This window comes from Oncorhynchus mykiss, chromosome 6 (assembly GCF_057628025.1).
Source record: "Oncorhynchus mykiss isolate SJ-2025 chromosome 6, ASM5762802v1, whole genome shotgun sequence".
Classification (NCBI taxonomy): Eukaryota; Metazoa; Chordata; class Actinopteri; order Salmoniformes; family Salmonidae; genus Oncorhynchus; species Oncorhynchus mykiss.
This window is the reverse complement of record NC_143027.1, coordinates 21,063,441-21,207,619: the sequence shown is the minus strand read 5'-3', so window position 1 is coordinate 21,207,619 and position 144,179 is coordinate 21,063,441. Positions and strand designations below refer to the sequence as shown.

General features: G+C 42.3%; 6 protein-coding genes across 11 annotated transcripts in view; 5 read left to right on the top strand and 1 right to left on the bottom strand.

The window, feature by feature from the left end:
- The window catches only part of ptgs1 (prostaglandin-endoperoxide synthase 1), a 58,606-nt gene extending 4,485 nt beyond the window's left edge, over positions 1–54,121 (bottom strand). Inside the window, exons 1-10 of one of the 2 annotated variants that reach the window (XM_021605593.3) lie at positions 53,788–54,121; positions 53,584–53,673; positions 38,451–38,567; positions 34,978–35,118; positions 32,209–32,352; positions 31,925–32,106; positions 28,350–28,433; positions 22,402–22,648; positions 21,934–22,220; positions 8,580–8,727 (exon numbers count right to left, since the gene is read on the bottom strand). In XM_021605593.3, the coding sequence (XP_021461268.1) occupies positions 8,580–8,727; positions 21,934–22,220; positions 22,402–22,648; positions 28,350–28,433; positions 31,925–32,106; positions 32,209–32,352; positions 34,978–35,118; positions 38,451–38,567; positions 53,584–53,673; positions 53,788–53,794 (1,447 nt within the window). In that variant the 5' untranslated portion in view covers positions 53,795–54,121. Of the gene's footprint in view, positions 1–8,579; positions 8,728–21,933; positions 22,221–22,401; positions 22,649–28,349; positions 28,434–31,924; positions 32,107–32,208; positions 34,093–34,977; positions 35,119–38,450; positions 38,568–53,583; positions 53,674–53,787 lie in introns of both variants that reach the window. The other variant, XM_090237208.1, reaches the window with a different exon arrangement.
- A 30,229-nt stretch (positions 54,122–84,350) lies between these two features.
- On the top strand, positions 84,351–89,935 carry LOC110525464 (LIM/homeobox protein Lhx6). Of its 2 annotated transcripts, none has more exons than XM_021605590.3 (8): positions 84,351–84,905; positions 86,154–86,336; positions 86,574–86,695; positions 87,566–87,786; positions 88,148–88,248; positions 88,472–88,567; positions 88,738–88,918; positions 89,144–89,935. In XM_021605590.3, the coding sequence occupies exons 1-8, from the start codon at positions 84,828–84,830 to the stop codon at positions 89,224–89,226; spliced, it is 1,065 nt and encodes a 354-aa protein (XP_021461265.3). In that variant the 5' UTR covers positions 84,351–84,827; the 3' UTR covers positions 89,227–89,935. The 2 variants fall into 2 exon arrangements, with proteins under 2 accessions (XP_021461265.3, XP_036835492.2); XM_036979597.2 differs by lacking the exon at positions 84,351–84,905 and adding an exon at positions 85,173–85,772.
- A 7,590-nt stretch (positions 89,936–97,525) lies between these two features.
- krt1-c5 (keratin, type 1, gene c5) lies at positions 97,526–108,177 on the top strand. 3 transcript variants are annotated; one of them, XM_036979596.2, is made up of 10 exons: positions 97,680–97,750; positions 97,908–97,945; positions 98,438–98,862; positions 99,144–99,226; positions 99,887–100,043; positions 101,026–101,190; positions 101,434–101,559; positions 102,562–102,779; positions 106,964–106,989; positions 107,136–108,177. In XM_036979596.2, exons 2-10 carry the CDS (start codon positions 97,939–97,941, stop codon positions 107,249–107,251), a joined length of 1,323 nt encoding a protein of 440 aa, XP_036835491.1. In that variant the 5' UTR covers positions 97,680–97,750; positions 97,908–97,938; the 3' UTR covers positions 107,252–108,177. The 3 variants fall into 3 exon arrangements, with proteins under 3 accessions (XP_021461263.1, XP_021461264.1, XP_036835491.1); XM_021605588.3 differs by lacking the exon at positions 97,908–97,945 and having other exon boundaries at positions 97,526–97,750; XM_021605589.3 differs by lacking the exon at positions 97,908–97,945 and having other exon boundaries at positions 97,600–97,750; positions 98,443–98,862.
- A 4,300-nt stretch (positions 108,178–112,477) lies between these two features.
- Positions 112,478–123,058, top strand: LOC110525461 (UDP-glucuronosyltransferase 2C1). The gene is made up of 2 exons (XM_090237204.1): positions 112,478–112,654; positions 121,397–123,058. The coding sequence occupies exon 2, from the start codon at positions 121,411–121,413 to the stop codon at positions 122,980–122,982; it is 1,572 nt and encodes a 523-aa protein (XP_090093330.1). The 5' UTR covers positions 112,478–112,654; positions 121,397–121,410; the 3' UTR covers positions 122,983–123,058.
- Positions 123,059–124,267: 1,209 nt separating this feature from the next.
- LOC110525460 (UDP-glucuronosyltransferase 2A2) lies at positions 124,268–128,439 on the top strand. The gene is made up of 2 exons (XM_090237203.1): positions 124,268–124,459; positions 126,778–128,439. Exon 2 carries the CDS (start codon positions 126,792–126,794, stop codon positions 128,373–128,375), a length of 1,584 nt encoding a protein of 527 aa, XP_090093329.1. The 5' UTR covers positions 124,268–124,459; positions 126,778–126,791; the 3' UTR covers positions 128,376–128,439.
- A 7,751-nt stretch (positions 128,440–136,190) lies between these two features.
- On the top strand, positions 136,191–140,763 carry zbtb26 (zinc finger and BTB domain containing 26). 2 transcript variants are annotated; one of them, XM_021605587.3, is made up of 3 exons: positions 136,191–136,348; positions 137,153–137,320; positions 137,525–140,763. In XM_021605587.3, the coding sequence occupies exons 2-3, from the start codon at positions 137,180–137,182 to the stop codon at positions 138,719–138,721; spliced, it is 1,338 nt and encodes a 445-aa protein (XP_021461262.2). In that variant the 5' UTR covers positions 136,191–136,348; positions 137,153–137,179; the 3' UTR covers positions 138,722–140,763. The 2 variants fall into 2 exon arrangements, with proteins under 2 accessions (XP_021461262.2, XP_021461261.2); XM_021605586.3 differs by having other exon boundaries at positions 136,191–137,320.
- The last annotated feature ends 3,416 nt before the right edge of the window (positions 140,764–144,179 follow it).

Sequence of the window (144,179 nt, the reverse complement as noted above, 5' to 3'; positions counted from 1 at the left end):
CCAGTTCAGACAATATATGGGTGTGATGGCACTCCTCATAGGTGCAAATCATTTAAAAACAAGACAATGATTATCTAGTCTCTCAGTCAAGGTTTAGTTACAGCTCTGGACTAATGCAAGCTGGAAAGCAATGGATTGACATTGACTATTGATTTATATATTGAATTTAAAATGTTGATTAGCTGGGCATACTGGGAAATATGGATGCACATCTCTCAGTAAATAATAACCATCAAGTATTCAGCCAAGTCAGAGTATAAATAGTATTTTATATTTGAAAATGTATAAAAGGAAATCTGGGGGAGCCAGTTTGAATGGGCCCGATGCAGCTGATAAAATTAATAATAGTATTGTTATCTATAATTTACAGGTACTATGCTTAAGTTTGTCAGTAGAGGATATGCTGGATCATCAGCCAGTACAATCACAGACTCAGTTGATCCACATCCAGCCTCAGCCAGTACTAACGCAGACCCAGTACAGCCGGTTTCAGCAAATACTAACACAGACCCAGTACTGGCAGCTTCAGCAAGTACTAATACAGACCCAGTACAGCTGGCTTCAGCAAGTACTAACACAGACCCAGTACAGCAGTCTTCAGCAAGTACTAACACAGACCCAGTACAGCCGTCTTCAGCAAGTACTAACACAAACCCAGTACAGCCGTCTTCAGCAAGTACTAACACAGACCCAATACAGCCGTCTTCAGCAAGTACTAACACAGACCCAATACAGCCGTCTTCAGCAAGTACTAACACAGACCCAATAAAGCAGTCTTCAGCAAGTACTAACACAGACCCAGGTGAAATACAGGCAGCCTCAGCAAGTACTAACACAGACCCAGGTGAAATACAGGCAGCCTCAGCCAGTACTAACACAGACCCAGGTGAAATACAGGCAGCCTCAGCCAGTACTAGCACAATCAGAGGTGTACAGCCAGCATCAGATACAAGCAGCTCAGACCCTAATAGAACAGTTGCTGCTCCACTAAATGACCCAGCAGATTGGCCCCCAGTCTTAACAGACTTTATGAGGACTGAGTTGGTGCACGGAGGTCCATTCAAACCAGGAATGGATTGTTATGACCCTAAAGACAAGTCGAGAAGAGGTTTCCATTCAGGCATATTACAGATACAGCTGTCAAATGGGGGAAAGATTACCAGGAGCTGGCTTTCACAACCAAAAACAACACTATTGTTTTTGCTGTAAGCTCTTTTCTACAAAAGACTACAAAATAATAAAGGAAGGTGTGAATGACTGGTCAAATATCAACGCCATTCTGAAACACCATGAGGGTAGTCCTGAACACACAGATAATATGAATAAGTGGAGAGAACTTGATCTGCGCCTAAGTTGGGGACAGACTCTTGACCAAATTCAAATTACAATTTGAGGCTGAAAGAGATGGCAGGATCTCCTTACACATTTAATAAGTATCACCCAGTCTCTGGCTGAAAGAAACATTCAGGGGTCCATCAGACAAGCTCTTCCAACCAGATAATGGAAACTTCCTAAAAAGAGGTTGAATTACTTGCAAAATTTGACCCCGTTATGGAAAATCATCTCAGCAAAATTAAATATGGAGGGACACATACTCATTACCTCGGGAAGCGCACACAGAATGAGCTGATACAGATGAGTGACAAGTTTCTGGAAGAAATAGTAACTCAAGTAAGACTCAAAGTACTTCTCCATTATCTTGGACTGTACACGTGACAGTCACCAGGAGCAAATGTCCATTATTCTGAGAAGTGTGGCTTTAAAGGGAAAGCCAGAGAACAAGGAGCACTTCCTCGGCTTTGTTAATGTTTCAACAGGCTTGAATCTGTCCACTGTCATCTCAGATAAGCTGAACGAGCTTAAGATTCCATTTGAAGATTGCAGAGGACAAGCTTATGATAATGGAACCAACATGAAGGTCAAGCACCAAGGAGTACAAGCCAGACTGCTCAAAAAATATCCCCAGAGCCACGTTCGTCCCATGTGGAGCACATACTCTAAACCTTGTCATTGCAGATGCTGCCAAATCTTCAAAAGATCCAGTTGGGTTTTTGTGCAAAAGCTCTTCACCTTTTCAGCTGGCACATAAAGATGGAGTGTTTTGAAGAAACACGTGAACATAACCGTGAAGTCATGGAGTGACAAGATGGGAAAGTAGGCTCCAAAGTGTTCTGCAATCAGGTATCAGGCTTCTGAGGTTCGGGAGGCATTACTGGAAGCCAGACAGACGATCAACAATCCTGTGTCCAAAGTGGAGGCACAAGCACTTGCAGAGGAAGTTGGGTCCTACCGCTTCTTGATTTGCTGTGTTGTATGGTGTGAGATACTGACAATGACAAACAAGGTGAACAAGCACCTCCAATCCGCCTCAATGTAGTTGGATATCACAGTGAATTTAGTCTCAAATGCAAAAGGCCTCGCTCACTACTTACAGGTTAACTGGATTCCCTGAGGCCCAGACAACAGCCAAAAGCATTTGTGAAGAAGTGAGTGCTGCATCAGATGACCTGGCCTCCACAATCCCCCAACCAAATTGAGATGGTTTGGGAGTCGTGCCGCAGAGTGAAGGAAAAGCAGCAAACAAGTGCTCAGCATGTGGGAACTCCTTTAAGATTGTTGGAAAAACATTCCAGGTGAAGCTGGTTGAGAGAATGCCAAGAGTGTGCAAAGCTGTCATCAAGGCAAAGAGTAGCTATTTGAAGAATCAAATATATTTTGATTTGTTGAACACTTTTTTGGTTACTACATAATTCCATATGTGTTATTTCATAGTTTTGATGTCACTATGTAGAAAATAGTAAAAATAAAGAAAAAACCCTGAATGAGTAGGTGTTCTAAAACCTTTGACGGATAGTGTATGTAAATTTATTTCATTTTCTGTTGTTGTTGGTTTTATAAATTTGCAAACATTACTAAAAACCCATGTTTGATTTGTCATTATGTGGTAGTGTGTAGATTGATGAAGGAAAAAAATAACAATTTAATATATTTTAGAATAAGGCTGTAACTTAACACAATGTGGAAAAAGTCAATGGGTAGGTCAGAGTACTTTCCGAATATACAAAAGTATGTGGACACCCCTTCAAATAAGTGGATTCGGCCATTTCAGACATACCCCATTGCTGACAGGTGTATAAAATTGAGCACACAGCCAAGCAATCTCCATAGACAAGCATTGGCAGTTGAATGGCCTTACTGAAAAGCTCAGAGACGTTCAACGTGGCACTGTCATAGGATGCCACCTTTCAGTTCATAAAATGTTTGCCCTGCTAGAGCTGCCCGGCCAACTATAAGTGCTGTTATTGTGAAGTGGAAACATTAGGAACAACAATGGCTCAGCCACCAAGAGGTAGGCCACACAAGCTCACAGAGCGGGACCGCAGAGTGCTGAAGCGTGTAGCACGCAAAAATAGTCTCATCAGTTGCAAAACTTACTACCGAGTTCCAAACTGCCTCTGGAAGTAACGTCAGCACAAGAACTGTTCGTTGTGAGCTTCATGAAATGTGTTTACATGGCCGAGTAGTCGCACACAAGCATAAGATCACCATGCGCAATGCCAAGCGTCATCAGGAGTGGTAGTTTGCCACCATTGGACTCTGGAGCAGTGGAAATGCATTCTCTGGAGTGATGAATCACACGTCACTATCTGGCAGTCCAACGGACAAATCTGGATGTGGAGGATGCCAGGACATAGATGATTCTGTGCTTCCAACTTTGTGGCAACAGTTTGGGGAAGGACCTTTCCTGTTTCAGTATGACAATGCCCCCTTGCACAAAGCGAGGTCCATACAGAAATGGTTTGTTGAGATCGGTGTGGAAGAACTTGACTAGCCTGCACAGAGCCCTGACCTCAACCCCATCGAACACCTTTGGGATGAATAGGAGCGCTTTTGGTCATGTAGTGTATTATTGCTCATTGTTTACAGACAGATTATTTCACTTAATTCACTGTATCACAATTCCAGTGGGTCAGAAGTTTACATACACTAATTTGACTGTGCCTTTAAACAGCTTGAAAAAATCCAGAAAATGATGTAAATTAGCCTATCAGAAGTTTCTAAAGCCAAGACATAATTTGAGTCAATTGGAGGTGTACCTGTGGATGTATTTCAAGGCCTACCTTCAAACTCAGTGCCTCTTTGCTCGACATGGGAAAATCAAAATAAATCATTTTTTGTAGACCTCTACAAGTCTGGTTTGTCCTTGGGAGCAATTTCCAAACACATGAAGGTACCACGTTCATCTGTACAAACAATAGTACGCAAGTATAAAACACCATGGGACCGCACAGCCGTCATTCTGCTCAGGAAGGAGATGCGTTCTGTCTCCTAGAGATTAACGTACTTTGGTGTGAAAAGTACAAGTCAATCCAAGAACAGCAAAAAAAGGACCCTGTGAAGATGCTGGAGGAAACAATTACAAAAGTATCTATATCTACAGAAAAAACGCTCAGCAAGGAAGAAGCCACTGCTCCAAAACCGCCATAAAAAAAGCCAGACTACGGTTTACAACTGCACATGGGGACAAAGATCATACTTTTTGGAAAAATGTCCTCTGGTCTGAAGAAACAAAAATAGAACTGTTTGGCCATAATGACCATCGTTACATTTGGAGGAAAAAGGGGGATGCTTGCAAGCCGAAGAACACCATCCCAACCGTGACGCACGGGGGTGGCAGCATCATGTTGTGGGGGTGCTTTGCTGCAGGAGGGAGGAGTGCACTTCACAAAATGGATGGCATCTTGAGGAGGAAAATTATGTGGATATATTGAAGCAACATCTCAAGACATCAGTCAGGAAGTTAAAGTTTGGTCGCAAATGTGTCTTCCAAATGGACAATGGCCCCAAGCATATTGCCAAAGTTGTGGCAAAATGGCTTAAGAACAACAAAGTCAAGGTATTGGAGTGGCCATCACAAAGCCCTGACCTCAATCCCATAGAACATTTGTGGGCTGAAAAAGCATGTGCGAGTAAGGAGGCCTACAAACCTGACTCAGTTACACCAGCTCTGTCAGAAGGAATGGGCCAAAATTCACCCAAATTATTGTGGGAAGCTTGTGGAAGGCTACCAGAAACGTTTGACCCAAGTTAAACCAGTTAAAGGCAATGCTACCAAATACTAATTGAGTGTATGTAAACTTCTGACACACTGGGAATGTGATGAAAGAAATAAAAGATGAAATGGGTCCTGGACTTCCTGACGGGCAGCCCCCAGGTGGCGAGGGTTGGTAACAACATCTTCACCCCGCTGATCCTCAACACTGGGGCCCCACAAGGGTGTGTTCTCAGCCCTCTCCTGTACTCCCTGTTCATCCATAACTGTAGTGGACGACACTACAGTGGTAGGCTTGAATACCAACAACGATGAGACGGCCTACAGGGAGAATGTGAGGGCCAACTGCTCTGCCCACAACTGTAAGGCTCTCCAGAGGGTAGTGAGGTCTGCACAACGCATCACCGGGGGCAAACCAGCTGCCCTCCAGGACACCTACACCATCCGATGTCACAGGAAGGCCAAAAAGATAATCTAGGACAACAACCACCTGAGCCACTGCCTATTCACACCGTTATCATCCAGAAAGCGAGATCCGTATGTTGGAGACAGCTTCTATCTCAAGGCCATCAGACTGTTAAACAGCCATCACGAACATTGAGGGGCTGTCGCCAACATACTGACTCAACTCTAGCCACTTTAATAATGGAAAAATGTATGTAATAAACATATCACTAGCCACTTTAAACAATGCCACTATATATAATGTTTACACACCCTACATTACTCATCTCATATGTATATACTGTACTCTATACCATCTACTGCATCTTGCCTATGCCATTTGGCCATCACTCATTCATATATTTTTATGTACATATTCTTATTCATTCCTTTACACTTGTGTGTATAAGGTCGTTGTTGTGAAACTGTTTGGTTAGATTACTTGTTAGATATTACTGCATGGTCGGAACTAGAAGCACAAGCATTTCGCTACACTCACATTAACATCTGCTAACCATGTGTATGTGACAAATTAAATTTGATTTGATTATTCTGACATTTCACACTCTTAAAAGTGGTGTTCCTAACTGACCTAAGACAGGGATTTTTTTACTGGGATTTTAAATGTATTTGGTTAAGGTGTATGTAAACTTCCAACTTCAACTGTAAGTCAAGACATTTCAGCCTTTCCTTTTTTATTAATTTATAAAAAAATTGTAAGCCAGTGACACAAAATTTCAATTTAATACATTTTAAATTCAGGCTGTAACACAATAACATGTGGCACTGTAGGTGCTCTTTCGACCGCAAATCAGTCTGTCGAAGCTTCATCAATTGAGGTCGAAACGAGTCAGCTTTTTCATTAGTAAAAGAGCAACTATGCATTAGAAAATACATATGGTTGTTGCCGTCTTTTTGGATTCATGACTTTACCCAGATGAGCACCCGATTCCATGGAGCCATTTCCTGATTATCATCAAATGTCACGTTTGATTGATGCGCACGCATCCCGACATCAAAAAGCTCTGTCACAGGATAGCTAATTCTGATGTCGAGACTAGAGGTCGACCGATTAATTAGGGCCGATATTAAGTTTTCATAACAATCTGGAAATCGGTATTTTTGGGTGCCGATTTTTATTTTATTTTTTAGACCTTTATTTAACTAGGCAAGTCAGTTAAGAACACATTCTTATTTTCAATGACGGCCTAGGAACGGTGGGTTAACTGCCTCTTTCAGGGGCAGAACGACAGATTTTCCCCTTGTCAGCTCGGGGAATGCAATCTTGCAACCTTACAGTTAACTAGTCCAACGCAATAACGACCTGCCTCTCTCGTTGCACTCCACAAGGAGACTGCCTGTTACGCGAATGCAGTAAGCCAAGGTAAGTTGCTAGGTAGCATTAAACTTATCTTATAAAAAAAACAATCAATCATAATCACTAGTTAACTACACATGGTTGATGATATATGCATATAATCTGACTGAGCATACAAGCATCGAAGTATCTGACTGAGCGGTGGTAGGCAGAAGCAGGCGCATAAACATTCATTCAAACAGCACTTTAGTGTGTTTTGCCAGCAGCTCTTCATTGTGCGTCAAGCATTGTGCTGTTTATGACTTCAAGCCTATCAACTCCCGAGATGAAGCTGGTGTAACCGAAGTGAAATGGCTAGCTAGTTAGCGCGCGCTAATAGCGTTTTAAACATCACTCGCTCTGAGCCTTCTAGTAGTTGTTCCCCTTGCTCTGCATGGGTAACGCGCTGCTTCGATGGTGGCTGTTGTCGTTGTGTTGCTGGTTCGAGCCCAGGGAGGAGCGAGGAGAGGGACGGAAGCTATACTGTTACACTGGCAATACTATGGTGCCTATAAGAACATCAATAGTCAAAGGTTAATGAAATACAAATGGTATAGAGGGAAATAGTCCTATAATTCCTGTAATAACTACAACCTAAAACTTCTTACCTGGGAATATTGAAGACTCATGTTAAAAGGAACCACCAGCTTTCATATGTTCTCATGTTCTGAGCAAGGAACTGAAACGTTTACTTTCTTCTCCAACACATTGTTTTTGCATTATTTAAACCAAATTGAATATGTTTCATTATTTACTTTAGGCTAAATTGATTTTATTTATGTATTATATTAAGTTAAAGTAAGTGTTAATTCAGTATTGTTGTAATTGTCATTATTACACATTTTTTAAAAGTTGTTATATATATATATATATATATATATATATATATATATATATACTTTTTAAAAATGTGTAATAATGACAATTACAACAATACTGAATGAACACTTATTTTAACTTATTATAATACATAAATAAAATCAATTTAGCCTAAAGTAAATAATGAAACATATTCAATATACAATATAATATATTTTTAAAGAATCGGCCAATATCGGCTTTTTTGGTCCTCTAATAATCGGTATCGGTGTTGAAAAATCATAATCGGTCGACCTCTAGTCGAGACCTTGATAAAATTAACAATGAGTGAGTGATGACCATGAAAACAAGCAAGGCTAATGGCTATAGCTATGATCAACAAGTATATTATATTTCTGGATTTATCTAGCTCTATTTGGGATATTTTACCTCCCCTCCCTGGCTTGCTAGGTAATCAATCCTCTCATGACATTTGCAATGTTTTAGACGATAACCATCTGATTAAGTGTTAGTTTACTTACACGATCTGCATTTGAAGTTGCATGTGATTGTATCCACTGCTTCGTAAACAAAGAGGTTTCTGATTATGAACGGTTTGTGTGTATGTATTGATATGTAGGCTACATGTGCCTTTTGTAAAAAATAAAATAAAAAGTAAAATACTGATGCAGTTCTGTCCTTGAGCTATTGTCATCTATTAATGTTCTGTACTATGTCATGTGTCATGTTTTGTGTAGACCCCAGGAAGAGGAGCTGCTGCTTTTGCAACAGCTAATGGGGATCCTAATAAAAGACTAATACCAATACCAACTGCGCATGCAACCTTTTATGATGCAGCCGGTAAATGGTTCTATAGAAGCTTTTAGTATCATCGTAATTTCCAAAACTCTAAATATGTAGTCTTACCAGTGAAGTCAGAGAAAGATGTGTAGGGCCTCAGGTTGAACCTCTTCCTGTACTCGTTGAAGGGTTGGAGACGCAGAGCCCTGGACTCTTCAATAACACCCTCGGCCACCTTGGTCACCACTGGGTGGATGTTCTTCCCACCTCCTATCTGAGAAACAGAGAAAGGATTAAAACCAACTTAACCTCTGACCCCATACCCATAGGTACTGGTGTAGACTACATCGAAAAGGATCAGACGGGCATCACCTGTATAAATATAGGATGCATGAATGACTACATGAAAAAAAGTATTCAAAAGAAACAGGTAGCAGAATAGCTCTCGGATGGATAGTTGATAGGGATCGATTTGGAAATGGGGAAGAGAATGATCTAGGAAAGATAAACATGTTCAGACAAATAAGAAAGCGACAGAGCTTAAAACTGCACTATTCAAGGCAAGCATAGTGTGATGGAAAATGTTATGTTTGTGCTTTTCTAATAACCAATTTCTGTGTTCATGCAAGTAACTGATTGAACGAATCCTCACTATCAGTATCTGCAATTCGGCAGTACACCCAGAACCTTGTTTTGAGAACGAAAGGATATCTCAGTTTCAAGGTCTCAGCTTGGAGACAAGAAGCCTTGTGAGGTATTGGTCTGTCACATGCATGAACCAAATGTTAATGATGAATTATGAATAAGTTAAATCATGCCTATGTAACATGTATATAAGCAGGATATAAGAGATCTAAATGGGACTGCCCCGATAGTACACATCTGTCAGGAGCTCTATGGTGCATCAAGTTTATTGGAACATCTCCAGTTAACTGTAAATAAACAATGATTAATTTAAGATTGACTTTGAGTGTCCTGTGTAGAATTTCCACAACAATAGAAATCTAAAAACAGGTAGCTACGTCTGTTCTTTCACTTAACTCTTCCTGAGTAACCAATGACTATAACAAGCAGAGGATTGCTTCTCAGGCTACATGAGAGAAGGTGAGAAAGGTGCCATCCCAGCAATTGTATATTTTGTATACAGTGGGGAAAAAAAACCTTCAGACATGGTAGTGACTGCATACGAAGAGGAAGTTATAAAAACTGCAGTTGAGGGTCAGCTACTCTAATGTGGTCTGGGTGAGAATGGCCCTCCCGAGAAGGGCCCTAAATGTGTTACTTCATATACAGTATACACCCACAGGTGTCACTGACCTACACACAACACCCCATGTCAAAGTGGAATTACGTATATATTTTTTTATAAAAACAATTTGAAAAGCTAAAATGTCTGGAGTCAATAAGTATTCAACCCTTAGTTAATTGTATTTATTATGAATCCCCATTAGCTGCTGCTGGATCCTGCTAAATTAAGGCATTTGTAACCTCAACTTGCTTAAAAAACATTACAATACATTCACAACACATTAAGTGTGTGCCCTCAGGCCACTAGTCTACTACCACATATCTACAACACAAAATCCATGTGTGTGTGTGTGTGTGTGTGTGTGTGTGTGTATGCATGTGTCTGTTTGTCTCTCTTCACAGTCCCCGCTGTTCCATAAGGTTTATTTTTGTTTTTTAAAATCTAATTTTACTGCTTGCATGAGTTACTTGATGCGGAATAGAGCTCCATGCAGTCACGGCTCTATGTAGTACTATGCGCCTCCCATAGTCTGTTCTGGATTTGAAGACTGAAGAGACCTCTGTTGGCATGTCTTCTGGGGTATGCATGGGTGTCTGAGCTGTGTGCCAGTAGTTCAAACAGACAGCTGGGTGCATTCAACATGTCAATACCTTTCACAAATACAAGTAGTGATGAGGTCAATCTCTCCTCCATTTTGAGCCAGGAGAAATTGACATGCATATTATTAATCTTAGCTATCGGTGTACATCCGAGGGCCAGCCGTGCTGCCCTGTTCTAAGCCAATTGTCATTTTCCTAAGTCCCTATTTGTGGCACCTGACCACACAACTGAATAGTAGTTGAGGTGTGACAAAACAAGGGCTTGTAGGACCTGCCTTGTCGATAGTGCTGTTAAGGCAGACCAGTCTGAGAAGTCTGTATTATGGACAGACAATTTCATAAATGTGTCAAGTGCAGCATCTGGTTGCTCCTCATTACACACCATAGACCAGCAAATATTACTTACATCATCAACATAGGAATCATTACAAAACTTGTTGTATGACCTCACACTATATTAGGCCCAGCCTTCAGCAATGTGCTTGAAAATATGTGGCAAGACTTGAATATGGCTGTCTAGCAATGATCAACATCCAACTTGGCAGAGCTTGAAGAATTGTAAAAATAATAATGTACAAATATTGGACAACCCAGGTGTACAAAGCTCTTCAGCCTTTTTCACACCGCAGGGCTTAATGCTCAAATGAGTTTGTTTTTCAAATCCGTGTCGGACTACTGACTGTCCAAACAGTTACAAGTGACCAAATTGGATGTGTGTGTTCTGACAGCAGTCATTTGCTGAAAAGGCTATGCTAGTTGTCACAGTAATAATGGGTGTGCGCAATTGTGTAGGCTGTTTTGTTGTGGTTGTGCTTCCCATCACTCAGAAGTTACGTAGCAATTTGAATGTTCCAAATCATAGAGTAAGAACACTTTTAAACCTTGATAGGATAAGACGATCCAACTTGCTAGGTAGCTGTTTAGTTTTCTAGCACATTCCCACATTTGTTTGTGAACAATTAACAAGCTAGTTAGCTACCACATGGACCTAGCAAGCAACAAGATATGTCGAAAAACAGTCGAAAAACCAACTTGAAGTCAGATTTGACCGTTCAAACAAGTCACATGGCCAGGAATCAGATTTGTAGTTGACTTCAAACCACCTACAAAGCTGGTTTTAAATGTGGCTTGAAATATCAGATTCCATGTGCTTTTTGGCTGTTCAGACTGCAGGAAAAAATAAGATTCAAATCAGATATGCAAATAAATAGGATTTGAGTCACTTTAAACTGCCATCTGCCAATTTAGAGACTTACTCAGAAAGACCCATAGCTGTTAATCACTGCCAAAGGTGATTTTAACATGTATTTACTCAGGGGTGTGAATACTTATATAAATGAGATATTTCTGTATTTCATTTCCAATAAATTAATAAAACTCTCCATCTCTCGTACATAGAATTTGCTTGGCTCAAAAGAACTACAACAACACACACATCAATTCAGTTGAAGTCACTTCAAATAAATAGCTTCTGCTTTTTGGTAGAAATAGAAAATAGATGAAATTTTTCAGAATTTTTGTTTACTCCCTGAATAGACTCCCTGACTTCAATTCGAATTGACCCTAACCTTGACACACAATCCTATCAGACAGATCATTATAGCCCAGATCTGTATGCACTTTAGACAACTTTCTATGTAGGGGAGAGTGCCAGGTAAGTTGCTCCAAAGAGTTAGTTGAGCAACCCTTTGTTTCTAGGAAACAAAATTAATAAATGTGACCAAATATTTAGGAAGAGGTCATCATTTCATGGATTATGTAAAGGAAAATCCCACATGGTACATGTGGTTAGCAAATTAGGTAAAATAAAAAAGATTTTCAAAGTCAAATTAATTTATTGTGTTAAGAGATTTCATGATGCTTGTGTCTAAACTGAATTAGATTGATTTATAAATCAGTTGGGGTCTCTATAAGCTACAAGATGAGGTCCTAAACATAGCATGAAAGTGCATCCTTGTAGCTGTATTGGGCTAATATAGTAAAAATGTTTGCCTAGGGGTAAGTTGAGCCAATGGCCACCATACAAATTATGATGACATTTTTGTCAGGTTGATGCATAATACGAATAGTATTTTTGCATTGTGTCATGCATATGAACGCATTTTTGTTACAGAGCAGATATCATGCAACAAGCCCCCCTTAAGGTTATTGAAAGAGCAGCCAAGGAAGTGACAGAAGGGAAGAAGTACAAGCAGCAGCAATGGATGATAAAAATAACTGAATGACACTGAAGTAGATTGACAAAAAGGAAAACAAAACATGTACCTGTGCGTAAGAGAAGCTATGATAGAGCAGTAGAGGCACAAAAGGTCTTATCTGATGACATGGAGTCTGAACTTACTAAACATATCAAGAATCTTGCAGACCAGTTTCATGAGCTTAGTAGCCTCAATTGCAGTGAACTTGCCTAGAAATTGGCACATAGAAACGACATCCCTATCCCAGAAAACCGGTCAGGAAATGGAAGGCTAAGTGATATTGAACAGAGAGATCTATATCTGAATGTAGGTATGCATAAAAAAAAATGTAAATAGTTTTGTCACACACACCGGTTAGGTGTAGTGAAAATGTGTTGTTTGTAGGGCTGTCCCCGACAAAAAATATTGGTTGACCGAAAGTCATCTGTTCTTTCCACCAATTGATTGGTAGACATTTTAAAATGCATTTTTCCAAATAGGGTGTGTCTATGTGATTTCAGAAAATTAACTACTGTTTGGCTACATTTGGGCGCAGGCCAGGTAGCCTAAAGGCCTACTCCTATACATAATAAGGTGAATGTCCTAACTCAACATTGACAGGAGCACTCCACACAAAAGCTGGAATGAATGGAATTAACCAAAACTTGTTTCTCACAAGTGTAAACAGGTTGTGTGGTCTGCAAACAACGTGTCCCCTCTGACAATGAGAACAGTAAATGAATGATTTAACAGAAATTACTGTAACCAAACAAACATTTTAGAATAGAAATGATAGGAATTAACAGTAAATGTACAATTGGTGATATACTGTATGTAATGGGTAATTGATACACACTAACAATCAAACACAGACAACTCACACAATGGAGTTATGAAACAATGAATGTGCACAAATTGGAGGGAGAGAGCTCATTCTGGAGAGAGACATGCATTGTGCATCTTAGCCACAGTCTTGGCGTCCGCAATGGATTAGTTCACCGAGATGGGCGCGAATCAGACAGGTGTCTCGTGTGCCATAAAAAAATATGTTTATTTGCTACTTCTCTACAAAAACGACTAATTGGGGTCAACCCTAATTGTTTTACAGTCAGCCCTAGTAGTACAGTGCCCCTGGAGCAAATTAAGGTTACGTGCCTTGCTCAAGGGCATACAGATTTTTCACTTTCTCGGCTGGGGCATTTGGACCAACAACCTTTCGGTTACTGGCCCAACGCTCTAACCGCTAGGCTACCTGCCGCCTTACTGATTGTAATGTTTTGTACAAACACCTTAATATTAAGGTGCACTCTCTTTGGCACTCAAAACCGCCTCAATTTGTCAGGTTATGGACTATACAAAGTGTCAAAAACGTTCCACGGGGATGCTGGCCCATGTTAGCGCCAATGCTTCCCACTGTTGTAACTTTAATGTGTTACAGAGTTAATGTTTAAGTTTATTCTTTGAGCTGTATCTAAAGATATTTCTTTAGATTTATTTGCATATGTAATTGTATTGGGTTGTGTTGAATTACGCTTTTTGACTGCAAGTCCCAGAATGCCTTGCGAGAGGAATGAGTGATAACGCGCCAATTATGTGCAGGTGCGGGTGATTGTGGCTGATTTTCCAACAGCATCTTACCAGCATTGCTCTGTACCAAAACAATTGTTGTTAAATGTAACGTAAACAAGTATTCTTACTAAAATAAGCTTTCGTATCAAACCCGATGTCCCGAGTCATTACTAAGAAGTTAGTTAATCTGAAAGTTGGTGCCGAAACCCGGGACATGAGCTGCGACGAAGAAGTGGCTGAAATGGCTGAGGAGGAACGTCGGCATGAAGCAGAAAGAATGAGACGAAAGCGGGGTACCATTCGAGGCGCAACAACGCGGATTTTGAATCAGATTGACGTGAAAATATCCCAGTCAAATCCGGATACCGATCACTTGAGTACATTGTTGGAATTGCTATCCGCTAAGGAGGACAGTTTGTTTGAGCTCGATCGTGAAATTGAACAGTTAACGCCATTGGACGGATTGGAGGCAGAGATTGCATGCACGGAGGATTACAAAGAACGCATTATCATGCTGAAGAGCCGTGCACAAAGAGTGATAACGAAGAAACAGGACGTCAATCCACTACCAGCCCGGGTGAGTGACGCTAACTCAAACATATCACAGAGACAATCAGTAAGGCTACCGAAGTTGATTATTGAGAAATTCTATGGAGATGTCAGTATGTGGCAGGAGTTTTGGAGCCAATATGAGACTGCTATTCACAACAATGATTCACTGTGTAAAAAAGAGAAGTTGACCTATCTGAAAACATATCTCACTGGACCAGCTGCAAAGGCAGTAGCAGGACTGATGTTAACAGACAGTAACTATGATAATGCAATCGCTCTACTCAAGAGCAGATTTGGAAGGAAAGATCTTGTGATTAGTGCTCATATGTCAAGGCTGCTGAATCTCACACCTGTGAAGAAATCCTCTGATCTAAATGCATTGAGGCAGCTATATGATGAATGTGAAATTCAGATTAGGAGCCTGGAATCACTGGGTGTAATGTCAGAAACCTATGGAAGCCTACTATTCCCAATATTACTGCAGATGATTCCAGAGGACATAGCTCTTGACTATAGTCGTCAGAGGGGAGTAGATGATGAATGGAAAGTGTCTGAGATTATCAGTTTCCTACAGAAAGAGGTTCAGAGCAGGGAGAGAGCGCTACAAATGACAAGATCATACAACCAACAGAAAGAGAGCAAACCATGGAACAAGTCATGCTTCTCCAATGAAATGAAACCAAAAAGACCCAACATGCCCTCTGCTGCAGCACTGCATACAACCAGCCAGAAGGAACAACAAACGTGTCTATTTTGTGACAGTGCAGACCACAAATCAGAAAACTGCACTGACTACAATATTGCTACACGCAAAGAGAAACTAAAGAACATGGGAAGATGCTTTGTATGTTTAGGACAGAGACACATAGCAAAATTCTGTAAAGTCAAAGATGTGTCATGTGCAACATGTGGAAGCAGACATCACATTGCGGTTTGTACCAGTAAGAGGAGGGAGGTGCAACCCCCTACTGTTTCTGTAGATGCTGTTGTTTCCTCAGTTATTCCCCATTCAGTGAAGATGAAACCAGATGGACAGAACACTGTGTTGCTACAAACGGCAAAGGCATGGGTAGAAGGCCCATCGGGCAGGAAGATAGCTCGTTGCTTACTAGATGGAGGCAGTCAGAGAAGCTTCATACATGAAAACTTTGTGAAGGGCTTGAAGCTACCAGTAATCAGACAAGAGGCACTCACTCTTCACACGTTTGGCTCCTCTGCCCCAGCAACATCCCAACGCAACACAGTGAAAGTCATCTTGGAGAATGTCTGGGACAAACAGCAGAGAATAGAGATAGAGGCAATTGAAACCCCACAAGTGTGCACAGCTGTGATGAAGGTTCCGGGTGAACGGATTCAGCATGAGCTCAGTAAAAGGGGACTGCAGCTCGCAGACTTTGCAGGAGATGACAATGATCCTGAACTCTCTGTCCTGATAGGAGCAGACTACTACTGGCAGATAGTATCAGGCAGAGTGGAGCGACTGACGGAGACGCTAGTTGCTTTAGAGAGCACCTTTGGATGGTCGGTGCAGGGACCCGTGTCCATGTCAAGTGTCGCCGAGGCAACTTGCATGTTCATCCCACTTGATGAAGACACACTAGTCTCCAAGCAATTGCATGCATTCTGGGAGCTTGAGTCTCTGGGTATTCTAAGCGAGAAAACACAGAACTCAGAGGAAAACGAGGCTCTACAAAGGTTTGAGGAAACAACCACCTTCAAAGTTGGGCGATACCATGTGGAGTTGCCATGGAAACGAGAAATGCCAGAACTCCAAGACAACTATAGAATCGCCAAGAAACGGTTTGAAGGTCTGAAGAAAAGACTGAAGAAGGATGTGACGTTGTACAGCAGATACAATGAAGTAGTAGAAGACTACTTACAACAAGATATGGCAGAGGACGTGCCCAAGGACAACGCATCAAGTGCAGACAACGTAAAATACTACTTACCTCACCATGCAGTACTACGAGAAGATAAGGTGACAACAAAACTGAGAGTGGTGTTTGATGCCTCGTCCCATGAAGATGGCTGTCCATCTCTCAATGACTGTCTACTCACAGGACCGAACCTGAATCCGGATCTGCTCAGCGTTCTGATAAAGTTCAGACTACATGAGATCGCATTCATGGCAGACATCAAGAAAGCTTTCCTGCAGATATCCCTAGCAGAGAGAGACAGAGACGCCGTGAGATTTCTATGGCTCACTGGCCCACCAAGGGGAGAAAATGAAGAGGAGCTGCGTGTGCTGAGGATGAAAAGAGTGGTATTTGGAGCTTCCCCAAGTCCATTTTTGCTGGCAGCTACAATCAGGAAGCACCTGAAACAATATGAAACAGAACAACCAGAAGTTGTAGAGATACTGAGAGAGTCACTCTACGTAGATGACTTCATTGCAAGTTCACGCAATGTTGAAGAGGCTTACCTTGTGACAACAACTGCAAAGCGAATGCTGTCGAATGCAGGCATGGACCTCTGCAAGTGGATGACCAATTCTCCTGAATTGAAAACAAAATGGGAGGAGAGTACGACAACTGATCACCCATTGACGCTAGAAACACAAGGATTAGCGCTGAAGGTTTTAGGTTTAGTATGGAGGCCGGAAACGGATGACTTTGTGTTTGACCTCAGGCCACTACTGAGCATTCTAAGGCAAAAGGAAAACACAAAGAGAAGTGTTCTGCAGTCGTCTGCACGTATCTTCTCTTGGTTTCTTAACTCCCTTCACCATCAGGATCAAGTGCATGTTCCAGGAAATGTGGGAGAGGGGACTCAGCTGGGACGAAGAATTACCACCTGATCTGACACGAGAATGGCAACAGTGGTGTTCAGAACTACACCAGTTACACCAGCTCACCATACCAAGGTGGTACCGAACAGACATGTGGCCACAGAATAACCACACCCTGAAACTACACGTGTTCTGTGATGCAAGTGAAAGGGCTTACAGTGCAGTAGCTTACTTGCAAGGTGAGTCACAAGACAGGGAAACAACAAGTCTAGTCGCATCCAAGTCCAGGGTAGCCCCACTTAAGAAAATGACGCTGCCACGCCTGGAGCTCATGGGAGCTGTGATTGGAGCGAGACTAGCAAACAACTTGATGACCACACTGAAAATGGAAGAAAAACAGATTAACATGTGGACAGACTCGATGATCGTGCTGCATTGGATTTGCAGCTCAGCTCAGAAATGGAAACAGTTTGTTGCGAACAGAGTGACGGAGATCCAGTCCTTGACCAATCCAGAGTCATGGTCACATATTGAAGGGACAACTAATCCAGCTGACCTCCCTACAAGAGGACAAACTGTTAGAAACTTGACACAGAGCGAGCTATGGTGGAATGGACCCAGAATTCTGACATCACCCAATCAGTCCGAAGAGACTGATGATAACAAGGTTCCGGATGAGGTGAATATAGAACTCAAGTCCAGTTGCCAGGCTACTGTACAACTCGCAGCAAACAGCACAGACAGCACTGAACCTGTGTTGGAGCTTGAAAGGTACAGCAAACTGAAAAGAGTGTTCAGAGTCACCGCCTGGATAAAGAGATTCATAGCCAATGCTCGTACAACCATAAAGATGCAAGGTGAACTGACTGCTGACGAACTGTTCGATGCAGAAAAGTACTGGATTAAGGTAACACAACAACAGAGTTTCGGACAGGAGATCAAACTACTGAAGGCAGGAAAAAGCCTAAACAATGACTGTAAAATCAGAGAACTGAAACCTTTCCTGGACGAACACGAACTACTCAGTGTAGGAGGAAGACTGCAACAGTCCAACTTCACATTCAGAGAGCAGCACCCATGGGTTCTGCCCAATAAGTCCAGATACTCAGAAATGCTGATACAGTACCAACATGAGAAGGTGATGCATTCTGGAGCAAGAGACACTCGTACAAATCAGAGAGCGATACTGGATCTTGAGTGCTAGGCAGCTAGTCAAGAGCACAGTGGCAAGATGTATAGTGTGCAAGAGATTCAAGGCAAGGGCCGGACAGCAGGTCACTGCGCCTTTACCAAAAGACAGAATAACTGAATCCCCACCATTCGAAGTCACAGGTGTGGATTTTGCAGGACCGCTCTATGTGAAAGAAAATGGTTCTGTGAAGAAGTCATACATTGCACTGTTCACTTGTGCTGTAACCAGAGCAGTGCATTTGGAACTGGTCTCAGAGCAGTCAACAGAGACATTCTTGTTAGCTCTAAAAAGATTCATCTCAAGGAGAGGATTATGCAAGGTAATCTACTCAGACAATGCAAAAACGTTCAAGAGAGCTGATCAGGACTTGAAAGAGCTGTGGAAGGCAATCGAAGAGCCCAACTCTTGGCGTTCTTCTCAGAAAGGGGCATCACCTGGAGGTTCATCGCAGAGCGAGCAGCCTGGTGGGGCGGATTCTGGGAAAGACTCGTCAGGTCAGTAAAAACATGCCTGCGAAAGGTTCTTGGGAGAGCTTCACTTAATTTTGAAGAGATATGCACAGTCCTGACAGAGGTTGAAGCTATCCTAAATTCTAGGCCTCTGACCTTCGTGCACAATGGGGTGGATGAACCACAACCCCTGACCCCAGCACACTTCCTGGTGGGTAAAAGACTAACCTCTTTGCCTCCAAAGCCATTTCCAGCTGACACTCAGCACCCAACGTTAAACAAGGGGGAAATTACATGGATGGAAGTACAGGCAGAGACTTGTGACCAGTTTCTGGAACAGTTGGCGAAGGGACTACTTGCTGGATCTAAAGTCAGCACACCGCTGTGACACACCACAGCCCACCCCACTGAAAGCGGGTGACGTTGTACTCATTGGAGAAGATAACCTACCCAGACAAACCTGGAAACTAGGAAAGATTGAGGAACTGTTTCCAGGCCGAGATGGCTTAGTTAGATCATGTTCAGTTCGTACTGCTTCAGGGACTTTGTTGAGGAGACCTATTCAGTTGATATACTGCCTAGAGATCTAGATGAACACAATTGTTCATCGGGGGGAGGATGTTGTAACTTTAATGTGTTAGAGTTAATGTTTAAGTTTATTCTTTGAGCTGTATCTAAAGATATTTCTTTAGATTTATTTGCATATGTAATTGTATTGGGTTGTGTTGAATTACGCTTTTTGACTGCAAGTCCCAGAATGCCTTGCGAGAGGAATGAGTGATAACGCACCAATTATGTGCAGGTGCGGGTGATTGTGGCTGATTCTCCAACAGCATCTTACCTGCATTGCTCTGTACCAAAACAATTGTTGTTAAATGTAACGTAAACAAGTATTCTTACTAAAATAAGCTTTCGTATCAAACCCGACGTCCCGAGTCATTACTAAGAAGTTAGTTAATCTAAAACCCACTGTTGTGTGAAGTTGGCTGGATGTCCTTTGGGTGGTATACCATTCTTGATACACACAGGAAACTGAGTGTGAAAAACCCAGCAGCGTTGCAGACGTTGACACACTCAAACCGGTGTGCCTGGCACCTATTAATGAATAGCATTCTCACAATTTGTGAATGCTATTCATTGACTACAGCTCAGCGTTCAACACCATAGTGCGCTCAAAGCTCATCAATAAGCTAAGGACCCTCGGACTACACACCTCCCTCTGCAACTGGATCATGGACTTCCTGACGGGCCACCCACAGGTGGTAAGGGTAGGTAACAACATATCCACCATTCTGATCCTCAACACAGGGGCCCCTCAGAGGTGCGTGCTCAGTCTCCCCTGTACTTCCTGTTCACTCATGACTGCATGGCCAGGCACAACTCCAACACCATAATTTTAGTTTGCCAATGACACAACAGTGCTAGGCCTGATCACCGACAACAAAAAGGCAGCCTATAGGGAGGTCAGAGACCTGACTGTGTGGTGCCAGGACAACCTTTCCCTCAACATGATTAAGACAAAGGAGATGATTGTGGACTACAGGAAAAGGAGGACTGAGCACACCCCCATTCTCATTGATGGGGCTGCAGATGAGCAGGTTGAGAGCTTCAAGTTCCTTGGTGTCCACATCACCAACAAACTATCATGGTCCAAGCACACCAAGACAGTCATGAAGAGGGCACAACAATACCTATTCCCCCTCATGAGACTGAAAAGATTTGACATGGATCCTCAGATTCTCAAAAGGTTCTACAGCTGCACCATTGAGAGCATCCTCACTGGTTGCATCACTGCATGGTATGGCAACTGCTCAGCCTCAGAATGCAAGGCACTACAGACGGTAGTGCGTAGTGCCCAGTACATCACTGGGGCAAGCTTCCTGCCATCCAGGACCTCTATACCAGGCGGTGTCAGAGGAAGGCCCTAAAAATTGTCAGACTCCAGCCACCCTAGTCATAGACTGCTCTCTCTGCTGCCGCACGGCAAGCGGTACCGGAATGCCAAGTCTAGGTCCAAGAGGCTTCTAAACAGCTTTTATCCCCAAGCCATAAGATTCCTGAACACCTAATCAAATGATTACCCAGACTATTTGCATTGCCCCCCCCCCCCCCCTTTTACACAGCTGCTACTCTCTTATTATCTATGCATAGTCACTTTAATAACTATCTACATATTACCTCAACTAACCAGTGCCCCGAACATTGACTCTACCGGTAGCCCCCTGTATATAGTCTAGCTGTTGTTATTTTACTGCTGCGCTTTAATTACTTGTTACTTTGATTTCTTATTCTTATCCGTATATTTTAAAACTGCATTGTTGGTTAAGGGCTTGTAAGTAAGCATTTCACTGTAAGGTGAACCTGTTGTATTTGGCGCATGTGACTAATAAAATTTGATATGATTTACCATACTCTGTTCAAAGACATGTAGGTGTGCCTATTCACCCTCAATGGCCCACATACACAATCCATGTCTCAAGGCTTATTAAATTGTTCTTTAACCTGTTTCCTCCCCTTCACTGATTGAAGTTGATTTAACAAGTGACATCAATAAGGGATTGCAGCTTTCACCTGGTCAGTCTGTCATGGAAAGAGTTACTAATGTTTTGTACACTCAATGTACAATATACCACACCCCCATTCCATTAATTAAACTTTGACCTATCAGCACCGCACCCACTTACCCCAAGGCGGTTCAACTTACCCGTCTCTATGCTCAATGTAATCCATACCCTGGGTAAGTTCTTTTGGACATGCTATTTTCTCAAACTGTTATGTTTACATGAATTCTAGCATCCTGAAATATATGTAGATATCTCTGTTAGAAATGCTATATTTCCCTTGATTTAGTGATGCTGAATAACATATACCCCACTCTCCCCTATGGCATGACAATGATATTGAGACTAGGGTTCATCAATATAACACTGCATATGACATCCCATGGTCACCACACAGCCCATACCTGTCCAGCACACTGGCGTGAGAAAGCGTCCACCAGTTTCTCCACCCCGTAGTGTGTGACGATGGAGGTGTTGAAGATGAACTGGGAGTAGGGCACCACGTCTCCGTCTATGTGGAAGCTGTCTGGCATCAGGGGGTGCCAGTGGTACAGTTGGTTGAACTCCACAGCGATGCGGTTCCTGTACTGAAACGTGGACTTGAAGAGCAGGACCGGATCAAACTTCAGATCCAACAGGTAGCCGCTCAGGTGCTGCACGTAGTCCTCGATCACTATCCGGATAGTCTCACCTGGAATATGAACCAAAAAAAATGTATCTACTATAGCAGTGTGTGGATTATTTTCCCCGTAACTATTCACTCAACCCAGAACATGGAAAGGTTTCCTTAATATTAATATTCCTGCCTAAAGCACAGTGTCTGGCAACATGAAAGACAAGAGAGATCTCTGTTTAGTCCAGTGTGTCCTTACCTATGACGATGAGCCTGGTGGTCTGGAAGAGCTGCTCATCCCCCCAGGTGGGGTGCTCGGCCTTCAGGATGTCACAGACGCGGTTGTGTTCTCTCAGCCAAAGGGTGGCGTACATGGTGAGGCCTGGCAGCAGCCCAAACACCTCCTGCCCAATGGCCATGCGCTGCCCCTCGGGAACCCCTCGAGGGTAGCTCATATTCACTGCCGCCTCGGCTATCGTTGGAGGGTACACCTCACCTTTAATTACCTGGAAGAGAAGATAGTGAAAAAGGGAAAGTAATACTATGGACCCCTTAAGAGTTTTACTGACTCAATAGCACAATACTGAGCTTTAGTGAGTCAATGAGCATGCTTTACTCATTTCTTTGGATGATAAAAAACTTGATCATTAGTGTTCCCTTTGGGGTTTTGTGGAAAAGACATTTGAAATATGTCACTGACAGGAATGGACCTCTGCGATTGTAAACTTTATTAATGTATCCTTCCTTTATACATACTGTAACTTAAAAGATGTTGGTGAACAGAATGTTCACCAGCAACCTGCCAAACTAATCAATGAATATGTCTTGCCAATGCCCAATCATTACCAGTGGAGGAATGGGCCGTGCCCATGACCACAACATTTTGAAACACTACTGTTAGTTACAGTAAATACTGTTTACCTCAACAACCCCCCTAAATAACCAACAGTTGTACAGCCATCTCATCCTGAGTCCTATGCATAGTGTGAAGTACATTTAAGTATCCCTATACTTCTGTTATTACGGTGCTATCACTCTTATTAGTGCGCCTGCGCAGAAGTCTCTTGCAGTTAGACCTGGCCTGAGTGTGATGACAACTATGTACTGTGGAAATAGAGCAGGGCTTCCCCAAAGTCAGTCTTTGGGCCCCCCATGAGTCCCCCCCCCCCCATTTTTTTTGCCCTAGCACTACACAGCTGATTCCAATAACCAACTCTGGGAAATCCTGATTTAGAGTCAACATTGGTAGCAGAGGATGGCTAATAACTACAATGGGCCACCTCGCTTCGAAGAGAAGAGGTTTTATGTAAGTTTGAAAAATTAACTCGGAATCTGGACACGGGTTAATAATCTGGACGAGAAAAAGCAAGCATTTGCGGTGGTATTATCACTCGAGGAGAGAGATACAACACAGGAAAAATCTGCAAAGGATTTGAACAAGGACGACGGTATTCTAACTTTGATCAGAGAACTGGATTCTGTTACTTAAAGAAGAGAAAGACTGCCTACGAGGCATATTCAAACTTTGAGTGTTAGACATATTTTGGGTTGCAATGACTGACTACATCATTTATTTTGAACAGACAGGATGTGCAAGTAACAGGATGTAACAGGATTTAGAACAGGATGTGCAAGTACAACATGGTTCTCCTGGATGCGGTGTTCACTTTCAAGTTGCTAGATACTGCCCGCCCGGATAGTAGATACTGCCCGCCCGGATAGGCCCACCCGGATAGTAGATACTGCCCGCCCGGATAGTAGATACTGCCCGCCCGGATAGTAGATACTGCCCGCCCGGATAGTAGATACTGCCCGCCCGGATAGTAGATACTGCCCGCCCGGATAGTAGATACTGCCCGCCCGGATAGTAGATACTGCCCGCCCGGATAGTAGATACTGCCCGCCCGGATAGTAGATACTGCCCGCCCGGATAGTAGATACTGCCCGCCCGGATAGTAGATACTGCCCGCCCGGATAGTAGATACTGCCCGCCCGGATAGTAGAGAGAAACAGTTGGCTTTGACTGCTTGTACGGTGCTGACTTTTGCGTCTATAAAGTTGGCACTAAAAATGATTTTGGGTGAAAAGACGGCTGTCACGCCAATAATAGATGGAATGCAAGTGAGTGACCTAGCATATTACACTGAACAGCAGAGAAAAAGCGCCAATAAGTCATGTTATCAAGACAACTAGACGAGGGCGCCATTGCCTCGCACAAATCCACTGAGCAGGTATGGAAGGAGATCCAAATGTGTTATTTGTCAACGCACTTAACATTGGGTTAAAGACTGTCCTCATAAAAACTAACAAGTTAAAATAAGAGGAAAATGTATACAGAGAGATAGAGCAGTGATTACAGTCACGTTCTGACCTTAGTTCTTTGGTTACGTCTTTGTTTTAGTATGGTCAGGGCGTGAGTTGGGTGGGTTGTCTATGTTCTTTTTTCTATGATTTGGGATTTCTGTGTTTGGCCTGGTATGGTTCTCAATTAGAGGCAGCTGTCAATCGTTGTCCCTGATTGAGAACCATACTTAGGTAGCCTGGTTTCACTTGAGTAGTGGGGGGTATATTTCCTGTTTAATGTTTGTCTTTCACCTTACGGGACTGTTTGTTTGTTATTTATTGTTTTGTTCAGTACGTCATTAAAAGCTATGAACACTTACCACGCTGCACATTGGTCCTCCTCTCTTTCTCCCAACGACGAACGTTACAGAACACTTACCACGCTGCACATTGGTCCTCCTCTCTTTCTCCCAACGACCAACGTTACAATTACACTGTTTTCAAACAAATCTGCTTCTAATACTGAGATCTTTATAGTTGAATCCTTAGTATCAATCCCTGCAGATCCTATGTGTACATGCAGTGTGTGGTACAAAATGGCTTGATAGCCATGTCAGTGAACTAAATATGAAAGAAGTACAACATATGATTGACACACCAAACAGAGCTTTCAAATTTGGAGAAGGGAGAATCGTCCACTCTACCAAAAGAGTCAAGCTACCAGCAAAAATTGTCACATTAAAACAGGTGGTCCCTGCAGATATCCCTTTATTATTAAGCAAAGCATCCCTCAAGAAGACAGGGGCTGTACTAGACATTACAAATGACAAGTCTGTGACGTTTAAACAACCAGTGCCCCTTGCACTTACTACCTCAGGCCACTATTGTGCTCAAATTCTAGACAAAGACATCACACAAAGTCCATGTGAAAACGAGATTCTGACGGACACAGAGCACATGGAGATTCTGACAGTCACAGAAAACATGACCACAGAGAAAAAACTAAGTATTATTAAAACTTCAAACAGTTTGGACCAATGGAGGCTCATAATGACTGGAACGGAGAAAATGGAATGGCATCAAACACATGGAAACCATGTGTTTGATGCATTTGATACCATTCCAATAATTCCGTTCCAGCCATTACTACGAGCACTTTCTCCCCAATTAACATGCTACAGTTGACAGACATCAGAAATTACTCAGCAGTTCTGGGAATAATGATGATGAGTGCATTTCCATTCTACGGCAGATAGTGAGCAGTTGTGAGACATTTACATTTAAAAAAAGATGGAACCTTTAACTAGACAAGTCAGTTAAGAACAAATTCTTACTTACAATGACAGCCTATACATGCCAGACAAAGCAAACCCAGACCAACTGTTGGTTTGCCACTGGCTTCCAAGTAAAATTAAACACTGGCTGTAGATCTACACGAGCTAGGACCAAGTCTGTGGTGCCTTCACATAAATGGACCACTTCACACGCTTCAGTGCTGGAAGCATTGTGATTACATAGAAACCCAGTGAAATCGTCAAGCACTTCATTAATTCCTGGGTAAGTATGCATGGCCCGCCCCAGAAATTGTACAATGACACTGGAGAATTCAATAATAATGAAACGAGAAATGGCTGAGAAATACAACATGGAAGTAAAGACTGCTGCATACAGTCCATAAAGCAACGGACTTCTGGAGAGACAATCAAACTTGCATTTCTACAGGGAACAGAGCTGTCAAGGGACATTCACGTCTGACCTGAAGCTAAGGGCCACTGTGGTATCTTAAAAAGTGTATGTATGGCCTGGCAAATGCCTCGCTCTACTGGTACAACAAAGTCAAGGCAACAGGCCTCCCGAGTGGCGCAGCGGTCTAAGGCATTGCAGTGCTAGCTGTGCCACTAGAGAGTCACAGCCGGCCGCGACCGGGAGACCCATGGGGTGGTGCACAATTGGTCCAGTGTCGTCCGGGTCAGGGGAGGTTTTGGCCGGCAGGGATGTCCTTGTCCCATCATGCACCAGCGACTCCAGTGGTGGACCGGGCGCAGTACACGCTGACACAGTCGCCAGGTGTATGGTGTTTCCTCCAACACATTGATGCGGCTGGCTTCCGGGTAAAATGGGCATTGTATCAAGAAGCAGTGCGGCTTGGTTGAGTTTCGGGGGAACGCACGGCTCTCGACCATCGCCTCTCCCGAGTCTGTACGGGAGTTGCAGCGATGAGACAAGAGTGTAACTACCAATTGGAAACCAATTGGGGTAAAAACATTTTTTTTTTGTCAAGGCAATGCTGAGTACAGTTTGCAAAATGTCACAAGTGGGTCCTGCAGTCTTCTATTGGCTTGATCAAGACTGCAATGTGATTGGAGTACCTGCCTGTCATGCTGATGAATTCATCAAGTGTGGCTCACAGACCTTTGCTACAACTGATTCCACACCTCAAAGCCGTTTTCCATGTCGGCCGTGTGGAGCATGATAGTTTTAGTTATGTTGGCATGAAATTTATTACAGTTGACGCAACAATACTGATGCAACAAGAAAGCTATATCAATCTTCAACCCATCCAAATGAATTTTAAAAAAGAGCTTCAATTCCCTCTGTGGAATTGAAGCTGATTGAGGTCAAAGATAGGTCAAATGCTATATGGGTTACTAGATAGTAGACCTGATGTAATGTTTGATGGCTGCAACTTGGCATCCAACACAAAACATGCCACTGTACAAACCATTCATGAGGCAAACAAAGTCGTTTGTAAACTGAAATCAGAACAAGTGACTAAAGTTTCAGCATGTGGGAAAAGATGACTCACAGAAACCAGTTGTTGTCAGTGATGCTTCCCTAGGAAACCTTACAGACAGAGGCACACAATGTGGACATATAATCGTGTTAATGGGTGAGGAAGAAAGATTCTCATCTATCTGTTGGCAGTCAAAAAGGACAAGGAGGGTTGTACGGAGAACACTTGCTGGAGAAACCCTTGCTCTTTCTGGCAAGTCTGTTCTCAGAGCTCACCACTGGTGAGTCAAAACAACCCATTGTACCTGTAGTTTGTGTCACTGACAACTACTTCCTAGTTGATGCTGTCAAATAAACCAAGTCTGTCACGGAGAAAATATTTCATCTTGAGATTAGCAGCATCAAGGAATTTATTCAAGCACAGAGAATCCAGAGGAGGAACAGCTGTCTAACTAAAAAGGGAGCATCATGTCGTGTTCCTAAAGGCACTCAGTAATGGAAAGTAGCAGCTTGATTCATAAAAAAACACATTGTCAGACAACCCATTTGTAATGGGGGACTTGAATAATACTAGGACATTTAATTATTTTGTTGATGTTCTCTATTTATCTTTAAAGAAAAGTGGGAAATTGTTTGTCATGTTATAAGTATCCCTATACTTCTGTTATTACAGTGCTATCACTCTGTTATTAATGCGCCTGCGCAGAAATCTCTCTTGCAGTTGGACCTGGCCTGAGTGTGATCACAACTAAGTACTGTGGAAATAAGGTAAACATTGTTAAACTGGAACCTTGTCGTGGTGTCATTTATAGTTAACACAAGCCACTGCTGAAAGAGACATTGATCAATGGGGTTGTTACAACATCAGCTCTCCCTGACTCTGAACCAACACCCAGTTCCCAAAAACAGATACCAATCCCAAAACTCCTTTCTGTAGAAGTTCATTTCAACAGATAAAGCCCATGGGTGAACTTCTTTATCCCGACATGAGTCAAGATGTGTTCCCTCTTAGAAGATGTGTATTCTTTCATGCTAGTGATGCGATAAGATAATTTATGGTGCTCGGAACGAATAGTATTTACTTTAGTCACAAGTACCTCAGAGTTACCACAGAGTGGTACCATGTTTACAGTAACATTCCAGTGGAGACTTGTCCACAGCTGGAGTGGAGTTATGCAATATTCTACATACCTGGTATTTCATCTTTCCGTCTTTAAGAAGCCGGAGGTTCAGCTGACGCACCAGATTATCGCCGTAGACATGGCCGGCATCCACCTGTTTAGAGATTATAAAATATGAGATTAAAAAGAGATTGTGAGACATGACGCATGGCAAGAGATAGAGATGAATATGGTTCTCATGTCTCTCGTAGAGTGTGCAGGGTTTGTTTGTTGATGGTGATGACATTGTGATGAGGCAGATGATGGTTTAGCTTATTTGAACTTGACCTGGTGCTGTGCAGTAAAAGTCTCACAGCGCACAAGTGACATTGAGTAACATGCCTATTCCTATAGCCTATTTCAATCAATACAGTGAGCTCCAAAAGTATTGGGAAAGTGACATCTTGTGTTGTTTTGGCTCCGTTTAGTATTTGGTCCCAAAATCCTGGCACGCAATGATTACATCAAGCTTGTCACTACAAACTTTTTGGTTGCATTTCAGATTATTTTGTGCCCAATATAAATTCATTGTAAATTACGTAGAGTCCTTTTGGAGTCACTTATTGTAAATGAGAATCAAATAAATTTGTTATACATCCTTATTTTCTTTTTTTATTAATTAATTTCGTAATATCCAAATTAGTAGTTACAGTCTTGTCCGTACGGGAGTTGCAGCAATGGGACTCGGGAGAGGCAAGTTCGAGAGTCGTGCGTCCTCCAAAACGCGACCCCGCCAAGCCGCACTGCTTCTTGACGCAATGCTCGCTTAACCCAGAAGCACCAATGTGTCAGAGGAAACACTGTACACATGGCGAGCATGTCAGCGTGCATTGCGCCCGCGACAAGGACAACTCGGCCGACCAAGCCCTTAGAGGCAAAAATATCATAACCCCAAGACATGCAAACCTCTCACCATTACAGTAACAGGGAAGGTTAGCATTTTTGGGGGGGAGGGGTAAAATATTTGTGTGACTAACCTTCTCACTCTTCATTATTGATGATTTTTTCAGGATTATCCGTAATCATGGTAGCATCCACATTAATGTAGAAGTGTTTAGAAACGTATTATATTCTTATTTACAATAAAAGCTGCTGTTTGACTTTAAGACTGGGCTCTGTCCATTTTTATAGTAATAAGGGTCATACATCTCCTTATGAATTGACAGAGTGTTTAATTTTAATTGGGTGTTAAAACAGAGGAATTTAATTCCTACAACAACTATGTACATAAAGTGCTGTAATTTCAAAACAGTTCATCCATTATGGATGGAAATACCCTCAAATTAAAGCTGACAGTCTGCAATTTAACCCCATAGTCATTGCATCATTTCAAATCCAAAGTGCTGGAGTACAGAGCCAAAACAAAACAAATGTGTCACCATCCCAACACTTTAGGGCGCTCACTGTCTTATGTAGCTTACAGAAGGCAAGACAGGAATTCAGGCCAGACAGAGAGGAGAATTCCACCAAAGCAGTGCAAAATGTTCTGTCAGGAAATATTGTTTCTCTCCCTCCCTAGCCTAAACCTATAATCTTTTGGTAACACTTTACTTGACACCCAGTGTCATAACCATGTCATAACAGCTGACATGTCATGAACTGTTATATGGTCATAACACTGTCATGACATATATGTAGACATTTTATGGTTATTTATTTTCAGACATGCACCTACCGCAATGCTCTGTTGCTGATGACTGAAATGAATGCAGAAACAGATTTCAGGAGCAGGACAAGACACCCTCTTTTCAACTGATGACTGATATTAAAAGGGCATGTAAGTGATAGGACTATCTGAATTATGGGGGTCATATTGCTTGACAGTGTATATTTTGTGTCCATGTAAAAGGGAGTCGTGTTTGGGCCACGCAGTCGTGGGTGAACAGGGAGTACGGGAAGGGACTAAGTACACAACCCTGAGAGGCCCCAGTGTTGTGGATCAGCGTGGCAGACATTTTGTTGCTTACCCTTACCACCTGGGGGCGGCCTGTCAGAAAGTCCAGGATCCAGTTGCAGAGGGAGGTGTTTAGTCCCAGGGTCCTTAGCTTAGTGATGAGGTTCGTGGGAACTATGGTGTTGAACACGGAGCTGTAGTCAATGAACAGCATTCTCACATAGTTGTTCCTTTTGTCCAGGTGGGAAAGGGCATTGTGGAGTGCGATTGAGATTGCATTATCTGTGGATTTGTTGGGGTAGTAATCGAATTGGTGTGGGTCTAGGGTATCCGGGAGGATGCTGTTGATGTGAGCCATGACCAGCCTTTCAAAGCACTTCATGGCTACTTCCTTGGGCACAGGGACTATGGTGGTCTGCTCAAAACATGTACGTATTACAGACTCGGTCAGGGAGAGGTTGAAAATGTCAGTGAAGACACTTGCCAGTTGGTACACCTATGCTTTGAATACACATCCTGGTAATCCCCATTCAACATGACAGAGCTTGAGTGGAACTGCTGAAAAGAACGGGAGAAACTCCCCAAATACATTTATGCCAAGCTTGTAGCGTCATACGCAAGACGACGAGGCTGAATCGCTTCCAAAGGTGCTTCAACAAAGTACTAAGTAATGGGTCTGAATACTTATGTAAATGTAATATTTTCAGGTTTTATTGCAATATAAATTTGCAAAATTTTCTAAAAACTTATTGCTTCGTCATTATCAGGTATTGTGTATAGTGATATATATATAAAAAGCATTTTTAGAATAAGGCTGTAACGTAACAAAATGTGGCAAAAGTCAAAGGGTCTAAATACTTTCCAAATGCAGTGTATGTCACAGGTGTAAATATGGGTCATAACAGTGTCATAATGTGTTAGGACACTGGGTGTCAAGTGTTAGTTTCTGTTATAAAAATAAAGCTACCTAACTATCTTGTGTCTAGCAGTTTTTAAACGTTTCATTGTTTTATGCATGGCTTTTTCCTAATCAAACAATCCATCTCAAAAAGTACGTTAGCCAGAGGACTAATAATGAGAACAATCAATAGAAACATGGAATGATAAGCTTAAACTGTATTAAACTTAAGAAAGAAATGAACCATAAAGGCAGAGAAAAGCCTTGCATGCGAGGTTGAAAACCAAACTGCTTCTATCCAGCCCGTGGTGTACTGTAGGTTTATAACCCAGCTCATTATGGTAAGATGGCCCGTTCCTCAGACAGTCACTGCTCCATCATGTGCTCGCAACAGACAGACAAACCTGTTTTGCTTCTCCATCAGAAAGGAATAAAAGATGTGCCATTGCGTGCACATGCCAGGCTTTCAACAACATTATCTTTTGCCATGATTCATTCAGTTGCATTTGATTTTGCGCTTTAGCCCAACTGTCGTTTTAGCTGATATTTTTGTCATTTTTGGGGATATTTTTTATATACTGTATCACAATGTTTTATGGGTACTTATAATCAAGATGGGACAAAAAGTTTAATGTCGCTAAACACTAGTTGGAATAGATTTGTTTTGCGCCAAGGATTTGAGTTGTCTGGCCCCGCTAACACCTAAATACATTACCCTCTCTAAATATAGAATATAATGCAATAATGATATAATAGAATAATATACTGTACAGTACAGGGAGTACATATAGAGTAGCGGTAGTAACATTCTCACCCCATGCCCCAACGCCCTGGTGAAGCCCAGGCCCATGCTGTTTTGAGTCTTGAAGAACTGATGGGTGAAGTGCTGAGCGAAGAAAGCAAACATCAGGTTGGTTCCCTGTGGATCCGGCCTGAACTTCCTCCTCAGCAGAAACTTCTCCACCACCAGCTTTGGGTCTGGGAGGACAGATTTTCCTGGAGAAAAGTATGTATGTTAGCTATGCATGTTGCCGTTGGGAAGATTTATTTTCGTAAGTAGTCATTATTTTCTGATAGGAACTTTGGATGCCCTCTCACCTTTGGCACCCATAGGGGTGGGGCAGCCTTCAGGCACAGGGGGTAGGATACGGGTGTAATAGGAGACATTGGAGTAGGATTCCCAGCTGAGGTATCCATACTTTGAGTTGAAGGTAGGAGGACTGGGAATAAGGTTTGCTCTGACTTTGGCAGAGAGAACACAGAATAGTTTGACACATTGATCATTAAAGGCCTGAAGTTTCACTGAAAAAGCAATAATGGTTGGAGGAAATGCAACCCACAGGATGGAAATGCATGCGTACGTACGTGCGTGCATCACACATTTCAGATGAAGAGATGTCACTTCTCTCATACGTTACAGGAAACATTCTGTAATGTCAGAAAATACCTGACTTCCAAACAACCCTGATGATAATCATCTTTAAAACTGCAACTTTCAACTCAGTCAAGACATTCTCAACATTGAAGAAACTTCCAATTGATGTTGAGAAACATTCAACTTTTATAGTTTAAAACCGGAATCTAATCCAAGGCTGTTGGCAGAGATTCTACTCATGGTAAACGGTGAGGAGGTCGGCTCAAGCGTTAAACACCTTTAAAAAGGGGCATTGTTAGCAGTGTAGTGCCCTGCACTATAACATGTCTTGGATCTCATCCCTCTCTCATCTTTTTAAGTGGGAGAACTTGCACAATTGGTGGCAGACTAAATAATTTTTTGCCCCACTGTATATTAGTTACATCAGACGTGTTGCTTGACTTTGCAAAGCCACAAGCAAACATTTGAGGGAAGAAAGTATCAATATGATGCAACTGAAAACAATTAACATTATAGTACATAATATCAAGAAACAAACCGTGTTGTTCATCTGCAAAGCAAAATAAACCAATATTTCTTAGACACACAAGTCAGTCAGGTTCTGCGTGTGTTTATAGCACATGACAATCAGCTATACATCTTGAAACAACTATGGCTGTGGAAAAATACACGGACCAGATCCTGTAATAAAACTGAAAAACCGTGAGGAAATCCAGCTACCAGCCAGAGGGGGAATAGAATCCTGTGAGGAATGCAGCTGCCAGACAGAGAGAGGGGCTGAAGGGAAGCCAGGGCGTCCAGTAAACAAGCTCACGTCGACAAACACACTTAGCTCAGACGCCGTGCCATGAAAGATTAGACCTTAGCAATTCTTATGACACATGGGGCTTGCTATAGCAGAAGAACATGACATGGTTGTTAACAGGGTTGACACAGATGTGTTGGGGTTTAGTGGAGGCACAAGGTTAATACAGTACATACTGATGAGATGAACACCATGGGTTTTATTGTTAAGGCTTACCACAGTAGCCTTTTAGTATAATGGAAGTACAGAAGTGACCCATGCGCCGTCCCGCCATTCCCTTCCATTTCAGTCATTTAGCAAACGCTCTTATGCAGAGAGAATTACAAGCAATCAGTGCTTTAAAATAAAGTAGGTAAAACAACCACATCAAACCTAGACAATACCAGTATTGCAATACTCATTAGTGTGGCAGAAAGGAAACAAAACACAAAGCAGATTTAACTTTAGGAAAACAGCCCTAATGTTGGAAACAAACATGTTGTCATCCAGAGTCACATTTATTTCCCAAGCTAAAGAACACAATATTTTACATATAGACCAAAAACTTTGGTCTGCTTTAGGCTTTCATGTTTGCCATGGAAAATATATTGCGAAACTGGTATCGTCCCGGACCTAATCACTACCCTCTCTCACCGTACCACCTTAACACACCAGAGATTGGTGGCACACTAGTGTCTCTTCCCAGTCATGGGGTTAGAAAGAGGGGAGACAGAGGTGAGGAAGTCTCCATTCCAATCTCCATGGAAGGAAGTGATGTGTAGAGTGAGGTGGTAAATCAGCTGGAGGACCATGGAGCACAGGCCTGGGAGAGAGACTGAATAAATAAGGTCAGGATGTCAGGCCAGGGTACGCTGCTCCACCCAACTACCAGTTAGCACGCACACAAACACAGACAGGAGGAAATTGGTGGAGAGAGTGTGGGCCAGCATAAAAACACTGGACCATGCCAGCTTAAAAACAACCTAGCTGTACAAATGAATGATAGTATGGTTAGTAGAAAGCGTTGAAGGATGCAAATATACATAAAAATATATATATTGGACAACTCAAATAAAAAAGTCCATAACGATCACAGCTGCTGCTGCTATTTCGACTTTAAAGCAGTGTTAATCTGCAGATGAGTACTGAACTCAGTGACCCCCTTCTTCCTCTTTTCTTAAGGCAACAGCCCGGGCTTCTGAGATGACTTACAATACCTCACCATGCCCCTCTCTTAGATGTTAAACCTTGTAAATACACCTAAAACTGTATGCAGCTGTAGCGAGTTAGAGGGGAGAGCTCAGAGTGTGGTGATGAAACCATGGGCCAATATGTGTTATGCAAATATTTACATGCTGGGAACATAACAAAAGGAACCAAGAGGCAAATGAACACAAGTTGTAAGCAAACTGTCCAATTAATCTGCCGTAGTCAGTGTACATTGGTAGGGAAGAGAAACTCCTCTTAGTGCAGTAACATAAGAGTAGATATATGAATATATGGCTCTGGAGAGCGTTAAAGCATTTTCAACAACATAATTGATCCATGCATCCATTTCCATCATCATAACTTGTTCCCCCTGGTTACAAAGCACTGTACATTGTACGGCATTAAGTTAGCCATTCCACCCCTTCCTTATACATAGCACCCACATGGCAACCATTTTGTGCCAGAATGCTCACCACGGCTGCATTGAATGGCGACTCACCTGTGAGGACCACCCTCATGAGCCAGTCCCGTAGGAAGGTCCTGTTGATGAGACTCCACAGCCAGTGGAAGTGTGTAAGGATGTAGTGGACCACATCAGGGCTCGGCTTCAGCTTCAGGTAGACCCTTGTCCAGAACTCAGCTACACACAGAGATAAGACACAGCAGGGATAAAAAAAGATAAGGCACAAAGCTTTGATAAAGCAGGTGTTGCATACAGTACAGCAGAGTTCCCAAACTGGTGGCTCACAGATTTCATTCCCCCCCTAAGTTTTCAGTAAAATAAATGAGGGGACATAAAAGACTAAAAACAACAGGAAATCAACTCCAAGTGATTTCAATTTTGGAAATATGTTCCCAAGTGTTCCCACACTTGAGAGACACATGATTGTAAACAAATAAAAGCAAGATTTGAAATAATTATGTTTAGTCAAATGTCTACAAATTATTTGTAATTATGTTGTTTCGGCCCCCCGACCATTTACTTAAAAATAAATAGTTGATGATCCCTGCAGTCCAGTGTCACTCTGGGGCCCACCTAGACTGCCAGTCAATGTTTCCCTCGGATTACTTCACAGGCAGGGTGATGAGGGTCCCTAAATAATCATCCAGGGCTTCCAAAGCCAACATTTTCAATTGAGACTAAATCAGGTCAAGCTAAAGGGGAAACCGAGCAAGGCAGATGGCCCACCCTGCCTGAATAATAGTAAGGGAAACACTGCTGCTGCCAACTATAATAGCCAGGATTGAGGCGATAAACCATGGTAGCATTCTAGACTACTGATGAGCACTCCACATAAGGAGACATTTAGCAGAGACAGAATGACGACAAGGAAGAGGATATACAGACCGTTGATGGGATAGAAGAGACTCACTACTGAGTTGATCCAATTTAAAGTCCACTATTTGACATTGAAAAGCTATATTATCAGAAAACCCCTGAGCAGGACAACACTGGAAATGGCTTAGTTTCCTTTAAATCTAATTTCTATTGGTGTTCAACTCAAACCTGGCCAGTTTATTTTGACTTTGAGCTGTGATAAGGGGATGTTGGTTCATTTCACCTCATTTTGAAAGTCCCCTCTCCACAGACATGCAGTTGACATGTTACTGAAAGTCTGTCCTTTATTGAGTATCTATAGATGGACTATGAAAAAACTTCCACAGCTTAAATTTCCTGAAAGTAGAGTTGTATAGTGCCCAGAACAAACATGCCTGTTAGATATGCTGGGCCAGCCCAGGACAGTGTGTCCTAGTAGGAGGTTAGAGAGGAGGTGAGAAATACAACCATGTAGTGCCATCTGCATCAATCACTACTGACCCATGGCTCCTCCGGTATGAAAATATTTACATATGTCTGGATTTTTAATGCCTTCAGAAAGTATTCACACCTCTTGACTTTTTCCACATTTTGTTGCGTTACAGCCTGAATTTATAATAGATTACATTGAGATGTGTCACTAACCTACACACAAGTACCCATAATGTCAAAGTGGAATTATGTTTTGTTTTTTAAAATATATATTTACAAATGAAAAGCTGAAATGCCGTCTCGAGTCAATAATATTCAACCCCCTTATTATGACAAGCCTAAGTAAGTTCAGGAGTAAAACATGTTCTTAACAAGTCACATAATACATTGCATGGACTCACTCTGTGCAATAATAGTGTTAAACATGATTTTTGATTGACTGCCTCATCTTTCTACCCCACACATTCAATTATCTGTAAGGTCCATCACTCGAGCAGTGAATTTCAAACACATATTCAACCTCAAATAGACCAGAGAGATTTTTCAACGCCTCGCAAAGAAGGACACCTATTGGTAGATGGGTAAAAAAAAAAAACTCTGACATTGAATATCCCTTTGAGCATGGTGAAGTTATGAATTACACTTTGGATGGTGTATCAATACACCCAGTCATTATAAAGATACAGGCATCCTTCCTAACTCAGTTGCTGGAGAGGAAGGAACACACTCAGGGATTTCACTATGAAGCCAAATGGTGACTTTAAAACAGTTCGAGTTTAATGGCAGTGATAGGAGAAAACTGAGGATGGATCAACAACATTGTAGTTACTCCACAATACTAACCTAATTGAGTGAAAAGGAAGCCTGTAGAGAATACAAATATTCAAAAACATGCATCTTGTTTGCAACAAGGCACTACAGTAATACGACAAATATGTGACAAAATGAACTGTATGTCCTGAATATTAAGTGTTATATTGGATTTGCCCAAAACATATTAGAGTACCACTCTCCATATTTTCAAGCAGAGTGGTGGCTGCATCATGTTATTGGTATGCATGTAAGTGTGGGGATAAAATACAATTATGGAATGGAGCTAAGCACAGGCAAAATCCTAGACACTGGGAGAGGAATTCACCTTTCAGCAGGACAACAACCGGAAAAGAATTTGCCTGTCAAGAAGACAGTGAATGTTTCTGGGTGGCCGAGTTAGTTTTGACTTAAATCTGCTTGAAAATCTATGGCAAGACATGAAAATGTTTGTCTAGCAATGATCAACAACCAATTTGACAGAGCTTGAAGAATTTTGAAAAGAATCATGGGTAAATATTGTACAATCCAGGTGTGCAAAGCCCTTAGTGACTTACCCAGAGAGTCTTACAGATGTAATCTCTGCCAAAGATGTCTAACATGTATTGACTCGGGTGTGAATACTTATGTGAATTAGATGTCTAAAAACATGTTTTCTGGAGAAGAAAAAAATATTTTATCAATTTTAAATTGAGGCTGTAAAAACAAAATGTGGTCAAGGGGTATGAATACTTTCCGAAGGCACTGTAAATGTTACATTTTTTTGATACGCAAGGTTTTATACTGGTATGCCAGTTTGAACATGGCATTCCTTTTTAACCCTAGACCGTATATCTGTTACCTTATTTCACAACTGGCAGTATTAAGAGACAACATTGAAAGTAATTTCATTTTGTTTTGGTATTATTCATTATTAAATCATGCACTATGATTCCCAGAAACCTTTCCTACAAGTGTGAATGGTACGCCACAAAACAACTGAATTCAAAAGACTCAACTATTACTCATCGTGAGGATCATGTCAGTTCCCGTTAGGATGGAAGACGGGGGAATGAAACAAATGAAGTGTTTACAAGCTACTAGATGGATGAGGGACCAGTGGAACTTTAAAACGCGTAGACATTTCTCAAGTAAACTATCAGTGTTAGACTGGACACAAAAACGCCTCCCTGGCTTTGCAAAGCCATACCCCAGCTGTGCAGAACCCCACCACCAAAATCATTCACTTTAAGGCCTAGAAATGTTATTTCCTGGTTATGTAATGCGCTCATCTTTTCTTTTCATTTTACAAGTCCTTCTGCACATCAGGAAAGGATAGCAATATTTTGATAAGCCAGGGAGGAAAATGGAAAATGTAACTTAATCAAAAGAATAATAATCAAAAGAATGTATAAGCAAAACATTTCACTTACGGGTAGTGCAATTCTGTCCATAGAAGCCGGTGCGAGTGCAGTCACATTCATAGCGGTCAGTGCCAAACCTTAAACACACACCCCAGTTTTGACAGGGGTAATAGCAACAGGGATTCACTGCAAATGAGAAAACACACACTTCGATTAAAGTATAGTTTGGGCACTGAGCTTTTCCTGACCATTTGAAATGACCAAGAAGGCCAAAGTTTTTCCTAGTAGAGCACATACTTTTTCCTGATCACCATCATAACGACGCACATCTGTGTTGTCAGCCAGGACAATATTCAGATGGTGTCCAGCTTGGATGCCACACTGAAAAATGTGCTTAAAGCATGAGCAGAAGACTGATCTCAGGCTGGAATTTGATGTGTTGTCCTCCTCCCTGGCGAGGTAGGGAACATCTATTTAATAATACAGTTATGTGCACATAACTGCAGTAAAAGTCAAGTAGAAGGGAGGAGGGCAAAATCAAGTTCCAGCCTGACTTCATTGTTTTGCTCATGCTATAAGCACATTTTTTATGATTGTCATCTGGTGAGGACACTCACCAAAACGACAGCTAAATGAGCATGTCATCTTAGTCAGGGCCAAATCCTAACTCGAGGTGTGAACAACCTAACCTACTATTTTCACACAAATCTTCCATTAGTGCATTAACAGTAAGTTGAATGATTTCCAGTTGAGATTCAGCCTATAATTAATTTACAAGCCAGGAAAGAAGAGTGTTTGGACTACTTAAGAGTCAGACTGAGGTTGGAGAGCTGTGCTAACAGAAATGTCTGCTGCCATGAGGCAAGCACGATGCCAACTCTCACATCCTTGGCCATGCAGTCACTATCATGTTATGGCTTCCTGTCCTTCCCTGCAAGACATACATCCATTGAGATGATCATAAATATAATTTTCACAATGAAGAGTATGTATGAGTGGCAGTAGTTCAGCAGATCCTTCCTCATTAAGCAGTGTTCTTCAGTCATTTAGATAACTGGAGTCTTCTGCTAGGAAATGATGGCTTCTTGATAGGCGACAGTCCTATACTGTACTAGTAGTCAACTCATTCAACCAACAGGACAGATATTTGGTTGAATATTTATAGTATGAAATATGTATTAAACACCATAGTGTTCCTAACCCTTTCAAATGTACAATGGAAGTTAAGATTTGTACCGTTAACTGGAAAAAGAATGTATGATACAGCAGAATTTGTTCCCGGCAGATCATCTTATAGCACATAATTGAAAACAGTCTTCCTCCACCTGCAAATATGCTTTGTGCCATCTGTGTTAACACAAACAAGTAAGTGTGCCAGTCGGTATAAGGCCATTATTACTATAAGTTTAGATTGCTAAGTTAGTCAGCTATCTAAAAATTGTTAGATTACATTCTAATTGAGTGACTTTCAGTGACAAATAAGAGAAAATAAAATTCTAAATTGTGTATTTTACTATTCTAACTCTGAACAGTAAGTTGAGACCGACAGTTTATTATAAAATATTGAACTGGGGTGTATTCATTAAGTCCTGCACCAGAATGCAGGACCAAATGGAATAAAATGGGTAGGGACCTACCTGGGGTATATTCATTACGGAAATCGTTTACCATTTATGAACCAAACGGAAGCAAAACGAGAGCTTCTATTGGGCAATATTAGTTAGGTCCCTCCCTATTTAGTTCCATTTGCTTCAGTTTAAGATACTATTTTTTTTCCCATTGCTAAATGTTTTACGTTTGGAATAAACAGTTTGTTGCAAAACATTTTGCAACAGACTATTGTCTTTCAAATTAACTCATGGGTAGACGGCTTGCCTAGGGCACATAGCAGTCCTATGAGTGGGGGATATCAGTCAGGGAGGTAAATCACGTCTTGAATGGCAAACTACACTTGCCTGCTGGCGGTAGGAATTTATGGTCTAAATAGTAAGCGGAAAATAGCAAGCGAGAGGAATTCTTTTGCCACCTGGGCCCCTGTTCATTAGCTTCATATTCATGCTTTATACTTTGGAAAATGTACATAAAACTGTGCTCTTTATACATTTTGGACATTATTTTTGCTGTTTTCCACACCAGCAGAAATCCACTTTTTCGAGCTGAAAGACAAGAGCTTACCCATGATGTTGCACATCGATGCAAGTCAATAAGTCATGGTTTTAGTCAAAGTATGATACACACAGAACAGAAATATAAAAACGCAACATGCAACAATTTCAAAGATTTTACTGAGTTACAGTAGATAAGGAAATCAGTCAATTGAAAGAAATTCATTAGTCCCTAATCTATGGATTTCACATAACTGGGAAAACAGATATGCATCTGTTGATCACAGATTACTTTTTTTTTTTAAACTTTTTTTTTTAAGTAGGGGTGTGGATCAGAAAACCAGTCAGTATCTGGTGTGACCACCATTTGCCTCATGCAGCACGACATCTAAAGTTGATCAGGCTGTTGATTGTGGCCTGTGGAATGTTGTCCCACTTTTCTTTAATGACTGTGCAAAGTTGCTGGATATTGGCGGGAACTGGAGCACACTGTCGTACATGTCGATCCAGAGCATCCCAAACAGTGGGTGACATGTCTGGTGAGTATGCAAGCCATGGAAGAACTGGGACATTTTTCAGCTTCCAGGAGGTGTACAGATCCTTGCGACATGGGGCTGTGCATTATGCTGAAACATGAGGGAATGGCAGCAGATGAATGGCACGACAATGGGCCTCAGGATCTCGTCACGGTATCTGTGCATTCAAATTGCAACTGTGTTCGTTGTCCGTAGCTTATGCCTGTCCATCATGGGGAACTCTGTTTCCGCACGCCCACAAGACGTCATACACACCTGCTTGCCATCTGCCTGGCACAGTTGAAAACGGGATTCATCCATGAAGAGCACACTTCTCCAGTGTCCATCAACGGTGAGTATTTCCCCACTGAAGTCGGTTACAGTGCCGAATTGCAGAAGGCACTGATGAGGAGGACGAGCATGCAGAAGAACTTCCCAGAGACGGTCTCAGACAATTTGTGCAGAAATTCTTTGGTTGTGCTGTGGAGGTCGAGAAATTGTCAGCCGGTAATTGTCAAGCAAATAACTGCTAGTCTCACGGTAATTAACAAACACTTTTAGCATCTCCTGGCTTCCACGCATAACCTACAAGCCACTGATGTGGACCTTTGGAACATCTAAATTTTAAAAAGTCTAGCCTACCCATCACAATAAATGTATTATTTATAGCATATTCTGAGTTTTCCTTATTTTAAGTCGTCATCTGGCTTTGGGCTACACTAGTTCATTTAGAAGGCAAGATTTGCTTTGAATTCTATGGTGTTATTTTATATTATTTTACAGTATGAAGAAAACAGGGAGTGGCTGGCACGTGGCTATTCTGTGTCGAGCGGTTAACAAAGAAACAGGTCCACCTACAGCGCATTCGGAAAGTATTAGGACCCCTTGACTTCTTCCCCAAAATGTTAGGTTACAGCCTTATTCTAAAACGGATTTTAAAACATCCTAATCTCAGCAATATTAACACAATACCCTATAATGACAAAGCAAACAGGTTTTTAGAAATGTTTGCAAATGTATAAAAAAAATGAAAGAGAAATATCACATTTACATAAGTATTCAGACCCTTTACTCAGTACAGTGAATTATAAGTGAAATAATCTGTCTAAACAATTGTTGGAAAAATTACTTGTGTCATGCACAAAGTAGATGTCCTAACCGACTTTCCACAAATGTCTTGTTAATTAACAAACGATAGTTTTGGCATGGTTGAAAAATGAGTTTTAATGACTCCAACTTAAGTGCATGTAAACTTCTGACTTCAACTGTATAGAACCTTTACTTTACTAGGCAAGTCACTTAAGAACAAATTCTTATTTACAATGATGGCCTACCAGGGAACTGCCATGTTCAGAGGCAGAACGACAGATTTTTTACCTGTCAGCTCAGGGATTTGATCCAGCAACCTTTCGGTTACTGGCCCAATGCTCTAACCACCTGCCACCTTCTTGGATACAAGCTTGGAACACCTATATTTGGGAAGTTTCTCACCTTCTCTGCAGATCCTCTCTAGCTCTGTCAGGTTGGATAGGAAGCAAAGCTGCACAGCTATTTTCAGGTCTCTCCAGAGATGTTCGATCAGGTTCAAGTCCGGGCTATGGCTGGGCCACTCAAGGACATTCAGAGGTTTGTCCCGAAGCCACTCCTGCGTTGTCTTAGCTTTGTGCTTAGGGTCGTTGTTCTGTTGGAAGGTGAACATTCAGCCCAGTCTGAGGTCTTGGGTGCTCTGGAGCAGGTTTTCATCAAGGATCTCTCTGTATTTTGCTCTGTTGATCTTTCCATCAATCCTGACTAGTCTACCAGTTCCTGCCGCTGAAAAACATCCCCACAGCATGATGCTGCCATCACGATGCTTCACCGTAGGGATGGTACCAGGTTTCCTCCAGATGCGACGCTTGGCATTCAGGCCAAAGTGCTCAATATTGGTTTCACCAGATCAGAGAATCTTGTTTTTCATGGTCAGTCATTTAGGTGCCTTTTGGCAAACTCCAAGCCGGCTGCCATGTGCCTTTTACTGAGAAGTGGCTTCCATCTGGCCACTCTACCATAAAGGCCTGATTTGTGGAGTGCTGAAGAGATGTTTGTTCTTCTGGAAGGTTCTCCCATCTCCACCTAGGAACTCTTACAGAGTGACCATCAGGTCACCTCCCTGATCAAGGTCCTTCTCCCCTGACTGCTCAGTTTGGCCAGGTGGCCAGCTCTAGGAAGAGTCTTGGTGTTTCCAAACATCTTCCATTTAAGAATGATGGAGGCCACTGTGTTCTTGGCGACCTTCAATGCTGCAGACATTTTTTGGTACCCTTCCCCAGATCTGAGCTTCGACACAATCCTGTCTCAAAGCTCTACGGACAAGTCCTTCAACCTCATGGCTTCGTTTTTGCTCTGACATGCACTGTCAACTGTGGGACCTTATATAGACATGTGTGTGCCTTTCCAAATCATGTCCAATCAATTTAATTTACCACAGGTGGACTCCAATCAAGTTGTAGAAACATCAAGGATGATCAATTGAAGAAGCAGGATGCACCTGAGCTAAATTTAGAGTGTCATAGCAAAGGGTCTGAATACTTATCTGAAATATATATTATTTTACATTTTTATTTTTAATAAATGTGAAATTCTGAAACCTCTTTTCACTTTGTCATTATGGGGTATTATGTGTAGATTGATGAGGGAATTTAAAAATATATATATTTTAGAATAAGTCTAACGTAGCATGTGGAAAAAAGGGAAGGGGTCTGAAAACTTTCCGAATGCATGTTATATGCTTAATTTAGAGTTATTTATGCTACTTCAGTTGTGAAAAACGTTAGAATGTATAAAAGAAATCCAAACATTTAGCCTAAGGCTGCATGATGCCACTAATGATGATTTCAAAAAGTTGCATGGAAAGGCATGAGCTCTGCTCTGGGTTTTTTTGTGCAGGCTGCTCACACTTCAGTCTCTCATGCACAATTTGACAAGCACTTGATAATATTCTCACCCATCAGACATTTCTTAATTTAATCTAGTCTTTACATATAGCCTACTAATATATGTGTGGAATTATTTTTGATTTAGAATGCCCTACAAAAAAAACAAACATGTAATCCATACTGTCTATACAGAAATCATTCAAAAATAGGCTACTATAAGATAAAATTTGTCCATAAAGGATCAAAAATACGTTGTAGAGTGTTCTAAAAATCGCATTGCCTACAGTTGGAAGGAAAGGCAGCGCGGGCAATTTGGGCACATTATTGTTGAGTTACGACTGTCTGTGAAAAGTAGGAGGCAAAGCAAGGGATATAGCATTATTTCAAAATATAATTGCGGGAAAACAGTTTGGAAAGCAAATGGTTTTGCTTTAAAAGAGAATACATAAAACTGTTTTTTAGTTATCAAAATTCTCAAATCAATTGAGTGAACAACCGTATAGCCTATTTTACTAGCACCAGCGGAGAGCATATTCACTATTTATCAATGTAGGTTCAGTGCTACTGAAGTTTGTTTTGGACAACAATTTCCTCCTCCAGTTTAGATGGACGTCATATTATGTGTGTGCCTCACCTTCTCTTAGGCTTGTTATATGGACGTCATATTATGTGTGTGCCTCACCTTCTCTTAGGCTTGTTATATGGACGTCATATTATGTGTGTGCCTCACCTTCTCTTAGGCTTGTTATATGGACGTCATATTATGTGTGTGCCTCACCTTCTCTTAGGCTTGTTATATGGACGTCATATTATGTGTGTGCCTCACCTTCTCTTAGGCTTGTTATATGGACGTCATATTATGTGTGTGCCTCACCTTCTCTTAGGCTTGTTATATGGACGTCATATTATGTGTGTGCCTCACCTTCTCTTAGGCTTGTTATATGGACGTCATATTATGTGTGTGCCTCACCTTCTCTTAGGCTTGTTATATGGACGTCATATTATGTGTGTGCCTCACCTTCTCTTAGGCTTGTTATATGGACGTCATATTATGTGTGTGCCTCACCTTCTCTTAGGCTTGTTATATGGACGTCATATTATGTGTGTGCCTCACCTTCTCTTAGGCTTGTTATATGGACGTCGTCATTTGTATTAATCTTTGTCAGTGTCAGCAGTGTAGGCTACTCTGAAATTTGTCTTATTAGAAAAGATTATTCTGTCTCCAGTCATATAAAGTGTGGTAGAATTGCATGAAAATATGTTTATAAAAAGGCCACATTTTTCCCAGTCGAAGAAAGTAGAAACACAAGTCAGCTGAAATAGCTTATAGCCTACTCCATATGCGCTCAGCCATGCATTGAACTGTCTTTTTTTGCGAACAGTGATCGAGTTAAATTAGCCTACATTATGACTATCCAATCTACTCATCACATTACGAATAGTAGGCTAGTCTGCAAATGTGAAAACTAATGTAATGTTTTATTATAGAGGTTCATTTTTATGGTGAAAATGTGCTTCCCCAAACTTGAAAACACACACACCACATACTGTATGTTGTAAAGCAGATTAAATGTGCTTAATTTCGCAATAAATATATAAGCATGAGAAAGCTTCTTCTTTTAAAATAGTGGCTAGTCAAAACTCTTTTCACACCCAATTGCGCAATGACTAGGCTTATAAGAATAGAGGTTTCACTAGGCTCTGTAGGCTATGTCCACTCCAACCGTGTTGCATGGGTCCTTGGCCTATAGGCGACGTTTGGAGTCATTTGGCCATTTTAGTTGTAATACAAACCTTATCAAAACATATAGGCCTATGGACTAGGCTACATGTGTGCAACTATGATTTGAAAAAGTCAAAAAAAAATCCTGCCGTTTCTCACCTTAGACTGCACATGCTGGGCATAATTCACAAGTGATAATATTGTCACCCATCAGACTATTTTCAATTGAATCTTTTCTTTACATATACTAAATAATATATGCGTATGAAATTAGTTTTGATTTAGAATGTAACATTATCATGCACCTGTCAGAACAGGGTCATGGGGGAAAAAAAATTGTCATATGCACCTAAATAGCTAATGGAGGAAGCTTTTCCCCACAGTACATTTTTATGCCAGCCTGGTAAGCTATACTCCTGATGTAAAGCAAAGCAATGTGTTTAATATTAGGAACGTTGAGAAATAAACTAAATAAATATAGTAGGTCTAGCCTATAGAAAGCTGATGGGATCCTCTTTTTAAGAGGCCATCAAAACAGTTGTCATAGTCTATAGAAATGTTTTGCAACATGAGCTCATGGCCTCTAATGCAATAGCATTTGCATTGACGTCAGAGTGATAGAGAGACAATAGAGCGCTGAGTACCAGGCCATTAGCAACTGGCCGTTAGCAAGTTTGGTAGGCTCCTAATGACCATCAGCGGCATCAGAGCTCAGTTTTGGAGAATCCGAGTTACCTTGACTAAACGGTCAGGTGGAATTTGACTGCGGCCATGACTTGTGGCGGTAATATGCTCACCGTAACAACCCTAGCTGTCCAAACCCAGTTTTATCAACCGTCTGGGAGGCTTGTCTCAGATTATCCTGCAGGTGAAGAAGCAGGATGTGGAGGTCCTGGGCTAGCATAGTTACACGTGGTCTGTAGTTGTGAGGCCGGTTGGACGTATTGCCAAATTCTCTAAAATGACTTATGACCATTTAATGCTCTGGCGGACATTCTTGCAGTCAGCATGCCAATTGCATGCTTCCTCAAAACTTGAGACATCTGTGGCATTGTGGTGTGTGACAAAATTGCATATTTTAGAGTGGACTTCTATTTACATTCGAGTCATTTAGCAGACACTATAAGTCGCTCTGGATAAGAGCAAGTGCATTCATCTTAAGATAGCTACACATATCACAGGCATAGAAAGTACATTTTACCTCAATGTAGCTGTCAGTAGTGTCAGAGCTAGAAGGTGGGGTGGGAGGAGGATTATTTAAAGATACTGTTTGAAGAGGTATTGTTTCAGATGTTTTCAGAAGATGGGCAGAGACTGTTGTCCGAGCGTCAAGGGGAAGCTGGTTCCACCATAGGGGTGCCAGGACAAAGGAGAGCTTGGACTGGGCTGAGCGGGAGCTGCCCTTCCATAGGGGTGGGAGGGCCAAGAGACCTGAGGTGGCAGAACGCAGTGCTCAGGTTGGAGTGTAGGGTTTGAGCATAGCCTGAAAGTAGGGAGGGGTAGTCCCTCTTGCTGTTCCGTAGTTAAGCACCAAGGTCTTATAGTGGATGCGAGATTCAACTGGAAGCCAGTGGAGTGTGCGGATGAGCAGGGTGACATGAGAGAAATTGGCAAGGTTGAAAACCAGGTGAGCTGCTGCATTCGTTGCAGGGGTTTGATGGCACAAGTGGGGAGCCCAGCCAACAGCGTGTTGCTATAGTCCAGACAGGAGAGGACAAGTGCCTAGATTAGGACATGCGCCACTTCCTGTGTAAGGATTTTTAAATATATATTTTTTTACCTTTATTTAACTAGGCAAGTCAGTTAAGAACAAATTCTTATTCTCAATGACAGCCTAGGAAGAGTTGGTTAACTGCCTTGTTCAGGGGCAGAATGACAGATTTGTATCTTGTCAGCTCGGGGATTCGATCTTGCAACCTTTCGGTTACTAGTCCAACGCTCTAACCAGTAGGCTACGCTGCCGCCCCACGACCCAAGGTAGGGTCGGACTCTACGGATGTTGTAGAGCATGAACCTGCAGGAGCGGGTCACTGCCTTGATGTTTGCAGAGAACGACAGGGTGTTGTCCAGGGTCACACCAAGCGTCTTTGCACTCTGGGAGGGTGACACTGGAGTTGTCAACCATGATGGAGAGGTCTTTGAGCAGGCAGGACTTTCCAGGGAGGAAGAGTAGTTTCATCTTGTCGAGGTTGAGCTTCAGGTGGTGGGCCGACATCCAAGTTGAGATGTATGTCAGGCACACAGAGATGCTTGTCGCCACACCTGGGTGTCAGAAGGGGGGTGGGGGGCGAGTAGTTGAGTGTCATCCACATAGCAATGATAGGAGAGACCATGTGAGGATATGATGGAGCAGTGTGACTTGGTGTATAGAGAGAAGAGGGCCTGGGGTGCAGACACAGATCATCTCCACGTCACATGGTAGGAGCGGCCTGCCTGGTAGGATGCAATCCAAGAGTGTGCAGAGCCTGAGACGCCCAGCCTAAAGAAGGTGGAGAGGAGTATCTGATGGTTCACGTTGTCCAAAACAGCAGATAGATCTAGGAGGATGAGAACAGAGGAGAGAGAGTCAGCTTTGGCAGGGGGAAGAGCCTCCGTGACACAGAAAAGAGCAGTCTTGGTTGAGTGACCCATCTTGAAGCCTGACTGGTTAGGGTCAAGATGAGAGTTCTGAGAGAGATAACGAGAAAGTTGATCAGAGACAGCACGCTCGTGTTTTGGAAAGAAACGAAAGGGAGACAGGTTTATAGTTTTTGACAGTTGAGTCAAGTGTTGGTTTCTTGAGGAGGGCAGCAACTCAGGCCATTTTGAAGTCAGAGGGGATACAGCCAGTGGTCAGGGATGAGTTGATGAGGGAAGTGAGAAATGGGAGAAGGTCTCCAGAGATGGTCTGGAGAAGGAAGGAGGGGATGGGGGTCAAGCGGCCAGACCTCACTAGTGACAGGATGTCATCTGGAGAGAGGGGAGAGAAAGAGGTCAAGGCGTAGTGTAATTCTGTGTGAGTGGACACAATATGCTGAGTGTATGAGTAGCGGATGTCGTCAACCTTTTTTTCCAAAGTGGTTGACAAAGTCATCCACAGAGAGGGAGGAGGAGGGGTGGAGGATTAAGTAGGGAGGAGAAAATGGAAAATAGTTTGCTAGGGTTAGAGGCAGAAGATTGACATTTAGAAAGTGGCTTTAGCAGCAGATACAGAGGAAGAGGGTAGAGAGGAGGGAGGGAAAGGATGATAGGTCCTCCAGAACATAGGTTTTTCTACATTTTCGCTCAGTTGCCCACAGCCCTGTTCTGTAAGCTCAGCCACGGAGCAGAAGGGAAGGGCCGAGCCAGCCAGGAGGAAACGGGACAGCGAGTCATAGGATGCAGAAAGGGAGGAGGGTAGGGTCGAAGAGGCGGCAGGGAGAAGGATTTAGCAGAAGGGAGAGATGAGTGGATAGAAAAGGAAAGAGTAGTAGTTACCATCTGGGTAGGGGCTGAGTGGTTAGGGTTGGAGGAAAGGGAGACAGAAAAAGAAACAAAGTAGTGATCAGAGACCTGGAAGGGGGTTGCAGTGAGATTAGTAGGAAAGAAGACTCTAGTAAAGATAAGGTCAAGCGTATTGCCTGCCGTGTGAGATGGAAGGGATTGGTAAAGGGTGAGGCCAAAAGAGGCAAGGAGGGGAAAGAGAGTTGGAAATAAATTAATTTGAAGGCAGATATTGGCAGGTTGAAGTCGCCAAGTACGAAGAGAGGTGAGCCATCGTCGGGAAATTATCTTATCAAGGTGTCAAGCTCATTGAGGGATAAGTCGGACCACAGAGTGAAGGAAAAGCAGCCAACAAGTGCTCAGCATATGTGGGAACTCCTTTAAGACTGTTGGAAAAGCATTCCAGGTGAAGCTGGTTGAGAGAAAATGCCAAGTGTGCAGAGTACAGGGTGGCTATTTGAAGAATCTCAAATATATGTTGATTTGTTTAGCACTTTTTTGGTTACTACATGATTCCATGTGTGTTCTTTCATAGTTTAAGTCTTCACTACTATTCTACAATGTAGAAAATAGTTTTAAAAAATTAAGAAAACCCTTGAATGAGTAGGTGTTGCAGTTTGGATTTACGCATCCTGAAAATAAACGCTTAGACGGCAAAGGCTTTCTGTGACAGAAAAATCTCTGTAGAACAATTCCCATCCCTTACAAGGGGCTAAAACATAGGTTAATTTGTGTGCATATCTCACCAAAAACACTGTTATTCCTCATACTTTTATTTCACTTAGCCTAATTACGTCAGTAAATTCTGTATTTAAAATCTGATATGCCAACTTGTGTCTTTGAAAATAAATGTAATAAGCATTTATGGACAGTGATGAATATAGGCTAAGTCATAAAATGAGAAATGTGCCTTGCCTTAAATATCCTGTTTTGACATTTTAATATAGCGCACAAGCTGCTAGGCAAAAAAGGTAATCATAACAGCAAAAGATCTTGCCTATGTAAGATGGCAAGGTTTTCTTGAATGTGGGGTAATTGTGTAGAAATCCAATGTCACACGAACATATTCAAACTCCCAGTATTTGGGGAAAAGATCAGGGGTGGGAAGCCAACCCTCTTGGAGAGTTACAGGTACCTGACAAAATAAAGGAAACGCTTGAGTAAATAAGGGATAAAGCATATTGAAAGCAGGTGCTTCACACAGGTGTAGTTCCTGAGTAAATTAAGCAATTAACAGCCCACCATGCTTAGGGTCATTTATAAAAATGGCCATTATTTTGGCTACCATGGCTAGAAGATCTCAGTGACTTTGAATGAAGGGTCTCAAAGAACCATAGGGGGTTTAAAGTGTATCTGTGTTTTTCCAAGTATCCAAGCCATAGACTGCTGCTACCCCCCGGCAAACAGTACCGGAGCATCGGCTCTCGGACCAACAGGCTCCGAGACAGCTTCTACACCTAAGCAAAAATACCGCTAAATAGCAATAAGACTGCTAAAATGGTTAATTAAATGGTTACACAGACTATCTGCACTGACCCTATGCACACTCACAATACTAATATATATATATACACACACACACACACAACACAAACACACCTTTGCACTCATCATATGCTTCTGCTACTCTGTTCTTTACTATTATCATCATCAATCCTGATACCTAGTCACTTTAACCTGCATTCATGTAGATACAGTACCTTCAACGAGTATACATACCGCCTTGACTTAATCCACATGTTGTGTTAAAGCCTGAATTCAAAATGGATTAAATAAATAAAAACACTCACCCACCTACACACAATACCCCATAATGACAAAGTGAAAACATGTTTAGAAATGTTGGCAAATGTATTGCAGAAATATCTGAAGTACATACTGTACCAGTCAAAAGTTTGGACACACCTACTCATTCAATAGTTTCTTTACTTTTACCATTTTCTACATTGTAGATAAATAGTGAAGACATCAAAACTATGAAATAACACATATGGAATCATGTAGAACCAAAAAAGTGTTAAAACAATGAAGAGGCGACTCCGGGATGCTGGCCTTCTAGGCAGAGTATATAGAGTATATACAATCAACCGCAATGATGAAACTGGCTCTCATGAGGACCGCCACAGGAAAGGAAGACCCCAAGGTACCTCTGCTGCAGAGGATAAGTTAATTAGAGTTACCAGTCTCAGAAATTGCAGCCCGAATAAATGCTTCACAGAGTTCAAGTAACAGACACATCAACACCAACTGTTCAGAGGAGACTGCGTGAATCAGGCCTTCATGGTTGAATTGCTGCAAAGAAACCACTACTAAAGGACACCAATAAGAAGAAGAGACTTGCTTGGGCCAAGAAACACGAGCAATGGACATTAGACCAGTGGAAATCTGATGAGGCCAAATTTGAGATTTTTGGTTCCAACCGCTGTCTTTCTGAGACCCAGAGTAGGTGAACGGATGATCTCCACATTTGTGGTTCCCACCATGAAGCATAAAGGAGGAGGTGTGATGGTGTGGATGTGCTTTGCTGGTGACACTGTCAGTGACTTATTTAGAATTTAAGGCATACTTAACCACCATGGCTACCACAGAATTCTGCAGCGATACACCCTCCCATCGGGTTTGCGCTTAGTGGGAGTATCATTTGTTTTTCAACAGGACAATCACCCAAAACACACCTTGAGGCTGTGTACGGGCTATTTGAACAAGGAGAGTGATGGAGTGTTTCATCAGATGACCTGGCCTCCACAATCAACCCAATTGAGATGATTTTGGATGAGTTGGACAGCAGAGTGAAGGAAAAGCAGCCAACAAATGCTCAGCATGTGTGGGAACTCCTTCAAGAGTGTTGGAAAAGCATTTCATGTGAAGCTGGTTGAGAGGATGCCAAGAGTGTGCAAAGCTGTCATCAAGGCAAAGAGTGGCTACTTTGAAGAATCTAAAATATATTTTAATTCATATAACACTTTTTTGGTTACTATATGATTCCATGGGTTATTTCATAGTTTTGATGTCTTTACAAATAAAGAAAAACCCTGGAATGAGTAGGTGTGTCCAAGCTTTTGACTGGTACTCCGTGCGTGTTGTTTATTTATATATCTAACACACAAACACTACATGTCTATATAGGTCTTAATCCCATTTTACCTTTAGATGTGTGTATTGTTAGATATTACTGCACTGATGGAGCTAGGAATACAAGTATTTCGCTACACCTACAATAAAATCTGCTAAATATGTGTATGCAACCAATAAAAAATTTAAAATGTGATTTCATGTTTTTCAGCAACTGGGAGACTGGTAGGGATAAAGGGAACAATGAACAGAGCCAAATCCTTGATGAGGATACTTGAATCCCATTGAAAATCTGTGGAAAGACTTGAAGATTGCTGTTCGAACCAGGGATTGTAGTGACGCCTCTTGCACTGAAATGCAGTGTCTTAGACCGCTGCTGTATTTAATTTTCAATGAATTTGACACTGTCATTATAGGGTATTTTGTGTAGATGGGTGAGAAAAATAATATACTTAATCAATTTTGAATTCAGGCTGTTACAACAAAATGTGGATTAAGTCAAGGGGTATGAATACTTTTGGAATGCACAAATGCTTTGTAATCCTGCACATTGATCTGGTACTGGTACTTCCTGCATATAGCTTCATTCTTGTATTTTATTCCAAGTGTTAACATTTTATTCTTACTTTTTAACTCTGCATCGTTGGGAAGGGCTCGTATTAAGCAAACATTTCACTGTCAAGTTTACACCTGTTGTATTCGGCAAATGTGATAAATGTAAAAAAAATTGGGTGTGTATGCGCGTATCTCAGTCACAAGATCTCAACCCACTTGAAAACTTATGGGAGATTCTGGAGCCACCTAAAACAGCGGTTTCCCACCACTATCAACAGAACAGCAAATTATGGAATTTCTCATGGAAGAATGGTGTTGAATTCCTCCAATAGAGTTCCAGACACTTGTAGAATCTATGCCAAGGCACATTGAAGCTGTTCTGGCTGCTCATGTTGGCCCAACGCCTAATTAAGACACTATATTGGGGTTTCCTTTATTTTGACAGTTACCAGTAACTCAAGGCAGGATTAGCTAAAGTTTGAATTTACATGTTGGGTTCTTAAAGTCAAGGAGAGACTGCAATTCGTACTATGGTTAGCCACTGCCACCAACCATTAATATCATATACAGTTAGCATACTCTAAATTCAATGGCCAAATCATCTGAAAGTAACTTAAACCAAGTCGTCGAGTTTTGAGTGTGTATATTTAAAATAAACCTTAATACATCTGACCAGTGTTTTAAAAAGGGCCTTATAGCTAAACCATGAGAAAACATGTAGATTTTCAGGAAATTCGCTTTAAAACAGATTTTGTTTCCTGGGCCGGACCCACGGAAAAAAAATTGACACCCCTGGAAAACTTGGCACCCCTGAATAATACTATAGGTTATAATAATACAAGATATTACGCTTACCAACATTCGCAGAGGCGTCTCTGATCTCTTCCCCTGCACATGTTGGTAACCTTAGCAGCAGGATAAACGCCCATACGCACACGATGCACTCTAGAAACACAATTATCAGAGTTAATTAATTGAGAAACAACCTATACTAACCAGGGTTGGCGACTTTGATTAAATATGTTCGGGGGGGGGGGGAATTAATTATAAGGAACTCACCTCTCATTGTAAGATGTACTGCATAAAACGCACCTTCAAAGCACGCGCTCTTCTCAGTAAGACAGTGCAACAAAAAGTAGTTATTAGAGTACTCTCATAAATAAACACCCATACCCGAAACGAAGTATTTTCTGACAGGAAACTGTTTAGATACCATCTAAAAACTGACAAGTCCACACAGAATTACATACAGGACATTATGACTGCAAGAATGTAGGAGCGAAACGAGTAGTGTAGCTCCCCATCTCCTGGTTCACTTCAGTATGCAGCCTTCTCAACACCCAGATTGGCTAGTGTGTAATGTAGTTTAATGGCTCCATCTATTGGTTGTTATGAGAGCATTACAATCCTAGTGAAGATACTTTAAACTAGTATGAATACTTGCTTTTCTTGCAATTGCAATATCCTTGAATTTTGCAAATTACACACCCTGAAAATCATCATCATCGTAACTGTGTAACCAGTATAGAGGTAAAATGGTTTTATATTGGATATTCAGTTCTCTCGTCAATAGCTATTAAACCAAACATGCCATTACTATGAACATAGTTTATTCTGAATCAGGGGTGGATGGAGAAAAATCCACATGAGTTTTTATTTTTTAAACAATTTCAGATTTCAATCTTCAATAGCTCTTACACAAAGCGTTCCAAAGATTATGAAAATTACATATTCTGAATCGGGGGAGGATAGACAAAAACGTACAGAGTCATCATTTAGGATGTGGAGTTCCAGGTCCCAGTGTGAATTTACAACGCAGGAGGGAAAAAATAAGAATAAGAAACAAACTTTTAAAAACATGAGGCTACGTCCATTTGGCGCAGGCCTACATGCAACACGCTACTGTGTATCCTGTCATCTGCAGTGGGGAAATTTTACGGAAAGAAACCTTTAATTTCTCTTCTTCTGTGGGTTTTATGGCGGACTATACCCCAAAAAAGTGTATAGCCACTACAAACTGGACAGGGTTAAAACATTTTTCTTTAAAGAAAATCCTTATGTGATGGGGAAAACTAACTTCATCCACCCAAATAAAAACAAAAACAAAACTCCCACTTGTTCCTCCCTTCAAATCTTTGCATATGGCTCTAGCCCAATATTGGACTAAAGGAGCCTAATGTTACTCCTTAGTTTAAGGACCTTACTTGTTCTGTTTAAAGTGTGAATTGGCTCTTGGAGCCAAAACAGGCAAATACTCCAATTAAACCTGATTCGATTTTCAATTGTGGTATAGTTCTAGAAACATAACCGGTTTTAACTCAGTTGCAGCCAACAGTATTTGTCAGACAGTGAAAACACATTTGTTGTGTCTGCTGACAAGGTAAAAATCTGTCGTTCTGCCCCTGAGCAAGGCAGTTAACTCACTGTTCCCTGGGCGCCGAAGACGTGGATGCCGATTATGGCAGCCCCCCGCACCTCTCTGATTCAGAGGGCTTGGGTTAAATGGGGAAGACACATTTCAGTTGAATGCATTCAATTGTACAAATGACTAGGTATCCCTCTTTCCCTTTCTTCCATTTACAAACAGGTGTTTGGAGATGCAGATAGCTAATTAGCACAAATAGTTTACTCTGTCTTCAATCTGTTTTCTGTAAACAAGCGCTGTAACATGGAAATATGGCCGTGTAGGAACACTAACCCTATAAAGGTGTATATCAATTTAACCTTTTTTTAATGATTTCTCGCCGATATGAAAGATAAAGTCTTAATGCTTCCAAACCACAAAGTGTGTGTTGCTGTTCAGAAGCTTTTCGTTTCTTAACAAACCTCCCCCCTACAGAAGACACCTTCATCCAATGACTCTTATGTGTAATGTAATGGAACTGAAAGTCATGATCAAGGGCTAGTACGTCCCGTGACAATACTCCATGCAATTCATTCAACGAGAAAGCTTTCAGTCCCAGGAACTGCTCCAACAACTCCACAATGATATCTATTTTCCTGGACTTCCTGTGGCACTGTCCTTGGCAGTGCCATTCATCACCATAGCTATAAAGACCACAAAGTACACCTTCTTAACCTGTAAAATATCTGGGTCTTGCTGGTGAAAGGCAACCCCTGCAGCCTGCAGTGAAGGCCTATCTACCACTAGGGCAGTTACGGTGGGTGACCTTATTGCCAAATCAGCAGTCACAAGTCATGAAGGCAGCCAAATTACATGTGACCGTTTAGCCAAGGTAATTAGGCTTCTCCAAGCTCTGATGCTGCTGATGGTCATTAGTAGCCTACCAAACTTGCGAATTGCCTGGTACTCAGCACTCTATTGTCCCTCTAAACACTCTGACATCAATGCAAAGGTAATCGAAAATCTAATCAAACACTCCATGAGAGCCCATGAGCTATTGCAATTGCTTGAGAAAAAACAGAGTGATCATCTTTCTATAGACTAGGCTTACTATATTTATTTCTCAACTTTCCTAATATTAAGCACATTGCTTCTCTTCACAACAGGAGTACAGGCTACCTGGCTGACATGAAAATCAACCACAGGAAAAGTGTCCTCCATTCACTATTTAAGTGCATAGATTACATGTATTTTTGTCCGCCGCCACTGTTTTGAGACAGGTGCATGATAAGGGTCCATTCTAAATCAAAACAAATTTCCCACATGTATTATTTAGTATATGTAAAGACGAGATTAAATCAAGAATCGTCTGCTGGGTGACAATACTAGCCTATCACTTTTGAATGATGTATTATCACTTGTGAATGATGCGCAGCGTAAGGCAAGAAACAATGGCTTTTTTTGCGACTTTTTCTAATCATAGTCTCAACCCTCATGTAGCCTAGCCCATAGACCTATATGTTTTAATAAGGTCAGTATCACACCTCATGTAGCCTAGCACATAGAAATATAATGTTTTAATAAGGTCATTATCACACCTCATGTAGCCTAGCCCATAGACCTATATGTTTTAATAAGGTCAGTATCACACCTCATGTAGCCTAGCCCATAGACCTATATGTTTTAATAAGGTCAGTATCACACCTCATGTAGCCTAGCCCATAGACCTATATGTTTTAATAAGGTCAGTATCACACCTCATGTAGCCTAGCCCATAGACCTATATGTTTTAATAAGGTCAGTATCACACCTCATGTAGCCTAGCCCATAGACCTATATTTTTTAATAAGGTCAGTATCACACCTCATGTAGCCTAGCCCATAGACCTATATGTTTTGATAAAGTTTGTATCACAACTAAAGTGGCCAAAAACTTCTTAAAATGAAACACATGAATCCGCTTTACAGGTGTAGAGCCTAAGCAGCGTGTGAGTTTCAAGTTTGGGGAAGATCCTTTCCTCCATAAAAATGCATCTTTATAATAAAAGCATTACATGCATAATCACATTTGCGGTCACTTTTGATAAAGGTGTTTTCCTGCTAATGGAACATTCACACTGCCCTGTGCCCATTGCTGCACTTATAATGTGAAGAAGAGTTTATCAACATTTTAAGCTAAATGTTCTGATCTGTTGTCAGCTTCATTGCCTAAAAACATTGTTTTGATGCTAGTGGTTGTATTAATTTGGGATCTATAGCATTCCACAACTGTTCTTGACTATGTTTGGAATATTTATTTATTGCACAGAATAGGTCAACTGTTGTAATATGGCGGATAGTAGATTGACATAGGCTAGTACTTTTGCTGTTCGTTAGGCCTACTCGTCTTGTTGGCTGATGAAAAGTAAATGTGGACAGTTCTTCCAAATTCTTGAATATGCACCTCGGAATTGGATAAGGACACGCGCAGTTGCGTTCCTGATGTGTCTGTCTTCACTTGTAGCCTGTGAGAAACACCTGATCACGTGATGGAGAGCCATATGAGTGAGATGTGCTTCAGAGCACGCAGCACTCAGTGAGAAGGGAATTATAATTATTATATTCGGCCACTGGCCGTAAAAGGCATGGATTTTTTTAGGGTGCATTACGGCCACACAAAGGGGACGCTGCTAGGAGATTCAAGGCATTATCAAGTGCTTGTCAAATTGTAGCAGCATGTGCGCACTCCCTCAAATCGTTTGGAGAAAATATCCTTTGTATTTCATTCAGCTTTGTTCAATTGCATTATTCATACTATGAAATAATAATAATGCTATCGGAATTCTAAACAAATCTTGTCCTTTAAATGAACTAGTGTAGCCCATAGCCATAGCCAGATGAGGACCTAACATAAGGACAACTCAGAGTATGCTATTCTGTTCTTCTGAAATAGACTACATTTTCTTCATATCATGTTTCTTTAGACCTGTCTAAAATAAATAATGGATTTATTGTGAAGGTGTAGGCTATATTACATGGATTTATTAGACTTTTTCAAATGTAGATGTTTCAAAGGTCTGCATCAGTGGCTTGTGGGCTATGTGCGGAAGCCAGGAGATGCTAAATGTGTTTATGTTAATGAACGGTCATTACCCTGACCCTTGACAATCACCAGCTGATGAAATTTCATGACTGCCACAGCCCTATCCACCACCATGGACTCTTCAGGAAGACCATTCAAACCCTTAACCTTTATAATAGCTGCTGCATAGGAAATGCTCTGTACATGTCATGTATTGTCATGTTGTGTCTTGTTTCTGTCCTTTCCCTTCACCCTGTCTCCCTCTGCTGGTCGTTATTAGGTTACCTTTTCTCCCCCTCTTTCCCCCAGCTGTTCCTTGTCTCCTCCTAACTACCTCGTCACCCCTTTTCCCACCTGTTCCCTTTTTCCCTCTGATTAGTCCTCTATATCTCTCTCTGTTTTTGTTCCTGTCTTTGTCGGATTCTTGTTTGTGTTATTCATGCCTGAACCAGACTATCGTCATGTTTGCTGCAACCTTGTCCTGTCCTGTCGGAATCTGCCGGTCCATCTGAGCCTACGTTTGTTTTGTTATTAAAGAAGCTCTGTTTACGTTAATTCGCTTTTGGGTCCTCATTCACGCACCGTAACAGAAGAATCCGACCAAGAATGGACCCAGCGACTTCGGATCCTCTCCACTCAGCCGTCGAGATCCAGGGAGCGATGCTAGGCAGACACGAGCAGGAATTGTCTGCTGCTCGACATGCCGTTGAGACCCTGGCCACCCAAGTCTCCAACCTCACAGAACAGGTTCACCATCTCCGCCTCGATCCACCGGCCACTTCCAGGGCCTTCGAATCTCCGGAGCCCAGAATCAATAACCCGCCGTGTTACTCTGGGGAGCCCACTGAATGCCGCTCGTTCCTCACCCAGTGTGATATTGTGTTTTCTCTCCAGCCCAACACTTACTCCAGGAGCACTGCTCGTGTCGCCTACGTCATATCTCTCCTTACTGGACGGGCTCGTGAGTGGGGCACGGCAATCTGGGAGGCAAGGGCTGAGTGTACTAACCAGTATCAGGACTTTAAGGAGGAGATGATACGGGTTTTTGATCGATCTGTTTTTGGGGAGGAGGCTTCCAGGGCCCTGTCTTCCCTATGTCAAGGTAATCGATCCATAACAGACTACTCTATTGAGTTTCGCACTCTTGCTGCCTCCAGTGGCTGGAACGAGCCGGCTTTGCTCGCTCGTTTTCTGGAGGGTCTCCGCGCAGAGGTAAAGGATGAGATTCTCTCCCGGGAGGTTCCTTCCAGCGTGGATTCCTTGATTGAACTCGCTATTCGCATTGAGCGACGGGTTGATCTTCGTCACCGAGCTCGTGGAAAGGAGCTCGCGTTCTCCGTTGCCCCCCTCTCCGCATCACTACCATCTTCCTCTGCCGGCTCGGGTGCTGAGCCTATGCAGCTGGGAGGTATCCGCATCTCGACTAAGGAGAGGGAACGGAGAATCACCAACCGCCTCTGTCTCTATTGCGGTTCTGCTGGTCATTTTGTCACTTCATGTCCAGTAAAAGCCAGAGCTCATCAGTAAGCGGAGGGCTACTGGTGAGCGCTACTACTCCTGTCTCTCCTTCAAGATCCTGCACTACCTTGTCGGTCCATCTACGCTGGACCGGTTCGTCAGCTTCCTGCAGTGCCTTAATAGGCTCTGGGGCGGAGGGCTGTTTTATGGACGAGACCTGGGCTCGGGAACATGACATTCCTCTCAGACAGTTAAGGGAGTCCACGGCCTTGTTCGCCCTGGATGGTAGTCCTCTCCCCAGGATTCAGCGTGAGACGCTACCGTTAACCCTCACTGTTTCTGGTAATCATAGCGAAACCATTTCTTTTTTAATTTTTCGTTCACCTTTTACACCTGTTGTTTTGGGCCATCCCTGGCTAGTTTGTCATAATCCTTCCATTAATTGGTCTAGTAATTCTATCCTCTCCTGGAACGTCTCTTGTCATGTGAAATGTTTAATGTCTGCTATCCCTCCTGTTTCCTCTGTCTCTTCTTCACAGGAGGAGCCTGGTGATTTGACAGGGGTGCCGGAGGAATATCACGATCTGCGCACGGTGTTCAGTCGGTCCAGGGCCACCTCTCTTCCTCCACACCGGTCGTATGATTGTAGTATTGATCTCCTTCCGGGAACCACTCCCCCCCCGGGGTAGACTATACTCTCTGTCGGCTCCCGAACGTAAGGCTCTCGAAGATTATTTGTCTGTAGCTCTTGCTGCCGGTACCATAGTCCCCTCCTCCTCTCCCGCCGGAGCGGGGTTTTTTTTTGTTAAGAAGAAGGACGGGTCCCTGCGCCCCTGCATAGATTATCGAGGGCTGAATGACATAACAGTGAAGAATCGTTATCCGCTTCCTCTTATGTCTTCAGCCTTCGAGATCCTGCAGGGAGCCAGGTTTTTCACTAAGTTGGACCTTCGTAACGCTTACCATCTCGTGCGCATCAGGGAGGGGGACGAGTGGAAGACGGCGTTTAACACTCCGTTAGGGCACTTTGAATACCGGGTTCTTCCTTTCGGCCTCGCTAACGCTCCAGCTGTCTTTCAGGCATTAGTCAATGATGTCCTGAGAGACATGCTGAACATCTTTGTTTTCGTTTACCTTGACGATATCCTGATTTTTTCACCGTCACTCCAGATTCATGTTCAGCACGTTCGACGTGTCCTCCAGCGCCTTTTAGAGAATTGTCTTTTTGTGAAGGCTGAGAAGTGCTCTTTTCATGCCTCCTCCGTCACATTTCTCGGTTCTGTTATTTCCGCTGAAGGCATTAAGATGGATCCCGCTAAGGTCCAAGCTGTCATTGATTGGCCCGTCCCTAAGTCACGCGTCGAGTTGCAGCGCTTTCTCGGCTTCGCGAATTTCTATCGTCGTTTCATCCGTAATTTCGGTCAGGTGGCAGCCCCTCTCACAGCCCTTACTTCTGTCAAGACGTGCTTTAAGTGGTCCGTTTCCGCCCAGGGAGCTTTTGATCTCCTCAAGAATCGTTTTACATCCGCACCTATCCTTGTTACACCTGACGTCTCTAGACAGTTCATTGTCGAGGTTGACGCGTCAGAGGTGGGCGTGGGAGCCATTCTTTCTCAGCGCTCCTTCTCTGACGACAAGGTCCACCCTTGCGCGTATTTTTCTCATCGCCTGTCGCCGTCGGAACGTAACTATGATGTGGGAAACCGCGAACTGCTCGCCATCCGCTTAGCCCTAGGCGAATGGCGACAGTGGTTGGAGGGGGCGACCGTTCCTTTTGTCGTTTGGACTGACCATAGGAACCTTGAGTACATCCGTTCTGCCAAACGACTTAATGCGCGTCAGGCGCGCTGGGCGCTGTTTTTCGCTCGTTTCGAGTTCGTGATTTCTTATCGTCCGGGCTCTAAGAAAACCAAGCCTGATGCTTTATCTCGTCTCTTCAGTTCTTCAGTAGCCTCCACTGACCCCGAGGGGATTCTCCCTGAGGGGCGTGTTGTCGGGTTGACTGTCTGGGGAATTGAGAGGCAGGTAAAGCAAGCACTCACTCAAACTCCGTCGCCGCGCGCTTGTCCCAGGAACCTTCTTTTCGTTCCCGTTCCTACTCGTCTGGCCGTTCTTCAGTGGGCTCACTCTGCCAAGTTAGCCGGCCACCCTGGCGTTCGGGGTACGCTTGCTTCCATTCGCCAGCGCTTTTGGTGGCCCACCCGGGAGCATGACACGCGTCGCTTCGTGGCTGCTTGTTCGGTCTGCGCGCAGACTAAGTCCGGTAACTCCCCTCCTGCCGGCCGTCTCAGGCCGCTTCCCATTCCCTCTCGACCGTGGTCTCACATCGCCTTAGATTTTGTCACCGGACTGCCTTCGTCAGCGGGGAAGACTGTTATTCTTACGGTTGTCGACAGGTTCTCTAAGGCGGCTCATTTTATTCCCCTTGCTAAGCTTCCTTCTGCTAAAGAGACGGCACAAATCATCATCGAGAATGTTTTCAGAATTCATGGCCTTCCGTCAGACGTCGTTTCGGACAGAGGTCCACAATTCACGTCTCAATTTTGGAGGGAGTTTTGCCGTTTGATTGGGGCTTCCGTCAGTCTCTCTTCCGGCTTTCACCCCCAGTCTAACGGTCAAGCAGAACGGGCCAATCAGACTATTGGTCGCATCTTACGCAGTCTTTCTTTTCGCAACCCTGCGTCTTGGTCAGAACAGCTCCCCTGGGCAGAATACGCCCACAACTCGCTTCCTTCGTCTGCGACCGGGCTATCTCCTTTTCAGAGTAGCCTCGGGTACCAGCCTCCGCTGTTCTCATCTCAGTTCGCCGAGTCCAGCGTCCCCTCCGCTCAGGCTTTTGTCCAACGTTGCGAGCGCACCTGGAAGAGGGTCAGGTCTGCACTTTGCCGTTATAGGGCGCAGACTGTGAGGGCTGCTAATAAGCGTAGAACTAAGAGTCCTAGATATTGTCGCGGTCAGAGAGTTTGGCTCTCCACTCAGAACCTTCCCCTTAAGACCGCTTCTCGCAAGTTGACCCCGCGGTTCATTGGTCCGTTCCGTATTTCTCAGATCATTAATCCTGTCGCAGTTCGACTTCTTCTTCCGCGATATCTTCGTCGCGTCCACCCGGTCTTCCATGTCTCCTGTGTCAAGCCCGTTCTTCGCGCCCCCGCTCGTCTCCCCCCCCCCCCCCATCCTTGTCGAGGGCGCACCCATCTACAGGGTCCGTAGGATTTTGGACATGCGTCCTCGGGGCCGTGGTCATCAGTACCTAGTAGATTGGGAGGGGTACGGTCCTGAGGAGAGGAGTTGGGTTCCCTCTCGGGACGTGCTGGACCGTGCGCTGATCGATGATTTCCTCCGTTGCCGCCAGGTTTCCTCCTCGAGTGCGCCAGGAGGCGCTCGGTGAGTGGGGGGGTACTGTCATGTATTGTCATGTTGTGTCTTGTTTCTGTCCTTTCCCTTCACCCTGTCTCCCTCTGCTGGTCGTTATTAGGTTACCTTTTCTCCCCCTCTTTCCCCCAGCTGTTCCTTGTCTCCTCCTAACTACCTCGTCACCCCTTTTCCCACCTGTTCCCTTTTTCCCTCTGATTAGTCCTCTATATCTCTCTCTGTTTTTGTTCCTGTCTTTGTCGGATTCTTGTTTGTGTTATTCATGCCTGAACCAGACTATCGTCATGTTTGCTGCAACCTTGTCCTGTCCTGTCGGAATCTGCCGGTCCATCTGAGCCTACGTTTGTTTTGTTATTAAAGAAGCTCTGTTTACGTTAATTCGCTTTTGGGTCCTCATTCACGCACCGTAACAGTACAGCCCTGACCTTGGCCACCTCATTCTCTTTCACCCTTTTCGGGCATTCCAAAGAGGTGGCTTCATGGTTCCCACCACAATTGCAACATGTCACATTGCCATCACTTTTAAAACACATGATATGACCTTTTCCACAACTTAGACATCTCGGCTTCTCCCTTCTGCAGACACTTGGTACACACACAAAAAAAGCTTTACAGTGATCACACTGCATTGGTCTTGGGATAAATGCTCTGACTCGGTAGTTTATATACCCCAACTGCACCTGAGTAGGGAAAGACTCCATGTAAAAAAACTAAAGAACAGATAGACTCTTCATTTTCTCTTGATTTACCACACAATTCATCCGACATGCAAAAATCAGTACTGGAATATTCTTAATCTCGACAACATTGATTTACCGTTAGATGCCAGATATTACCCTCTAGGGGCGCCCTATTCCGAAGAGGCACACACAACACGTCAAACTTCTCAAAATCGGGTGAGAAGCAACACACGTTCCTTCTGATCCTCAGAAGTACAAGAAATCAAAAGAAGCCCACTTCTCGTGATTCCCACAGCCTTACTTTACCCAGCACTCTCTCCACCAGTTTGGACCTCTCAAATGGATTCTTCAAGATTGGTGATCCGATCAGCTGCTCCTCATCAACAAACTGTACTCCAACAAGATAGGAATGGACACTCTCAGCACGGTACGCTACTTTGCTTTATTTTCCATTCTTTTGGACAATAGTCACATTTTCCTTGATTCCACCGCCATTACATTCAAGATCCGCATCAGTGTTTGTCATCTTTTTTTCCCCTTCCAGAAAGAAATATCTTTCTTCTTCTATATTATTATTGCGGTCCGCAACCATATGTTAGAGGTGCATGCCGCCACCCACGGGCAACACACTAATTGTTCCCAAAGACAAAGAAACAAAAACCAAATAGTTCTTCTTTAGTCAGATTCAAATGTCAACTCCGATCACTACATGCTCTGGGGCCTGAGAAGGAAGAGTGTCTTCGGACAGAATTCCTTGAAATGTTTTGGGTGTGAAGTCCTGGAGACCCAAAAACCTTTCAGCCGCAGATACAGGTATGGCCAGTTCCTTGGACTTCTTGTTTGTTTGTGAAGTATTATTAATCACATGCGCAATAAACTCCACAAAATCTACCTTATTCAAGATCAGCATATCACTTTCCCTCAACTGTTAAACAACACTCTGAATTCCCACAAGCTGCGGGGCATCCACCTCCATATCTTCAGCTCCACGCGCTCCTTCATCTATTTCACGTGCCTCTGTGTAGGAGACCTGCTGTACAGCCCTGACCCTTGCCACTACAAACTCTGGGGAATTGGGAACTTGATTTCCAGCACAATTGCAACACAGTACATCCTCAGATTCTTCAGCAACATTCTTTCGGCACACACTTGACACATGGCCATACTTTTTGCAATTATGGCAAAAAAAGAAAATAAACCTCATTTTTCTTCTTCACTGCATTACGGTGGTCCGTAAACAAACATTAGAGGTGCATGTCACTACCTACTGTACTGGAGTGTGTAGTATATCACAGCTTACAGACTAAATGTATAAAGAAACAAATATTAAGAAAAACTAAACCCTCCTGAGTAAATCCACATGTGGATTTATCACAATGAAATATCACAATGTGCCATCCCAGCAGCAATATTTGTGACCTGTTACCTCAAGAAAAGGGCAACCAGTGAAGCACAAACACCACTGTAAATACAAACTATATTTATCTGTCTATTTATTTTCCCTTTTGTAATTTCTCGCATGGAATAGCCTTCATTTCTCAGAACAAAAATAGACTGACGAGTTTCAGAAAAAAAGGTATTTGTTTCTGGCCATTTTGAGCCTGTAATCAAACCCACAAATGCTGATGCTCCAGATACTCAACCAGTCTAAAGAAGGCCCGTTTTATTGCTTCTTTAATCAGTACAACAGTTTTCAGCTGTGCTACCATAATTGCAAAAGGGTTTTCTAATGATCAATTAGCTAACACAACGGATTAGCTAACACAACGTGCCATTGGAACACAGGAGTGATGGTTGCTGATAATGGGGCCGCTGTACGCCTATTTAGATATTCTACAAATCAGCCGTTTTACAAATCAGCCGTTTCCAGCTACAATAGTCATTTACACCATTAACAATGTCTACACTGATCCATTTTTTATTATTTTAATGGACAAAAATGTTGCTTTTCTTTAAAAAACAAGGACATTTCTAAATGACCCCAAACTTTTTGAACGGTAGTGTATGTATGGAAGGGTACGTTCAAATCAAAAGGGGTGCTGTCAAAAAGTGTTTGAATTCAAATGGATTTACCCTCCTACCTAATTCTGTACTTCTAAGAAAATAAAACATTTTTTTTAACTCCACCATCCCTATGTTTGAGCAATCAAGGTGACAGACAGTGAGTGACACATTCAATACCGCCTTGCACACTCTCTCCTGCATCTAGCTGATCTAGGGTGTAATCATTAGTCCAACAGTTGCAAACAAGAGATTCTATTGGAGAAATTCAGGTATGTTTATCCCCGTTTCATTCCATTTGCTTCCGTTTAAGAAATGTTTTTCAACAGAATTAGAGGAATGAATACACCAGTGGAGGCTGCTGAGGGGAAAACAGACGGTTCATAATAATGTCTGGAATGCAGTCAATGGAATGGTATCAAACATGTGGTTTCCATGTGGTTAAAACCACTCCATTGACTGCATTCCAGCCATTACAATGAGCCATCCTCCCCTCAGCAGTCTCCACTGGAATACACCCCTGATCACACACAAACATAGTTAACTTCATGTCAGCCACACACAAACAGCATGATCAATTTGCTTGTTAACTCCTTTCTTCCATCTATGCGCTCTCCTCCTCTCACCTTTCCCCTTTGCTTGTGGACTTCAGTGCACAACACATCACCAGTCTGTGACCAGGCAAAAAAACTTTCCAAGCCAAACCTTCATATCACAACTGCTCCACACCGCCTTATTGGTTGTCACTACATTGGCTAAGGTAATAGTCACCATACAGTGCATTCGGAAAGTATTCGGACCCCTTACGTTTTTCCAAATGTTGTTACATTACAGCCTTTTTCTATAATGTATAAAAAAAATCGACACACAATACCCAATAATGTCAAAGTGAAAACAGGTTACTAGAAATTGTTACAAATTTATAAAAAATACATGAAAAATACCTTATTTACATAAGTTTTCAGACCCTTTGCAATGAGACTCGAAATTGAACTCAGGTGCATCCTGTTTCCATTGATCATCCTTGAGATATTTCTACAACTTGATTGGAGTCCACCTGTGTTAAATTCTATTTATTGGACATGATTTGGAAAGGAGCACACACCTGTCTATATAAGGTCCCACAGTTCACAATGCATGTCAGAGCAAAAACCAAGCCATGAGTTCAAAGGAATTGTCCGTAGAGCTCAGAGACAGGATTTTGTCGAGGCACAGATCTGGGGATCTGAAAAAAATCTTCAGCATTGAAGGTCCCCAAGAACACAGTGGCCTCCATCATTCTCAAACGGAAGAAGTTTGGAACCACCAAGACTCTTCCTAGAGCTGGCCGCCCGGCCAAACTGAACAGTCTGTGGAGGAGGGCCTTGGTCAGGGAGGTGACCAAGAACCCAATGGTCACTCTGACAGAGCTCCAGAGTTCCTCTTTGGAGATGGGACAACCTTCCAGAAGGACAACCATCTCTGCATTACTCCATCAATCAGGCATTTATGGTAGAGTGGCCAGACGGAAGCCACGCTTCAGTAAAAGGCACATGACAGCCTTGCCAAAAGGCCCCTAAAGGACTCTTAGACCATGAGAAACAAGATTCTCTGGTCTGATGAAACCAATATTGAACTTTGGCCTGAATGTCAAGCATCATGTCTGGAGGAAACCTGGCACCATCCCTACAGTGAAGCATGGTGGTGACAGCATCATATTGTGGGGATGTTTTTCAGTTGCAGGGACTGGGAGACTAGTCAAGTATGAGGGAAAGATTAACAGAGCAAAGTACAAAGAGATCCTTGATGAAAACCTGCTCAAGAGAGCTCGGGACCTCCGACTGGGGCGAGGGTTCAACTTCCAACAGGATGACGACCCTAAGCACACAGCCAAGACAATGCAGGAGTGGCTTCGGGACAAACATCTGAATGTCCCTGAGTGGCCCAGCCAGAGCCTGAACTTGAACCCGATCAAACATTTTTTGGAGAGACCTGAAAATAGCTGTCCAGCGACGCTCCCCATCCAACCTGACAGAGCTTGAGAGGATCTGCAAAGAAGAATGGGAGAAACTCCCCAAATACAGTTTTATGGGCTCCTAACCAATTGTACTATTTTGTGTTTTTTTGCATTGTTTTATTTTATTTTGTACATAATGTTTCTCCCACTGTCTCTAATGACCGAAAAGAGCTTCTGGATATCAGAACAGCGATTACTCAACTCAAACTGGACAAAGATTTTTTCTTTAACGCGTCTAAGGATTTACTGCTAACACCGGACCGGGCCCAAATCCCCTTCATTCGCATGAAGAAGGAACGTGCAATCATTGGAGAATAAACTGGATGAACTCCGTTCAAGACTATTCTAGTATATACTACCAACGGGACATTAAAACTGTAATATATTATGTCTCACCGAGTCGTGGCTGAAAGATGACATGGATAATATACCCTTGGCTGGTGTTTTCCATGCATCAGCAAAGCAGAACAGCTGCAACCGGTAAGACAAGGGGTGGTGGTCTGTGGCTATTTGTCAATAACAGCTGGTGCGCAAAATCAAATATTAAGGAAATCTCAAGGTTTTGTTCGCCTGAGGTAGAGTAATTCATGATAAGCTGTAGACCACACTATTTACCAAGAGAGTTTTCATCTATATTTTCGTAGCTGTCTATTTACCCCCACAACTGAGGCTGGCACTAAGACCGTACTCAACGAGCTGTAAAAAGCCATAAGCAAACAAGAAAACGCTCATCCAAAGGCAGCGCTCCTAGTTGCCAGGGACTTTAATGCAGGGAACTTAAATCCTTTTTACCTAATTCCAAACAGCATGTTACATGAGCAACCAGTGGGAAAAAAAACTCTAGACCACCTTTACTCCACACACAGAGATGGATACAAAGATCTCTCTCACCCTCCATTTGGCAAATCTGACCATAATTCTATCCTCCTGATTCCCTGATTACAAGCAAAAACTAAAGCAGGAAGTCCCAGTGACTCGCTCAATATGGAAGTGGTCAAATGACGAAGATGCTACGCTACAGGACTGTTTTGCTAGCACAGACTGGAATATGTTCCGGGATTCATCCGATGGCATTGAAGGGTATACCACATCAGTCACCGGCTTCATCAATAATTGCATCGATGACGTCGTCCCCAAAGGGACTGTCCGTTCATACCGCAACCAGAAGCCATGGATTACAGGCAACATCCTCGCTGAGCTAAAAGGTAGAGCTCTGGACTCTAACCTGGACTTTTATAAGAAATCGCGCTATACCCTCCGACTAACTATCAAAAAGGCAAAGCGTAAATACAGGACTAAGATTGAATCCTATGACACCAGCTCCAACGCTTGTCGAATGTGGCAGGGCTTGCAAACTATTACGTAATACAAAGGGAAGCCCGCCTGTGAGCTGCCCAGTGACATGAGCTTACCAGACAAGCTAAATGACTTCTATGCGCACTTCGAGGCTAGGTACACTGAAGCATGCATGGGAGCACCAGCTGTTCCGGACTACTGTGTGATCACGCTCTCCGTAGCCGATGTGAGTAAGACCTGTAAACAGGTCAACATTCACAAGGCTGCAGGGCCAGATGGATTACGAGGACGTGTACTCCGAGCATGCGCTGACAAACTGGCAAGTGTCTTCACTGACATTTTCAACCTGTCTCTAACCGAGTCTGTAATACCTACATGTTTCAAGCAGACCACCATAATCCCTGTGCCCAAGAAAGCGAAGGTAACCTGCCTAAATGAATACCGACCCGTGCGTGCTTAGTCCCCTCCTGTACTCCCTGTTTACCCCTGACTGCATGGCCAAGCACGACTCTGTAGTGGAGCAGGTTGAGAGCGTCAAGTTTCTTGGTGTCCACATCACCAACAAACTTACATGGTCCAAACACACCAAGACAGTCGTGAAGAAGGCACGACAATGCCTATTCCCCCTCAGGAGACTGAAAAGATTTGGCATGGGTCCTCACATCCTCAAAAAGTTCTACAGCTGCACCATTGAGAGCATCCTCACTGGTTGCATCACTGCCTGGTATGGCAACTGCTCTGCCTCCGAGTGCAAGGTTCTACAGAGGGTAGTGCATGTGGCCCAGTACATCACTGGGGCCAAGCTTCCTGCCATACAGGACCTCTATAGCAGGCGGTGTCCGAGGAAGGCCTGAAAAATTGTTAAAAACTCCAGCCACCTAAGTCATAGACTGTTCTTTCTGCTACCGCACGGCAAGCGGTACCGGAGCACCAAGTCTAGGTCCAAAAGGCTTCTTAACAACTACTACCTGCCAAGCCATAAGACTGCTGAACAGCTAATCAAATGGATACCCGGACTATTTGCACCCCCCCCCCCCCCCCCCCGCTACTGCTTCTCACTCTTCATTACGTATACATAGTCACTTTACCCCTACCTACATGTACATATTACCTAAATTTCCTCGACTAACCTGTACCCCTGCACATTGACTCGGTACCGGTACCTCCTGTATATAGCCTCGTTATTGTTATTTCATTGCTGCTCTTTACTTTATTTTGTAAATATTTCCTCTCTCTTATTTTTACACACAATACTCCATAATGACAAAATGCTAGATTAATTATTTGATCATTTTAATGGGTGCAGAACATGTTAGTTCATGCTGCAAGAGCCCTGATAGGTTGGAGGACATCCTCCAGAAGTTGTCATAATTACTGCGTATGTCTAAGGAAAGGGGTGAGAACCATGAACCTCCTATGTTTTGTAATGAAGTCAATGTATCCAGAGGTGGAAAGAAACTAGCTGTCCTCTGGCTACACCTTACAGAGTGCTGTTGAGGCTACTGTGGTCCTTTATTGCAAAACAGTGTGTTTAATCAATTATTTGGTGACGTGAATATATTTAGAATAGTTTTATCTAAAAAGGATACATTTTTTATGTTTCATTGTTTTTATTAAATTCACTGAGGATGTTCCTTCCCTTCCTCCTCTGAGGAGCCTCCACTGACACAATCTGTACACAAACCATTCACATGCTTGCCAACCAGATGTAATGATGAGTTTAATGTACAATGTCCTAGGTTCAACTGAACAAACAGCACCTCTTCCTTCCTAATCGGACCTTTGAATCTTGGTCCACAGACCTTTCTTTGTAGGGCATATAAATGTTGGCCCTTGGGCTCGCTGTCTCAACCCTTCTGCCACACATCTATCATAATAGCTCTAATTTTACATTTTGCCTCACCTATACCCAGGGAAGCAATAATATAAATCTAGTTTGAAAGCACTTTTGGCTACCTGATCTACTTTCATTCCCGCCCACTCCCGAGTGGGCTCAGACCCAGCAGAATCACACTACTACACCCAGTCTCTCCATAATAGTAGGTCACTCCTATTAGATTTGCCAGATGATAAACTATTCAATACAGAAAGGGAATCTGAGCATACTACAATTCTGACAGGTTGGACATCCTCCACCCACTGGAGGGCAACAACTATCGCCAACAGTTCAACAGAGTAAACTTAAAGTTCATCTGTTAGTCTTTGATATATCTCCACATCAAATTCAGGAATGTAAACTCCTGCTCCTGTGCGACCACTATCTCGGTCTTTGGAGCCATCAGTAAAAAATGATAAAAGCTTCTACCAGTGTAATTGTTAACCAGTACCATAGAGATAGATAAATGACTAATCTTTATATCTGTGCCATTATAGCGCCTGTGACAGCAGGGCATCGCTATTGAGGCTACAACCCTTAGGAATCCCCACCCATTTGACTACTACTTTAACATTTTGGCAGCATGGTGGAAGCCCTCAATGGCCCTGCCCATGCTAAAATGGGCTTTGGGCCACTAAAGGCCTATATCATTCTCCATGACCAGTATATTATTTTTTCTTCTTCTCTAAGGTTTTATGGCGTACCACAACTAAGTGCTGTATTGTTGCCACCAACTGGATGGGGGTGAATAAATTCACAAAAGAAAAGCAGTGTAGGCTGCAGTGTAGGCCTACCGGTACTCACTACCATGGGACCTTTACAAATCTTTCTACCTGTTTGACAGCCTCCACATAGAAGACTCTCTAAAAGCGCCCTGATTTCTTTCACTCTAATTGGGCATTCCAAGGACTTCAATTCATGATCTCCACCACAGTTACAGCACTTTGCTCCTTCATCATTCTCTCCTGCTACACATTCTCCTTCATAGTGTTTTTTTCCATACATATCCCACACATTTGCATCTTCTTATTCTTCTTTATTTATTGGCAGACTACAACCAAGAAAAGGTGTATTGCCACCACCTACTTAATATTTTTGCAAGAAAATATTCATATTTACCTATCAATTTTTTTAAAATAAATTCAACTCTGCATTCATTTCCGCCATTGTTCCCTCTCTGTCACGTTCTGACCTTAGTTCTTTTGTTATGTCTTTGTTTTAATATGGTCAGGGCGTGAGTTGGGTGGGTTGTCTATGTTCTTTTTTCTATGATTTGGGATTTCTGTGTTTGGCCTGGTATGGTTCTCAATTAGGCAATCATTGTCCCTGATTGAGAACCATACTTAGGTAGCCTGGTTTCACTTTTGAGTAGTGGGGGGTATATTTCCTGTTTAGTGTTTTTGTCTTTCACCGTACAGGACTGTTCGTTTGTTATTTATTGTTTTGTTCAGGGTTCTAGTACGCCATTAAAAGCTATGAACACTTACCACACTGCACATTGGTCCTCCTCTCTTTCTCCCAACGACCAACGTTACAGAACACTTACCACGCTGCGCATTGGTCCTCCTCTCTTTCTCCCAACGGCCAACGTTACAGAACACTTACCACGCTGCGCATTGGTCCTCCTCTCTTTCTCCCAACGACCAACGTTACAGAACACTTACCACGCTGCGCATTGGTCCTCCTCTCTTTCTCCCAACGACCAACGTTACACTCTCCCACACCTTGGCTTCTCCCGTCGGCAGATACTTGATACATGTCCAAACATTTGACAGTGGCTGCATTGCAAAGGCCTGTATACAATCCTTGTCTCATCGTGCACCAGCGACTCCTGTGGCAGGCCGGGCGCAGTGCACGGTTGCCAGGTGCACGGTGTTTCCTCCGACACATTGGTGCGGCTGGCTTCCGGGTTGGATGCGTGCTGTGTTAAGAAGCAGTGCGGCTTGGTTGGGTTGTCCTGAGCCCGTACAGGAGTTGTAGCGATGAGACAAGATAGTAGCTACTAACAATTGGATACCACGAAATTGGGGAGAAAAAAGGGGTAAAATTCACACAAAAAAAACTAAAAACTAAATGTAAGGGTATACTTAAACAGTAGCTTAATAGGATAACATTCCAAACTTTTCACATGGAAAACTTCCCACTTATACTATACCTTAGCCTACAGTACCTGGTTTGAACCCCAGGAACCCCTACTTTCACCCAGGGGTAAAGAACGGACTGCTGTAACCTGATTGGCTGAATGCGGTGTGAAGTTGTCAGAAAATCCAAAAATTGTAGTGGAAAATTGTGTTTTATTAAGACAGTACAGATATATTTTTTTCTGGCGCACACCATTAAACTAGTTAAGGAGGAAACCGATGTCTTTGCAGCCTTAATGGAGGATGTTTTATGTATGAACCTGTCGCGGGGGACACACGAGTGTAGTACCAGCAGGGCACATTAAGCCAAGACGATAGTGGAGATCCATAGCCCCCACTAGCGGCTGCCCAGATTAACCACAGCATGTTTGGAGTGGACAGAAGGAGACTTCAATGGCAAAAACAAACAATTCTGATTTCAATAATTTACTATAAAGATAACATAATTAGAAAATATAAAATGTGTTTTTCTTTGAAATAGTAAATACATGTCATGATAAATCTGCAACGATAAGATATGACAATGATATGTGAGGACGTGCTGGCAAAATGAATGTGCAGCGCTAATAATACACAAGTAAGTATTGCAAACATGTTATTTATTGTGTGTCGGCATGATGCAACTGAGGAATGAAAATGACTTGTATGGAGGTGTTCTTGTAGTTCTTTCACATCAATGCAGGTGAAGAGAAATCCACTTTAGACTATTGAGATGCATACAATAATCCACTAAAAGTAGTGATGGTCTTTAAATACTTTCAAAAGTCATCCTCAGCACAATCAGCTTTTGGCTTTCTATGGAGCCCAAGCATGAGCCAATCCCAACCCTCTGAGACTGCCAAATTCATTCTGTGTGTTCTGAGAGGGGGATATATATATATAGAGAGAGAGAGAGAGAGGGAGAGAGTGGGGAGGTGTAGTTGCATCACTCAACAGCCCAGAGACTGGAGGAGAGAGAGAAGACCCAGCTCGCCCTGTATCCTTCATGTCCAAAAACCCAAGACTGTGTCAGCAATACATTCACTCTGACAGTGGCTGGCTCTCCGTCAGGGAGCAGAGACACGTTACGCAAACAGACGTAGCTTTTCTCTTTTAAGGCTAATCTCAAAATGGTAATTTTAAATCTGTGAACTGGAGTATTGCAAGCTAAACTCATTGATTTGCTATTAGGCTGTGCCAATCAGACCTGGGTTCTAATACATATGTATTTTAGTATCTGTTTTTTTTTATTTTTTTTAATCTGTGTATTTTTGTATTTTCAAATTCACAGTCCAAAATAAGTACTTTTATTTGAGTATTTGAATGGTTATTTGAAAAAACAAAAAGTCTACCAAATTGTGTTTGAAAGTATTTTCAAATACTTATTTCAAATACCTGGATTAAATTCACGAAGTGCATTTTAGTTTTTATATTACTTGTATAAATATTGAACTACTTTTCTTTTCAAATTAAATATATCTGAATACAAATGTTATTTGTCACATGTGACAAATAAAAAAGCATTACATGGGCTTGCTCCTACCTATCTCTCTGATTTGGTCCTGCCGTACATACCTACACGTACGCTACGGTCACAAGACGCAGGCCTCCTAATTGTCCCTAGAATTTCTAAGCAAACAGCTGGAGGCAGGGCTTTCTCCTATAGAGCTCCATTTTTATGGAATGGTCTGCCTATCCATGTCAGAGACGCAAACTCGGTCTCAACCTTTAAGTCTTTACTGAAGACTCATCTCTTCAGTCGGTCATATGATTGAGTGTAGTCTGGCCCAGGAGTGTGAAGGTGAACGGAAAGGCTCTGGAGCAACGAACCGCCCTTGCTGTCTCTGCCTGGCCGGTTCCCCTCTTTCCACTGGGATTCTCTGCCTCTAACCCTATTACAGGGGCTGAGTCACTGGCTTACTAGGGCTCTTTCATACCGTCCCTAGGAGGGGTGCGTCACTTGAGTGGGTTGAGTCACCGATGTGATCTTCCTGTCTGGGTTGCCCCCCCCCCCCCCCCCGTGGCGGAGATCTTTGTGGGCTATACTCGGCCTTGTCTCAGGATGGTAAGTTGGTGTTTGAAGATATCCCTCAATTGGAGTGGGGGCTGTGCTTTGGCAAAGTGGGTGGGGTTATATCCTTCCTGTTTGGCCCTGTCCGGGGGTGTCCTCGGATGGGGCCACAGTGTCTCCTGACCCCTCCTGTCTCAGCCTCCAGTATTTATGCTGCAGTAGTTTATGTGTCGGGGGGCTAGGGTCAGTTTGTTATATCTGGAGTACTTCTCCTGTCCTATCCGGTGTCCTGTGCGAATTTAAGTATGCTCTCTCTAATTCTCTCTTTCTCTCTTTCTTTCTCTCTCTCGGAGGACTTGAGCCCTAGGACCATGCCTCAGGACTACCTGACATGATGACTCCTTGCTGTCCCCAGTCCACCTGGCCGTGCTGCTGCTCCATTTTCAACTGTTCTGCCTGTGATTATTAATATTTGACCATGCTGGTCATTTATGAACATTTGAACATCTTGGCCATGTTCTGTTATAATCTCCACCCGGCACAGCCAGAAAAGGACTGGCCACCCAACATAGCCTGGCTCCTCTCTAGGTTTCTTCCTAGGTTTTGGTCTTTCTAGGGAGTTTTTCCTAGCCACCGTGCTTCTACACCTGCATTGCTTGCTGTTTCGAATTAAGAAAATACTTACTAAATAAACTAAAGTTTAAAAAATCGAAGAAAATGACATAACAATAGCGGGGCTATATACCGAGTCAATGTGAGGGGGTACAGGTTAGTCAAGGTCATTTGTAAAGTGACTATGCATAGATAATAAACAGCAAGTAGCAGCAGTATACAAAACAAATGGGGGGGTCAATATAAATAGTCCGGGTGGCCATTTGATTAATTGTTCAGCAGTCTTATGGCTTGGGGGTAGAAGCTGTTAAGGAGCCTTTTGGTCCTAGACTTGGCACTCTGGTACCGCTTGCCATGTGGTAGCAGAGGGAACAGTCTATGACTTGGGTGACTGGAGTCTTTGACAGTTGTTTGGGCCTTTCTCTGACATCTCCTAGTATATAGGTCCTGGATGTCAGGAAGCTTGGCCCCAGTGATGTACTGGGCCGTATGCACTACTTACTTTGAAATGTATGTGAGGTAATTGAGATATCGAGAGCTTGGGACTATAAGGTTCTATCTGCGTTTTTTGTCAAAAATGTTGTTATTGCCATTGCCTTGTCCTGTTCAATTTTCTCTACATATATAGTACTCTAAATATCCCAAATTACGTTGTTAAGTTCAAAAGAATGCAATGTAAAAATTGTTGACACCATTCAAACCAATTATGGTTCAGAATTTTAAAGCCAATTATCTCAGAATCATCTTTTTGTAGATAGAACCTTATAGTCCCAAGCTCTCGATATTTGAAAAATTATTTGAACCCAGATCTGGTGCCAAAACAGTTCCCTTCGAAATGTTTGTGATTGTACAGTACACTCCATAGAATTAGAATATGTATATTCTATTACATCATATTTCTATGGTACACACCATGGTCTACGACACCCCAGAACACTACAGTCTGAACTTGACTATATCTGATGTTTCTCCAAATTGAGCTCACAGCAACAAAACCACATGCATCTCATGATGGATATTTAAAGGAATGAAAAAGCACCAGGAACCAATTATCAAATAATACTTTAGCCCTTTTCATGATGCATACCGTATCTGTATGGGGCTATACTCTCTCTATTGGTTACCATGGCTGCACTGCATTATTTGCTCAGGCACGGGTAGTGTTGAGGTTCATATATAGGTTCCCCAGGCAGCAGTAATTGAGATCAGATGCGTGATACATCTCCGACCTGGGCCCTGACTGTGACTGAGTAACCTGGAAGCATTTATTTTATCGAGAAGATGTTTAGTTAAGAGCGGCAGTGTGGCTTAATGAGTCTGGACCCGGGCGACCCGGCCTGGTGATGAATATGATTGGTGAAAGCACTGAAGGCTGGTTCCTGAGCCCTTCCTTCCCCCTGGATCAGGTTTCAGATTAGTAGACTTCCTGTCCAGTGGGTGAGCAAGCGGAGTGGACTGACTCTTTAGCTCCAACTGATGTATTCTGGTGGTGGTGGGGACCATCATGTATTATCTCAGATGGGGTTTACGACATAGTCAGGAAGCCCTCTGAGTCTCATTTGTTACATCTGAGGAGAAGCAGCTGATTCGAAATGAGTTCTCCCCTATCGGGGGGGGGGGGGGGGGGGTATACATTTACCTTGATGGCCCTCTTTGGAGCAGTGGATTGGGATTTCTAGTGTACTAGGTGGTCTCCGACTTCGTAAGCTGCTCTCTCCCCTTTTCGGTTCTTTGTGAATTTGTATGGGGATTAACTTGAGTTTATGTATAGCATGTTTACATGTTGTAGGGCCTAATGATGTCTACAACACACGTGACAATTCAACGTGAATTATATAAACAGAAAGTCTAGTCAACATGTAGCATAAGAGTATATCATCATCAAACAGAATAAAGTGCTGCTAGTGGGATCATTTCCTACCACCCTGGTCCTGCATGTAATGATTGGTAGGCTGAATGGGGGAGCCAGTATTGTGCTCATTTATCAGCTGTCAGAAAGTCGGCACAGTTCAACGTAGGAAAACACAGAGGCCCCTCATTGTAATGTGGTCACTCTAAGCTCTGGGAGGGAGGCTGTGCCGTAAAGGGCTAGGCGTTCAAAGGAAATTAATGAACGAGTACTTAAGGGATTGTCTCCCAGTGAGCATCAAAACACAATACACACAGGAGCACATGAGTTCCTCTTTTGCTGTAGCACTTTGGTTGTGTGTGGGTTATGTCACTTGATGATGTGTGGATCCTGACACTTAACATCTTTGCCCCTCAGTCCCTGATAAATGTCCAATTGCTTATAACTATTCCTGTGCTGGGTAACTAAATGGTCGAGACTGGTTTCACACATTTCATCTCCTTCTCAAAAGGGGACTAGGGGGACTCCTTGAAAGCACACTGCTGGGGTAGATGAAATTACTGATTGTAGTCCAGGTAACAGGTTACAGACTCTATCCAGTCCCACTCTTAAACACTCCTCTTCTTCCTGTCCAACCGTGTGAATTCCCTCTGGTTGTTCAGAGTGCAGGACTGGCAAGCCTCGGTCAGCTCTCCTTGAAAGTGCTAGATTTTACACACTGAGTTGTTAGGATCAACAGGAGGAGCAGGATATTGCAGTCGGCATTAAACCAAGCATACAATGGCCTCCTGCGCAAGTAATCTCCACGTTGAGCCGATTTGATCTGACAATTTAAACACTTGAACTCAAAGACGTTCTGCTTTGAAGGGATTGCTCAGTGCCAGGGTGTGTTCTGGACATGCTGCACGTGGACCCAAGGGGGTTTCCTTTTGATTAGGGGCTTATTTAACTGTGAATTGCTCAGGTCACTGTAGGTGAGTGCAAGTAGTCGGATGTAAACAATTTTCCACCTGGAGGTAGTTACCTGATTGTGTAAGTAGCTGACCCCTGACGCCAGCCCCACTCCATACAAATATGGGGCTGGTGTTGGGGCTGGGCCTAGGGCTGTGGCTGGGACTATGGCTGGTCAAGGACTGGGGCTGGTAATGCTTATCTAGGGCAGTATTTCTACAATAGAATAAATGTGTTACCACAGCATTTGACAGTCATTCAGACAATCAGTCACCTGGATGCCTGCACAATGACCATACACCTGCACAGGACCCTTGCAAATAGTGGAAAATCTATTACCATGTTTACAGACCTCTAACAGCTTGTATATTTTCATCCTGCAGAGAAAAAGCATTAACTCTCCTCTCTGCTCAGCTCCAACCTATGTGCTGCCTCCTAGTAGTAAACACAGAGGCATACTGTAATGCACTTGATAAATATCAACCGAAATAAAGCAATCAGCTGCAAGCAATTTGCATGTCTGTGTTGGAGCCAGCGGCGGGTGATTTTCTCTGCTGTCATCCATCATGGGCTCCCAGCTCGGGCCAAGATACACAATGCCCTTCAATTGCAGTCATATGGAGCCCAAATGCAGAAAAACCCACCAGTTCTACTAGTCTGTACTTCAAATAAACTTGTGTTTAATGTATTTTTGTCCACTTACAGTACAACAATGCTTCAGAGAGAGAGTTGGTGTAATGTTAGGACCCTAATCTGCCGCATGCAGGACCCTCATTTTATTTGAAGAGTAGCTCCAGACCAGTGTTACAGTAAACTCCTCATGGGGATTTTTCAACAGCCCACATCAACGGCCCACCACAATTCAATATGATAAGATATGCAACAGTTTCCTTTCATCATTTATAAGAGATAATTTTCATGTAGCCTGATTTTCAGTAAAATAAAGAGGTCAGGAGTCCCCGCACTAAGCCAAAATTATAGAAAAATCGGAAGGCTATATGACCTGTGGTGCTTACCCCAAAAAGTCTCAAAAAAGGGTCCGGCTGAAATATATAGAATTCAATCAATGTAAAGTAAGAAAAAACTAACTTTTATTTTTTGCTCTACAATAACTGACGAATGGAAATATGAATATAATCCAACCGCCAACACCCGTTTGTTCAGCCATCATTTTTATCCGTTTGTCATATGGTGAAACAAGTCCACAGTGGTAGTGGCGCTACAGAGACAAGATAAGGTCCCAGCATTGCGTTTGGGCTTCGTTGCCTCCTTCCCCAAACACTTTCTTTCAGCGAACATGCCAAGCAGAGCATCTGTCATTCTGTCACTTGGTTTTAGGCTGTGTGTGTGTGTGTGTTCAAGTTCAAGTCACATGCACATGCACAGGATGCACATGGTGTACACATCCCAATCAAATGCTTACTTGGTGGATCCCTCTCGACAATGTAACAACAATAAGAAATAAAACAAAATAAAAATAAAGATAATGTAATTAAATAGAATACACATTTTGCATAAGTATAAACACAAGAAGGAACTCTACAATTTTACAGTACAATATTTACATTTTGAAGATCAAAGGGTTTAAATTGTGCAGTATTTAGCAATAATAAATAAAAGTCTAGTAGCAGCAGTCGTGATGTGTGTGTAGCATGAATGTATATGTGTGGGTGTGAGTGAGTGAGTGAGTGAGTGAGTGAGTGAGTGAGTGAGTGAGTGAGTGAGTGAGTGAGTGAGTGAGTGAGTGAGTGAGTGAGCATGTGTGCTAGAGGTGCGGAGAGTCAGTGCAAATGATCAGTCCACTCTTACAAAAAAGTCCTACAGGAATCTTGCAGAAATTTGACCCTTTGTGAAGGAATTGTGCAAGTGTCCTGCAGGATTCACAAGTATGAATTTTGAAAATCCTAGAAGACCATGTCAATTCCTGCAGGAATCCTGCAGGACCGAAACCTTCAGGATTGTGATATTCCTGTAGAATATGGCAATTCCTGCAGGACCAAGTACATTACAGCACGAATCCTGCAGGACAGAATCCTGCAGGGTATTGATATTCCTGCAGAATATGGCAATTCCCGCAGGACCAATTCCATTACGAATCCTGCAGAATTTAGATATTTCTAGGGCCATATCGGATAGTCAAACTGCTGAATGAGGAGATAAAATGTGTGGAGGTGAATGCACATCATTTTGTATATAGCTAGCTAGGATTTTTATTTAAAAAAACATATTTTTAACCAGTGCTGTAAAGTACTTAAGTAAAACAAATACTTTAAAGTATCTGTACTTAACTTTACTATTTATATTTTTGACAACTTTTACTTTACTTCACTACATTCCTAATGAAAATAATGTACTTTTTATTCCACACATTTTCCTTGACACCCATAAGTACTCATTACATTTTGAATGCTTAGCAGAACAGAAAATGGTCCAAATCACACACTTATCAAGAGAACACCCCATGTCATCTCTACTGCCTCTGATCTGGTGGACTCACTAAACACAAATGCTTAGTTTGTAAATGAAGTCTGAGTGTTGGAGTGTGCCCTTGGCTATCCGTAAAAATACATACAGTATATAATGTATATATTTTTTAATTCATACTTTTTTACTTTTGATAGGCAAGTATATTTTTGCAATTACATTTACTTTTGATACTTAAGTATATTTAAAAGCCAAATACTTTTAGACTACTCAAGTAGTATTTTACTGGGCGACTTTGACTTTTACTTGAGTCGTTTACTTTTACTGAAGTATGACAATTGTGTACTTTTTCCACAACTGTATTTAACTCTCCTTTACAATTTACTGGCTGCTAGCTAGCTTTGATTTAAAAAAAAATATGTTTTAAACTTTTGTTTCTATGGAAAGTGACAAATGAGGTCCCTCTTGCTACTGTATGTCTCTAGTACTTTTGTCACAAGTTAGGCTATCATTTTTAAGTGTTTTGAAAATTCAATTTTTAGATTAGGTTTCCTTTACTACTACAGTATATAATTGGTACTATTTTGTCACTGTTTTTCATGTAACAAACACACAGATGTATTTAGTTATATTCTGAACTCTGCCCCACTCATCTCTCTCCTCCCCAGTTAAAACCGAGCATATAAACAACAGAAGGCAGCACTGAGCAGCCATGCAGGCGAAGGTAACACAGTTTCAGCCTCTCATTTCTCCCTTTAAAATGGAGCCTAACACACACACATACTCACAGATGTTGTTGGTGTACCAGCCATATTAAAACAAACTATCACCAAGTTTACAATTGGAGACATCTCTTTCCCTCCTTCACACTAATACACATAAGTTGTTCATTTGACATTACCATTACTCTCACTCTTATTACAAAATATGCTTTTACCATATTTATTCAAAATCTCATATTTCCTTTCTCTTAGGAATCATATTTTATGCAGTGCTGGTGAAATGGAGAATCAAACATGTTCACTGTTGCTGCATTGAATAAAAAAATTGCCATGCAATCTGATACCTTGTGCTTTCTGTCCATTCATTTGAAAGAATGTGGATTATCCTACAGTAAATTATCTCTGAAGGATGAGAAAGGGATCCTGCAGGTTGTCCTACAGGAAAATGGCCCTGAAAATCTTGTGGAATTCCCTGCAGGATTTTTACCTACAGGATCTCCCACTTGATTTTGGGGCCATTTTGCTGTAGGACAATTCCTGCAGGTAGGCCTTTGTGTGCATGCACAGCACGTCTGTAATCGACACCAACATGGGGAAAGCCTGCGGTACTCCAGGAACAGGGTTGCCTACCCTTGGACTAGAACATGTTGTTCACATTTACTTGTTTTCCACAATAGGACTCCTCCTTAATAATGATACTTTTCCTGCAAGCAATAGGTACACAAACAATGCCTTTAAATAACTCCTCCTTACCTTGTGCATGCATTCACACAGAGTGGACTACACGTGATCCATCGTCGACATACTGACCAATGGACTGTCCACTGGGGACTATTCAGTGGCAGTGATGGCTTCAACATGTGTTATGCAGGTTGTTGTTATTGAGGTTGTGGACAGAATGCTTATTGTCTGTGTAGAACATGGACAGATGTATTCTACCTACCGGAAAGGCAGGGCAACAGGAACACGGTCACATCGCTGCACCTCACCTCACCACTTCCACAGAACAACACAGGAAGCAGCAGGATGCCACAGGTGTCACCTCCACGCCAGTGACCTTTCCTATTGTCTGAGGATACAACCAATCAAAACACACTTCATGATTTTGTTGAATTACAGTAAGTCCTTAGAGCAGAAGCTGAAGAAGCAAAGCCAAAGAAATTGATGCCGAACAGAATTACTATTAAACAGAGAAAAGAGTAATCTATTATTTTTTTTACTGTATTACAGTAGGATCATAGGTGACAGTAGTTTGAGTGCCTTTGTCCTTGTATTCCGGGGATTGTTCCAAGTAACATGGAGTACAAGGAGTGGAATGTTGCAGAGGCTGGTTCCCCTCCTAAGGTTACAGTATATTGTATGGTTATTCTACTTTATAATATAGAATGAGTGAAGGAGACCACAAAAGCCTGTTACTGACAATCCCATGGTGTTGCTGACAAGCCCATCCCACTGGGCACAAACTGGTTGAATCAATATTGTTTCCACATTGGACCAACGTGGAATAGATATTGAATTGACGTCTGAGCCCAGTGGGACGGCTGTGCCATTACAGAATTGCATGGGAGGCTTGCCGGTGTCTGGGAAGTTTTTATTTTTTATTGAACCTTTATTTAACTAGGCAAGTCAGTTAAGAACACATTCTTATTTACAATGACGGCCTACACCGGCCAAACCCGGACAACGCTGGGCAAATTGTGCGCAACCCTATGGGACTCCCAATCACGGCCGGTTGTGATACAGCCTGGATTCAAACCAGGGTGTCTGTAGTGACGCCTCTATCACTGAGATGCATTGCCTTAGACCGCTGCACCACTCGGGAGCCCCAGTGACACTCCCCTGAATTACAACTCCATGGGGAAACAGGCGGAAGACATTAATGTAACAAGCAGGACAATGTGGTTCCTCCAGTTCATACTTAATCACATTTGTTTTGGTGTCAGAACAATTAAGTAGGTCTACAATTCATCAATGGAAGTTCCTGAGACAATCCCAAAGTGTAACACGCAAGGAACACTCAATGTCCTCATAAAGACGTTGAATGCTGTTTGCAGTGTGTTCTCTCTACAAGAGAAAGAGGTGTGGCATGGTTTTATAGAGAGACATTCCATTAAAGGATGCCTCCCATCAAAACACACACACACTTCTGAAATGTCCACTAATATTGAGATTTGTTGAATTTAAGAAACCAGTAAATGAACAAATAATTAGACCTAAATGTTTATTTTGATTGGCAAATTATTCATATTTGATCTCCTGTTACTATAAAACAGGGGCAGGCAACCGGGGTCCTGGAGGGCAGCAGGTACTTTATGTTTTTGATTTAACCGACCTGGAAGACCAGGTGTGTTGAATTTAGGCAATCATTGAACTGATCGATTAGTTGTTGGTCAGGTGTGGTGCCTAGTTGGAAGAAAATTCTGCAGTACCTATGGCACTCCAAGAGTAGGGTTGCCTACACCTGCTTTAAAAGTTTCAGTATCTCCAGTATGATCCAAAAAGTATGCATTCAGCTGATTCAAACCTCAAATCATCACAGTTACTGCAGACAAAGTGAATGGGGTAGGAAACATAATTTAGTGCTCCTGTATTTGTGAATTTACCACAAATCTACTTTTTTCTAAGCCAAAAGTTTTCTATTTCACATAATAGTAGGCCTATTTATTTAATTGTAAGTATCATATTTATGCATGATCTCACATTTACTGTAGCACTTTGAAGCATCCATGTATAGTACTGGTAAACGAGATAGGCCTATTTTCATCATCTGCTGCACGCAACAACAATACAAACAAATCTTAATTATGTTATTTATGCCCCCACCCCACCCACTCCTATTCCTCTCAAGGCAGACCGGAGTAACGTCCCTTTTGGAGAGGTGGAGAGGGCGAGTGCCTGAAGGACCAGTGATTGTCCGTCATCCCCTCAAGAGCTTTCTTGAATGGAAACCGGTCGCTGAATTTCTTGAACGCACCGACCTACACCGTGCAGAGCACGCGGGATAGCCTCCCCAACTCAGCGCATGCCGATACATCGCAGGCCAGCGTCGATTTGGACTAATTTGCTGCTGGCTGCAGCTTCAACAATATATAGCGCAAAGGACTGTATCTTGGAAATAAACACCATCAGGGAGTGGCAGTAAAGCTAACGGTCATGGACAATTCAACCTACTTTTATGAATGTCCGTGCAAGGGGTTAAACGCTTTTTTGCTGTTTTAATTTACATTTTCATGTGTAAAATTGTAATTCGCTACTAAACCCATTCCGGGACCCTACTTGGAAACCGCCTGCCTCTCACTTAGACTACAGTGTTAACGGGTCCCCTGCATGTACTGGAACAATGAAGTTCCATCTCCACTCCCGGAGGAGAATAAAGTCTTATTGGACAATGTTTTCGTTAAGCAGGTATGACATGACATCTAATTATCTGAGTATATGCAGTATAGGCTATCGACTCACTGCAAGTGAAGACTTATGCTAATTGCTCGGCTGCGCTGCTCGTTGAATAGCCCAGCTGATTGCCTTTTTGTTTTCCACGTTCCAGCCTGTGTTTAATGATAATTATAAACACATTTCACAATTGTGCTAGCCTAATTTTGTTTAAACGAAGGACAAAATAGATTCTGAATTCCACCCAAAACCAGATTTCTGGCACTCTTTGAATACCGTTTTAATCACCAAGAGAGGCTCAAGTGGCCTATCATAAGGGAAGCCGAGACAATCACCCTCCTTTATGTTTCAAGATCAGCGGCAACTTACGTAGACTACTATGAATAGTGCGATGTTCAATTGAGGCTCTTCAAATCTTAGTCTTGTGTTGAGAAATTCGATTTTCGATTACGGCTATTAAAATTAAAATATGCAATTATTCTGGTGGCGCGATGCCTTCTCTGATTGACAGTTGAAATTGACACTGGCTGCCTCTTATCCCGAGCATTTGAAGCCATCACTAATTGCAGGTAGTCCATCTTTTCAGTGCTTTCGATTGCAAGGGAACTATATGCGATTATTTAAGGAGGTAGTTTACGGGTTGTGCGTAAAAGAAAAAGATAAGTCCTAATTATAATTGCTTCAGCAAATGTAGCTTTTGTCGCCAGGATTTAAATGCAGTAGAAAGTGTTATTCATTGTTTTGGACTGGATATAGCTTGCAGTATGGGCTGGTAGGGATGCGTAATGCTCAGAGCAGAGCAGGGCGCAGAGCAGACTTTTGGCGCAGCTCCAGGCTTCATCTACACCGCTGTTACTCCACAAACAGAATAGCTTGATAATGGTGAGTTATTCCGACTTAAGACATTCATTATGTTATCTAATCAAAATAGGAACATCGACATAGTGTAAACTGATAATCGGAGTCTTGGCCGAACCTGGACTACCTGTTTTTCATTTCCCGACCCCATTTTCATAGTTTACTTTTGTGACAGGCCTTTTAAGTTTTGTTTTCAGTAGCAGGGTGTTGTTCTAAGCCCATTTCATTCGAAATCTGTGTTGCATTTAGGCTACTGCATACAATGCTTGTTTTCTTGTATCCTGTGAGTTTGTCATGTGTTGTGCCATGTGTCCTGTAATTTATACAAGTTGAGAGGCCTTGTAGCCTACCTTGCATCCCTGGCGATATAAGATTATGACAAGAAAAATCTATCCCAAACCACAGTCTCACTCGGACGGGGAGTCTCACGCAGATGTAAAAGAAGAGGCTCCTCTCCTGCCCAGTCCTCTGGTAACACCGTCTATGTGCTCGCATCCGACCCTGGCCTCCCCGACGCCAGTTCAGTCCACGGGGAAAAACCAGTGTGCCAACTGCGGCACAGAGATCCAAGACAGATACCTACTGAAAGTGAGCATTATAATGCCTTTAGTTACACTGCTCAAATCAATAATCATTTAATATTGAATTTAAACCCTGTTTATTCCTCATGAATTGCATGCATATTTGCATAGTCTTTCACATTACTTCCATTTTATAGAATAAGTACACCGAACAAAACATTATTATTATATGATTATTGTTGTTGTTATTATTATTGTTATTATTATCATCATTATTATTATGAGTGTTTATTTATCATTGCAGGTGAACAATTTGAATTGGCACGTGGGATGTCTGGAGTGTTCAGTCTGCAGAGTATCATTACGTCAGCACAATAGCTGCTACATCAAAAACAAAGAAATATTTTGCAAATTGGATTATTTCAGGTAGGGTAAGTTTTGCTATTTGTTTTCCTTAAAATGTATGTTCTATGTTTGGCACGAGGACGAATGTTCATAAACAATTGATTACTTATCATATCATCGTTATTATACATTTGACTAAAAATGCATTGTTATAAGGCGAGTGTTTCATTATGTCTTGGGGCAAGTAAACAGGATTGTACTGTTTTTTTCGTTGTAACTTCTAAATCAAATAAATACAACTACAAGTTTTACGTTTGGTAAAGCAACAACAAATGCAAATCTTTTAACGAGGCTATTTGAATAAAAACCTAGACCATTTATAACATATCATGATGCATACTTTACGACCGATAAATAGTTTTTGTCACGTTATTTTTCTCTTCTTTCTATATATTTTAATTGTTGTCTTTAGTGATAATGTGGCGGACATTATCAACATTTTTACTCTCAACCATGATTCTTACAACTTTGAGATCACTAAATTTAGATTATTCGTTTTGTTGATCTTCATTTATTATTCCCTCCTCAGACCGGGGCCATTGCTAAAACATTATGTCCTTTATCAAGGTCTGTTTTTCTCACTCACTCTATACTTGAAGCATGTCAAGTAAACGCGATTATTATATTCTCATCATTATTCTATAATTAAATTGTTATTATGATCTTATTGCTGTTGCTTGTTATGGTTTTAATTAACAGAAGGATAAATAATATTTGACTAAAGTGAAATTCGTTTGGAAAACTGTAAGCAATGCTGTCTGTAATCTTTTACAATAAAATTACTTATTTCTATCCCTGGCCTGCACAACATTTCAGGTGAAGACAAGTTTATTTTCATTAGGAGTAAAAGACTAGTAACAATTCCCCCTGCTCTTCTCTGTCTCACCACAGTAAGTTTGGCACCAAGTGTGGCCAGTGCAGGCGCCAGGTGTATGCCAGTGACTGGGTGCGGCGGGCACGGGGCAGTGTGTACCACCTGGCCTGCTTCGCCTGCTACTCCTGTAAGAGGCAGCTGTCCACAGGGGAGGAGTTTGGTCTGGTGGAGGGCAGGGTGCTATGTCGGGCCCACTACGACACCATGGTGGAGAACCTCCAGAGAGCGGCTGAGAACGGTACGTGGTCAGACGGGTGTCACAGACAATGTCAGGGAGTAGGGAGCCCAAATATGAGCCAAAGAAAGGGTACTGATTCCTAATACATTTTTGTGTGGGATGCATGCTGCCTCAGAATTTAATCAAGTAAATCGCCATGTATGGAATTTTCCAGGTAGGATTCATCCCTGAGTAAACTGTATTGTGGGAGAAGAATTCAGACATAATTGGGGTCCTACGTTTCTTACTCTTAGGATTGTATGCTTTGATGTCCAGCACCTGCACACATTACATGTGTAGCCTATTTCTCTTTCTGTTGTTTTATGAGACAAACAATATAACATAGTGTGGTGTTTATTTCCACCCTGTTCGTGTGATTTAGGGACGGGTCTCACTTTGGAGGGAGCCTTCCCCTCTGATCAGGATGGCCAACCCAAACCAGCCAAGAGAGCACGTACTTCCTTCAGCGCTGAGCAGCTACAGGTACTGTCGGTGTGTGTTTACATGTGTGAGTGAGTCTGTGAAAGTGTGCACAGTATTTGTATGACAGAGAGAGACTGAACAAAGACAGGATGAATGTTAGTTTTAGTTGTGCGTTCTACATCATTCAGATAAATGTGACTGACTGACTGAATTTGCTTGATTCAGTGAATATTCAGCTGCATTTGGAGCTTCATGACTGAGTTTGCTAGGTGTGTGTTCCCAGGTGATGCAGTCTCAGTTTAACCAAGACAACAACCCTGATGCCCAGACTCTACAGAAGCTGTCAGACATGACAGGACTGAGCAGACGGGTCATACAAGTATGTATGACAATATCAAACTAGTGGGTGTAAGGTTGTTAGGCATTTAGGATTTAAAAAAATAATGTAATGAAATAAATAATATGATATAATAACATCATTCATCTATACCAGATAACTTGTTGCATGCATCATTCAACGATCTTTAGTAACGTTCCATTTTCATATAGGTTTGGTTTCAAAACTGCAGAGCAAGACATAAAAAGCACCCTCCCCCCCAGCACAACGGTCACCTCCAGGGAGCCCCCCATCCCCACTCCAGAATCCCCCCCTCACTGCCAGACAACCTCTACTCCCCTTTTAGCAGTCCCGACAGACCACACCTGCTGGCTCTGCATGGATACATAGACAGTGAGTAGTTTTTTTTCATATCGATGGACAACACATGCATGTACATTTAGGTGACTTTGGTTCTAACATAATTATATTTTTGTTAACGCCGTTCTTCGATGCAGATGATCAAAGATAGTTACTGACTATAATGTATTTCAATTCACATCGCATCATTTATAGTTCTTGTGTATTTAGTCTAATTGAGTAAAACAAATATATATATACATATCTTTCTGTGCACAGGTCATCCCTTCTCGATGCTGTCCGCCCCTAACCACCTCACCCACCCAGGCATGGCCTTACCACAGTTACCCATCAGTCGCTAACTAACACCCCTGAGACCAGCACTTCCCCCACAAACTTTATTTCTCACAGAACTTTCCATCCCGCAAAGTTGAGAACATTTCAACATTAGCCTCTCCCATTTTACTATACAAGAGGACTGCTGCGGCTTCTTCCGCCTCCATGGTCTGCAGAGTTGGAAATATCACATTGTCAATTGGACGGACAGTTTTATAATGGCAGCTAGACTTTAGATTATCTGTGGAAAAACATCCCAGTCCAATATAAATATGATAATCATCAGGACCAGATTTGACCACCCATCCATTGACAGGGAATAAATTGGAACTCCGGGACCAGGATTAGGAACAGGAAGACTCATCCAACAGGAAATCTCCTTTCATTCATTGTGGATTATGATTTTTCATCATCTTATTCATCAACTGGTAGTACTAAAGGTATTTCATGTTTCAATTTCCATCGTTTTAAATAATACTTTTTTCTGTCACTCTGTCAGCTTGTTTTCCTGTATATAACCCTCCTATACATAGACTATTATTTATGTGTAAGGTGACGATGAAGACTCTTCTGACCTTGTGTGCTGAGAGAGTGTTGAGTGTTGTTATTTACTTGTTTCAGTTCAGTAAAATGGAAAGCTTATGTGTCGCTTTATTTATTAAAAAATATACTTCACCAAGAAGCACTTTTAAAAATGTTTTAAAATGAAATAAATAATTTATTGTAAATTGTAAATATTTTACTGATTTAATCAAATGTGGTTTAAAGGTTGTTGGAAAAAAATAAGTTGGGAAATATAACATTTATAGAAATAAAACTATTTGGTTTTACAAGGACCCAACAGGAAACATGAAGGATTTAAGTTCTATAATCGTGAATAGGGAACATGCTGTGCAGAAGATAAAATACACAAAGTTGAACTAATTATTTCACTAACACACACACACACACACACACAAACACATTTATTTTTTACTAAATACTGCACAATTTAAACACTTTGCTATCCAAATATAAATATTGTACTGTAAATTGTTGAGCTCCTTCCTGTAGTTATACTTATGCAAAATGTGTATTCTATTTAATTACATTATCTTTATTTTTGTATTATTTCTAATTGTTGTTGCATTTTCAGGAAGGAACCTGCAAGTAAGCATTTGATTGAACTGTGTACACCATGTGCATCCTGTGAATATGACAAATAAACTTACACACACACACACCCCTGATAGAAGCACCATACACTCATTCAACAATAGTAAATCCATTAGGTTACCCAGTAAAGGCCAAGTACCCTTTGTAACCTGTATTTAACAGCAATATTCATAAGTATGTAATGATCATGCTACAGGTTTGAGGGTCCCCAATTTAGTCTCTGTTTTTAATGGCTGCAAAAATCAATCCGATGGCAATAACCATTTAAAACACTTAACTCTGTGGATAGTATTGATCTAGCACTATGATTCATTCCATAAGACCTTTTTACTGTGATAATCTGAAGTTGTTGTATTAATTGACACCACTCAAGCTGCTGTTGTGGCAAGGAAGAGCATAATGAACTCTGAGGAAGATGTAGTCCTGACCGTTTCCTTTGTTAGGGATCCAAGTCAGTTATCTATTGTTAATACTAAGCCTGAATTAATTCTCACCTTTCCATTCTAATGCTCTCTTCAAGTAGGTTGACGGTCCGTTTTCCCTGATCTATGAATTTGATAAAATGAGAGAAAATCCAGCTCAATGTACCTTGCATAAAAACCGTATAACACTTCAACATGTTTTACCACCTGTCATTCTTTGCCTTGTAAAACTAAAGTCAAACACTGATTTAACATAACAGTCATTGAATGAACAACAATTGCATACAGTGTTTTGAGCTCACGTAATCAAAATTCTCGTTATAACAGTACATTTAATTAAACAGGTATTGTCATAAGCAGTGAAAGTGAGAGAGGAACAATACTCCGGCAGACCTCATACACGCACGCACATATGCCACATACGGTGGAACAAATGGAAACCACAATCGTTCCTAGCTTGTGACAGTCATTGGTGCTTTAACCATGCTAAAATATCTGGCATCCCAGTCAGAACCTCGCTCTGTGAGAGGGAATTCACTTGAAATCAAAGAAACTTGCTGTTGGCATTCAATAGAGGGAAATGTGTTGTGAATTTGATGCATGACACCACCAGCAAAGTATGTTTGACAAAGAATAGGATTTACTGTAAGCTATCTGTCTATCGTTTGAGAATCCAAAGGATTCCATTTTTTTTAAGTGTGTTGGTAAAGGCCAATTTGAAATGAAGATACCTCCAGCCTCAAGGGCCCTCTATTATCACCATTCCCCGCAGGCACAGATCTGGGATCAGCGTAACCTTAATCGATCCTCAACCATTAGGGAGGGGAGAATGCAAATCTGACCTTAGAGGAGTGTTTAGGGGCAACGTCAACCTATACTCTCATCCATACTCAGAGGGACCACTGTTCACCACAAGGGGGCATACATCCAATAACCACATCATCCCAAGCCATAGACCAATGGTGCTCTCGGGAGTAGTAGCTGAGTTGCTCCTTGACACTGATTTAAGGTCCGTTTTTAATTTTCCCTCCTAATGGTTAAGGTGATGATTGAGAGGGTAAGCTGATCCAAGATATGTGCTTATGGGCAACTTCTACCCAGAACATGTTCTTGCTGCATTAGGAGACAGCCTCCACCAGGCTTTCACCTGAGTGAGGCCTGAAAGCCTTGGCTAGGAGACAGAGAATGTTAGATACATGACTACATGTTCCTTGACCCAGTGACACAGAAACCAGAGCTACAGTAAAAAAGAGGGGTATATACTGTAGGTAGAAGCAGCAACAGTGGCTTCCCTTGTGCTGTGATTTGACCATTGAAGATTTAATTAGAGATGGGTATGCATTGACTGAGCCAGGTGTGGATCAGGCAGAGATGTGAAACCCACCCAACATGAGTGGAGCAACGGAGAGGACATTACCATGCCTGACACATGGAAACAAGGACAAGGAGGAGGAAACGGGAGTCTCAGGATGTGGCCAATTACAGAGAGATGGAAAAGAACCGTCAGGAACACCAGTTGAACAGCTTGGAATTTAACATGAAGTTTACATTAATTCTAATTACTCTAATTACATTTGTAATTACAATGTGATAACTTTCTTTTTTTCTTAAAACAAGTCATTATGAATGGTCTCTACAGCATATTCAAAGTCACTTTTTAAAAATTATTCCTTTACAATCAGACCAATTGTGAAATAGAAAACAATTCTGAATTCCTTGAGGTGAAGTCCTTGAGGTGACTGGTTTTGCAAGATACTTTACCAATAACCAGTGCTTTCAGCTATATGATCTGATTTGCCTTTCTTGTGCCCTTCTAGATGTAATCTGTGAAAGGACCTTTTTGTGTGTGTTGTACAGAGAACTACCCGATGATTATCAATCAGGCATATTCTGGGCTACAGTCCAACTAAATGAGATATAAATGCAAATTCAATTTTTTTGGTCAAATCAAAATCTCTAACACAGCAACCAATACCCATTGAAAGCATGAAGCAGACAGAACAGAGGATTTAAAACCATGTTTCTCCAGGCACAAGCATCTCTGGTAGTAAGAACTGTCTCATTTTGTCATAATGTCATGCGTCTGCCCTGTGATTGGCAGGCTCAAGTGCTTACAGATGAAATGGGGCCCCATGCTAATGAATAGGCCTCTGATTGCAGGATTCCTCTTCCCGGATTACAGTGTAGCTCCACTGATGAGCAATTACATTTACAGTAGCTCTTGTCTCTGCTGCATATTCACATCATCACATCACTGTTCCTGCTACTCACCATCATACTGATCAGCAGCACTTAACTCTCGCTGTAGACAACAAAAGTCTGTGCCATTTGGTTTTAGTTCCTCTACCTCCTCCTCTTTCCTCTTTCTCTTCCTAAAGTAAAGTTTATTTCTGAAGTTTCATTTTCTGCCTGCTTTTCTTGTATGTGCACCTTTTTATCTGTTCAGAGGAACCCTCATCCATACAATGTATCGCAATGATGTACAGAGAATAGCCTGTGACAAAAACAGTCATAATGGTCACAAGGACTTACACAATCTAACATAGATAATGATGATGACATACTGTAAACTAGAAAAAAAGACAAGCTGTAAAAGCGCAGTGTTCTAGGAATGCCTCAGCTTGATGACAACTTTAAAAGGCCTCTTCCTGTCATCTTCTTCAAGCTATTCACATCGGATATCAAGAATAACAGTCATGCAAGTCCACCACAAAATATGGGTTGAGTGTAGCTTTTTTAAAGCATCAGAGAATATTTTTTGTTGGAACACTACAGTTGTACTTAAACCTCATATTTAAAGTATTTCTGGCATGCAGGGTTATTCATCGGCTGTTTTTGTGACACAAGACAGAAGAAATATCTACATGAAGGACGTTCAACCCCACTCTCTATTCTGGACCCGAACTAGCTGGAAGGGGGCCAGTGGTTGAAAACCATCTACAAGGGCATAGTAGTTGACACACTACTATACATTGCAGAGCATTGCTTAGAGAAACACCTCACTTTGAGGCCAAGAGCATGCTGTTTATGAACATTATGTTGAGTTAGTTTACAACAACAAAAAATAGTACATGTGTGTTTTTGTTAAATATGGGAAGGAGAAATGTGAAAATCATGGAGACTGTACACAAAGTCGTTTCTGAATGCTACAACATGAAAACCGTAGTATAATAAACTCAGATTCTTACTATAGCACACAGTACAACTACGCCTACACGAAGAAACATACACATATGCATTGAACATTAGGAGTAGCCTACCACTGAGGAAAACTGAGGAAATAGCTAACACAAATGATAAACTTTGACAACGCTCAAAGCCAACTGCCCACTTTGCAAAAATAAATATGAAATGTCAACGTGAGTCAAAAATGTGTTAATTTATCAGGGTGACAACAACTGTTAAAACTGTACAGCAGTACTTCCGTTTGATTAATGATTGGCTACACTCGCTACCCTATAATTCACGGTAACATCTTGGAAGCATCACCCTGACTGTGGCTACTCTATTGTATTGTACTGGCAGGAAAGGGGGGGGGGGGGGGGGGGGGGGGGTGTATAGAGACTGTGGACCAAGCATCTGGAAGACTAGAGTATAGAGTGTGTCCAAGCAGCCTTTTAGCTTACCGTATACACCCCTGCCCTCTCAGACATAGAATGAGAAATCAGTGTCTATATTCTTAACCAAGTTTAATTACGTATGTTTAGTCCTACAAATTATTTGATTTCTATTTTGCACTAAATTACTGAATTCAAATGCATCTACACTGAGTATACAAAACATTAAGAACACCTTCTCTTTCCATGACAGGCTGACCCCTTATTGATGTCACTTGTTAAATCCACGCTTGTAAGCAGGAATCAGGAGGATAGAATTATGGTCGGATTTTCCAAATGGAGGGTGGGGGAGAGCTTTGTATGCACCACACACAGAGATGCATACAAATCTCTCCCCCACCCTCCTTTCGGCAAATCAGACCATAATTCTATCTTCCTGATTCCTGCTTACAAGCAAAAACTAAAGCAGGAAGTACCAGTGACTCGCTCAACACAGAAGTGGTCAGATGGCGCGGATGCTACGCTACAGGACTGTTTTGCTATCACAGACTGGCATATGTTCCGGGATTCATCCAATAGCATTGAGGAGTATAGCACCTCAGTCATCGGCTTCATCAAAAAGTGCATTGACGACGTCATCCCCACAGTGGCCGTGCATACATATTCCAACCAGAAGCCTTGGCTTGAAAACTATTACGGACTACAAAGGGAAACCCAGACGCGAGCTGCCCAGTGATGCGAGCCTACCAGACGAGCTGGTAGGCTCACGTAAAATGGCTTTTATGCTCGCTTTGAGGCAAGCAACACTGAAGCATGCATGAGAGCACCAGCTGTTCTGGATGACTGTGTGATAAAGCTCTCAGTAGCCAATATGAGATAGACCTTTAAATAGGTCAACATTCACAAAGCCGCAGGGCCAGATGGATTACCAGGACGTGTACTCATAGACAATGTCAGAGGAAAGCCCATAAAATTGTCAGAGACTCCAGTCACCCAAGTCATAGACTGTTTTCTCTGCTACCGCACCGCAAGCGGTACCGGAGCACCAAGGACCAAAAATCTCCTTAACAGCTTCTACCACCAGGCCATAAGACTGCTGAACAACTAATCAAATGGCAACCGGACTATTACATTGACCCCCCTCCATTTGTTTTGTGCACTGCTGCAAATCGCTGTTTATTAGCTATACATATCCATTTCACTCCTACCTACATGTACATATTACCTCTAACCTGTACCCCCACACACACACTGACTGCTGCAACTCGCTGTTTATTAGCTATACTTAGCCATTTCACCCCTACCTACATGTACAAATTGTCTCTAACCTGTATCCCCGCACACTGACTCGGGAACCGGTACACCCTATATATAGCCCTGTTATTGTTATGTTATTGTGTTACTTTTTATTATTTTTTCTTTCGTTTATTTGGTAAATATTTTCTTAACTCTTCTTGAACTGCACTGTTGGTTAAGGACTTGTAAGTAAGCATTTCACGGTAAGGTGAGCAAGTATTCGGAGCATGTGTATTCGGTGCATGTGACAAATAAAGTTTGGTTTGATTTGATGTGAAGGGGATGAGACAGGTTAAAGAAGGATTTTTAAGCCTTGAGACACTTGGAACGTGGATTGTGTATGTGTGCCATACAGAAGGCGAATGGACAAAGGCAATAGATGTGTGCCTTTGAAAGGGGTATGGTAATAGTAGGTGCCAGGGGCACCAATTTGTGTCAAGAACTGCAACACTTCTGGGTTTTTCAAGCGCAACAGTTTCCCGTGTGTATCAGGAATTGTCCACCACCTAAAGGACATCCAGCCAACTTGGCACAACTCTGGGAAGCATTGGAGTCAGCATCCCTGTTGAATGCTTTTGACACCTTGTAGAGTCTATTCCCTGACAAATTGAGGCTATTCTGAGGGCAAAATGGGGCGGGCGGGTGGGGGCAGGGGGGTAACTCAATATTACGAAAGTGTTGCTAGTGTCTGGTATATCAATTTAAGTCTGCTTTGCTATTTCAACAAATGAATGTAGTTGCCTATAAATGCAATAGCTCCTTCTTACCACTGAATGGGGTGAAAGCACTGCCTAAGGCAGCTCCTATCAACATTTCATGTTGGGGATGTCAACAGGTATGTCTCCACTCTTCACACAGTGATTAGGGATTCACCATTTATGCTCATCCAGACTACAGCTGTAATATTTATACCATAACCTTACAATCTTAATTATCCCAACAATTTGTTTATATATTGTTAATAACAACTTTGGATTTCCTCATGTGGTCAGGGTCCAGGTCTGTCAATATGAATGAGGTCAGTTTTAGTATCTGATGTGTTGGAGGTGGTGATGTTTCCAATAAGGAACCACTAATTTCCCAGTTTGACTCAAAAAGCACATCTCTTTCATTGTTAAATGCAGATGTTGTTCAATCTGACAGTGTTTAGATATCAAAAATAAGGACTGCACGAAGGCGCAGATAGACATTACCAAAACCTAGACTTGCAATGCAAGGGTATGTCCGTGTTTTTAGGCCAGAGCTCAGCCCCAAACCAAACTCAAACTTCCGCCCACCTCGGTACCATTTCTCAGGGGTTTTTCCTTTCTTTCCTTTCTCCTCACTCTCTCTCTCCATTGTCCCAGCTTCCTCCCTTCCCTCCCCAGCCCCTCGGCCCTCAGCCCATCCTCACATGGAACAGTTGTATCCGGTTACTCTGCATTGTGCTGCGGCTCAATAGGAGCCCTGTTCAGTGTGATAGTGAGTGTGTGTGTGTGTGTGTGTTTTATCACCCCTAGCTAAACTCTCCATTGTAGCTAATCAGGTCAGACAGGACAGTGCCTTTAAAGAGGATGCTGTTTACTGAGATTGGAAGCATAACAGGCAGTAGAGACTGTCTGTGTGACTTCTCAGTTTGCCCTAGCATTATTGGTCCGTCATTGATGTGCTAGCATTGATTTTTAGTATAACGTAAGTCTAATTAATATACGTCTATTGTATTATATACAGTATTTGTGCCATGCTTGTTCAGTTGGTGGTGTATCATTACGATGATGGGATTTTTTGTAAACCTCCATTTTTGTCAAAAGAAGGAGCCGAGAAATAAGACATATGGGATTACAATATTTGAGGGGATTATAATGATGATATATTTTATCTATCATGGCAAGACTTCAAATTTTGTACCCCTCTAGGGTGTCACATTGCGCTCTACTAGTGGATCCTTTCGATTGGATACATCCATGATGGCTCCGCCCAATACACATGTATTCTGAGCCAGTCCCTAGCGCCCTTCGGTGACACAGCCCAGCTCACCTGAGGATTCTCATATAGTCATAACAGTCACCTGTACCATCAGGGTCGGAACCCATCGCGCCACAAACAACTTTCACAGGACCTGCTTCAGCACACATTCATATGTAAGTACTTTTGTCTTTGAAGTTCTTTATTTTCCAAAAGTTTGTAAATAGATTATGATTATGTATGTTGAACTTCTTTCTGTTGTGTGACCTGAAATTGACAGTTAACAGGTTTTTTAGTGTTCGGTAAAGCACGGTTTTCTTTGTATTTTTTCAGTTCACACTGGGGAGGGGAGAGTTAAAACACAATGTACAGTAGGTCTGAAGCAGTGACATCTAGATGCTAAATTACTTTGTCTTGTGCAAAGAGATGGAGACTTCAGCTTCATGGATATTAGATGATTGGATGATTTTGGATGATTTCAAACATACTGTATTGTTCGCTAAAGCAATGTTGACTGAGAGTCTATTGTGCACAATTGACATGAGCAAAGGGTATTGTTAATTTAAACCACCAGTTCAGAATATCATGAGTTTAGGTCTGAGCTCTGTGTGCTGTATGTTTCTATAATGACACAACACTGCATTACAGTGGGTTTATAGTCCAGCTGCTATATGATTACAAATGACAGAATAGTTCAAACAGTGTGTTTTAGTCCTTCTCTACTCTGCTTAGTAGTGTGGTTAAGGTTATGGTTAGTTTCTAATTCAGATTTTTAGGAGAGAAATGTAATAACTTTTGCCTTTGCAGCTTGGCCAGTTAGTGACAACTGACAACACTCTATTCTCTCCACCACTCTGCCCCAGCACAGCAGAAACGCACTATGTCCTCCACCTTCTCCATGCGCAGCTACTCAGCCCGCCAGCCATCCTTCTCCAGCATGTCTCTGAGAGACAGCAGTAGTAGTGGTGGCAGGAGCCGCTCCAAAGCCCCTGTCTCCTCCCTGTCCTCTGCCAGCACCCTGTCCCTCTCCCGCTCCCTCTCCATGGGCAACGGGCTCAATGTCCTGGGCGCCCTCTCCTCCCTGAACGGCATGGGTGTGGGCGCCAGCGACAAGGAGACCATGCAGGGCCTGAATGACCGGCTGTCCAACTACCTGGACAAGGTGCGCTCCCTGGAGCGATCCAACGCTGAGCTGGAGCTCAAGATCAAACAACTGATGCTGGAGCGGGCCCCCAAAGGTCACGATATCGAGGGTATGATGGCCCAGGCTCACGCCATTGGACAGGAGGTCAGTGCCCACCTGGCAGTAATGATGAATATGATATGTAATCAGCTAGTCAGTAATTGTGTATAGGTCACAATACCTGGGTACCCTTATTGTTTATATTGTGTAGTCCTATTCCACAAACGTCTCCTGTATGTGCCCTGCCATGCTCCTCAACTTTCTTCTTTCACTAGTACATCCGATTCGACTGCTGTCCTGTGATGGGACACTTTCAGATGTGTATCTATGTGCTTTAGTGTCTAACTTTAAAGTAAATGTGTTCCTTCCTTCCTGCTACTTCTCAGGTGAGAAAGAAGACCCTGGAGAATGCCCGCATCATGCTGGAGATTGATAACGCCAAGCTGGCCGCCGATGACTTCAGGGTCAAGTGAGTGCCAAACATAGAATTAGGAATTAGAATACTAGAATGGACATGAACCTTCTTATGATGGGATAAAGGTCAGCTATTTTGGTCAGGGAGTTGGTCAACCATGGTTTGCCAGTCCTTTCACCCCATTCTGGAACTTTTAGGGTTCATGACATAGCCCCTCTAGTAATTTAATAAGATCTCTATGGTGCCAACACAGAGGGGCTTTTCTTTTACCTGCCTGTCTGTGAGATTCACATGGGAGTGCTAGACTACGTTGCACTTTGGATAAATTACCTCTCTGTCAGGCCGAGAAATAAGAGCCTGCTCCCACGGTACTCACAGACTGAAAGGAGGCCATCAGTTAGCACTGGCCATGATAGATAGATAGGGTCAAGGAAACATCATCCATTTCAGAGGTATCTGTGGTTGGCAAGGTGAAGCACAAATCAAGAGGCGCCAGAGTTGTCTGTGTCAAGGTCCCTATGAATTCACAATGTACTGATGGTATACAGTCAAATGTTGGAATGCAGCAGTGCTCACAGAATGTGTAGATGTGTCTGCTGACCGAGGTATGGTTAAGTGTGTGTTTACCTGCGTGCGTTTGTCTGCATACCGGCGTGTGTATCTGTGTGGGTCCATGTCTGTGTGCTATGCCTTTGTTACCATCCATTTGTGTAGATGGGAGGCTGAGGCCACACTGTGCCAGTCTGTAGAGAGGGACTGTCTGGCTCTCCGGAGGGCCAAGTCAGACCACGACCAGATCATAGCCACCCTGAGAGGAGACCTGGACAGCCTGAAGGAGGAGCTCTACTTCCTCAAGAAGAATCACGATGAGGTGAGAGCTCCGCTGCATGGGTCAAAACTGATGAGTCAAAACTGATGAGTCAATACTGATGGGTCAATAGTGATGAGTAATTACACATCAACCTAATCACTTCACACGTTGTCAAACTGTTTTTGGTTCAGGGGAGGTTTGTTCCAGTGCACATACTCTTAAATATGAATTACATCCTCACAAAAACATGAGGCTTCATATGGTATCCTTATGGCATCTTGTTTGACTTCGTAAAATGTTTATTATTTTAGGCAAATGGTGCAAATGGGTAATTGTGTTCAAATTAAAAATATATTCTCATTTGGTACGTGAATACAGTTTCATTCCCTCATGCATGTTGAATGTCACTGAAATATAATCATGGGTAGAATGACCACACCCTGTACTACTTGTAGTCTTTGAGTCTAGTGATACGATGATCATACAGACTACTGCACACACACACATCATTACGTAAGCTCCACTAGCCACAGGGAGTGTGTGTGTTTAGACAGCCAGGTGTGGTGTCCAGGATGTGGCCAACAACTCAGGCTCCCTAGTAAAAATTATATCTCCCACACACACACACACACACACACACACACAATATTACCTCTGAATAATTCATAATAATAATAAAACATTTATTGGGTTCTTACATTTGTGCTAATTCACATATGTACAAGTGTATATTAACAGACAATAGAGTGTTAATGTTTCCATCAGATACCTTTTTAAGAGCTCAACTGGCTGCCTCCCCATAGAACCAGCAACAACACACTGACCTCAACTGACGCCTGACATCTGGGTGTTAGTGTGTAGACATTGATTAGAACCCATCAGTATCAGCCATTACAGTTTTCCATTTCCAGGCCCACTTAATGTGTTTGTCTCTCTCCATCAGGGTTGGGGTCAATTCCATTCCAATTCTAACTCCAGTTTAATTCCTGAGGTGACTGCATTGAAATGGAATTGACCCCAACTATGGTCTCTGTCCCTGTAGGAGATGGGCTCCATGAAGGCCCGTATGGCCAACGAGCAGGTGAATGTGGAGGTGGATGCAGCCCAGGGCCCAGACCTTGGGGCCATTATGGCTGAGCTGAGGAACCAGTATGAGGGCATTGCGCGTAAGAACAAAGAGGACTCAGAGACCTGGTACCTTAAGAAGGTCAGTGAGACATCTGACATGGTAATGATGAAGAACTCAGCTGAGCTCAGTAGGATGTCATCTGTGTTTGTGAACGTAGTACTGTATATGGGTAGATGTACTGATGACTGCTGTGTGTATGCAACACTACTGGTGCAATGGAATACTTATTCAGTGTCAGCCTGATTGTTTACTGTATGTACACGTATGATATGTGTGTGTGTGTGTGTGTGTTGTGTGTGTGTACGTGTGTGTGTTTTGCAGCTGGAGTCAGTGCAGTCAGAGGTAAAGGAGAGCGGTGAGGCGCTACGCTGTGCTCAGAGTGAGCTCAGCGAGAGACGCCGCTTCCTACAGGCCCTGGAGGGGGAACTGGACAGTCTGCGCAAACAGGTACTGCAGCTGTCCTTCAGCTGTTCAAACGCCACCTTCTGTCGACAGGCCCCTTTCAGTCCAGAGACACACGCTTCAGCTGTACAGACACAGCCCCTTTGTGTCCAGACACACCCTTATCTGTCCTCTACCATTTCCTCGGCCTCTACCAATGCTTTCTCCCTGATGAGAAGCAGGGTTGGGGTCAATTCATTTTGGATTTTGAGGATACTGAATCACTGGGCATCATTGTAAAATGAACCCTGTGGGAGGTGCATGGAAAAACACTGCTCAAATAGATTGAGTCATCCTCTCTTAGTGTGTTGCTTCACATCTGCATCTGTTTTGCCATTATAAAGAAACAGTGCTGCAGTGCACACAGTGAATATCCTCTGCTCTCCTGAGTGAATGGAGATAAATGGAGGTCAATTCATCAATGTGTCAGGACCCAGACAGAGCCAGACAAATCAAGGTCATATCTGTGGCACTGTCAGTAACATGTGAGGGTAGATATATACATCCCACAGCAGCTCCAGATCTACATAGAGAAGGCGCTGGTTTGGAAAACAGATCATGTGTGATTGTTCAACCTGCTAAAGAACCTAATGTCTCTCTCTATAAGCTGAAGAATGATGAGTGAGGATGACACTCCCTGGTCTTGCTGGTCAATTGGTGAGGGTTGACAGATGGTAAATTGATGAGCCAGGTGTGGAATTCGAGAGCCATATACAGACTGTGTAGTTCTACTCAGGAGCATATAACATGGCTGCTGTGTCTGTATATAATATTAGTGCGCCAGCTTGAAAAGTGATGAGCTAGTGGCAAGCTACAACAATTTGGCAGCCATATTTGTGTATAACATAAGCATTACAGTGATGAGTGGTGTAGTGGTAAGACACTAACACATTTCTAGCATGCCTGAGTATAAAATTAGCGCCTTAGCTTAGCGACGATCCCAACATCTAGCTAAACACAGTAGGTTAACTTGGCTGCCCTGGCCTGTCCTGTCTGTCCCCAATGCAGGTGGGTGTGTTGGAAGGGAACCTGAGAGAGACAGGCCATAAGTATGCTCTGGAGATGGACAGTCTGCAAGCCATGCTGTCTCAGCTGGAGGAGGAGCTGTCCCAGCTGCGTCTGGACATGCAGCGCAACAAGACAGACTATGAACAGCTGCTCCGCATCAAGCAGAACCTGGAGCTGGAGATCGCCACCTACAGGAGACTGCTGGAGGGAGAGGAAGTGTGAGTCCCTCTATTGATATATTTTAATATTTGTATTCATTTTTTAAGCTCAGATTTACACCGACATAATTATTATGAAGATTGACATTCCCTCACCTCCCTCACTGACATTCCGTTAGATTTGAACATAAATACAGTAAGATAATGGGGGAGAATTATTCTTCTTGGTATGAGTTATTTGGAAACAAGCCTGAGCCTTGGTGAACTGTCGTCTAATTCAGACGGTAAATGAGACAAGAGCCTGGTGACAATACCACCACTGTATGTGTGACATGGCTTACTTCCGTCATATGTACACTGAACAAAAACATAAACGCAACATGTAAAGTGTTGGTTCCATGTTTCATGAGCTGAAGTAAAAGATCCCAGAAATGTTCCATATGCACAAAAAGCTTATTTGTCTAAAATGTTGTGCACAAATATGTTTACAATCCTGTTAGTGAGCATTTTTTCTTTGCCATGATAATTTATCCACCTGACAGGTGTGGCATATTAAGAAGCTGATTAAACAGCATTACCATTACACAGGTACACCTTGTGCTGGGGAAAATAAAAGGCCACTTTAAATGTACAGTTTGTCACACAACACAATGTCACAGATGTATCAAGTTTCGAGGGAGGGTGCAATTGGAATGCTGACGGAAGGAATGTCCAAAAGGGCTGTTGCCAGAGAATGTAATGTTAATTTCTCTACCATAAGCCAGAGACTGGTGGTCGAACATCATGTTCTAAAACATTGTTTTAGAAAATTTGTCAAAATGTCAAACAGGCTTTCACAACTGCAGACCACGTGTAAGGTGCCATGTGGGGAAGCAGTTTATTGACATCAATGTTATGAACAGAGTGCCACATGGTGGCGGTGGGGTTATGGTATGGGCAGGCATAAACTACGGACAACGAACACAACTGCATTTTAGCGATGGCAATTTGAATGCACAGAGACACCATGACGAAATTCTGAGGCCCATTGTTGTGCCATTCCTCCGCCGCCATCACCTCATGTTTCAGCATGATAATGCACAGCCCCATGTCACAAGGATCTATACACAATTCCTGGAAGCTGAAAGTTCTTCCATGGTCTACAGTCCCGGTCAAAAGTTTTGAGAATGACACAAATATTAATTTTCACAAGGTCTGCTGCCTCAGTTTGTTTGATGGAAATTTGCATATACTCCAGAATGTTATGAAGAGTGATCAGATGAATTGCAATTAATTGCAAAGTCCCTTTTTGCCATGCAAATGAACTGAATCCCCCCAAAAAACATTTCCACTGCATTTTAGCCCAGCCACAAAAGGACCAGCTGACATCAGGTCAGTGATTATCTTGTTAACACAGGTGTGAGTGTTGACGAGGACAAGGCTGGAGATCACTCTGTCATGCTGATTGAGTTTGAATAACAGACTGGAAGCTTCAAAAGGAGGGTGGTGCTTGGAATCATTGTTCTTCCTCTGTCAACCATGGTTTCTGCAAGGAAACACGTGCCGTCATCATTGCTTTGCACAAAAAGGGCTTCACAGGCAAGGATATTGCTGCCAATAAGTTTGCACCTAAATCAACCATTTATCGGATCACCAATAACTTCAAGGAGAGCAGTTCAATTGTTGTGAAGAAGGCTTCAGGGAGCCCAAGAAAGTCCAGCAAGCACAAGGACCGTCTTGTAAAGTTGATTCAGTAGCAGGATCGGGGCACCACCAGTACAGAGCTTGCTCAGGAATGGCAGCAGGCAGGTGTGAGTGCATCTGCACGCACAGTGAGGCGAAGACTTTTGTAGGATGGCCTGGTGTCAAGGAGGGCAGCAAAGAAGCCAATTCTCTCCAGGAAAAACATCAGGGACAGACTGATATTATGCAAAAGGTACAGGGATTGGACTGCTGAGGACTGGGGTAAAGTCATTTTCTCTGATGAATCCCCTTTCCGATTGTTTGGGGCATCCGGAAAAAAGCTTGTCCGGAGAAGACAAGGTTAGCGCTACCATCAGTCCTGTGTCATACCAACAGTAAAGCATCCTGAGACCATTCATGTGTGGGGTTGCTTCTCAGCCAAGGGAGTGGGCTCACTCACAATCTTGCCTAAGAACACAGCCATGAATAAAGAATGGTACCAACACATCCTCCAAGAGCAACTTCTCCCAACCATCCAGGAACAGTTTGGTGACGAACAATGCCTTTTCCAGCATGATGGATCACCTTGCCATAAGGCAAAAGTGATAACTAGGTGGCTCGGGGAACAAAACATCGATATTTTGGGTCCATGGTCTGGAAACTCCCCAGACCTTAATCCCATTGAGAACTTGTGGTCGATCCTCAAGAGGCGGGTGGACAAAAAAAAAACACAAATACTGACAAACTCCAAGCATTGATTGTGCAAGAATGGGCTGCCATCAGTCAGGATGTGGCCCAGAAGTTAATTGACAGCATGCCAGGACGGATTGCAGAGGGCTTGAAAAAGAAGGGTCAACACTGCAAATATTGACTCTTTGCATTAACTTCATGTAATTGTCAATAAAAGCCGTTGACACTTATGAAATGCTTGTAGGTTAGATTACTCGTTGGTTATTACTGCATTGTTGGAACTAGAAGCACAAGCATTTCGCTACACTCGCATTAACATCTGCTAACCCTGTGTATGTGACAAATAAAATTAGATTTTATTTTATTTTATTATACTTCAGTATTCCATAGTAACATCTGACAAAAATATCTAAAGACACTGAACAGCAAACTTTGTGGAAATTAATATTTGTGTCAGTCTCAAAATTTTTGGCCACGACTGTACATATTTAACAGACATGTCACCCGTTGAGCATGTTTGAGATGCTCTGGATTGACAGCTTGTTCCAGTTTCCGCCAATATCCAGCAACTTCGCACTGCCATTGAAGAGGAGTAGGACAACATTCCACAAGCCAATGGCAGTCACGCCCCAACCTTTAAAAAAAAAACTTCTTAAGGCTAGGGGGCGGTATTTTCACGTCCGGATGAAAAGCGTGCCCAAAGTAAACTGCCTACTATTCAGGCCCAGAAGCTAGGATTTGCATATTGTTAGTAGATTTGGATAGAAACCACTTTGAAGTTTCTACAACTGTTTGAAGATGTCTGTGAGTATAACAGAACTTATTTGGCAGGCGAAACCCCGGGGACAAACCATCCAGGATTTTTTTTTTGAGGTCACTCTCTTTTCAACGGGTTTTCTATAGGGATCTGGATTTCTAAGGCACTTGCTTGCAGTTCCTATCGCTTCCACTAGACGTCAACAATCTTTAGAAATTGGTTGATGTTTATCCTTTGTGTAATGAAGAAGTAGGGCAGTTCAGAACGAGGGTTGAGTGAAGTGTACTGTTTGTTAGAGGCGTGTGACCTGAAAGCACGCTCCACTTTGTTTTCGTCCGGTATTGAACACAGTTTTTCCTGTCTTAAATTGTATCAATTATTTACGTTAAAAAATACCTAGAGTTGTATTAGGAAAGTTGTTTGAAATGTTTGGAACAAGTTTACATGTAACTTACTAGATATTTTGTAGTTATGTGGCGCGAGTTGGAACCGGTGTTTTTCTGGATCAAACGCGCCAAATAAATTGACATTTTGGGTATATAACGACGGAATTTATCGAACAAAAGGACCGTTTGTGATGTTTATGAGACATTTTGGAGTGCCAACAAAAGAAGATCTTTAAAGGTAAGGCATGAATTGTATCGATATTTCTGAGTTTTGTGTCGCGCCCGGCGGGTTGAAATATGAATGTCATGTGTTTGTTTTGTGGGGTGCTATCCTCTGATAATGGCATGGTTTGCTTTTGCCGAAAAGCCTTTTTCAAATCTGACACATTGGCTGGATTAACAACAAGTGTAGCTTTAATTTGGTGTATTGCATGTGTGATTTCATGAAAGTTTAATATTTATAGTAATTTAATTGGAATTTGGCGCTCTGCCATTTCACCAGATGTTGTCAAATCGATCCCGTAACGGGATTTGATCCCTAAGAAGTTTTAAAGGTATCTGTGGCCAACAGATGCATATCTGTATTCCCAGTCATGTGAAATCCAAAGATTAGAGCCTAATGAATTTATTTCAATTGACTGATTTCCTTATATGAACTGTAACTCTGTAAAATCTTTGAAATTGTCGCATGTTGCATTTATATTTTTGTTCAGTGTAAGTAAACTGTGTTTTATTGATTTGACTTTCAGGATCAAGGAAATGCCTCCAACTAAAAGTAAGTACATTGTCAGATAATTTCTTCTCTAACCTCTATCCCAGCCTTTAAAATCCTGGCAGCCATTTTGTGCCACACACCAGCTATTACAGTGTACTAGTGCTGATAAGTGGAAACTGAAACTGTGGATCTGTTCTGTGTTACAGAGGAGCCCGAGGTGAGGACCAGGAAGATCGTCAAGGTGGTCACCCAGACCATGATCAACGGCAGGGTAGTGGAAGAATCCAGTGAGGTGGAGCAGATCAAAGACAGCAAGAAATAAGATAATCAGCTCCATTCGTTTAATCTTCATTATCTTCCTCTTCATCACATACACAGAGCCTTGGCCCTCCACATTCTAGTTGAAAACACAAATTTGTAAAATAATGCTTTTAAATCTACAAACAAGGACAGTCTGAGTCGACTAAGGAGATGTTCGACCACCAATCTCTGGACATGCAGTAACTGGAGCCTAAAATGTGGGAAATGTGTGGGGTCAATGTATAATCAATATTTGGAATATATAATTTTGGGGTTTATTTGGGAAATAGTAAACAGTAGTAGGCAAATTGTGGACTAGAATTGTGTCTGTTTTTATATGAGCGGGAGAGCTTGAGAGATCCCTTCAACATTCTACTTTACATTAAGTTCTTTACGGCATATAGTAACTTTGCAACTATGCTGTACATTCACCAAAATGTAATTATGCCTATATTGTAGCTGCAGATAAATGTAATGATTGTATTGTAATGAAAGGAAACTCTGTTAGCAGTAGTTACAAAGTGGAATACAACTAAAAGTCAGTACATTGTCAGATAATTTCCATATGGAATTGTATTAAATATAATATATATATATATATACACACACTACAGTTCAAATGTTTGGGGTCACTTAGCAATGTCCTTGTTTTTGAAAGAAAAGCAACATTTTTGTCCATTAAAATAACATAAAATTGATCAGGAATACAGTGTAGACATTGTTAATGTTGTAAATGACTATTGTAGTTGGAAATGGCAGATTTCTTATGGAATATCTAAATAGGCATACAGAGGCCCATTATCAGCAACCATCACTCCTGTGTTCCAATGGCACGTTGTGTTAGCTAATCCAAGTGTTTCATTTTAAAAGGCTAATTGAAAACCATTTTGCAATTATGTTAGGACAGCTGAAAACTGTTGTCCTGATTAAAGAAGCAATAACACTGTCATTCTTTAGACTGGTTGAGTATCTGGAGCATCAGCATTTGTGGGTTCAATTACAGGCTCAAAATGGCCAGGAACAAATAACTTTCTTCTGAAACTCGTCAGTCTATTCTTGTTCTGAGAATTGAAGGCTATTCCATGTGAGAATTTGCCAAGAAACTGAAGATCTTGTACAACGCTGTGTGCTACTCCCTTCACAGAACGAACTGGCTATAACCAGAATAGAAAGAGGAGTGGGAGGCCCTGGTGCACAACTGAGCAAGATGACAAGTACATCTATTTTGAGAAACACACAAGTCCTCAACTGGCAGCTTCATTAAATAGTATCCGCAAAACACCAGTCTCAACGTCAACAGTGAAGAGGCGACTCCGGGACGCTGGCCTTGTAGGCAGAGTTCCTCTGTCCAGTGTCTGTGTTCTTTTCCCCATCTTAATCTTTTCTTTTTGTTGGCCAGTCCGAGATATGGCTTTTTGTTTGCAACTCCCATCACTCTCCTTGGTCAAATAGCCCTTACAAAGCCTGGAGGTGGGTTTTGGGTCATTGTCCTGTTGGAAAACAAATGATAGTCCACTAAGCACAAACCAGATGGGATGGCATGTCGCTGCAGAATGCTGTGGTAGCCATGGTGGTTAAGTGTGCCTTGAATTGTAAATAAATCACTGACAGTGTCACCAGAAAAGCACCCCCACACCTCCTCCTCCATGCTTTACAGTGGGAACCACATATCCGTTCACCTACTCTGCGTCTCACAAAGACACGGCGGTTGGGACCAAAAATCTCAAATTTGAACTCATCCGACCAGACAGATTTCCACCGGTCTAATGTGCATTGCTCATGTTTCTTGGCCCACCAAGTCTCTTATTATTATTGATGTCCTTTAGTAGTGGTTTCTTTGCAGCAATTCAACCATGAAGGCCTCCTCTGAACAGTCTTCTCTGAACCGTTGATGTTGATATGTGTCTGTTACCTCAAGTCTGTGAAGCATTTATATGGGCTGCAATCTGAGGTGCAGTTAACTCTCATGAACTTATCCTCTGCAGCAGAGGAAATTCTGGGTCTTCCTTTCCTGTGGCGGTCCTCAGGAGACCCAGTTTGATCATAGCGCTTGATGGTTTTGCGACTGCACTTGAAGAAACGTTCAAAGTTCTTGGAATATTCTTGATTGACTGACCTTCATTTCTTAAATTAATGATGGACTGTCATTTCTCTTTGCTTATTTGAGCTGTTCTTGCTATAATATGGACTTGGTCTTTTACCAAATATGGCTATCTTCTGTATACCACCCCTACCTTGTCACAGCACAACTGATTAGCTCAAATGCATTAAGAAGGAAAGAGATTCCATAAATTAACTTTTAACAAGGCACACCTGTTAATTGAAATGCATTCCAGGTCACTACCTCATGAGGCTGGTTGAGAGAATATCAAGAGTGTGCAAAGCTGTCATCAAGGCAAAGGGTGGCTACTTTGAAGAATCTCAAATATAAATTAGATTTGTATTTGTTTAATACTTTTTTGGTTACTACATGATTCCATGTGTTATTTCATAGTTTTGATGTCTTCACTATTATTCTACAATGTAGAAAAAAGTTAAACTAAAGAAAAGCCCTTGAATGAGTGGGTGTGTACTAACTTTTGACGGGTACATGGAAAATCTATGGAAGAATAATCAGGGCCTGAAAATAATAGGGAGGCAGAAACTGCCCAAATACAGTAGTCTCAGATGTGTGAGTGTGTGTGTGCGTGCAAGCGAAAGAGAGAGAGAGAGGGATGTCTAAATAACGTCTCAAACGTTTCTGCAAACACGTTAGTTTGCAATGACAACAGTGACGCCCTTGACGGCATAGGCAGGCAGTACAATTGATGTCGTGAAAAGCATTGTATTGTCCTGTTTTTCTGGATTATTGTGGTACGCATAGAGTTAAGATCAGGTGTCATGTCAGTTATAATACCATCTATGGCTACTGTCACCTGCCCCAAATTGACCAACCCACAAAATAAGAATAATCTTTCCATTGTCTATCTAAGTTCTTTATTACTCTTGTTAACCTGGATGATCAGTTGTAGATAAGGGACAAACTTTTATCTGCTACCACTTTATAATGAGCCTGTGTAACTCAATATCTATGAAGTGCACAATGCTCCTTTTTCAAAGCACCCTTTTTTCTACCCTTTTCACTGCCCTGACCTCTAATCACTGAGGCCCTCACTAGTGTGTGAAGTTCCCCAGTGACATCTGAGTGTGTGTGTGTGTGTGTGTGTGCATCCAGCCAGCTACAGGTATCGGACCCTGTAATGCCATAGAAACCATGGTAAGTATAATAGCATATCTGAGTGAAGTATTAATGTTGTTTTTATATGAAAAAACCTGTAATAGTGATCAGCTACTGTATGTATTTGCTAAGCAGCTGAGGTACTGAGGTCACTGAAGCACTGTATATAACATGATGCCTCCTATGCTCACATGTATCAATCTTCCCTAAGTATGCAAATCTCTATGGATAATCCGCAACATCATATTTACAGTATGGAGGCTTATTTCATGATAGTCATTTGACGACTGTGTAGAGTATAGTCTATTGACAATATTAAATATTCCTTTCATGTTCTCTATATTGTTAAATGATACAGTGGGCCGCTGACATACATTCACAATACAAACACTATGACATAGTGTCCGTGGTCATACGAACCAGGAGGGTTTAGTGCAGCAGAATAAAGAGAAACTATCAGGGGGAATAGCGGCACCAAAAATACACCTATGCGAGTCACATCCATGTTCAACATGAAAGTACATTTTTCCAACAGGAACTGTTAATGTGAGTTGGAGAGAGATATTATTTTTAATGTTATACGCTACACAAAACATTATGAATGGCTTTGTCTCACAGTCATACTTTTGAAGAACAACTGAATGGAAGATGAGACAACATCACGGAGGGCTGTGGTTACTCAAGGCATTCATTTATGAGGTCACACACACCAGCATGCAGGTGTAGGTCAGACTGCCCAAAGAGTCAAACGAAACATACTTTATGAATTTCTGAGCACCTCCAAGACGTATGAAACCTACTTGGTCTTTAGACAGAAACGAAAGTAGGGAGGTTGGTCGGGGAGGCTGGGTAACCGCAATCAGTGATCGTCTAGCAATCCAAAGGTTGCGTGTCAGGGACAACTGGAGCATTTTAGCTAACCTTTCCCCTTATTCTAAACTGAACCCATTTCACCTAATCTGCTACGTAAATTATCCTAACCTTTGTCATTAGTTCCCCTAAATGCCAACACAAATTCTCCCTGTAATTCCCACCCATGCACACACAAAGACACAGACAAAGATTTACAAATATATAAGCAAACAGGTGCAGTTCAAACAATAAATATCTTTCTTCCAAAAAAGGAATAAGAAGAACAGTGACTGGCACCAAAACTCAGTTCATTCTGTGCTTTCATATCATGTCAACGATGTACAGTATATTACCACATCACTGTCTGACAAATCTGCAACACAATCCTGGAAACTCCCTGTGAAATATGAAAGTAGTTTGCACAACAACCCTATCGGGGGTGTAAATTGATACCATCTGTTGTAGTTGCATCTGTCGGTGTTGTGTGGGAATAGTGCAGGTAGTGTGTCCTCATGGAACCACCATTATGCAGAATAACTCTGGTGAATGCTTTTAAGTAGCCTGTATACTTTTGATTGAGAGGACTGCCCCCCTGTGGCCAAGTCTGACAGGTAATATTTACGGCTCAGTTCATGAAAACGTGCATGTTGTTTCCCTGCAGTACTGTAGCTATTTTTCACATGGTCAAATAAAATCTAAGAATGAACACTAAAAACCTCATAGAAACTACTACTACTACTACCACCATGTAGACTCCCCTTCACAGGTAGATGCTTCCACACTTTTCAGAATAAGAAGTGTGTGCACAGACAGGCAGTCATTTATATAAAGACACTGAAAACATTGCTAAGGTGTTTTGAAAACAGACCGTATTATCCATGAATGACATGAATATCAAACTAAATTTGCAGTAGGCTGCATAGAGTACTTAGGAGATTGACACACATGACCAGCATTGGACCCACTCCCTGGACCAACTCCAATTTCAGTTTTTCAAACAGATTTCTTAATGATTTTATTTCACTTTACTAAACAGTTTTTTCATGATTAGTTTCCATTTAAGTTTCCATTTTAGTTCACTATAACAATGTTGAACTAATTACCATTTCCTAATTCATAACAGGAATTCAACACATAAAAGCCTTACTCAATTACAGGGGTGTTATTACACTGCATGTCAGAACTTGTGAACTTTGAACAAGAGAACACAGATTAGTTGTGGCAGCATAAGTTAGGTTACTCCAGCTCAAAGCCACAGCCATAGGACTACTTTCACTGTTTGCAAACTGCTGTTCAGGGGAGGTTGGCCAAACATCACTTTGGCTTTAAGGCTACTTGCAGACTGGTTTTTTTTTGGTAAGTGTTTATGTGAATAAAATCTAGTTTAAATTAACAGTTAAAGTAGTGGAATATCGGAATAGTTAAACCTGTTGTTGAAACAGTTTCTGACCTCAGTATCTGGTGTTGAAAACATAGCATCATCAGACCTACAACGTTCTCAGATTAACCCATTGGAACTCATATCGATCTATGTTTACAGAGAATTATAGAATACCTATAAACTTATGTAGAAGAACTATAAACTTGACTAGATTCAATAGCTTTTACACAACATAAATGTCTAACATCTCAAGAAGCATCCTCCACAAACATTTGTAGTTATACAAATCCATATAAAACTCAGCATCACCATTCAAATTAGATTAACTTCTTTGATTGAATATTTTCAGTCAGGTCTAACAAAGCTTTTTGTAAGGTATGTAAACAAAATAATCGTTTTTAAAGAGACGTTGTCAGAGTAGCTCCCATCCTATACATATTTCGTGGTGCATCTGGGCTTTGCCAGTGGAAACAATTGTGTCACGTAACAAGCAAGCTTTACCAGACATAGAGAGAACTTGCACAACTTTAGAAGTAATGTGCCTGAAGGCTTGCCAATGACTGGGAGAATTGTGACAGTATTGGAAGACTTCATAGCATTACACAGTGCCTCTACGTTTTCAATTGAACATTGCATACTTATTTACAGTAAGTGTAAAGATTTGTATTGTGTACATTTTTTTTGTCAAAAATTGTCTTTCGTTAACTAACACTCGCACTGACTCTTTCCCCCTTACTAGCTCTGACTTTGCTGATAGCTACTTTATTGAGGAAAAATGTACTTACTTGTCATGTACTGTCATGTTGTGTCTTGTTTCTGTCCTTTCCCTTCACCCTGTCTCCCTCTGCTGGTCGTTGTTAGGTTACCTTTTCTCCCCCTCTTTTCCCCAGCTGTGCCTTGTCTCCTCCTAACTACCTCGTCACCCCTTTTCCCACCTGTTCCCTTTTTCCCTCTGATTAGTCCTCTATATCTCTCTCTGTTTCTGCTCCTGTCTTTGTCGGATTCTTGTTTGTGTTGTTCATGCCTGAACCAGACTATCGTCATGTTTGCTGCAACCTTGTCCTGTCCTGTCGGAACCTGCCGGTCCATCTGAGCCTACGTTTTGTTTTGTTATTAAAGAAGCTCTGTTTACGTTAATTCGCTTTTGGGTCCTCATTCACGCACCGTAACAGAAGAATCCGACCAAGAATGGACCCAGCGACTTCGGATCCTCTCCACTCAGCCGTCGAGATCCAGGGAGCGATGCTAGGCAGACACAAGCAGGAATTGTCTGCTGCTCGGCATGCCGTTGAGACCCTGGCCACCCAAGTCTCCAACCTCACAGAACAGGTTCACCATCTCCGCCTCGATCCACCGGCCACTTCCAGGGCTTTCGAATCTCCGGAGCCCAGAATCAATAACCCGCCGTGTTACTCTGGGGAGCCCACTGAATGCCGCTCGTTCCTCACCCAGTGTGATATTGTGTTTTCTCTCCAGCCCAACACTTACTCCAGGAGCACTGCTCGTGTCACCTACGTCATATCTCTCCTTACTGGACGGGCTCGTGAGTGGGGCACGGCAATCTGGGAGGCAAGGGCTGAGTGTACTAACCAGTATCAGGACTTTAAGGAGGAGATGATACGGGTTTTTGATCGATCTGTTTTTGGGGAGGAGGCTTCCAGGGCCCTGTCTTCCCTATGTCAGGGTAATCGATCCATAACAGACTACTCTATTGAGTTTCGCACTCTTGCTGCCTCCAGTGGCTGGAACGAGCCGGCTTTGCTCGCTCGTTTTCTGGAGGGTCTCCGCGCAGAGGTAAAGGATGAGATTCTCTCCCGCGAGGTTCCTTCCAGCGTGGATTCCTTGATTGAACTCGCTATTCGCATTGAGCGACGGGTTGATCTTCGTCACCGAGCTCGTGGAAAGGAGCTCGCGTTCTCCGTTGCCCCCCTCTCCGCATCACTACCATCTTCCTCTGCCGGCTCGGGTGCTGAGCCTATGCAGCTGGGAGGTATCCGCATCTCGACTAAGGAGAGGGAACGGAGAATCACCAACCGCCTCTGTCTCTATTGCGGTTCTGCTGGTCATTTTGTCACTTCATGTCCAGTAAAAGCCAGAGCTCATCAGTAAGCGGAGGGCTACTGGTGAGCGCTACTACTCCTGTCTCTCCTTCAAGATCCTGCACTACCTTGTCGGTCCATCTACGCTGGACCGGTTCGTCAGCTTCCTGCAGTGCCTTAATAGACTCTGGGGCGGAGGGCTGTTTTATGGACGAGACCTGGGCTCGGGAACATGACATTCCTCTCAGACAGTTAAGGGAGTCCACGGCCTTGTTCGCCCTGGATGGTAGTCCTCTCCCCAGGATTCAGCGTGAGACGCTACCTTTAACCCTCACTGTTTCTGGTAATCATAGCGAAACCATTTCTTTTTTAATTTTTCGTTCACCTTTTACACCTGTTGTTTTGGGCCATCCCTGGCTAGTTTGTCATAATCCTTCCATTAATTGGTCTAGTAATTCTATCCTCTCCTGGAACGTCTCTTGTCATGTGAAATGTTTAATGTCTGCTATCCCTCCTGTTTCCTCTGTCTCTTCTTCACAGGAGGAGCCTGGTGATTTGACAGGGGTGCCGGAGGAATATCACGATCTGCGCACGGTGTTCAGTCGGTCCAGGGCCACCTCTCTTCCTCCACACCGGTCGTATGATTGTAGTATTGATCTCCTTCCGGGAACCACTCCCCCCCGGGGTAGACTATACTCTCTGTCGGCTCCCGAACGTAAGGCTCTCGAAGATTATTTGTCTGTAGCTCTTGACGCCGGTACCATAGTCCCCTCCTCCTCTCCCGCCAGAGCGGGGTTTTTTTTTGTTAAGAAGAAGGACGGGTCCCTGCGCCCCTGCATAGATTATCGAGGGCTGAATGACATAACAGTGAAGAATCGTTATCCGCTTCCTCTTATGTCTTCAGCCTTCGAGATCCTGCAGGGAGCCAGGTTTTTCACTAAGTTGGACCTTCGTAACGCTTACCATCTCGTGCGCATCAGGGAGGGGGACGAGTGGAAGACGGCGTTTAACACTCCGTTAGGGCACTTTGAATACCGGGTTCTTCCTTTCGGCCTCGCTAACGCTCCAGCTGTCTTTCAGGCATTAGTCAATGATGTCCTGAGAGACATGCTGAACATCTTTGTTTTCGTTTACCTTGACGATATCCTGATTTTTTCACCGTCACTCCAGATTCATGTTCAGCACGTTCGACGTGTCCTCCAGCGCCTTTTAGAGAATTGTCTTTTTGTGAAGGCTGAGAAGTGCTCTTTTCATGCCTCCTCCGTCACATTTCTCGGTTCTGTTATTTCCGCTGAAGGCATTAAGATGGATCCCGCTAAGGTCCAAGCTGTCATTGATTGGCCCGTCCCTAAGTCACGCGTCGAGTTGCAGCGCTTTCTCGGCTTCGCGAACTTCTATCGTCGTTTCATCCGTAATTTCGGTCAGGTGGCAGCCCCTCTCACAGCCCTTACTTCTGTCAAGACGTGCTTTAAGTGGTCCGTTTCCGCCCAGGGAGCTTTTGATCTCCTCAAGAATCGTTTTACATCCGCACCTATCCTTGTTACACCTGACGTCTCTAGACAGTTCATTGTCGAGGTTGACGCGTCAGAGGTGGGCGTGGGAGCCATTCTTTCTCAGCGCTCCTTCTCTGACGACAAGGTCCACCCTTGCGCGTATTTTTCTCATCGCCTGTCGCCGTCGGAACGTAACTATGATGTGGGAAACCGCGAACTGCTCGCCATCCGCTTAGCCCTAGGCGAATGGCGACAGTGGTTGGAGGGGGCGACCGTTCCTTTTGTCGTTTGGACTGACCATAGGAACCTTGAGTACATCCGTTCTGCCAAACGACTTAATGCGCGTCAGGCGCTGGGCGCTGTTTTTCGCTCGTTTCGAGTTCGTGATTTCTTATCGTCCGGGCTCTAAGAACACCAAGCCTGATGCTTTATCTCGTCTCTTCAGTTCTTCAGTAGCCTCCACTGACCCCGAGGGGATTCTCCCTGAGGGGCGTGTTGTCGGGTTGACTGTCTGGGGAATTGAGAGGCAGGTAAAGCAAGCACTCACTCAAACTCCGTCGCCGCGCGCTTGTCCCAGGAACCTTCTTTTCGTTCCCGTTCCTACTCGTCTGGCCGTTCTTCAGTGGGCTCACTCTGCCAAGTTAGCCGGCCACCCTGGCGTTCGGGGTACGCTTGCTTCCATTCGCCAGCGCTTTTGGTGGCCCACCCGGGAGCATGACACGCGTCGCTTCGTGGCTGCTTGTTCGGTCTGCGCGCAGACTAAGTCCGGTAACTCTCCTCCTGCCGGCCGTCTCAGGCCGCTTCCCATTCCCTCTCGACCGTGGTCTCACATCGCCTTAGATTTTGTCACCGGACTGCCTTCGTCAGCGGGGAAGACTGTTATTCTTACGGTTGTCGACAGGTTCTCTAAGGCGGCTCATTTTATTCCCCTTGCTAAGCTTCCTTCTGCTAAAGAGACGGCACAAATCATCATCGAGAATGTTTTCAGAATTCATGGCCTTCCGTCAGACGTCGTTTCGGACAGAGGTCCGCAATTCACGTCTCAATTTTGGAGGGAGTTTTGCCGTTTGATTGGGGCTTCCGTCAGTCTCTCTTCCGACTTTCACCCCCAGTCTAACGGTCAAGCAGAACGGGCCAATCAGACTATTGGTCGCATCTTACGCAGTCTTTCTTTTCGCAACCCTGCGTCTTGGTCAGAACAGCTCCCCTGGGCAGAATACGCCCACAACTCGCTTCCTTCGTCTGCGACCGGGCTATCTCCTTTTCAGAGTAGCCTCGGGTACCAGCCTCCGCTGTTCTCATCTCAGTTCGCCGAGTCCAGCGTCCCTTCCGCTCAGGCTTTTGTCCAACGTTGCGAGCGCACCTGGAAGAGGGTCAGGTCTGCACTTTGCCGTTATAGGGCGCAGACTGTGAGGGCTGCTAATAAGCGTAGAACTAAGAGTCCTAGATATTGTCGCGGTCAGAGAGTTTGGCTCTCCACTCAGAACCTTCCCCTTAAGACCACTTCTCACAAGTTGACCCCGCGGTTCATTGGTCCGTTCCGTATTTCTCAGGTCATTAATCCTGTCGCAGTTCGACTTTTTCTTCCGCGATATCTTCGTCGCGTCCACCCGGTCTTCCATGTCTCCTGTGTCAAGCCCGTTCTTCGCGCCCCCGCTCGTCTTCCCCCCCCCCCCCCCCATCCTTGTCGAGGGCGCACCCATCTACAGGGTCCGTAGGATTTTGGACATGCGTCCTCGGGGCCGTGGTCATCAGTACCTAGTAGATTGGGAGGGGTACGGTCCTGAGGAGAGGAGTTGGGTTCCCTCTCGGGACGTGCTGGACCGTGCGCTGATCGATGATTTCCTCCGTTGCCGCCAGGTTTCCTCCTCGAGTGCGCCAGGAGGCGCTCGGTGAGTGGGGGGGTACTGTCATGTACTGTCATGTTGTGTCTTGTTTCTGTCCTTTCCCTTCACCCTGTCTCCCTCTGCTGGTCGTTGTTAGGTTACCTTTTCTCCCCCTCTTTTCCCCAGCTGTGCCTTGTCTCCTCCTAACTACCTCGTCACCCCTTTTCCCACCTGTTCCCTTTTTCCCTCTGATTAGTCCTCTATATCTCTCTCTGTTTCTGCTCCTGTCTTTGTCGGATTCTTGTTTGTGTTGTTCATGCCTGAACCAGACTATCGTCATGTTTGCTGCAACCTTGTCCTGTCCTGTCGGAACCTGCCGGTCCATCTGAGCCTACGTTTTGTTTTGTTATTAAAGAAGCTCTGTTTACGTTAATTCGCTTTTGGGTCCTCATTCACGCACCGTAACATTACTAGGACTGTGATATGTGAAGAAAGAACTCTCCGGGAAAAAGAAAGGTGGAGGTGTATGTTTCATGATTCACTACTCATGGTGTGACTGTGGTAACGTACAGTAGAGGAACTCAAGTCCATTTGTTCTCCCAATCTGGAATACATCACCATCAAATGCTGACTGCATTACCTTCTGAGATAATTTATTCGGTCATCGGCCGTGTATATTTACCTCCAAGCCGACACTGTGACAGCTCACAAGGAACTACACTGGACTTTGTGAAAACTGGAAACCGCATATCTTGAGGCCGCATTTAGAGGTTCATGTCTATGTACATAGACATTAAACAATGGTCACTTTAATAATGTCTGCATACTATTTTACCCACTTCATATGTATATACTGTACAGCGCCTTCAGAAAGTATTCATACCCCTAACATTTGAATTCAAAATTGATTAACTATATTTTATTTCTCACCCATCTACACACATTACCCCATAATGACAAAGATAAAACATGTTTTTAGACATTTTTACACATTTATTTAAAATAAAATAAAGAAATATACAATTTACACAAGTATTCACACCCCTGAGTGAATACATGTTAGAATCACCTTTGGCAACGATTACAGCTGTGAGTCTTTCTGGGTAAGTCTCTAAGAGCTTTGCACACCTGGATTTTACAATATTTGCACATTATTCTTTTGTCAATTCTTCAAGCTCTGTCACGTTGGTTGTTGATCATTGCTAGACAGCCATTTTCAAGTCCCTTCTATGCGTGGCATTGGAAAACCTCCCTGGTCTTCGTGGTTGAATCTGTGTTTGAAATCCACTGCTTGACTAAGGGACCTTACAGATAATTGTGTGTGTGGGGTACAGAGATGAGATAGTCATAAAAAATTATGTTAAACACTTATTGCACACAGAGTGAGTCTATACATCTTATGATTTAACTTGTTATTATGCTAATCTTTACCCCTGAACTTATTTAGACAAAGGGATTGAACACTTATTGACTTAAGACATTTCAGCTTAAAATGTTTACTGAATTTGTAAAAATGTCTAAAAACATAATTCCACTTTGACATTACGGGGTATTGTATGCAGGACAGTGACACAAAATCTCAATTTAATTAATTTTTAATTCAGGCTGTAACACAACAAAATCTGAAAAAAGTCAAGGGGTGTGAATACTTTCTGAAGGCACTGTACATGATTAACATATGAATAACACAGTAAATTATTGATCAACACAGAAAATGTGTATTTTTCTACTAGCACTAGCACTGACAACAACTACTTTATTGACTGAAAAAGTACTTTCTACAACTGTGATATGTGGTTGTCTCATCCAGCTATCTTAAAACCTATTTGGGATAGGGGGCAGCATTTTCACTTTTGGATGAATAGCATGCCCAGAGTGAACTGCCTCCTACTCTGTCCCAGATGCAAATATACAGTATGCATATTATTAGTAGTATTGGATAGAAAACACTCTGACGTTTCTAACACTGTTTGAATGATGTCTGTGAGTATAACAGAACTCATATGGCAGGCAAATACCCGAGAAAAAATCCAACCAGGAAGTGGGAAATCTGAGGTTTGTAGTTTTTAACTCAGCCCCAATTGAAGATACAGGGTGATATTAGTTATATTGCACTTCCCAAGGCTTACACCAGATGTCAACAGTATTTAGAACCTGTTTTGAGGATTCTACTCTAAAGGAGGGGCTCATAAGGGCTATTTGAGTGAGTGGTCCGGCAGAGTGCCACAGCCTCGGTCTGGCACGCTCATGTGAAAGGTAGCTACGTTCCACTTCATTTGTACAGATAAAGGAATTGTCCGGTTGGAACATTAATGAAGTTTTATGTTAAAAACTTCCTAAAGATTGATTCCATACTTAGTTTGGCATGTTTCTACGGGCTGTAACGGAACTTTTTGAACTTTTCGTCTGGATTTATTTGCCCTAACAAAAGAAGACATTTGGACATAACTGATAGACATTATCAAACAAATCAAACATTTATGGTGGAACTGGGATTCCTGGGAGTGCATTCTGATGAAGATAATCAAAGGTAAGTGAATATTTAAAATGCTATTTCTGAGAAATGTTGACTACCCAATATGGCGGGTATCTTTTTGGCTGCTTTGTTGTCTAAAGGCTGTACTAGGATTATTGCATGGTTTGCTTTCTGATACAGCGGTTGCATTAAGGAGAAGTTTATCTGAAGTTCCATGTATAATAGTCGTATCTTTATCAATGTTAATTATGAGTATTTCTGTAAATTGATGTGGCTCTCTGCACAATCACCGCATGTTTTAGAACTACTGAACGTAACGCGCCAATGTAAACTCAGGTTTTTTTTATATAAATATGAACTTTATCAAACAAAACATACACTTATTGTGTAACATGAAGTCCTATGAGTGTCATCTGATGAAGATCATCAAAGGTTGGTGATTCCTTTTATCTCTATTTCTGCTTTTTGGGACTCCTCTATTTGGCTGGAAAAATTGCTGTTTTTCTGTGAGTTGGTGGTGACCTAACATAATCGTTTGTGGTGCTTCGCTGTAAATCCTGTTTGAAATCAGACACTGTGGCTGGATTAACGAAAAATGTATCTTTAAAATGGTGTAAAATACTTGTATGCATGAGGAATTTTAATGATGAGATTGTTGTTGTTTTGAATTTGGCGCCCTGCACTTTCACTGGCTGTTGGGAGGGGGGATTCCGCGAGTGGAACGCACTAATTGAATGCACTAATGCAATACTTGTAAGTCACTCTGGATAAGAGTGTCTGCTTAGTGACTAAAATGTTAATGTAATTCAAACCTATTTATTAGGAAATAAGAGATGGAGTTCCTCTGTAACTAACTATTCTTCCTTTGTATCGTTTATCAAAGGATTCACCTAAGAGATGCATCAACCAGCCCTGGTCACGGTTGCTGTTCTGCTCTTCTCTCTCACCACTGTCTATGGGGGGAACGTGCTGGTCTTCCCATTGGATGGAAGCCACTGGGTGAATATGAAAGTCCTCATCGAAGAGCTGCACTCCAGAGGCCATAGCATCACAGTGATTCGTCCAACCACCAACTGGTACATCAAGGAGAAATCCCCTCACTACTCGTGCATTACCATCCCAGTATCTGGTGGTGGAATTGTTGAGGAGGTCTTTAGTTTGTTTGTGAGCAGACAATTGCAGATCCAAAGGGAGCGTGGAAGTTTCTGGTCTCGTATGAGTCTGGAGCTTGAGGTAGCGAAGCAGATCTATGAGTTACACAAGGATTTGGTCGTAATGATGACTACGATATTCGAAGATGCCGAACTAATGCAATTGCTTCGCGATGCAAACTATGACCTGGTTTTGACAGATCCTGCCATTGGTGGGGGTGTGTTTCTGGCTCACCGCATTGGACTTCCTCTTGTCTTCAATGTCCGATGGACAGTCCTGGGCGAGGGTCACTTTACCATCGCCCCCTCGCCTCTCTCATATGTCCCGTTGCCAGGAGCACTGTTGACAGACAAAATGACTTTTCAAGAGAGAGTCATAAATGTTCTGTTTTATCTTTTTACAAGGTTTCAATTTGCATACGTCATAGACCCTAACTACATTCCGTTTGTCCATCGTTACTTCGGCCCTGACGTTCACTACATGTCATTGTTCCAGGCAGCAGACATATGGCTCATGAGGAATGACTTTACCTTTGAGTTTCCGCGGCCCACCATGCCAAACGTGGTCTACATGGGCGGTTTCCAGTGCAAGCCCTCGAAGCCGCTTCCTCAGGACATGGAGGACTTTGTCCAGAAGTCCGGGGACCATGGGGTCATCATAATGTCCCTGGGGACCTTGGTGGGACAACTTCCTGAGGACATCACTGAGGACATCGCAGCTGCTTTCGCCAAACTGCCTCAGAGGATCGTCTGGAGGCACACTGGGAAGAGGCCCACCTCCGTGGGCAACAACACCTTACTAGTGGATTGGCTCCCCCAGAACGACCTCCTTGGACACCCCAAGACCCGAGCCTTTGTTGCCCACGGCGGAACCAATGGAGTCCAGGAGGCCATCTACCATGGTGTCCCTATTGTTGGCCTCCCGTTGGTCTTCGACCAGCATGATAACCTCAATAGGATGAGGGCTAAGGGAGTGGCTAAGATAGTGGACATCGCCACCGTAGACAGAGACATCTTCCTGGAGGCAGTGAAGGCTGTTCTCTATGAGCCGACCTACAGGGAGAACATGCAGAGACTATCCAGGTTGCACAGGGACCAGCCCATGAAACCACTGGACCGTGCCATGTTCTGGATTGAGTATGTCATGAGGAACAAAGGAGCGGCACATCTGAGGACAGAGTCTTATAAGATGTCCTGGTTCACCTACCACTCTGTTGACGTCATAGCCACGCTACTGGCCATTGTGTTGCTCATAATGCTGGTTAGCACTTTAGCTGTAAAGTTTTTGTGGCATACGGTGTTTTGTAGGAGGAAGTGAAACATGAATGATATCGATGTATTAATGAATATTAATATTTTATCAAATTATCATTAATAAAATATTCAAAATATTATTTGATGGTATCCTTCCTAACATCAATAAGAATGTCACACTCCTTAATGTGGGTATTTGAAACAATACAGTTGGTTACTTTTGGTAATATATCTTTGCATGTCACCCTCACATTAAGTATTGTACTCCAAATTTGTTATTACTGTATGTTGTAAATGTTGTACTACAGCACAAAAAGTCACTTGGGTTGAGAGAGAGAGAGAGAGAGAGAGAGAGAGAGAGAGAGAGAGAGAGAGAGAGAGAGAGAACTCTCTGATATAGGTGACAAGAGCTGATAAAACTCCTGGATCTGATTACAAATAGTTATTACATTTGTATAACAAGGCCAAAGAACCGTGAGAGCTGTAGGTAGGCTCGTAAGTAGGCTAAAGCTTGTAAAGACTTCTACGACAAATTTGTTATCTGATTTATAGCAACTGAAATAAAAATAACTTCAATATAATGCAGGGTTGCTGCATGCAAATCACTTGAGTAAAAATATAAAATAATTAAAATTCATAAATTATTAATACATTATTTAGCTCTTTGAACCCGAGGTCACTACTTCACATTTTTTTAACCTAAAATGCTCAGTAGACCACATACTGGTCCACATGGTTGGCTATGTGGCCTGCTGAGCAGGCTCAGTTCAAGAAAATGTGCTTGTTGTTTCCCTGCAGTACTGTAGCTATTTTTCCCATGGTCAAATAAAATCTAAGAATTAACACTAAAAACCTCATAGCATTTAAACTACTACTACTACTACCATGTAGACTCCCCTTCACAGGTAGATGCTTCCACACTTTTCAGAATAAAAAGTGTGTGCACAGACAGGCAGTCATTTATATAAAGACACTGAAAAACATTGCTAAGGTGTTTTGAAAACAGACCGTATTATCCATGAATTATGGCCCATAATACTTATAGTATCACCTCTGACTGTATTCAAATGACATGAATATCAAACTAAATTTGCAGTAGGCTGCATAGAGTACTTAGGAGATTGACACACATGACCAGCCTTGGACCCACTCCCTGGACCAACTCCAATTTCAGTTTTTCAAACAGATTTCTTAATGATTTTATTTCACTTTACTAAACAGTTTTTTCATGATTAGTTTCCATTTAAGTTTCCATTTTAGTTCACTATAACAATGTTGAACTAATTACCATTTCCTAATTCATAACAGGAATCCAACACATAAAAGCCTTACGCAATTACAGGGGTGTTATTACACTGCATGTCAGAACTTGTGAACTTTGAACAAGAGAACACAGATTAGTTGTGGCAGCATAAGTTAGGTTACTCCAGCTCAAAGCCACAGCCATAGGACTACTTTCACTGTTTGCAAACTGCTGTTCAGGGGAGGTTGGCCAAACATCACTTTGGATTTAAGGCTACTTGCAGACTGGTTTTTTTTTGGTAAGTGTTTATGTGAATAAAATCTAGTTTAAATTAACAGTTAAAGTAGTGGAATATCGGAATAGTTAAACCTGTTGTTGAAACAGTTTCTGACCTCAGTATCTGGTGTTGAAAACATAGCATCATCAGACCTACAACGTTCTCAGATTAACCCATTGGAACTCATATCGATCTATGTTTACAGAGAATTATAGAATACCTATAAACTTATGTAGAAGAACTATAAACTTGACTAGATTCAATAGCTTTTACACAACATAAATGTCTAACATCTCAAGAAGCATCCTCCACAAACATTTGTAGTTATACAAATCCATATAAAACTCAGCATCACCATTCAAATTAGATTAACTTCTTTGATTGAATATTTTCAGTGAGGTCTAACAAAGCTTTTTGTAAGGTATGTAAACAAAATAATCGTTTTTAAAGAGACGTTGTCAGAGTAGCTCCCATCCTATACATATTTCGTGGTGCATCTGGGCTTTGCCAGTGGAAACAATTGTGTCACGTAACAAGCAAGCTTTACCAGACATAGAAAGAACTTGCACAACTTTAGAAGTAATGTGCCTGAAGGCTTGACAATGACTGGGAGAATTGTGACAGTATTGGAAGACTTCATAGCATTACACAGTGCCTCTACGTTTTCAATTGAACATTGACTACTTATTTATAGTAAGTGTAAAGATTTTTATTGTGTACATTTTTTTTGTCAAAAATTGTCTTTCGTTAACTAACACTCGCACTGACTCTTTCCCCCTTACTAGCTCTGACTTTGCTGATAGCTACTTTATTGAGGAAAAATGTACTTACTAGGACTGTGATATGTGAAGAAAGAACTCTCCGGGAAAAAGAAAGGTGGAGGTGTATGTTTCATGATTCACTACTCATGGTGTGACTGTGGTAACGTACAGTAGAGGAACTCAAGTCCATTTGTTCTCCCAATCTGGAATACATCACCATCAAATGCTGACTGCATTACCTTCTGAGATAATTTATTCGGTCATCGGCCGTGTATATTTACCTCCAAGCCGACACTGTGACAGCTCACAAGGAACTACACTGGACTTTGTGAAAACTGGAAACCGCATATCTTGAGGCCGCATTTAGAGGTTCATGTCTATGTACATAGACATTAAACAATGGTCACTTTAATAATGTCTGCATACTATTTTACCCACTTCATATGTATATACTGTACAGCGCCTTCAGAAAGTATTCATACCCCTAACATTTTGTTGTTACAGTATGAATTCAAAATGTATGAAATATATTTTCTTTCTCACCCATCTACACACAATACCCCATAATGACAAAGTTAAAACATGTTTTTAGACATTTTTACACATTTATTTAAAATAAAATAAAGAAATATACAATTTACACAAGTATTCACACCCCTGAGTGAATACATGTTAGAATCACCTTTGGCAACGATTACAGCTGTGAGTCTTTCTGGGTAAGTCTCTAAGAGCTTTGCACACCTGGATTTTACAATATTTGCACATTATTCTTTTGTCAATTCTTCAAGCTCTGTCACGTTGGTTGTTGATCATTGCTAGACAGCCATTTTCAAGTCCCTTCTATGCGTGGCATTGGAAAACCTCCCTGGTCTTCGTGGTTGAATCTGTGTTTGAAATTCACTACTCGACTAAGGGACCTTACAGATAATTGTATGTGTGGGGTACAGAGATCGATAGTCATAAAAAAATGATGGTAAACACTTATCGCACACAGAGTGAGTCTATACATCTTATGATTTAACTTGTTATTATGCTAATCTTTACCCCTGAACTTATTTAGACAAAGGGGTTGAACACTTACTGACTTAAGACATTTCAGCTTAAAATGTTTTCTGAATTTGTAAAAATGTCTAAAAACATAATTGCACTTTGACATTACGGGGTAATGTGTGCAGGACAGTGACACAAAATCTCAATTTAATTAATTTTAAATTCAGGCTGTAACACAACAAAATCTGAAAAAGGTCAAGGGGTGTGAATACTTTCTGAAGGCACTGTACATGATTAACATATGAATAACACAGTAAATTATTGATCAACAGAGAAAATGTGTATTTTTCTACTAGCACTAGAACTGACAACAACTACTTTATTGACTGAAAAAGTACTTTCTACAACTGTGATATGTGGTTGTCTCATCCAGCTATCTTAAGATGAATGCACAAATTGTAAGTCACTCTGGATAAGAGTGTCTGCTTAGTGGCTAAAATGTTAATGTAATTAAAAACGATTTATTAGGATATAAGAGATGGAGTTTCTCTGTAACTAACTATTCTTCATTTTTATTGTTTATCAAAGGATTCACCTAAGAGATGCATCAACCAGCCCTGGTCACGGTTGCTGTTCTGCTCTTCTCTCTCACCACTGTCTATGGGGGGAACGTGCTGGTCTTCCCATTGGATGGAAGCCACTGGGTGAATATGAAAGTCCTCATCGAAGAGCTGCACTCCAGAGGCCATAGCATCACAGTGATTCGTCCAACCACCAACTGGTACATCAAGGAGAAATCCCCTCACTACTCGTGCATTACCATCCCAGTATCTGGTGGTGGATTTGTTGAGGAGGTCTTTAGTTTGTTTGTGAGCAGACAATTGCAGATCCAAAGGGAGGGTGGAGGTTTCTGGTCTCGTATGAGTCTGGAGGTTGAGCTGGTGAAGCAGTTCTATGAGTTACACAAGGATTTGGTCGTAATGATGACTACGATATTCGAAGATGCCGAACTAATGCAATCGCTTCGCGATGCAAACTATGACCTGGTTTTGACGGATCCTGCCATTGGTGGGGGCGTGTTTTTGGCTCATCGCATTGGTCTTCCTCTTGTCTTCAATGTCCGATGGACAGTCCAGGGCGAGGGTCACTTTGCCATAGCCCCCTCGCCTCTCTCATATGTCCCGTTGCCAGGAGCACTGTTGACAGACAAAATGACTTTTCAAGAGAGAGTCATAAATGTTCTGTTTTATCTTTTTACAAGGTTTCAAATTGCATACGTCATAGACCCTAACTACATTCCGTTCGTCCATCGTTACTTCGGCCCTGACGTTCACTACATGTCATTGTTCCAGGCAGCAGACATATGGCTCATGAGGAATGACTTTACCTTTGAGTTTCCGCGGCCCACCATGCCAAACGTGGTCTACATGGGCGGTTTCCAGTGCAAGCCCTCAAAGCCGCTTCCTCAGGACATAGAGGACTTTGTCCAGAAGTCTGGGGACCATGGGGTCATCATGATGTCCCTGGGGACCTTGGTGGGACAACTTCCTGAGGACATCGCTGAGGACATCGCAGCTGCTTTCGCCAAACTGCCTCAGAGGATCGTCTGGAGGCACACTGGGAAGAGACCCACCTCCGTGGGCAACAACACCTTACTAGTGGATTGGCTCCCCCAGAACGACCTCCTTGGACACCCCAAGACCCGAGCCTTTGTTGCCCACGGCGGAACCAATGGAGTCCAGGAGGCCATCTATCATGGTGTCCCTATTGTCGGCCTCCCGTTGGTCTTCGACCAGCAAGACAACCTCAATAGGATGAGGGCTAAGGGAGTGGCTAAAATAGTGGACATCGCCACCGTAGACAGAGACATCTTCCTGGAGGCAGTGAAGGCTGTTCTCTATGAGCCGACCTACAGGGAGAACATGCAGAGACTATCCAGGCTGCACAGGGACCAGCCCATGAAACCACTGGACCGCGCCATGTTCTGGATTGAGTTTGTCATGAGGAACAAAGGAGCGGCACATCTGAGGACAGAGTCCTATAAGATGTCCTGGTTCAACTACCACTCTGTTGACGTCGTAGCAACGCTACTGGCCATTGTGTTGCTCATAATGCTGGTTAGCACTTTAGCTGTAAGGTTTTTGTGGCGTAAGGTGTCTTGTAGGAGGAAAGTGAAACATGAATGATAGCGATGTATTAATGAATATTAATATGTTATCAAAATATCATTAATAAAATATTCTAAATATTTTTGGATGGTATTCTTCCTACCATCAATTAGAAGGTCACACTCCTTAATGTGGGTATTTGAAACAATACAGTTGGTTACTTTTGGCAATATATCTTTGCATTCCATTTTTTAAATGTCACCCTCACATTAAGTATTGTACTCCAAATTTGTTATTACTGTATGTTGTAAATGTTGCACTACAGCACAAAAACTCACTTGAGTTGCCTGGTTGAGAGAAATACAGAGAGACAGAGAGACAGAGAGAGACAGAGAGAGAGAGAGAGAGAGAGAGAGAGAGAGAGAGAGAGAGAGAGAGAGAGAGAGAGAGAGAACTCTCTGATATAGGTGACAAGAGCTGATAAAACTCCTGGATCTGATTACAAATAGTTATTCCATTTGTATAACAAGGCCAAATGGCCGTGTGTGCGACGTGCATGTGTGCATGCCTGTGTTTGTGTGTCCAGAGCATAACCTCACCTCCCAGGGGACGTGTCCATGGTACCAGCAGTGGTTTAGCAGGATGCTGCATCTCAGCCCTTCCTTTAGCTCTGCGTAGCTTCTCTCGAAGTTTAGGAAAGGCAGAGGTAAGTAAGGTATAGGTAAACAAAGAGTTAAGGGACTGAGGCAAAGAGCTGTAGTTAAGCTCGTAGGTCGGCTAAAGCTTGCAAAGCCTTCTACGACAATTTTGTTATCTGATTTATAGCAACCCAAATCAATAGAACTTCAATAGAATGCAGCGATGCTGCACACAAATCACTTGAGTAAAAATATAAAATAATTTAAATTCATACATTATTTTTAAATTATTTAGCTCTTTGAACCCGAGGTCGCTACTTCACATTTTTTTTACCTAATATGCTCAGTAGACCACATACTGGTTCACATGGTAGGCTGTGGCCTGCTGAGCATTGGGTCCATGCAGTGTTGCCAACTTAGCGACTTTCTCGCTAGACCCCGCTAGCGACACGTTTTCAAAAAAGCGACTAGCGACAAATCTAGCGACTTTTACTGGTGTTATTGGAGACTTTTGCAGACTCTGACGTGAAAAAAATCAAGAATCGACAGAAGAAAGTTCATTTGTAGTTCTAAACATATTTAGGGTGTTTTTTACTCACTTTTCGTCTCTCCCACAATGTTATTCCTCTCTCCTACAGCTTCCATCACAATTACATGCACATGGTAAATTATGCAAATTGGGTGATGACGTCATTTAGCGACTTCTAGTGACTTTTAGGACTGCCAATAGCTACTTTCCTTACTGAGTTGGCAACACTGGGTCCATGTCACCACTCACTCACCACTGACCAGCAGCTGAAATGAAACTCTACCACTTTAAATAGTCATCCCTCTCCAGACTCCTCTAGCTTAGAGAGCGGCGCAAAATCTGGTTGATTTAGTATGAAGATATGTAGATACTGCTTCTCCCAATACACATCCATTTTCACGCCTATAGGCGATGTCATGGGCAATTAGCTAGCTAAACTCATGCGCAGAATACGTAATAGGGTCTAACAATCGTGTCCAGCCGAACTGCGCATGTGCATGCCGTCAAATCAAAGGCACTATGACAGATCTACGAGTTGCAAGATGAATCAGGAAAGTAGCAGATACGACAGTCGGTAGAGCCAGGAGGACACAATAGAAGATGTCATACATGTAGCTGTCAATATGCTATGGGACCAGGGATAAGAACAAGGTGTGCCTCCATGACACTACAATTGTTGCACCAGAATATCTAATTGCAAGGAATTCTGTGTATTGTTCCACACATAAGGGGGGAAAAAGTAAAAGCAAATTTCCCCAAATATGTGGATATTAAGATTTAGTTCAGTAACATCAACAATTCTCGCGGGGCATGTGTACACTAGCAAGCGGTAAATTGCCGCGTGCCACTTAGGTCACCCATTGTGACTAGCTTGAGGGCGTGCTGGCAGCAAGTTCGATTGTGTGTCAAGAATTCAGCATTGCAAGTTTGTATGAGGGTCTGGATATTAAATGGGTAAATAGTTCAATAGTAAAATGATCTAAAACGCTCTGGTGACAAAACAAACTTTGCTGTCCTGTTTCCAATTGTCCACATGGCTGGGAGAACCTATGTAAGTAAATACATTTTGAAAATGTAAAAAAAAACATGTATTATTAGCTAGCTAGCTACAGTACAGGCTAACTCAAATTAGCTGCTAAATGAGCTAGCTAGCGTTGTAAGGAAGTGCTATTTCTTATGCAGGTGACCAGCCTACTGCTATTACATTGCTATAACTGAGACAACGTATTTTCACAGTAAAACATGTTAGGTCCCATACAGGATAGCTCCCACACCCACACACACACAGCACACACACATTACACACACTAACTGCCGAGGACACACAGATAAGACATACACCCACACATTGGGAGGAAGAGACAGCCTTGACTTGCAGAAACCAGCGCACACACCTAATCTCCTTTCTAGCCGAACATTGTGTGACTGAGGACAGCGCACACACCTAATCTCCTTTTTTAGCTGAACATTGTGTGACAAGGAACGGCACGACAAGACTCAGAGGGATGACGGACGGCCCAACAGGACCAACCAGAAGACCAGAACTTCTAGACTCAACCTACTTTCTGTACTGTATATAACATACATGCACTCTGTTATCGGGGCTTCTTTCTGCTGGTTCCTTATGAACCGAATGAAATGGGCCCGTATACGTTGTACCAGATATCTTTACTCATAATTAAACTGTCACTTGTCATACAATTTACCACCTTGTCTGAATCGATCCTTGACCGGCTCACCCTCCTACATATCCCATTATCAACACTAGCTACAGTACAGGCTAACTCAAATTAGCTGCTAAATGAGCTAGCTAGCGATCTAACCAACTTTACATACTGAATAGATAGCTAGCTAAGTGAATGAAATATCCCCAGCTACTTAATTGGCTAGCTGTTTTGATGTATTTATCACTGTAAAAACTCCAAATGCATTTGTAGGTAGCTAGCTAACAACCATTTAGGAGGAGGGTGAAAGGATAGCAGCCACAACTGTCAAAGTGAGAGAGTAAGCTATTCTGGATAGGGCAGGTACTTGTGTAGTTCCAGTCCCTAGAAGTGAGGATGGAGAAATTAAAAAACATAATATTCAGAGCGGTGTAATTTGAGTATAATGAAGTCTGTTTCTTGAGAGATTTTCTGTCCTCAGATAAAGAGAGCTATGAAAGCCTGTCTACAGATGAATAAAGTCCCACTGAAGAGCAGTGGTTCTCAGTCCTGGTCCAGGGGACTCAAAGGGGTGCGTATTTTTGTTTTTGCCTTAGCACTGCACTGCTGATTCAAATGATCAAATATGAAGTTTCAGGTGGTATTTATGTATTTGTTTGTGATGCTATCCTTGATATGATCCTGTAATTGTCACATGCACATGTGTGTGCACATGCATCTATCTGTCCAATGTTATCATGATTTGTTATAAGGGATATTATACATTAGTAATCCACAATTACCTGGTGATGTAAAAGTCTAATAATGACATTATCTTCCATATTCCTACAGATACCTTGTAACTGGAGATTATTTCAAAACGATTACCTACAGTTTTTTATTTATTTATTTTATTTCACCTTTATTTAACCAGGTAGTCTAGTTGAGAACAAGTTATCATTTGCAACTGCGACCTGGTGAAGATAAAGCAAAGCAGTTCGACACATACAATAACACAGAGTTACACATTGTCACATTTTGACCTTAGTTCCTTTGTTTTGTCTTTGTTTTAGTATGGTCAGGGCATGAGTTGGGGTGGGCAGTCTATGTTCTTTTTTCTATGATTTGTGTGTTTGGCCTGGTATGGTTCTCAATCAGAGGCAGCTGTCTATTGTTGTCCCTGATTGAGAACCATACTTAGGTAGGTGTTTTCACCCTTGAGTTGGGTGATTATTTTTCAGTTTCAGTGTTTGCACCATTCGGGACTGTTTCGGTTTTCATTTTGATTCTCTTGTTCTTTTGTATTCATTTTCCATTAAATCACATTATGGATACATACCACGCTGTATTTTGGTCCTGTATTTTGGTCCTCCGATCCTTCCTACTACTCCTCAGAGGAGGAGGAAGAAGAAACCCGTTACACACATGGAATAAACAAACATACAATCAATAATCTATATTAGAGGTCGACCGATTATGATTTTTGAACGCCGATACCGATGACAAAAAAAAGACGATACCGATTAATCGGCCGATTTATAATTAAAAAAAAAAAATATATATATACAGTGCCTTGCGAAAGTATTCGGCCCCCTTGAACTTTGCGACATTTCAGGCTTCAAACATAAAGATATAAAACTGTATTTTTTTTGTGAAGAATCAACAACAAGTGGGACACAATCATGAAGTGGAACGATATTTCAAACTTTTTTAACAAATCAAAAACTGAAAAATTGGGCGTGCAAAATTATTCAGACCCTTTACTTTCAGTGCAGCAAACTCTCTCCAGAAGTTCGGTGAGGATCTCTGAATGATCCAATGTTGACCTAAATGACTAATGATGATAAATACAATCCACCTGTGTGTAATCAAGTCTCCGTATAAATGCACCTGAACTGTGATAGTCTCAGAGGTCCGTTAAAAGCGCAGCGAGCATCATGAAGAACAAGGAACACACCAGGCAGGTCCGAGATACTGTTGTGAAGAAGTTTAAAGCCGGATTTGGATACAAAAAGATTTCCCAAGCTTTAAACATCCCAAGGAGCACTGCGCAAGCGATAATATTGAAATGGAAGGAGTATCAGACCCCTGCAAATCTACCAAGACCTGGCCGTCCCTCTAAACTTTCAGCTCATACAAGGAGAAGACTGATCAGAGATGCAGCCAAGAGGCCCATGATCACTCTGGATGAACTGCAGAGATCTACAGCTGAGGTGGGAGACTCTGTCCATAGGACAACAATCTGTCGTATATTGCACAAATCTGGCCTTTATGGAAGAGTGGCAAGAAGAAAGACATTTCTTAAAGATATCCATAAAAAGTGTTGTTTAAAGTTTGCCACAAGCCACCTGGGGGAGACACCAAACATGTGGAAAAAGGTGCTCTGGTCAGATGAAACCAAAATTGAACTTTTTGGCAACAATGCAAAATGTTATGTTTGGCGTAAAAGCAACACAGCTCATCACCCTGAACACACCATCCCCACTGTCAAACATGGTGGTGGCAGCATCATGGTTTGGGCCTGCTTTTCTTCAGCAGGGACAGGGAAGATGGTTAAAATTGATGGGAAGATGGATGGAGCCAAATACAGGACCATTCTGGAAGAAAACCTGATGCAGTCTGCAAAAGACCTGAGACTGGGACGGAGATTTGTCTTCCAACAAGACAATGATCCAAAACATAAAGCAAAATCTACAATGGAATGGTTCAAAAATAAACATATCCAGGTGTTAGAATGGCCAAGTCAAAGTCCACACCTGAATCCAATCGAGAATCTGTGGAAAGAACTGAAAACTGCTGTTCACAAATGCTCTCCATCCAACCTCACTGAGCTCGAGCTGTTTTGCAAGGAGGAATGGGAAGAAATGTCAGTCTCTCGATGTGCAAAACTGATAGAGACATACCCCAAGCGACTTACAGCTGTAATCGCAGCAAAAGGTGGCGCTACAAAGTATTAACTTAAGGGGGCTGAATAATTTTGCACGCCCAATTTTTCAGTTTTTGATTTGTTAGAAAAGTTTGAAATATCCAATAAATGTCGTTCCACTTCATGATTGTGTCCCACTTGTTGTTGATTCTTCACAAAAAAATACAGTTTTATATCTTTATGTTTGAAGCCTGAAATGTGGCAAAAGGTCGCAAAGTTCAAGGGGGCCGAATACTTTCGCAAGACACTGTATTTATTTGTAATAATGACAATTACAATAATACTGAATGAACACTTTTAACTTAATATAATACATCAATAAAGTCAATTTAGCCTCAAATAATTAATGAAACATTTAAATAATGCAAAAAGAAAGTGTTGGAGAAGAAAGTAAAAGTGTAATATGTGCCATGTAAGAAAGCTAACCTTTAAGTTCCTTGATAGGCCAAGCATATTTTCAATCCTCACAGGTGTGAAAAGGCAGTGTCTCGGGTGGTTGTTGTCCTTGATTATTTTTTGGGCCTTCCTGTGACATCGGGTGCTGTAAGTGTCCTGGAGGGCAGGTAGTTTGCCCTTGGTGATGCGTTGTGCAGACCACACCACCCTCTGGAGGGCCTTGCGGTTGTGGGCGGTGCATTTGCTGTACCAGGCGGTGATATAGCCCGACAGGATGCTGTGCATCTGTAAAAGTTTGTGAGGGTTTGGATGACAAGCCAAATTTATTTTAGCCTCCTGAGGTTGAAGAGGAACTGTTGCGCCTTCTTCACCACACTGTCTGTGTGGGTGGACCATTTCAGTTTGTCCGTGATGTGTATGCTGAGGAACTTAAAACTTTTCACCTTCTCCACTGCTGTCCTGTTGATATGAATAGGGGGGTGCTCCCTCTGCTGTTTCCTGAAGTCCACGATCATCTCCTTTGTTTTGTTGACGATGAGTGAGAGGTTATTTTCCTGACATCACACTCTGAGTGCCCTCACCACCTCCCTGTGGGCTGTCTCGTCGTGGTTGGTAATCAAGATGATAAAGCAATACACATAACTGATTTCAATATAATAATAGTCCAGAATTATGCGGGCCGAAATACAGAAACTACAAATGTATTGGTAATTTCTTATCAGATAAGAAATTTTAAAATTCACTTTAAAATAGCTAGCTAGCTATGGTTACCGACTTCATCCTGCATCCATCGACTGTATTGTGTGAGTATCTATTGTCAGCCACTCATACGGGTGTTTTTGTTTGACCCATGCGAAGGTGACCAAAGACATGACTGAAACAGCAACTAATTTGCTGCGATTCATGTACAATGGAGGAATATTCATGTGATATTTGAGTCTCTCGCTCACGGATTGATTCGATAATGAGTTCGACTTACCACTCAAACGTGCTCAATGACAGAAGTGAATTTTTTTTAAACTAAGTTGTTAATTTGATCGATTTCTAATAGTACAACCTAGATTCAAATCAGTTATTTTATGTAGCTGAACATGTCATTATTACAAGCTCGTGAAAGTGACAAATGTTTTCATTTTCATCCAAATCTATTTTATATAGAAGGAGTTGCAACCCAGTCTCTCATTCATTATGTACTTTCTGTACAAATTAGCACAATGTCTTTATGTACTAATAGCACAAACTCATGGCGCATTGAACTCCATCAATGCCACGCCCCTTCTGAATCCTATAACTCGATGTTCTCAGAGTTTGTGCTATTAGTACAAATAAACATAACTTGCTATCTACTGCTATCAAAACTTCGTGACCTTTGATCACGTGATGTTTTTAAAGGCAGTGACCAACGATGTACATCAATTTGACAGAAGTGATTCTCTCGAATGCGCCCATTGACCTCTTTAACCCCGGTCTGCCGAGTCTGCTTCGCAATCATTCCCGGAAGTCTCGCGATGTCGGGTCTCTCAGTTTAGAAACTCTGTGGCACTGCCCCTCCTCACTGGTTTCCACTAGTTACCACAGCCACAAAGGGATATTTGGCTATTGTCGTATAAATGTGTGAAAATAAAAATGTGCTTCTTGGTCGTAATTTAAGGTTAGGGATTGGCATAAGGTTAGCAGTGTGGTTAAGGTTAGAGTTAGCTTTAAAAACGAATTTTCGGAAAATAAACTGTAGAAATAGGCGGGGTTTATGATTTTATGGCTGTGGGATCTAGTGACGAACCTCCTTACTAGCACTTCCGCACTGTAGGCAAACTGCAATCTTTTTCAAGACGATTCTAGATTGAAAAGTAGATTCATGTAAAGTGATTTTACCGAGACAGTTTTCGAGGCGTGATTTTCCTATTGACAATAGACGATAGGTGAATGTTTTCTCTAGCGCTGAAATGTAGTAATGCTTTGTAGTAATGTAGTAATGTAGTAATGTTGTCTTTACAATCGGGACACTGGTAAAATATGGCCACTGTTTTCAGAGCCGCATCTAGATTCCCGTGATGAAGAGAAAGAACGCCGAGTAGACATAATATGCGTTTGCTTGATCGTTTCACTAAAACAATGAATGACGCCTAGCTGTGTTTCTGTTTGATCCAAATGGAGTGACACAATTTTTTCTGAATATTTATCAAACATCAGTTTGTCTTTGACGATTAGGCTCCGCGTCTGCTGTCAACCATGTCTCCGCACAGCAGCATAATAATAGGCCTGAGAATAATAATCCTACTATATTATCAATTGAGATTGTTTTACGTCTTGATATATTTCAGTTTTCATATTGATCTCTTATAATATCAGCATTATTGATTGTTCAAAGATTTATTTGATAATAACGGAAATATTATGTCATGATTTTCTATTTGGGTATGGTACACTTCACATTACACTGATAGTCATTGCTCAGAAACATAAATTAATGTTGCACTCTCTTATCATCATGCTTGACCCTTATTATGTAGTTTGAGCCGTTTTGATGTCTTATAAGCCTTTCTAATGACATATTATGTCTATTTAGGACATTTTCAACTGCCTCAAGCTGGCTGTTACTAAATCAGGATGATTCTGTTAATACTACCTCCTAAAGGGATCATATTCTTATAAAAAAGTCCCACATGATATTCCATATACCTGTTATCAAATGCATTGCCATTGTGTTTTCTCCCTCCCACCAGGCCTGCAGGCAGCTGCAGGAAGCCACAATGTCCATGGCCCAGCAGCAGAACCAGGTGATCCTCCAGTTCCGCTTCGGAACCTTTGGAGACTCTATGCTGCAGAAGATGAACTTGCTTCGCCGCCAGACCCGCTTCTGTGATGTCACCGTGCGCATCAATGACCTGGAGGTACACATCTATCAGCCACCTGTGTTTTTGCACTTATTATAAGCATTCTCTGCTGCTTATATTGTAATCATTTTCTGTTTACCAAGTTTTTATATATTTTGTATCTTCTTTTTATCATTATTTTATTAGTCACATCACCATGAGGTGCAGTCTCTGTATGAATTGTGCTATACATTTTATTACATTATTTATAAATATTATTAGGTCCCCGGTCACAAGGTGGTGTTGGCTGCCGGTTCTCCCTTCCTCCGGGACCAGTTCTTTCTTCAGGACTCGTCCACAAGGGAGGTCCAGATTTCCATGACCCAGGAGGCAGAGGTGTGCCAGCGGCTGCTGCTGTCCTGCTACACAGGCACCCTGGAGCTGCCTGAGCTGGAGCTGGTCAACTACCTAACTGTGGCCAGCTTCCTCCAGATGGGCCACGTGGTGGAGCAGTGCACCCAGGCTCTCATGAAGTTCATCCAGCCACGACACTGCCAAGTGAAACAGCAGCCTCAGGAGGAGGAAGGAGATGGAGAGACTCTCAGAGCCTCTCCCATCCAGAAAATAAAGGAGCTGCCCCATGCCCAGGTAAAACATCGTGAGGAGGATGATGAAGATGATGATGTGATAATTCAGCCGATGACCCCTACCCAGAGGCGAGACAGGGGTGAGGGCGAGGAGAGCCCCATCACCATCGTAAAGGTGGAGGCCGTTTGTGAGCGGGTGTCGGAGATGTCTGCCTCCATTGCAGGGTGCTTCCACACCAGCTCCCCATTGACATTACACTCCCCTGAGCCCCAGCACTCCCTAATCAACTCCACCGTGGACACCCGGGCTGGTGAGATGACCATACCACATATGCCAGGATACCTGCTCAGCCCCCCCCCACTACCCACCTCAGCCACAGGGAGACCTAATCTGGGGGGGCACCTACGAAACTCAGACAAATCTCTTCAGTGGTACCACCAGTGCCCAAAGTGTGCCCGTGTGTTCCGCCAGCTAGAGAACTACGCCAACCACCTCAAGATGCACAAGCTGTTCATGTGCCTGCTGTGTGGAAAGACGTTCACCCAGAAGGGTAACCTGCACCGGCACATGCGGGTCCACGCTGGCATCAAGCCCTTTCAATGCAACATATGTGGCAAGACCTTCACTCAGAAATGCTCTCTCCTGGACCACCATAACTTACACAGTGGAGACAAGCCCCATTGCTGTAACTACTGCTACATGGTGTTCGCACACAAGCCTGTGCTCCGCAAACATCTCAAACAAATCCACGGCAAGAACAGCTTTGACAACGCCAACGAGCGGAGTCTACTACATGACGGGGTTCTTGATTTTGAGTACGGGCGTCTGCAGGACTGTAGCATGGACAATAGCATGGACAATAAGCCTGTTGTTATGGATGACTCTCTTTAGTGCTGTATCATCTTTCATTTCTGCTGAGTCATAAATGAATAGCTGCGTAGTAGTGTTAGCTGAATTGTAAACCGTATCCTACGGTACTTGAAGGTACAACACTGAATATTAGAATAAAAGTTACTGTAGACGTGTATACAGTATGTGTTCATATTTTATAACACTGTTAATTTAGTGAATGAGTCAACATGATATTTAAAAAGCTGCCCTGGTTGTGTGGTGTCATTTTTGTAAAACATGTAAATGCATATTTTATTTATGAATAGACAACATAATGTGAATCTGTTAGATTTTTTTATCAGATTAAAATAGCAAGCTTTAAAAATGTGTAATGCTGACATTTCTGTTAAGTCACAACAAGTGTTCTTAAGTGAAATGAGTGCCAAAAATATTACTGACATGATTTGTCCTCAGGAGGATTGTTTTGGCTAAGGTAGCCCACAGTAGGACCAAAGTGATGATAGTGTGTCTTTAAAACATAATATGTTATTATTGTCGATTAAGCCTGTTTTGGAAATGGGTAGACAATAAATGCTTGTATGAGGATGTGACGTGGGTGAGAATGATGAGGATGTTGTGTTTCTACCATGTCAGAGGAGCAGACACCCAACAGGAAAACAATGAGTCCCACATTACTTTAAGTGACCCTAAAAGCTGATCTATTTGCAATGTTATTAGATTGGTAGGTACAGGTTAATTACAGTGTGTGTACACATTGCTACGTAGTACGGGTAGTTTGGACCCAACTGTCAATTAGAATTTATTTGCAAATCTAATTGATAGCCTACAAAGTCCAAACAGCTATAGTTAGCTGTGCAACAATGTAATTACTATGCAGTAAGTACTACGCAACAATGTGTATCTACACTATAATTACACTGTACCTATCAATGTAACCACCATGTAAAACTAGTATATATTTTTTTCAGCACAATGGAACCAAACAAGTTACTGTAGTCAGCCTGTAACCCCAAAAGCATTACCATGCTTCCTACAGCAGATGGAGCCATTGTATACCATGTAATCTCACAACATGATGCGCTGTCTTTTGTATTCTCTGAGAACACTACATATAAGTTACCCATTGTTGTGGTTGTATTACTGATGTTACAGTACTGTAATTCAAGATTGTAAGAGGATTTACATTGATGACCATTCCCCATGCCACAGCATCAGGGTTATTATAATATAGTAAATTAATGTTTACACTAGTCTTTTTATCTGCTCTATTTAGATATCAATATACTATTGTACTTCATACCATGCCTTATGAATAGATGTATTCACTGTCACACTGATCTCTGTTTTTTTTACATAGATATCAAATTAAGGGGCCACATCAGTTGATTGACTACTTGACTGGTTACAAGTAACCTACAGACAGTTCTAAATGCATATTGAGTGCAGTCTAGCCTGCGCAGATTACAAGATCATTATACTGTATCATATTGATGGCATTTCTGAGAAGGTAAACACATCACCAGGGATTACAAATATCTACAAATCTGAGCAGGCCTGCACAGAGTATGTCTGTAAATCTGGAATACGCCCTCTGTGTGTGTGCAGGTGCGGTGGTGCATGGACGCATAGTCTGGTGCAGCTGGCATGTCTTCCTGCGCCTAGCCCAATCACTCGGGCAGACAGGATCTGCTTGGCTGAAACTCTGCAGCCCTGCTGTGCAGCCAGTCACAATCCTGACTCTTGGCTCACTCACAATTACTGTAGTCAGCTCACATGGCTAACTGGGTTTGCTCATTTTTGTTAAGTCTCCTCCCGCTCCGGCGCTCAACGTCACCGGTCTACTATCCACCGGTTCTGGCAACCCATCTTTACACACACCTGGCAACCATCATTACACACACCTGGCAACCATCATTACGCACACCTGCACAGTCACACCTGAACTTCATCACTACCTTCATTACTTACCATTTATCTAGCACTGTTTTGTCAGTCATCAGGTAGCATTGTTTGTGTGAGACTCTTCTCTTGTTTTGTATCATTCCATGTTCGTTATCATTAAACTCACTAACTGCACCTGCTTCCTGACTTCCTGTGTCTATGTTACAATTGTTTTGTGGAATATGTCATTAAGACGTTGTCACTGTCTATGTTCTGTTGGTACAGATATTGCCTGTTTTGTATATGTGGCCCCTATTAAACCAGCTCTGTGTGTGTGTGTGAATCCATTAAGCAGCAGTTACAAGAGAAACATAGCTTTAATCCCCAAATTGCTTAATTATGTAAACTTAAACAACTAATTTGATTTGTTAATTTGGCAAAAGTGCTCTGTGTTCACATTGAGTTTCTCAAATGTTTTGCTAATTGTGGGCAGGAGCTCTTAGCCTAAAGGTGATAATTGTCAATTTAATACACTACCAAAGAAGTGTGAATTTTGTTGATTTTCTGTTTTGGAGTCTGCAGACACAGTGCCCAGAGAACTGTCTATGGCCACTTGCCCTAATTTGCTGTTATTATTCAACTGAATCCACAAAACAACAGTGATACGGAATGTTATCAACCAGCCAAGTCCGCAACGATTGATGGTGAAAGATCTTTTCCAAGAAGCCATGTGCACCTCAGATAGAATATTATACATATTACCACTCTGGGACTTGTCTTTTGCATGGTCAGGCCTCCAGACCGTGGTCATTGTTTTTACAAATGGGACATTTGGGTAGAAATATGAATCCCTTTGTTAAACAAGTCTTCTCTGGAAATAGCTTCAAATGTTTTGTTTTAGTGCAGAATATCAAATATTAGTCACCCAGTGAAGCCCTCAGAGCTCCTTTTGTTCTCCACTGGACATTTTAAGATGTTTTAAGTGGCTGCTTGTCTCACAGAATATGTCTGTCTTAAGGGGCTGGATGTCAAGAACATGAATTCAATTATACTGAGAAGAAATACAATGTTTTTAGAACTGGTCCTGTCCCTGTCTGACTCCGGGTGTTTTCTGTCAGATAACACAAACATAAGGATGTAAACATAGGTACTGAGGACATTATATTGTCAAGTGGAGTGCATAATATCGTAGTACAGTATATATCCACAGTAGTATCCACTTCAGTAGATATGTCATGGAGCAGGGGCAGATTGGCCATCTGGCAATTTTGGCAAATGACAGATGAGCTGGACCATTTTTTATTTGGGTGGGCTGGTCGAAATTGACACACATCTTTTAAAAATATTTTTTATAAAATAAATGAAAAAGGTGACATGGCCGGTGGCCCATGAGCCTGTTAAGATTTGTTTTACACTTTCATTACAGTAAAGTGTATTATCCTCATGATTCCTGTAATGAAAGTGTGTGCCCTGCCCCTGTGCCTGTTTAGCTGGGGCCTGCTGTAAGTGTAGTTATTTCTTAACTCTCAATAGCAACTATTTTACAACCAAGATATTTGATATGGCTTTGAGATATGGATTGGCGTGAAGTGCTCACCGGCCATTGTGAGGGCTAGTACCAGCAGTACGGCCGGGATGATACCAGTATTGTGATATTTTTCCATGGCGAAGCAGATTAAACTCTTTGGTCCTTTAAAAACCTGCTGTATGTAAAATATTCTGTCCTGTAGCTTGGAAAATAAATACATGTGACTCTGGATGACAACATAATGATGTTTGTTTCCAACATTAGGGCTGTTTTCCTAAAGAAGTTTAATCCATTTTGTGTTTTGTTTCCTTTCCCGATACTAACGAGTATCGCGATACTGGTATCGTAACGGCCCTAACCAGCAGTGGGTGTTATTTACAGTTAGTGATCTAGTTAGTGTGTTTTGAGTTTCCACTTCCTCAGGTGTTGAACTCCAATTAGCTTCTGATATTAGTTAGTGCACATAAAGATGTAAATGTTATGTGTCAGCATTGTTGTGTCAGGGTGTAGGGTGTATGTTTGGGGGTGGGGTGTGTGTGTGTGGAGCGTGAGTTAGCGGAGCGTGTAGTGACGTGGGCTGGTGTGAATTAAACGCTAGAGCCTAATTTTTGTCCCAGTCCTCCCCTGCCCTGGATTGCTACTGGATGTGCAGGCGTTTGCTCCAACGCTACTGTAACCAACCTTCCTAATCAAGGTCCTGAGGAGCAGCTGTGATGTGTCCACATCAACAAAAGGACAGCTACCAGAAGGTAAAACAAGATTACATGTCATCGTTCCAGTCTCTCTGGCTTAAAATATATAATGATTTAATAATATACAGAGCTACCGTTCTTCATCCAAACTATAAATTAATCATAGGCTACATGAGAAATCGCTGATATGTGATATTGATTTCTGACAAAAGTGTGTGTGTGTGTGTGTGTGTGTGTGTGTGTGTGTGTGTGTGTGTGTGTGTGTGTGTGTGTGTGTGTGTCAACTTTGTCCAAATTGCTGCTGCTTTCCTCTGGTGTTAAGACCAAGATGACTGTTTTAAACATATCAAGCTGCCTGGTGTGAGAGGGATCATATTAATACATCGATGAAATCAGTGTAGACATTTACTTTGAGTGATTGAACAGTACTGAAATCCAGTGAAGTGGAATGAAGTCTAACTGCTTGCCCTGGGGAGAAGCTGAAATAGCACTGTCAGTCATGTTGACTTTCAAAATCCTGCGGTAAGTTGTATGCTCTTCACTTTAAAATTAGAATCTTTAATTGGTGAAACTGCCATATCCGTTAAGGATATTACAACAACAAGGAAGTTACTGCAAACAAGAAACACTGCAATTTTTTAACCATGCAATTATCTAGATCCCTCATCTCCTCGGTTTCATCAACAAAACAATAACAATAAGAAAGGCGCTGGGGGTAACTGTGGCGCTGTTTCCCCAAATGTAGTTTTCATCTTCAAAAGGATGTTGAATTTGTGCAATTGTCCTTAATTAGCTCGGAGTTACTGTATTTAAACTTCACATTGTCATTGCTTTACACACAGTAGCCTACCAGCCTTGGGACATATTCTTCTATACACACAGTCCCTCACTGTCTCTTTCTCACTGTTTTTCTTTTCATTCATCTCTCTTTGTCTTTCGCCTGTTCACACACATACATTCTACTAATTAAAAACCATTCATGGGGAAATTAGATATTTTAACTAATCTTACTAATTACTTATCTGTCCTCAGGCAAAGCCGAGGGTGCAGAGGCTGGGAGCGCTGCTAAAATCCCACTTCCATTTCTCAGTCTTATTACTCTCACTCATTGTTCTTAATCAGAACCTTGAGATGAATTAAACATAGTCCAGCTGTGGCAATTAGTGCAGCTTACTGCCGGGGGTTTCCTGCCTCTGTGTGTGTGTGTGTGTGTGTGTGTGTGTGTGTGTGTGTGTGTGTGTGTGTGTGTGTGTGTGTGTGTGTGTGTGTGTGTGTGTGTGTGTGTGTGTGTGTGCGTGTGTGTACAGTATGTACGTACACATACTCTACATGACCAAAAGTATGTGGACACCTGCTCGTCAAACATCTAATTCTAAAATCATGGGCATTAACATGG

Excerpts from the sequence above, each read along its gene's own strand:
- krt1-c5 (XM_036979596.2), top strand. Across the intron at positions 98,863-99,143 it reads CTCACGCCATTGGACAGGAG|GTGAGAAAGAAGACCCTGGA; the intron begins GTCAGTGCCCAC and ends GCTACTTCTCAG. Across the intron at positions 101,191-101,433 it reads AGACCTGGTACCTTAAGAAG|CTGGAGTCAGTGCAGTCAGA; the intron begins GTCAGTGAGACA and ends TGTGTTTTGCAG.
- LOC110525464 (XM_021605590.3), top strand. The coding sequence starts at position 84,828 with ATGTACTGGAACAATGAAGTTCCATCTCCACTCCCGGAGGAGAATAAA. Across the intron at positions 84,906-86,153 it reads ACAATGTTTTCGTTAAGCAG|TCTCACTCGGACGGGGAGTC; the intron begins GTATGACATGAC and ends CCCAAACCACAG. Across the intron at positions 88,919-89,143 it reads TCTGCATGGATACATAGACA|GTCATCCCTTCTCGATGCTG; the intron begins GTGAGTAGTTTT and ends TTCTGTGCACAG.
- LOC110525460 (XM_090237203.1), top strand. The coding sequence starts at position 126,792 with ATGCATCAACCAGCCCTGGTCACGGTTGCTGTTCTGCTCTTCTCTCTC.
- LOC110525461 (XM_090237204.1), top strand. The coding sequence starts at position 121,411 with ATGCATCAACCAGCCCTGGTCACGGTTGCTGTTCTGCTCTTCTCTCTC.
- zbtb26 (XM_021605586.3), top strand. The coding sequence starts at position 137,093 with ATGATATTCCATATACCTGTTATCAAATGCATTGCCATTGTGTTTTCT. Across the intron at positions 137,321-137,524 it reads TGCGCATCAATGACCTGGAG|GTCCCCGGTCACAAGGTGGT; the intron begins GTACACATCTAT and ends AAATATTATTAG.